The sequence below is a fragment of the Passer domesticus genome, chromosome 1 (genome assembly GCF_036417665.1).
Source record: "Passer domesticus isolate bPasDom1 chromosome 1, bPasDom1.hap1, whole genome shotgun sequence".
In the NCBI taxonomy this organism is placed as follows: Eukaryota; Metazoa; Chordata; class Aves; order Passeriformes; family Passeridae; genus Passer; species Passer domesticus.
The window spans coordinates 137666077-137802950 of record NC_087474.1 but is presented as its reverse complement, the minus strand read 5'-3'; the positions used below and the strand labels follow the sequence as shown (position 1 = coordinate 137802950).

At 42.1% G+C, this 136874-nt stretch overlaps 2 protein-coding genes and 2 long non-coding RNA genes across 4 annotated transcripts; all 4 read left to right on the top strand.

Annotated features, from left to right (window-relative positions):
• The first annotated feature begins 21993 nt into the window (after positions 1-21993).
• On the top strand, positions 21994-30878 carry GEM (GTP binding protein overexpressed in skeletal muscle). Its single transcript, XM_064391720.1, has 5 exons — positions 21994-22148; positions 23849-24191; positions 27248-27324; positions 27807-28011; positions 29635-30878. The coding sequence occupies exons 2-5, from the start codon at positions 23858-23860 to the stop codon at positions 29910-29912; spliced, it is 894 nt and encodes a 297-aa protein (XP_064247790.1). The 5' UTR covers positions 21994-22148; positions 23849-23857; the 3' UTR covers positions 29913-30878.
• Positions 30879-47756: 16878 nt separating this feature from the next.
• Positions 47757-73424, top strand: CDH17 (cadherin 17). Its single transcript, XM_064391707.1, has 18 exons — positions 47757-47910; positions 50534-50597; positions 53381-53479; positions 54167-54304; positions 55739-55877; positions 57086-57244; positions 57906-58105; positions 60446-60577; positions 61198-61348; positions 62007-62222; positions 63463-63539; positions 64807-64998; positions 66219-66463; positions 68180-68310; positions 69227-69463; positions 71369-71485; positions 71592-71708; positions 72579-73424. The coding sequence occupies exons 2-18, from the start codon at positions 50559-50561 to the stop codon at positions 72683-72685; spliced, it is 2496 nt and encodes an 831-aa protein (XP_064247777.1). The 5' UTR covers positions 47757-47910; positions 50534-50558; the 3' UTR covers positions 72686-73424.
• A 16028-nt stretch (positions 73425-89452) lies between these two features.
• On the top strand, positions 89453-98238 carry LOC135282155 (uncharacterized). The gene is made up of 4 exons (XR_010348465.1): positions 89453-90179; positions 91424-91477; positions 92047-94276; positions 97183-98238. It is a non-coding gene; the product is annotated as an uncharacterized LOC135282155 (long non-coding RNA).
• Positions 98239-99398: 1160 nt separating this feature from the next.
• LOC135282151 (uncharacterized) lies at positions 99399-130769 on the top strand. The gene is made up of 4 exons (XR_010348459.1): positions 99399-99522; positions 119431-119539; positions 125948-125990; positions 129388-130769. It is a non-coding gene; the product is annotated as an uncharacterized LOC135282151 (long non-coding RNA).
• The last annotated feature ends 6105 nt before the right edge of the window (positions 130770-136874 follow it).

The following is a 136874-nucleotide window of genomic DNA, read 5'->3' as shown; positions in this document are numbered from 1 at the left end:
ACAGCTTTTAGACAGTCTCTGCCAACGGGGCTGATGTACAGACTAGTTTAATGAAAAGTTAAAAATTAATTACCCAATGTCCAGCCCCTGGCTGCTACCAGCAGCTGTCAACAGCAGGTCCTGTTTTGGTGTGGCTGGGGGTGCTTGTGCTGCCAGAGAGGCAGGAGCTGTGTCTGGACCCACTTCAGGCTTCTGCTGAGCCCTGCAGAACATCTGCAACAGGAACCCTTTCTTTCTCCTTTGTCCTTTCTTACAAGGAAATAGGTCAGGAAGAAAAAATCAGGAGCTGGGAAGGAGGATGAGAAGTTTCAGTGAGAAAGTGTTCCTCTTAGGCTGGAAATTATGCACTCTCAGTGCCGAGCTCCTTTGAACTCCCCAGTTCCCTGTCTGGCCGTGGGAACACCCTTCCTGCTTGTGGCCATGGCCAGCAAGGAGCTGCACCAGGTCAGGGTATGGAGACATGGCAGAGTAAGGCAGGGTAGGAAGGGTAATGGCTTCCTTTCAGGCAGACAATATTCAGAGTAATTTCTCCCCCCTCCTCCAGCTTCCCACATGATTTGTCAGGCCAGGAGATATATGGACCTTAGGGAGTCTGATGGAAGGAATTCAGAATGTGATTTGCAATGAACTACAGTCATTCTGGTGAGTTGTGCTGGTAAGGAGCTCTGATCTTGCACTGCCTTGGAGCAAGGGCAGCAGTCCCTTGTCCCCCAGCCCAGCTCCTGAGGATGTCCCAGTGTACCTGTGGCTGTGGCAGTGTAGGGATGCTGCTGGTGCAACCCCAGGTGCAGTGGCTGCTGCTTTCTGACACCCCACTGTGAAAACCCACCCCAGGATCTTCCCACTCCCACCTTGAATTTTTCCACCTAATGCTGCTGTGAGTGGTTGGACTTGGGAAAGAACAACTGTCCTCAGTCTTTTGGCTGGCTATCCTCAATAAAGGGCCTCTCTGGCTTTTTTAGGAGGGGAGACACACATTTGTGGCGCTGGAGACACACGTTTGGTGTGAGAGGAGACCGCAGAGAAGATGACATTAGAGCCACTGACATGATGCGCTGCTCAGAGAAGACAAATCTGATGAGGAACCATGCGAATCTCCTAAGTGGGTAGGGCAGTGCAGCCTGGAGGGAGGAGTGCCAGCACTTCCCAGATCACTTTGACATGCCTCTCATTACCAGAGAAGAGCTCAGTGACAATAAAATGCATTTTATTATGTTTAAATGGAAAACTTAAAAAAACAGATTTCTAGAATTCAAAAATTATTTGCAAGTGTTAAAACAGGAACATCAATTTAAAACCAGTGGTTTCATGGGTGAGGACTCCTGATACACCCTTTTGTGCACTCTGTGCTCACAGAACTAATCTGCAGCTGTTAAAGTTGTCCCAGTCTACCAGGTGCAATTTCATGCTCCAGTATGTGATGCCAGGCAGGAGCCCTAATCTTGAATATTCTCTTTGTATATTCTCATTTCCTGCAGATCCATTGGTTATAAACATTCATTGGGCTTGCTGGCAATGTAACATATTGAAGTTTAACTAATTACTATTTCAATTTCTGCTCCTCATGTTGATTAATTTCAGCAGAGAAGATGTACACTGACCCCCTGAGCTGGGGCAGCACTGCAGGTGGATGTGCACGCCAACGTAAACTGGAGGTAAATCACAGCATTGGTGGCAGAGTCTCCTCGTTTGTCTCAAGCATAAATGCTGGAGACAGATACTTTTCTCCTCAGACTTCAGGATGGCTGAGATGCCTCTCTCTGCTAACTTTGCTTAACTAGTATTTTCTAGTAAAAGTTATATTTAAAAGCACAAGGTTACAGACATTCTGAAGTAGCACCTTGAAAACCTGTCGATGCCAAGTCAGGCAGAGGGATGTTGTGTAATACTGCAGGAAGTGGTGGGATGTGACATTGCCCTCACTAGTGCATCTGAGAGGATTCAGTGGTGGAAGCTTCAGTGGTGTTGGAATATGGAGCTTGAGGACTACTCTCAACAGATACTGTATGTCAGAGTGACAAAAATCCATGGAAGCTGTGAATTGCCCTGCATCCTGGACAAGCATTTTACCAGTTGTTTATCAGCCCTTAACACTATACAAACTCAGTGACACAAGTTCAGTGATTTAGGTGCCTTCCAAAAAGGCCAATCATCTCTGGAATTCCTTGTCATTTGCTGTAGCACACAGAACTAAAGCCTGAGTGTGGGGCTTCATCAGCCTTTTAGGAGAATGGAAGAGTTGCTAATTCACTACATATGTTAGTATCAGACCTTCTCTTCCTGCCTGTCTGTTGGTCATGCTGTGTGCCCAGACACTGATGGCATCTCAGAGAAAGCGTTGAGGTAGGTAAGGTTTCCTTTAAAGCCCTTGAGCTCATGAGAGTGAGATAGTGCATTCCCATGTGGTTAAGTTATACACTTACAAGCTCTGGCTAGAAGTGTTAGCATAACAGCCTTGGGTTGCTAGGAGGTGCTGTGTGGGGATTAATTAATCAGGATGGTTGTGCCTTCTGTTTGCCATCATTGCTGATACAGAAGAGAGGTTTTCAAAGCCAAAGGCTGTGATGGACTCTTGTCAGGCTGACAGATTTGCGTATAGAAACACACATTAAGGCAGTTGTGGCAAAAGTTAGTCATTGCAAAATACTGCACAGGGAAAAAGCTGAACTGTGAGGCCCACAAGAGGCTCTGTCTGCTCCAGGCTGTTCCTCTGCCCACATTGTTACGGGCAGCAGCAACACTGACACAGCTGAGACTGCCCATCCAAAAGACTTTCCTGTTGCACTAAATGGGTTAAAAAAGCTGATATTTAGCTCACAGATTTTTAGTCCAGTTTTGAAGCAACATCCTAAACTTTTTTAGTGTACAAATAAGAGATTTGGCTTGTCCCTTGCAAGAGCAGGGGATGCTACCTCAGGTTGCATCTCCTTTACTGTAGCTGGCTGAGCTGCCCAGATGGTCACTTTCTGATGTAGTTCCACCCATATGGTTTAAGGCAACAGATGGGAAGGAGATGGGATAACAGTAAGTCAGCAGACAAAACAGAAATTCCATGAAAAGAGTGATAAAACACAATGGAGCTTGGAGCAATCTCTTCAACTGGACAGCGATGAGTGCCCAAAGCTCCAAACTGAAGTAGATACGAGACAGTCTTGATCACATGCGCACAGAGGACTGAATCCACACAGCTTTTAAATAATTGTAAGACACTAAATTCATTGGACGAGCTGCTAGTTGTCTCCAAGCATCCATTCCCGGGAAGGTACTAGCCAAACAAAAATATTGAGTTTTCCCTCAGATGAAGCCAGGTGTTTGCTCAGCTCTTTGAGAAAAGTGCAAAAGGAAGGCAGGCACAGATTTTTTCAGATTCCAAAAGCCCTTTGCAGGTGACCCTGCATGAGGAACTTCAAGACAACTGGCCTCAAGGGTCCTGTATTCAATCTGCCCCTAACCAGGGATGAATGCTCTAATTCCCTAATGCTTCTCAGAACTGATGCCTGGTAAATGCTGTGTGAGACTGGGGTTCAGAGTCCCCCACCAGTACTGTCTGGTGACTGAAGAGCTAAGTCAGTGCAATCACAGCAGCAGGTCCAGCACTTGTTGGGGTGTCAGAAAGGGAGAAGTCTGGTTACAAAAATGAACATGAAGTGAACTCTTCTGCTGCCCTGTAGGGGAAGCTCAGGGGCCTAGCCTTAATAGAACAACCCACAAGATCCCACCTAATGCCTGTGTGCACCCTTTTCTGTTATCTTTATTTCTCTCTCAGCCATGAAAAGAGGGACCTGCATGGAAGGTAGGACAACCTTTTGGTTAATAATCAGCTCCTTTCACCATTCTTCCATAGGGGAGCTCCATTCTCTGAAGGTATTCAGCTCTGCAGCTTCCTCTCCTCAGGAGCATGCCTGATCCCCTGGTTCATAGAAGAATTGCAGGTGACTGAGAGCAGCTGCATGCCAAAAGTCACGCACTGGGCTGATAATCTGCATGGAAACAATCTGATAGATAAAAGCAGGAATGTAGCGTAGTGGTCAAAAGATTCGGTTTGGAAGGCAGGACATGAGCTTCCTCTTTGGGGCTGTGTCATTTCCTTGGGGGTACAGTGCAGCAGCCCAGGGTGTACATGGCTCTGAGTCCCTTCCAGGGAAAGAGAGGAATACATACTGCTTTTCCTTTCCTGCATGAGTGCAGTGTCCACAAGACTGCTATGAAAACCCTGTTGGAATTCATTTCAGGACAGAAATGACTACTGTTTGGGGTGGGATTTTTTTTTTTTTCCTAAATAGATATTGCTGAGTACTTTAGAAGTGTGCTAGAAGTCACTAAGGGACCAGGCTGTCAAGACAGTGACCAGTCTGTGATTCTCAGCAGAAGAGTTATGATAATTTTGGCCACAGCAGTGGCACCTGAGGGCACGCATAGTGCAGAATGTTAAACACCTGAGAACATTGTTAAAGCCAAATCCTACATGCCTACAACCCCTCGGGTGTACTGTCATTCTGGTGTGGTTTGGTAGCTAGTTTTGCTCGTGTTGGTCACCCAAATTCCCACTTGTATTGCATTTAAGAAGTCACACACACGTTTTTCTCCCTTGCACCATTGCTAGACATGAGGATGGACAGTCACTGCCTTTTCTGCACTCACAGTCATGTACAGGTTACAACTGCTGGATGTGACCCTAGTAACCTCCCTTCCTGCATGCTGCAGGCTTCCTCAACAGCCTCAGTGCCTAAAGCTGAGAGGGGGAAGGCCGAGCAGGTTTTGTTTTGTTCCCTCCAAGAGGTTTGAGCCCAAGCACGGCAGGATCATGTCCCAGCTGCTGCTGTCACTGCTCCCAGCACTGGAGTAGCAGTGTTGCTGCTGGGATCAGGTGTTTCTCAGCCTGCAGCGACACTTCCTGCTATTTATAATGAATAGTTACTGGAATACCTCGAGACAGTCACAGACCTGCAGAGCAGACACTGGAGCTACGGTAAATTAGGCTGTGGAGTCACGTGGGCACTTCCAGGAAAAAAAAAGTTATGCTGATGCCAGAATAACACATTTCCCCACAGGAGCTGGCACCTCTGTCTGGGCACTGTGGCTTCTAGCAAAAGGTTTGCACAAGAGAGTTGTTACTGTACAAGCTTCTGTTTCACATCTGTGGTTACCTGCACCTACTGAGCTTGTTTCTGTATGCCCATCTGTGTTAACAGACATCAGCTGGCCTGCCAGGGTCACGGCAAAGCTGGGGCTTGTGGGAGTCTGATCAGTGCTGCTGCTGAGGTCTATTAGCCACTGGTCATGGTGGCTTTCAATGTAGATGGTTACAAACTGGTTTTTACTTTGTACCTCTTCAGTGAGTGATGGTAGCCCCAATTCCGCAAGTTATTTAGGTTCCTGCTACTGAAGTCTGTGGGGACATAATGTCTAAATTTAATTTTTCAGAAGGTGGGACTGTTCTGCTTGCTGCAATTCAAATGCATAGAAGGATCTCTATAAATATTTCATGGCCTCAGGGACAAACTGTAATGTGGCTGCAAAACTAGGCAGACATACATCTCCACAAGAAAAATCACATTGCAGCAGCAATGGAGAAACACTCTGCTCCTAGCCTGTCAGTACTTACAGCTGACAGATGCAGAAAGACAAAATATAGTTAATGTTTTAGAAACAGGCTTTGCACCAATATAGGTTTTCAGTTTCCAACATGTTTTTAAATGAAGCAGAAATTACATGCCTATCTGCCCTCAGATTTTCCTCGTTAGCATTAATCAAGTACACTTGACTCACTTACAGATGAATTTGATTAGGATCATGTATACTCTTAGGAACCAAAAATAATGAATCATGACTAGAGTGTACGTGCTGTTACAGCCAACATTGTTGCTTGCTGCCTGCTGCAGCAGTGAACTACTAGAAAGCTCCTAGAACTGGGTTCCAAACCATTGGCAACAGGAGGTGGTTAATGGCACACATGAAATAAAGCAAGACCACAGAAGATGGAAAGCTATGAAGTGCACAGCTATTTAAATGCCTATATAATTGGTTGATATTCTTTATTTTCTGACATAGGAAAAGTTAGAATGGAAACTTCTAACTTTGGAAAACTTGACTGTGTCTACATGAATACACAAATATTTTTTGCATATGTTCCAGCCTCTGGCCCACAGTTGCAGCTTTTAGATCTTTGAGCTCACTTAAATGTTTTGTTTTATAATGCCAACAGATTTTTCTGCTCATCTTTCAGCACTATGGAAAAAAGATGCCTTCCAAAAAAACCCCCAAAACCCCAAAAAACTACGTACAGTAGTATAGCTCTGTGTGTAAATCTCATTTAACACATTCACTGCCGCACGTGTAAATTCATGCAAAGCCCATGTGCTCAAGCACTGGTTCAGAAGCAGCCAGGGGATGCAATATTTCACTGCCTGTAAAATGTTTGTTGATAAAAAGACAAACAGAGAAAAGTGTTTCTGTTGTGACATTTTATTAATATTCCACAAAATTTATTCTGACCTTCTGTCATCCTCCATTTTTTCTTCTTTTACAGTTAGTTTTATTGTGCAGTAATTCTTGTTACACTCATCTCACCAGCAAGGTCCATGAGGACCATCTGTGTGATGAAAGAATATGTAATATCTCTAATCTCTATTATCATGACAACTGCCTGGGCCTTTGACAGTTCTGCAATCTACTTAATCATTTACCTAAGCAACTGAAAATGCCTGTAAGAGGGAAAGTAGACATATGAAAAGGGAATAATACATAAAGAAACATCTGCATTGAGATCATTTGTCATTTTTGGAAAGGCTTTGGAGAATGATGCATACATTTAGTATAGTGTCATGCTCATGACACTATGGATCTTTTATTCTACTTGCAGGCCTTATCTGGCATGTACTGAGCTTTTGTCACGTGTAAAAGATCCCTGCTGTGTGCTCTGGCTGCAGGGCCCTCCCTGAGCCTGCCCAGTTCTTGCACTGGCTGAGGAGGGTCTGCTCTTCATACTATTCCATGCTTAGCAATGGTTAGTTTGGAGCAGGTGCCTTTTCCACCTTTTCCAAAGCTGTTTGCTTTTTTTCTTCTGCCATCTCTGCTGTGCCAAGCAAGCCCCAGGGGCTGCCTATGCTGTCACTGCTTTCCAGTCTCTGTCACACTGCTGCAGACCTGGCTGCAGGGTGACTTCTCCCCAAGTCCCCTCTGTCACAAGGGCATCCTGTGCCTTCAGGTCCTCCAAAGCACGTTTTAAGAACTGGCTTTTCAGAAGCAAGAACTCATATATACACCAATAAATGCCATGACCAGAGCAGGTATCTGTGCTGCTAAGGAGCAGAGGATGCCTGGGAAGCGAGCATCGGCAAAAGAATTCCACATTAATTCAGATGCCTCCCAGGGAGTTGCAGTTACCTTGAATTCTCTTTGTGATAGCAGCAACAGAAAACATTCCTCACTCCCACTGCTTGCTGGTTTATGGAGCACTGGAATGGCCTTGGAGTTAGGTCACTGGCAATTATCAAGATATTAGGAGACTATACAAAGAAAGGAAAGTTTGAAAAGCATAAACATATTTCATGCATGGTTTTTATGGACATTTCCAAGGGTAGATGTGCCAAAATGTTTCCACTGGAAACTTTACATAAAATTATTGATGTGAAGGGGTTCTGCAATCCTGGCGTCTCTCTCCCTTCTCCTGAGAGCTGTTGTAGCTCATGACAACTCTGTTCTGTGTACTGGGAGCATCAGCAGCTGGAATTTATCATCTGTTAGTCTTAGTCTTTATGTAGCTCATTTTAGAGAGCCCACTGGTAATGACAACTCTTGCCCTTTTACCTTCAGGACAGCTTGGAATTCACCTCTTAGTGTCAGAAATCACTCTAGCATCAAGTTTATAACAAGAATAAAAATAACCATTTAGTATAGTATCAGGCCAATTTTTGGCATTCTTTAAATTCCTTCAAGGGACAGTCAGAGGGACAGACATGTCATTGCAGCTCTGGGCTCTCTTTCACCCTGCTGTGTAATTGCATGATGCTCTTCTGAAAACCTTCCCTTTGCTCTTGTCACTCTTCTGTGCCCATCTAAAGATTTTACCCAAGAGTTTTCTGATGCCTCGTGGACCAATAGCTACCTTTTAACCTCAGGGCTCCTAATAAAATCCTGGTGGTTTTTTTGAAGCTGTGAGCTGCTTTGGGAGTGTGACTATTCTCGGCTTCCCACTGCAGTTCCTGAGCTGGTTTCCCGTTTTGTGGCCAAGAAGTGGAAGGTAGCTTTCTCTGAGAGGGGGAGTTTGGGGATCTGTAAATTCAGGAAACACCTCTCCCAGGGCTTCTGATAAGGTGAATTGTGGGACATCTCTTTTGGTTACATCTTTACCATAATGTCAAGCTCTACTGGACGGAAGGTTTTCCTGGTGGCTATTTGCCTTCCCAAGAAGGTGGGAAGAGTATATTTTTTCTTCTTGCTTGGCTCACAAGAACTATTTCCATGAAAAGGGTGACAAAAATTGAATTCATGCACAGTAACCACAGGGACTGCAGTGATGGTGTCAGTCCTAATCTGCCAGCACATGCTGCGTGTCAGAGTTCTTAGAATGAACTGGGTTTATTCAAAAGAGATTAAAGCTGTCAGATACAGCCAGTGACAGCCAACAAAGAGTCCTTTCCTTTCTCACATTCCACTGAGTGTTGTGCTCTCTCTGCCTCCAGGTGGCTCAGTCTGTCCTACTGAGGAGCACAGCATGCTGAGGTCCTCATGCCCCAGGTGTTTTAGACCCAGGAGTATCTCTGAGTGTGGAATCTCCTCACAGATGGGAGGTGATGCACATCCAGGCCTTGTCCTCAGGAAGTTTCCAGCCCATGCTGCCTGTGTGGGAGCAGGGAGGTGGCACTGCCAGCAGGGACCCCACTGCCATGGAGATCCCCCCTTGCCAAGCAGCTCTTTCCAGCCCTTTTTTCTACTGATGCCAAGGATGTCTGTTTTAAGGAGCCAATGACTCTGCCACAGGAATCTCTTGTATTGGGATTACATGTGCTATTAATAAAAATTGCCTTCAACTTCTAAATCGAGGCACTTAAAACCCACAATGAATGCATTCTGCAGTAATGAAAAAAAACCCCAACTTTTTGTTGAAATTTAAATAGATCCATGAACTTTTGTATCATGCATGCTATTTTAAAACTGTAAATCTATTCCATTTTTTCCATTGTGGTTGTTTTTATGTTTCATTGTGCTCTTACATAGGAAAGTCTTTGGTCATTTAATAGAAAAGATTTTATGTTTCCAGGCACAGGTTTTTGTGCCTAGCTCAATAGGCTTGGTAAGAAACTAGATTTTTGAAACTCCTTTTTCTGTGGTACAAGATTTAAGAAAGGAATTAAAGAAAGTATTAAAGTACAATTTTATTAATAAATTATTAAGTTCTGGAAAGTTAGATTAAGGTGTTCTAACCATTTCTTTTAAATGAAAAAAGGACAAAATCTAAATAGTGGCAAGGTGTTCTTTTCTGTGTTTTCTGAGAAATCCAAGCATGACTCAGACTAACAGACTGTCTGAGACCAAATGCTGTGTTATTATAAACATGGCCTGAAACTGGATGATAAATTCTATAGGTAGTGTAAAGGTGTCCTAAAAGCCCTAAAGCTATTTAGAATTCTGCTAGAAAATGTACTCAACTATGCTACCCCACCAAGAAAATCTGTTATCTGTAGCAATGAAGGAGACTTAATCTACAGTTTTCATTCTTCCATATCTTTTTGTCTGCTGTCCTTTGTACCTAAAAGATCCCTACAAGATCACAGAGCTATTTCATTCTCTGTAAGTTTGCATAAAAGTAATTGACTTTTCTGCATATATTTGATGCCTGTTGTGATGTTGATCTGCTCTGGCCATTGCCTTTCCTGTTGACCAGTGCTCTCTCTTTGTTTCCTTCTGTTTCCCATGCCTCTAGTTTAATAATGAGGTTGACAGTTGCCTGGGACAATGGTTATGTTTTTGATATATGTTTGTATAGTGCTTGGCACAATGCAGCTTGGTCTCTGACTGTGTATGACAACCAATAATGATGTTGTTTCCAATTGTTTCAGTCTTCAGCTTTGTAACTATTTCAGAAGTCCTCTTTTAAACAGTTAGAAGCAAATTATTATTTAAACAATATTTTCCACATCAGTTATGATTTCTTTAAATAATTTAAGTGCTTTTTCCAATGCTCCTCACAAGCACTGTGTTAGGCCTGTGTCATTTTACTGATTTAAAGCCAAAGACCTAATGGTACAGAGATCTGCTCCAGATGTCTGAATAAAACTGCACAGTGCAACCACTGAGCACCAAGTGCTGCTGCTCTGAAGGGAGTGCCTTGCTAGTGGGAGACAGCACAAGGAGTACAGCCAGTGCCTTCTAATACCTGGCAGATGCACTCAGTGTCAGCAGTAATTAAACTTCAGCATTATTGCCTTGGAGCATTTACCTGTCTCGTAGTACTTAAGGGATGCCCTTTTTAAGCACAGGAAATGACACAAGCAGCAGAGATGTCAGACCACTGTCACTGGAGAACATCCCTGAGCAGGGAAATCCGCGATGCTCTGGTTCGTCACTGTGTGGGAGCTCTGCTGTTATTGTCAAGTTAATCTCTTTCTATTTCCTAAGAGGAAATCAGGATCTACTTCTGTACTAAGCTGGTCTCTAATCCTTGTTCCCAGCTAAACATAACAACAATCTATTTATACATTGGGCTATCCCCAATCAAACCCAAAAAATAGTATAACCTAGTTCAGCTGTTGGGTAACACCAAGTATTAGCAGTAGTTATTTATATCGTTAAGATGTTTTAGACTTCTGCATTAAATAAAAGCTTATACTGAGCTTTTTTATGTTTGCTGTTGCTTACAGCCACATTGGCTTGAATATGTAACAACGTGATGATGACCCTCCACATTTTCTGGGCTGGCCTGGCTCAGCTGTGACCTCCTGCACGTTCCCAGGCTGGGGTGGCAGCTGAAGTACCTGGCTTGCCTGAGCCCTACAGGACACAGCTCCTGTGGCAGCTGTGAGTGTTTTCATGAAGCTTTGAATTTGGCAGCTCCTTCCCTCCACTGCAGCTGGCGAGGTGACAGCAAGCAGGAGGGTCTGTTCAACCTGCTCAGGAATTTCTCCATGTATGTTGGTGTTTGATAAATCACTTTTCCCTCAAATGCATATAGGAGAGTTTGTGTATTTAAACAGGTGGGTTTTGGGAACTTGCTGCTCCATTTGCAGGAAAGTATACACTCCACAAGTGCATCATGGAAAGACAATAACTAAAGTAGTGACGCAGACTTTAAATAAATAAAAAGGTCACTACCAGGTGACTTGTACAGCTCTAATATAATTAGTAATTCATTTTAGAGACAGTGCATTGCATTTGACTCTGCAAGGCACTATATCTTACTCTCTTGTGTCTGAGGTTGGGTTTATTCTGTCTTTTGCATTGCTACAGAATGCACAGAGCTGGTGTGGCTGTCAGTCTTCCTGCATGACTGTCACTGTCACTGGATTTAATTTTTTTTTTAATTTTATGATTACTACTTCCATTACTTCTAGACCTAGCCAGGATAAGGCAGCTCCCTTAGTATTGGGTGCTGAACTGGAGAAAGTGCAGAGGCACTTTCAGCAGGGACCAGTGATACATGCAGCTGCCACTGAAAAAACAGTGGTATGGTCTGGAGGTGAAATTAGAGTGGTAAAGCCAACAGCAGAGTCTTGCTGAGTGCATTCAAAATATGGAGCAACCTATTAAATAGCTCACTTCTCACACGTTGTCTGTTGACTATCTGACCTTTCACTTCCATTACTTTTTTTACATTTTTCTAAAATTCAGTAACTTTTGTCCTCACTGAGCAAAATGTTTTCCATTGTTCTTCAGACGGGAAAAAAAAAAAATTCAAAAATCAGTGACCTGCAAGCCAGGCACATCCTTCACAGAAAGTTGCACTATGCATTTGATACCTCCAAAACTTGACTGCATCCTGAGTGAGGGAGAAGTAACCTCATCTTCTTTCAGTCCTCATCACTGATAAAATGCTGTTGATGAAGGCTGTCCTCATCTCCACATCCTCATCCCCACTTTATCCCAGTTCCACAGACTTTCAGCCTCAAGTTGGTCGAATGTGAAGGTTCCCTTTTCTGTTGAATTTGAACAAGCCCACACATGACTTTGTACATTTGCTCCTGAGCCCCTGATGTGAGCGGAGCAGCTGATGGTCCCTTCAGGTGGATCTGTAAGGGTTTTGGAGTCAGCCGGTGCAAGGGCACCCAAGGGGAAACTTGTGGTTTATCATGAAGCTGAAGATCTACCTCCCCTGCCTGTGTGCTAGGTGAAAATGGACTGTTCTGTTAGTGATGATTGAGGAACACTTTGGAAAGCTGAAGTGGCAGCACTTAGGTGCCTCCTTGTTCCTTTGGGCTCAGAAGGCTTAGTTCCTCAGTATAGCCACGTGACTGTAGCAATAAGAGACTGAGGCACTGGGAGTCTAAGGGCCTCCAAAGAGAGCACTTTCCTGGGATCCTGGTGATGTAAAAAGTGTGAATTACACTCTGAAAATGATATACTATCTGCAAATTCAACACTTCTTGAACCTACGTGGTCTCAAGAAGTCTATTCTATGAGAAGGACATGTGTTTCTGATGCTCTGTCTCGACCTCTTTCTCTCATCTGTTTTTCCTTTTTTATTCAGATAGAGGGTTAACAAGTGTTGAGGTTTAGGGCAAATTTGGGAGGAAACCTCCTAAGAGGTCCCTCTAAAAAGCAAATTCAAGCAGCTCTTCCCCCTCACCTGTTTGGAAGATAAACCTCCTTTGAGAAAAGTGGAAAAAACTGTTTATTTAATAAGCAAAGTATTCACAAACACGAGAAAATGAATAATATTAAACAATGGAACCCTTCATTGTTCTGAAGGGATGGCAAAACAGAGAGAGTCCTTCTGTAGGTCAGAGTCCTTTTGGTGGGTGTGTCCATGAGTGTGCCCGTGTGTGTGTCCGTGGGTCTGTCTGTGGGTATGTCCATGGGCATGTCTGTGGGGGTGTCCCTGGGTGTGTCCTCTCCGTCTCCACAGCTTGGGGGGCCCCTGGAAGATAGTCCAGGTGTTGCTGGACTGAAAAATGGCTGAACAGTTCCAAAAAAACTTTCTGGCCTCAGCTAGTGAGAGAAGAACCACCAAAAACAAGGTGGGAAGCAAGGGAACAAGCAAGGGAAAACTCCCCATCTCTCTGCAGAGCGGAGAACTCCGAGAGCACTGCTTATCTCTGTGTTTTGAATACAGCTGTGAAAAAATTCCACTGCTTTTCCTTCTCCCCCCCTTTGCTCTCAGGTCTAGTTTTAAAGGCGCAGAACTTATTTCTGGGCTAAACAGATGAACGGGGATACAATTCAGCATCATAAACTCACCCCAGGATAAAAGTTAACAAGCTACATGCAACATATTCAGAAAATAATCTGTGGTGATGTTGAAGGCCTCCAATGAGGCAAGCAAAGACAGCAGAGAGGTCAGGGTAGTGAAGGCAGTAGAAATGTTCTGTTCTCTGTGAGAAGTGTGAACATCCAGCACAGGTGCTGTGCAGTATTGTTGAACCAGAAATGTGCAAGTATATGGGGCACAGAGTCTTCATCCCTTGGAACATGTGGGCTTTTACTGCTGTTTTACTTTTCTATAATTTGGACATGTTTTTAAACTCAGTTATGCTTGACTCTGACTAAATACAAGGGTTGCTTCTGATGTATACCAGTGTGAGAGAAGAAAGAGGTATTTCATAGGAGCAGATATTTGAAGATGTTCAGGTTTTTCAGAGTTTTCCATATGATGGTCTAATTAAAGAATATTTTGTACCCTAAGGGTGCTTCTCATTTCAGCTTCATCTTTTCCTTAAGCTGTGAGTGAGGGAGAGCATGGGAGGCAATCCAGTGCCAAATCCTGCCTTAGCTGCTCTCCTCTCCTTGCTGAAGGAGCCCATTTCCCTCCAGTGACTCACTGAGATGAAGTTGCTCTTCTGCATACCCTGCTAATGGGGCAAAGAGCTACTGGAGGCAGAGTTATACTGGCCAGCAGTGGTGATGTAATTGTTAGCAGCAGAGTCTTGGGTCAGAAGTCAACCAGGAGTGGGCTTGTAACTAGGAGATCAAAATATTTTCTCTGCCTTTTGCAGAGGGACGTGTCTGTATTGTTCCCCCTTGCTTCTCTCTTTGTTCACTCTGATATGTTTTATCATCTCAGTTCATGTTTGTGGGTCTTACTTGACAGAATTGTTTAAAATCTGTCAGAGCAGGGCTGCAGAGAGGGCACAGTGTGGTGGGAGGGACAGTGGGGCTGTGCAGCTGCCTCGCCTGCTCTGCTCCAAGTGGGAGCTCATAGAACTGAGATTTGTGGAGCATCAACAATCAGATCCAGTTTACAAGTCATGCTAAAAATACATTCCTTGAGCTTGTGACTTTGAATTAGCTATTTTGCTTTTAGCTTCTCAAACTGCCCGCCTGACCTTTGATTAAACTTCCAGTAACACAGAGGATTTATGAAAAACAGGGCTACTTCCACAGCCTCAAAAAATCAAAACTTTTCCTACCAGTTCATGGGAACAATACATGTCAGGGACCCAGTTCAGAGCAGCTCACCTGAGAAATGGGCTTGACACACAAGTGATACATTTTCTTTTCTAGTCATATCTTTTAATCCGTAGCACGCTCGGTGAGATGATGAGAAAAAGTCCTCCCTTATTCATAGGAAATGTTAGTGTAGAAAATGCTCAGAAAGTATTAAAAGATGTGTTAATTGCTGTGAAGGAGGGAAAACATGACTGAGACCTTGCAGAGTCCACTGCTGAGAAGGATGGTGTTGTCCCACACATTGTCATAGAGAGCACATTTTGCAGAAACTCGACTTGCACTGGAGCACAATGCAGTGAAATTATTGGAAGTTCTGCTAGTCATCAAGATGGTTGATTGGAGTTATTAATGTTGGCTTCTCTTCTATGCCCAGCTCCTCTGTTTACTGCCTGCTTTCAAAATTGATAAATTTGATTAGAACAATAGAGAGAAAGCAGAAGACAAACTGGCAGTTGTTGTAGGAGGTCACTCTACAAGCTTGAGCATCATCATCATACACGTGTGCATGTGTGTGTCCTAGCTAGAGGGCTCAAGAAAATCCTGCTGCAGCTGTGCCTCCCTTTTCTGGCTCCTACAGAATCCTTCAGTGCCAAGGAACTGGCTTCACAGCATAAGACTGCAGCTGACAGCATTGTAACTGCTGCTGTTTTACTGAGTATGTTCCCTGAAAAACATGCTGGCTGTGATCTCTCTTTTCCAGGAGACCTGCTGGATGGAGCAGGACGTGTCTGTAGTGATGCACTGACAGCAGACACTGGCTTGCAGAGGCAGGGCAGAAAACTCCACTCTCATGTTGCCATATGAGAGGCTGTGAAGAAACAGCAGCTGGTGCTTGGTCACTGGGGATGGCAGCAGAACTAATTCCTCCCCAGAATTGTCTCAGCAGCTACTGGGAAAAGACCCCTGTTGCTATCTGTGGTGAACATGGCACATGTATGGGTTTCTCCTGTTTCACAGCCAAGTTGCTTTGTGTATTTATGTACCTTCTGTATGAGAGGAGGAAAGTTCTATCCATGTGCAATGATTAAATCTTAAACTTTGTCTTACTTATTGCTCACCAGAAAGGGACATCAGTAAAAATCATCATCAAAATTAGCCTTTAGGCCATTAGGGATTTCTTAATTTCACTTGACTGCCAGTACAGCTTTCAGACAGTGCTGTTTAAAATCAGCATTAGTGCAGAGAGACTCATCTCCCCAGCCCTCTGTTGTCAGTGGGGAGAGAGGCATCTCCATGATTCATGCAACCTGTGTTAGATGAATCACCCTGGAGCTACTTGGTTAACCCTGTCTGCTTCGCTCTGGAAACAAGGCAAGCAGTTTAAATGAGGTGAAATTAATCCTACCTGCAGGGGCCAGTGATCAGTTGACCTGCCATGAACACAGTACATGCGGTGAAGAACACAACAGAGGTGAAGAATTAGATCTTCAGAAAGAAAATAAACATATCTTCAGTTATATGTTCGTTATCACATCTTACATTTTGGAAAGTGGAAAGTACTTGATGAATGACATAAGGGCAAAGCCATGTAAATAAAAAAGATGCTGTTGTTCAATTAAGTAGACATTATTTATTCCTAACTGTGTAGAGCATCTTGCTCAAAGGCATTTTGTATGGCTCCAATCCGCTTAAAGCCTGACACTGGAGAGTGTGTGTTTTGCTGATAAACATGAGTCCAGGAGCCAGAAAATCCAAACAAGACAGTGAATCACTGAGCAATCACATGAAGCATCACTTTACTAGGTGCTAGTGTGGCAAGCAGGCAGCCGAACGCTGAACCAGGGACACTGGGTGGACGATTCTGTAAATGGAGAGAGATCAGAGCTCCCTCCAAGAAGACCATATTTAGCTGTGGTTTTGTTACTGCTGGTTGACTGCACAAAAAAGAGAGCTGGGGAAGGATATGACACCCAGACCCCACACCCCAGTGTTTTGGAGGAAGAGCTGGTTTAGCCACTGCCATGTGTTTTGTGTGACATGTGTTTTGGCATGACACTTTTCTCCTGGTGCAAATGGGAGTAAAAGACCTGGTGTGACCTGGACTGAACCAGCCCAAACAAACTCAGCCCTGCTTCAACCACATGCCACCACCTTTCCTCAACCACGTGGGGGTTGGGGTCCTGCAGACACCCACAGCCCTGCCCACCCTCCCAGGGCCTCTCCACCCTGCCCATGTCAGCCTTGACCCAGAAGTGGGATTCCTCCACTCAGACAATGAGTCCAAAACATTTTTTGATTACGCAAAACAGAAGGTGTTTTGCAAGCCAAGGTGGGTCAGAGAGCTCAGTGGTGCTGTCTTGCAATCCCAGCCTGGCTTGTTGTGTAGATAAATGCAATCAGAACCTGGAAGTCAAGATCTGGCCACCACATGGAATATTTTTAAAGTAGATTTGCTTCTATTGGCATGGCTTCTTTTATATTTCTGTGTGAATATGCGTGAGTATTGATAATTATTGCTGGCTGCACTCAGTGTAAGAGTCTTGGAAAGCACAGTGAAGAAGAAATTGCATTTGGAGAAAAAGACCTTTTTCTGGATCTCCCTTCAGCAGGTGTGAAGATTAGAATAAGATCATTGTTCTGCTGAAGTTTCTAACCTATGGTTTGCTGATGAAGCAGTTGCCTATGGTTAAATTACTATCTTCACTTAGTGGTATGAAGCAAGGTATAAAATTCTGTGAATCCTGTAGCTGCAAAGGACACAGTGGCTCCTGAACCTGATTGCTCTGAGGACTGTGGCATACTACCAGGATCACAGCTGCAAAAAAATCTTCTGTGCTGGTGCCATTCATCTAAAGGTTTTTTTAGCTCAGTATTTGAAGAACACTTATGGCTAGCTCACATCCTACTATTATTAGTATATTAAGATTTTTTTTTAATTTGCATTGAAAAGCACATTTATTTATGTCATATATGACTTAATCCCATTCCCTGGACAATTATCGGCAGAATTCATTAACGTCATTGAGTGCAAGAGTGGGAAATAGGCAGTCCTTTTGCTAAGTAACTCTTACTGAAATAATCCAGTTTGCCATTTACTCTTTATCATTGCTCTTTTTTTTCCTCCCCTCAAAGCTGACAGTTGTTTTAATTTATTTTCAGTTAACTAGACTAAAAAGTGACTTTTATTTTATTGTGAACTGAGCTGCATTGCTTCCCCTGGCTGCTCATTTCTCATTTTCTGCTGAGTCTTCCACTGTGCTGGCTTAATGTATTAATGGGGAAACCTTTGGACACTGGTTATAGTCAATGGAGCTCTGCAGTGCACAGATATAGAACACTCACTCCTTTTGGTACATCAGAATCCAGATTATCTTCAAGTAATAGACTAATAAGAGGTTCTCAATGAGTCAGCTGATTAAAGGCAATCTTATTCCCTGAGAACTCTAATGCTGGCTTTACAGCTAACTTGTGCAGATCAGTGCTTCTTCCCTATCCTTGTGCTCATCACCAAAGGGTCACGTTCTACTTTTGGTGCTCAGTTAAAGAATTGTAAAAATGCTGCTGTGATGTGGAAGGAAAGGAGCTGGTGGAACAAATCCAGTACTCCCAGCAAGCAACTCTAAACAGGGCCTACCAAATCTACTGCACTGAAAAGAGCAATGGCTATTTTTTAGTTTGGGTGGTGGCACTTTCAGGTGCTTCTGATTGCGTCCCTTAAAATGAATCAATGTTTTATTATTCCTTAATTTCTCAGTGTCTTTCTCTGCCCTGTCCCTCTTTTAAGAACCTCAGTAATTTACTTCAGGCATATAATCCTTCATTTCCCTACCTCATACATCCCAGTCTCAGAGTGCTTGATCCCTTGTCCCTTTTCAGTCAGTATGAAACTTCACACTGAGTCATCGGATGTGAATTGGGATTGGCAAAGGCAAAGCTGTGGACATAAGTTGGTGTAAGTAATCCAATGGTGCCATTGCTGTGGCCCAGTGCTGCTTCATCCCACATCTATTTTTGCCTTTTGTTCTACATTTGGTCTCCAAGCTGCCTGTGGCTGCCTGTGCAGTAGGAATGAATGGTGACAATGGAGCAGCTTCCCTAGGGAGGGCATGCAGTGACTGTGGGCACCCCCAGCGTGTCCAGCACTATCCAGCCCAGCACCCAAATCAATTTCTCTCCATATCTTATGTTGTTGGTAGGGCTGAGAATAGCCAGGGGCCTGCCAGCACTGCCAGATGTGAGAAGCAGGGCAGAATGTGAAATGCCACAATGGTCTGGAGGAGAGGCAGACCTCACTCACTGCCTATGCTGGCAACTCGCTATTGGGAAAGTCTGCTATGCCAGGCCTTCTGAGGGGAAAGATGGAGGTGAACTTCTCTGATGGATGTATAGGGAGAAAGTGTACTTTCAAAGATGCTGCATTCAGTTTTCATTGAAAGAAATCTGAATTTTGTTTTTCCTGCTTTTTAATTTTTTTTTCCTCCCTTGAATTTCCCTCCGACTCTGAGATAATTTATGTCCTCTCTGTGGACCACCCTTATACCAGAAGATTTGAGGAACCACTTTTACCATCATATACATAAATTCAAACTAGCTAGTTAAGTGTTAGCTAAAAAGCAGTGCTTTTACAGTCAATGGAAAATTTCTGCCTAATTGCTCTGGGCATCACCTGCTCTAATTGTAATTGGCTGGGGAAGGGTTGCAGAACTGCTACTCTGCAGTGTTTACTTCATCCTGGCTGCAGGGAGAATTCCTTTAAGATGTGATTAATGAAACAGAGAGTGGATAAGGTGGGAGAAAAACAATGCCTCTGACTTTTCATGCTGCACCAGGCAGTTACGTTCAAGCGCTCGTGTGCTTTGCGACAGCACTGGCCTTATGGTTTGTCTCTTCTCGTGCCTGTGTCGTGGGCAGGCACGAGACTTGCACAAATGTTGGCCAGCAAAGAGTGCAAAAGGGCTGAACAGACCAGGACTGCAGCAGTCTCCATCAATCTGTGGGATTGTTTTTGTCCCTGAGAAGGTCCCAGGTCATGTATTTCAGTAATCAACCTGCTGTTGTCCCTTGTAAGTACCCAGAGGCTAAAAAGGCTGCATCTCTCCCCAGCTTAAAAAATGGTTAAGAAAGTGTTTCCCCCACAGAGAGAGTGAGTGAACTTCGTGAGTGCTGATGGCATTCCCCGAGGAGCAACAATGCCACATCCTGTGGATGTGTAGTGCAGAATGGGACCTGGAGAGTTAATTGTCCAGTTGGAAAACCAGAGTAGGCTCAGAAGAGACAGTACAAAGGAAAACACACATGCAAGTTCCCCAAGTACAAGCACTTCATGCCACGGTGGGAGAACTCTTCTGGATGGCTTTAGGGAAGAGATATATTGTGTGGTTCTGGAGAGACATGTTTTCTTTGTCTGTCTTGAATTTTATGAAGAGGATATGAAAGATGACGTCTAGCAATTCCTAATCTAACAGTAACTACAACTAAACACAAAGGCTTTTCTGATTTTGGTTTATTTCTTCTGTCTGCACTTTCTGCTGTGATATATGTTAAACATTTGGGTAAGACATTAGAGCCTGCAGTTCTGCTGCAATCACTCTGGCCATAAATCTCTCCAGTCCTGCAGTGGACAGGTTTTGCTTTTTTACTCAGCAGTGACAAATTACAGACAGCTTACAGAGAGCTGTGCAAACCTGAGGTCCATGGTACTCTAACCACCCACTCACCTTCAGGGTTTCCAGCATGTTTCAAAAAATGAGCAACTTCAGTTGAGTATGCCAACAGGAAAGGTATTTTTGCAAAGTGCTGTCCATGCCACAAACCTTCCTGGATAGAGATGTGGTTACATTTTGTGCAGTAAGTATTACAAGCCCCTCTGTACAACTTACACAGAGGATGTGGCACTTTCTGCTCCTTGGGCTTATCACTGAGCAGCAGAGGCCCAGAGCCTGATGAGTAAGAGAGAGGTGAGGTGAAGATGCAGGACCTGGGGCCAGTTTAGCTGCTGCCAAGCACTGAAATACACAAGAAGGAAAATCAGGGCATATTTTTGCTCAATTCTATCCTTGGTAGATCTGCATAATTTTCATGTACATTGATGAGTACCTATTACTTTGTGAAAAGCTCTTGGCTTTTAAAACTTGAGAATGGCTCAGGAGGTCCTTGAAAACCCTCATGAAAGACACAGGAATGCAATAAAGCCAAAGGGGAAACCAAGCAAGGAGATTTCAATTCCAGTGTTAACAAGAGATGTTTTCTGCACATCAGTGTTCCCTTCAATAAAGGTACATTGCCAGTTACAGATTTGCCTGTAGCATGGAAAAAAAATAAAATTACTCCCCCTGTTTAAAACTAAAGTTGTTCAGACTTTCTAGGATAAGAACTTGTCCTATTAGATTACAACCAGGAGATTGTAAATATAAATTTAAATATAAAATGTAAATATGTAAATATAAAAGAAAGCAGTAGGACTTCATTATATTTAATCCAGAGTCTGGATAAATATACAGGGTTTGTGTATACTTATATAAAAGTTGTGGTAGCCCTAGCAAGTAGTTCTGTCACAGTTCCTTACTCTTCCTTTGCTAATGAAGAAGCATGTTGTTACAAGTTTCAGCAGTTTTGGATTTCTTGCCTCATGGCAAAATTTCTTCCGCCAATCAGCTGTAAGGCTATAAAAATAAATATAAAAATTTAAGGACCAGACCCTGGGTTTGTGGCATGTACACTATATAGTGATTGTTCCTGTACACAGTGTCAACATTGTGTGACTTTGTGCAGACTTTGTTGGTTCTGGTGCATCTTTGCCAACATGCAGCTGCAGTAACACTGAATTCATAGTTGGATGGCTTTTCAAGCCCTTGGTAGGAAAATATTGAAGCAGAAGTGAGAGAGAGATGGTTATGCAGTTCAGGAGACTGGGTACGGTCACTTGGAGGCTGAGAGAAAATAAGAGGTTTGTTAATATTGGAGCTTTAAAAACAAAGAAACAAACAAAACCCCTGCAAAGCCCCTAGAATAATATTCCTACTTCTAAAAAATTTCAAAATAACATTCAGATATTTTATTCCAGAGAAATGTTTTGTCCAGCAGGGGGTTAAGTGTGTTTTGCAGACAGATAACAGATACATAGTCCATTTACAGAATCTTATGCATGAAATAAACTTAGGTAAATTTTAAATCATCATTAATTTTGAAAACATTTGAATTAAAAGCTCTCTGAGGCCAAATGACATGTATTATTTATTTTTGTTCCACTTTCCTGTTTTCATCATGCAAGAACCAAAAGTGTTTATTTTACTGGCAATATTAAAACAATCACATGATTTTGAGTAAGTCTTTCGAGATTGTTTGCAAGTTTTTCTCTTCTGCATGTCTGCTTTCCCCCAGCTGGGGGCTGGCTGTTGTATGGAAAGGCCAGCCACGTCACGGAAAAGCCCTGTCTCTGATCAGATGGGCTTAATATAAACCAGGTTTGCTGAGAAGGAATTAAAGAGGCAGTCCCAGAGCAGGAGAGGATTTACTCCGGCAGAGCTGCTCAGTGTGGCACAGCCCAGCGAGGCAGAAGGGCAGGGGGAACAAAGGACTGCACTGGCTGCGGGAGCCTGGCACAAGTAAGAGTGGATTTGGACCCAGTCTTTCCCTGGAGGTGCTGGAGACCCAGGCAGCTAAATGCTGTATGGGGTAGCAAAACCAGTTTGAGCTTGGAGCACAGTGTGTGACAGGGACTCGTTTGGCTGTTTTTAATGAGGGATGGCAATTTGTTAGAGGCAACATTTTAAAATGCTTGTGTTTGTGATGGTTTTGTGAGTGACTGCTTGTTGCAGGTTGTGAGTTACTCTCTGTTGTTTGACTGAATCAGATCTGGCTTTTTCATCTGGTCTTTTCAATGGGGATACTGCAAGGAAAAAGTGCGTTTTAGAATTCAACCACAGTAAATATTTAATTTTGTTTGTGAAGAAGCCTTTGCTTAGTGTGTGATTTCTTCCTTAGATGTATTTCTTGCTGACAAAGTTCTGTGACTTGTATCATTTTGCCCCAAAGTACTGCACATCACAGAGAAAATATTGTGTATTCTGTAGTAAATGCAGACAGTGCTTTTTCTATATATTTGTCCTAGGTCCTGCTGGGAATTTATTCACAGAAGTTTTCAGACAGTTTTGTATGAAGAAGAATAGCAATTTGTACATGTTGCTTTACTGTTCTTTTTATTGTTCATCACCTATTATTGAGGTTTGAAAGTGGCTGGGTGAATTTTATGGACAATTATCCAATTTACTGATATGGAGGAGAGAGCCGAGAAACATCAGATATAGGGAAAAAAGGAAAAATGTCTAAATAATGGTCACTTTGGGAGCTGGAATGCATCAAAGTAACTTTCCTAAAAATGGTAGATATTGGCCTGTGGGACTGACATCACTCTTCTCTGCCTCCAAGCAAGGCAAAATAGAGTTTGCTGAGTAAAATATAATTAAGAGCTATGCTTATGTAAGAAGAGTGAACCTATCTAATTAATTGTGTGGTAATGAAGTTATTGATTTAATATCTATAAATTAATGAGGCTTTTCTCCCAGCTGTATCTCCTGTAGAAGCTATGATTTGTACCTCCTCAGAAAAGCTGTTGGATTTCACTACATTCTCCCTCTTACCAGCCAAAGAGTCACTGTCTGAGGCAGAATCATTCTTTGTTTACCTGGCCACAGACAAGACCCAAATCCACCCCATCACAGCAAGACTTGCTTGCATGACTTTTTGTACCAGGGTTGTCTCAAGAGTGCAGTGAATTATGACTTATTGCCTTCCCAAAAGTTTCAGCTCTTAACTGAGTCAATGAGAAAGATGCTGCACACCAGCTGCACCAGCAGTTGGAGGCAACTGAGTCCAGTGTCTCTGTCCCCAGTGATGCCAAAAGGAGGTGAACATTGCCTGCACCACAGGCAGGCTCTTGGCAGGGCTGCAGCTGCTGTGCAGGACTGGTGTGTGAGCACTGTCCCCTCCTTCTCCTCCTGGGACACAGCAATGCCTCCCTCTTTCCAGGACTGGGCTGCACCAGCACAGCTGTGGGCTGGTAAAGGGTATACAAGATAGGATTTACCATGTGAGGGTGGTATTATCCCTGGGAAACAGGCTCTGTTTCACTAGCTAATAACTAAAATATTTCTTTGTGCACCACCAAGTACACTAGAGTGCAGAAAGGCTAATTTTTCTTTTCTCACATATTAGGTCCCTACAGAGGAGTATGATGTGGCCCCTTGAAGAGAGCATTTCTAAATATTTTGTGGGTAACATTTGTGATTTCCCTATCTTTCTCTAGGGCTTAAAAATGACTCTCAACAATGTCACCATGCGTCGCACCCACAACAGCAGTGTGCACCAGCAGCAGCAGCGATGGAGCATCCCTGCTGATGGAAAGAACCTGCTGGTCCAGAAAGACTCCAACGAGTACAACCCACAGAAACGGTACACCATCAGTCCTGATGAATATTACAGAAGGAGCTGGTCCTCGGAGTCATCCGACTCCGTCATCTCCTCCGAGTCTGGCAGCAGCTGCTACCGCGTGGTGCTGATCGGGGAGCACGGCGTGGGGAAGTCCTCGCTCGCCAACATCTTTGCAGGGGTGCACGACAGCATTGACAGTGACTGTGAGGTGCTGGGAGGTAGGTGGTTATGTCCTGGGGTGTTGGTGTTCGCTTGCAGTCAGCTGTGCCTGTAGTAATTGGCACAGAATAAAAGAGAGAGGCCGTTTAATGTAAACCAGAAGTAACAAGTGTTTGGGTGTGATTATCAAAACTGATTGAGCTCAAGCAGCTCTTTTTAAAGAAAACAAGAGAGCAAAATATGATGAGTAAGATACTCTCCAACAATGAGTGAAAGCCACTGAAAGAAAGCAATTCAGAATCCTATGCTATTTAATTCCAAAATACCTGTTGGAAAATGCCTCATTCCTACGTGTGATGATGCTACACAAGAGTCTGCTTCAGCTTTCATGCTGGTCCAACATTTGTGTCACCACTGGCATCAAAGGGCTGACTCCAGCTTTCCTTGTGGGAGGGGAAATAACTGAAGGTCCTCATGATTTACAAGAATTAAATATTTTAAAATCACATATAAAGAAAAAGTCACTTCCAAAATATTTGCCATTAGAAGTCATCTCAGCCTTTCTGTATAAACAGGCTGAGATGGACTTGCAGTAAAATATGTAAAATTTTGAGTAAAAACCTTGTTTCATGTTATTTGTACAGTATGCGTTCCTCCAGGAGGAGCAAAGATAAAGGTCCTTCAAGAGAGAAGGAAAATTCCTATTGCCCACTGGGGGAAAGGCACAAACTGTAGGATTCTCTTTGATACTTCCCCCTTGCTTTGTTTAGGATTGCAAAGTGCTCTTTAATCCCAAAGATCAGACCATGCAGAAGGTGAAGCTGTAGCACCAAGTCCTGAGCTATACTGCGTGAAAGATGTTGATGTGGAAGGGTCGTGCTGCCACAGAAGTTGCTGTATCTCCAAGGACATAGTCATTGCTGCTTTCAGGGGACATGCAGTTTGCTGCTGGGTTTTGTTTGTCACTGTGCAGGGCTTTCTTTGTCTCTCCCTTCTGTCTCCTGCCTGTATTCCCTTGGTGTGATGGCGGCAGCACTACCACAGAGATTTTCTGGGCTTCTCTTCCAGCCTTCAGTGGGGCATAGGCAGGACAGCTTCTTTTTTGTGTGTTTAACTCTCCAGTTAGTGGAAGTTTTGCCCAGGATTTAAAAAAAAAACAGTATCAGGAAGGTTGCACTCATATTTTCCTTACTTTACTTGCTGTCTCAGACTGGGGACACAGAAAGTTTGTGCCCTTGGGGGATTTGAAATTCACTGATTTAGGGGTGCTCTGCCTTCAGCTTCTGCTATCTAACTTTTTCCTTAGTTCTACCAGCTCCTCAGCCTGGAGCATCTCTGGTAAAAGTTTCCATAGTGCTAAACAACTGAAGTAGAGTAGGATCCTTGGACAAGCCATCAGGAAATGGAGCTGATTTTCTTTGCACACCCCTGTCAGGCAGTTTTCTTTTCCCTGAGGTGAAGCCGTGTGGTTTCCTCTTTCCATCACACTCCCAGCAGCATTGCTTGGAGTATAGCAGTGAAAGATTTTCAAGGCCAACTCAGAAGAGATAATTGGAAGTCTTGCTGTTGTTATCTCTCTCCTTTTTTATTTTCAGCTTTGAAAAGAGCATGAAATGAACCAAGTGCTCACTTTCAGTGTGTTTTATATTCTATGGAAATTCCCTAGGACTGACCAAGGTGCAAATCAGTGCTGAATATGATTATTTAGGCATAGTATTTTCAAGGAGTGTGATTATGCATTTGTAGCTTCTCTGTATGTAATGCAGTGCAGAAGGAGTCTTCTGGATTTTGTCCTCTGGTGTGCATGGAGCTTGTTCTCACACAGATGCTCAGTCACTTGAAGGAACTATTTACTTTAGCTTTACAAACTGGAACTTTAGCTTACACACTGGAAATTTAATTGCATGGAAGGCTAGTTTCAGGGTAGCCAGCTTACAGAGGAGTACAGCTGCTTTTATGGAGAGGCTTTGCTACTGATTGTAAGATGAAGCTAACTCATGAATACAAGCCTCATACACTTGGGACCTCAAGGGAAATCACTCCTAGTGATTAGCGCTGTCTTTTTAGTCTTGACATTTTAAGCATGGGCTCCATTTGGCTTTATTTTAAATGTGTAATCGTTTTGGCTTATTCTTTTACTGGGATGTAGATCCCTACCTCTGAGGAAAGGCTCTGAGGGGAATTTAGGGGAAAGTTCACTTCATCAGTACACAGCAGAAGTCTTATGAGACATAGGTTAGACACAACTTTATCTACAAGTATGGATGGGACAGATCCTTCAAATGCTGCAGTACCTTAAGACTGGCTTTTCCACTGACTACTAATGTGAGATTAGAAATGGGTCCAAACCTCTCATTGATCATCCTAATGTCCTCAGCTTTGGAGAAAAGAAGAAAGATTGATATTTGAAGCAGATTTCACAGCAAGGGTTGATCAAAATTCAGAGTGGCGACAGCCCCTCAGATCTAGGCAGAATTTTGCCACATGGCATTTATAATCTAGGTATGAATTTTTATGGCTGCAGTACAAAATAACTGACTTGTAGTTTTTTAATTTTTCTGTGATTTGACATCAAAGGTGATGTGGGAAACTGTGTAATGGGAGAGAACGTGCAACTGAAGTCTGTCTGTCTCAAACTCAACAGCTGTTGTCTCACAACACCCTGTCCTCCTCACTTGGTTGGCTGTTTGCTGTATTGCTCTCAGCAGCAGTGACTGTTCACCCGTAAATTGTCCATGCTAAAGCGAAAGCAAATATTTTCCATTACTCAGCCTTGCTGGACTCTGCTGCTCCCATGGGGCAAATGTTCAGCTTTTGGTTATTTCTTCCACTGGTTCTATTTTCTCTCTCCCACATAAGATAAAGAGACTATCAGCCAAAATAATGAACATTTTGTTTCCTGATCTTTCATCTATCATGGAAAGTAAGGCAACCAATTATGAACAGAGTGCAGATTCAGTGCAGATGGAAATGAGGAAAGAACTGGATGTGAGCCAGCCTAAAATTTGGCTCAATAACTCTGTGAATAAATCCCCCACATTCAGCAACCTGAATTTTTTAATGTATATGATGACACAAAATAATGTATCACCAACATTTCTGCTTTTCTTTCCAGAAGACACGTATGAAAGAACTCTGATGGTGGATGGAGAAAGTGCAACTGTTGTACTGCTCGACATGTGGGACAATAAGGTACTCTAATTTGTTCTAGTCAAATGCTGACAGGAAAGTGTATGTGCATAACTGCTAATATAAAAAGCAAGTTTCCTTTGTGAAAGAAAATAGGTGTTTCCATACAGCAGAATCAGGGAAGATATAGCATTAACCCTACCCCACATCAAGGCAAGCATGCCTAACGGTTCTGCACTGTGAGCCTGAGAAGTGCAAGTCTTCATTTTTTTTAAACGATAAAACAAAACATTCAAGCTTTCTTTCCAGACCATTTTCATTCCAGCCTAAAGCCAGCACAATAAATTATCTGGGGCAATTTTTTGCCCTCCTTTGTGGTGAAGTATTCATACCATCACCACATTGGAATTACTTGTAGTATAACTGTGATTCAAACCATACCCATTACAGTTTACAGCAGGAATGCATTTGGATTCTCTAATGTTTTACTTTCTAAGTAAAATCTGCTCAGGGCATAACGATGTCTGACCATTTAATTTGGACAGCGGGAGGGAGAATGGATTCGAGACCACTGCATGCAAGTGGGAGACGCCTACTTGATCGTCTACTCCATCACAGACCGAGCGAGCTTTGAGAAGGCCTCTGAGCTCCGAATACAGCTCCGCAGGGCGCGCCAGAAAGAAGATATCCCCATTATTTTGGTTGGCAACAAAAGTGACCTTGTCAGGTGCCGTGAAGTTTCAGTGGCAGGTAAGGAAATTATGAGCATAAACCCGAGATAAACATTAAAAGTCATCTAGTAGCTTTTGGACAAACTGAGTGCTCTGGCTGAGGGAGTACATTGTGATCAGGACTAGGCAATAAAAGAGTAATAAAATAAAAGAGGACTGGAACAGAGGGCAGAGGACTGGGAAGGGTCTGCCAGGTCCTTAAGCTTTCCTTGATTATACTGTTATATGTCAGACAATCCCTTTTGTATATTTATTAAGTACCATCATAAATGGGATTTCTTCCCTTCCAGCTCCTAGTGTAAGACCACTGCAATATGTGATTTCTCTGGTAGCTGGAAACCTTTTGTATTCCCAATGCATGTTTATGCATAACAAGTTTAGCCCCCTTTATTCTGCTGCCAAAAATTCTCTTCTTTATAACCAGTTCTCTGTCCTCCCTGACGAATTAAAATTCCCTCTCAATCTTTGTTTTGCTGGTCTGGGCAGGAACTGTGCAGCCTTTCAGAAGAGGTCTCCTTACTGCCTTGCTTTGGGATGCTAAATCAGCCTTCCCTTGGCTGCACACAAATGAATAACCACTAAGCCCATAAATAGGAATGGAGAGACTGTTGGGAACACTGCTGCTGGCTCTCAGCATCTGCAGCTAGTAAAATATCTTCTTGGAGAATCTTCCCTGAGGCTGAGGTGACACACTGTAATACACAGCCATGCATTAGAGGTTCTCGTCTTGGCCCATCAGAAACATGGGTTCTTCTGCTCAGCATTTTCTTCTCTCTGCAGCTGTTCTGCTCTTCTGTTTCCCAGCTGAGCTAGACGTTTTTCCTTGCTCTGTGGATGTGCACAGTTCCTCTGCCTCCTGTAACAGCTGCCCCAAGTGAAGAGCTTGAACTGAGGGGTTCATAGGGAACCCAGGGCTGCCTTCTCATTCCTCTTTGCCCAGCTTTAGAGTTCTTTAGAAAGATGACAGGTGAATCCATGTCACTTTAATGGCCCTCACAATGAATTCACAGCAAGCCAGAAATTTGCTTGTGTGGAAGACACCTGTCAGGTTTAGCTTAGGCTCGTGGAATTGAGAATAAGAACTATGATTTCAGATGTACCCCAAAAGCCATAGACACCCTTTATTAAGGGTTTTGTACATGTGTCTGTTCTCACTGAAATTGCCACAGTTCCAGGGCTGTGGTTTCCACCCATGGCCCATGAAGGAGGAAAGTGCTCTGCCTCCAATGCTGTGCTGTGTGCCTGAAGAGTGCCATCATCACCTTTCAGTGCAGCTTAGGGGAGTTTGCACTGCAGATGGCCAGGTGGTGTTGAGGCATTGCTGGCCTCCCAGCCTTCAGTGTCTCAGCTCAAGCCCATCATTCTGCGCTACCTTCACAGCCAGCAGCACGGGCTGGGCTTTGCTGGGAGGGGATTTACTCCCCAGTACACCCCCCACTTCCTCTGGGAAGCAGCTGTGACACAGGGCAGATGGATCCTGGGCTAGCAGGCAGCATCAGGTGATTAAAGACTTATCTGTGCCTATATCAGGCTTGAGGAATTCCCTGCTGGCTCTGACTCCCCCGCACATGGCAGCTGGTCCTGGCTCCCCTGCCCTGGGCCTGGTGACCCCATGTAACGTGTCCACCTTGGCATTTTGCAGAGGGGCGAGCCTGCGCCGTCGTGTTTGACTGCAAGTTCATCGAGACCTCAGCAGCTGTGCAGCACAACGTGAAGGAGCTCTTCGAGGGCATCGTGCGGCAAGTGCGGCTCCGCAGGGACAGCAAGGAAAAGAACGAGAAGCGACTGGCGCTACAGAAACGGAGAGAGAGCATCCCCAAGAAAGCCAGGCGGTTTTGGGGCAAAATCGTTGCAAAGAACAACAAGAACATGGCCTTCAAACTCAAGTCCAAGTCTTGCCATGACCTATCAGTACTTTAAGAACACTGGACTCTGCCAGAGCTTGTGGCATTTTGCGGACATTATCTAACTTTGTCATAGGACAATCAATCAATCTATATTAGATTGGGCTATCAGTGACTTAGGTTCACAGTTGTGATTGTGATGATATGTGCTGGCATAAGAACAGCACAGTGCATGGAAATAGCTCTTCCTTTTTTTTTTTTTTTTTTCTTTTTTTGTCAGTAGTTTTAAAAGAAAAGTATAGACCAGAATGACCCAAAATTATGCTGGGAACTGTTCTGGAATACACCTGTTCTTTCTCCTCTCACCTTTGGATAATAGTGTAAGAACCTCAAATGCCATAACTTGGGAAGTGAATACTACTGTCTTTACTCTTTCTCCTTATTATTAATATTTCTTTTTTAAAACTGTGTAAAGAATTGAAGAACTGACTGGAGATTGGTCCCTTGTCAGTTGACTGGTCGGGCTTGAGCACCCACAGCTGAGAAAAAAAGCATTTTTGTAGAATAACCACAAAGACACCTGTTTGGTATTTTTTCTTTATTTCAAGGATTAGTTTCAGTGAGTTTACACATCTCTGAAAATATTTAAAGGAAAAATTCTACAGTCGAACAAATTTTCCTCTCTTGTTTTCATATTATGGGACTGTTTAAAAATGATAGTAAAATTAAAATTAAAGTGCAAGTTGTATCAAAGTGCATCAAGTGCAGGATGCCAAACCTTTAAAAATCACCTGAGCTTTTTTATGCCACCACATGGACTTCTTGTATCCATCCTTGGCCTTTCTCTATGCCAGAGCTATGCTGTATTTATTGTTGTGCAAAATAACAAGCATTTTAATGTTGAGGGGAAATGTATTTATTACCAATTTTCTTATTATAATAATGTTAATTTTATTACTGTTTTCTATCTAATATCTTTTTTCAGATATGCAAGTTTTTACTTACATGCCTTGTAATAAAATAAATAAAATATATGACTGCCTTTGAGCCTCAGTAGAAAATCCCTAAGAATAATTTCAAGTAGAGAAAAGATTGTGCATGCTGAGCAAGTTTGCTGCTTGAGAAGTGCAATGAGGATTCCTTACATCACTGAACACTGCTGCATAGCAACCTAGGATCTCAAGGCAGGAAGCAACAGGAGCCTCAAAGATGAGTGCACAATATCCCTCACATGAAAATGGGATTGCGGTGACACAGTTAAAAATAAATCACTTCTAGCAAAGGTGTTTGGCCTTTAGGCTGGGAACACTTTAGAAATGTAGATGAGTACTGTTGCCCCACTTTTGGAGATGAAGTGAAATGCTACATTCAAGGACAGAAAGCAGGTACCACGCATGGTGTGCCCTAATCCTCACTTGCTGTTGGGCATCTTTGTGCTATTTTCCTCTTGGCTATGCTAGTCAGAGGTACAGTCATTACATTTTTGGCCATGTGGCTCAGAAAAGCCAAATCTCCAGCCTGCCAGCTCATCTTCCCAGATGATGAAGGCAAAAACGTGCAGCACTAACAAGGTGAGACTTGGATTCCCCATTTTGGGCTGCGCAGTTTTCATGTACCAAATGCTCTGGGCAGCAATGAGCATGCTGAGTGTTTGCCCACAATTTCCTCTGCTGAAGAGATGACTTCTAGCAGTTCTCTAGGGGTAAAACATCCCATTACAGAATGACTCAATGCTTGTGTGGCATTAAGATCTCCCTGGAAGGAAATTTCTGATTTAGAATAAAGTGTTGACAAGAACAGAAAAAAACCCTTCTGAAACGAACACAGACAAGATCCAAGTTGCTGGATTTTGGATGAACGCTTTTGAGCTGTCAGCATGCAACCTAAGGTCAACCCAGAGCAGTCTAGAGAATTTAGTTTTTCAGAACTTTTAAACTCAGAACCTTTCCCCCATTCTAAGAATGAAAACAATATTGCACAAATTAATTTTTAAGATTATATTTATGAACAGATAGTATAGCTGTATGCAAGCAGCACATTTCCTTAGTCTATTCTATACCTGTCAAGGTAAAAATCTAAACCAGGCAGGTTTAGAAGAAATGCAAAATGTTCCTGTTGATCATACATACAGGCCTTAGGGACAAAAGCCCTCCATGTTCATAGCATCATTATGATATCAGGATACATTGATGGCATTATAAAAATTTGGAATTACCCAGTAAGTTTTCATATCCTTGCTCATCTCCTTCTACTCCTTCCAAGATAACAAAATTTCTTTCTAAAACATACGATTTTTCAAAGAAAAAAAACCAGTGAGGCAGGCCCATTCCCCCGAGATGTCACAAGAACTGCCACAAAGAGCTGTGCAGTGGGCATGGCATGTCACTGACTTTTCCTGTTCACAGCAAGCAGACACCACTGCAATTCTATCTTCTGGGGCTGCTGGCCTCTGAACAGCACAGTACTGCCCTTGGACCAAAACAATTCAAACACATGCCTCCACCTTTCCTGTCCCAGTCACCCTCTCAGCAGCCCTTTGGCTCACCCTGCAGCTCCACGCCTGCCGTGGGTGTCCAGGCAGAGCAGGGTGAAAGTCCACAGGCAGCAGCCTCTCCTCCATGGAGCTGTAGCTCAGACAGCACCAGGGTGTGTTATTTCTGACCTGTGGATGTGGAGTGAGAGAGCTGGTGCTGAGCATCTACGCTTTGCATATTTCAAGGTTTTTCTTGTTTTGAACCTGGTCTGGTCCTGTGAATCGAACCTGGGACTGCAGTGCCTGAGATGCACTCCTGAAGGGCACTGTGAGCTCCACCTGAAGGAACACAAATCATATGCTCTGATCTTAATGGCTACTGCAAGCTGGGCATGGAGGAAGGGCTGGGGCTTTCCCTCGCAGCTCATGAGATTAATCTGAGTCGTGGTTTTAGCTGATCATCACCAGATTACCAAATACAGCAACTCTTACTATATATAAAAGCTAGTGTACCTGGAATGACTGATTAATACTAATTTACTCTGGAATGCTGATATTTCAAGTCTTTATATATCTTTAACTGTATGTATCTTTATATATCTTTAATATCTTTAACAGTCCCTCTGTTCATCTCAGATGTGTGTGTCCAAAACTGTGGAATGGATCAATCAGCAATTCTAATCACTGTTCTGCTATTTATTAAGTCAGGCCTACAATGACAGATCCTAATGTGATAATTACAATGCTGGACCCAGAGATTTGGCAGTGGCTGTGGAATACGTGAGTCACAGCACTGAGAGCACCAAGGCCAAAATGGCAAAACTCACAGAGTCCAAATAAAATAAAAGAAAATAAGTACAGAAAAAAAGAAGTCTAAGAACACACAAAATGCCAATTATAGTGAAATAGCTGTTATAAAAAGCTCTCTTCAAGAAGATAGATCAGATTTGTAAGAGGAATTACAGAGCATGTCCAGCTCTGTAATCTTTAATTGTGACAAATGAACTGCACGAAGAAAAGTTTACTTATGCTTTGTGAGAAAACATACTTATTATTATGATACTATGTGGATTTGCATGGTGCTGCAGGATTTTGGATTTGGGAGAATTATTGATAAAATTTAGTTAAGTAAAAGATATATATTTTCAATAAAATCAATGAATGTACTGTGCATTTGACCCTCTCATATCAAGCCTTTCAACAGCAACCTCATGGAAAGCTATAAAGACCTGAGTTCTCTCTCTTGGGCTTTTTGGGGTTCAGATACAAATGGGAGACAGGGCTCCTTACAGGAGCAGTGTTGGTGAAGGTAACACAGAGGGATCTGCAGAGGGCTGCTGCAGAGGAAGGAAGCAGTTGAGTTCCGTGTCTTTACAATCTGCTACAGCTCTTCTTTCTCCCTGGGAAGGCTTTTTAGAGAAAGCTGTGGCACACAGAGAGGAGACAATGTACTGATGAGATCCCTGGACTAATAAACTATTGACTCTCCAAAAGTGAACCCTGCAACTCATTTCTTGCAACACCTCTGCAGCATGTAGAGCTGAATGCATCACGTAGATCATTCCTGTGTCTGACTCACAAGCACAGGAAAAAAGCACCGGTGTGAGCTCTGGGGCTGCTTCTCCTCTGGCTCTCTTTCCTGGACTAACTCATTGCTCAGTTAGGAGGGCAAATGCTGTGGGCTGAGGTGCTGCTCAGCACACTGTAGGTTTTGTCAGATGTGGCTTCCAAGTGCATTAAATAATATTTAATGAGACCTGTCTGCCTTGTCTGCAGTCCCCATCAGTTCTGGTTCATTGGGGTAGCACAGGACAGAGAGGGCAGGACAAAACAATTTATTTTGTGTTTTCTCCCTTGTAGGACCCATGCAACAGCAGGTTTGCAGTAGCACTCAAGGCACAGGTGGCATCTTGTGTTAAATTCTTACTAAAATGTCACATTGCTGGTCGTACACTGCCAGCAATTTTAAACATGGCAGACTCTGTGGGAGGTATACAGAGTGACTTCTAATTCTCTAAATGTAACCCCCTGCAGTTAAAAAAAGGGAACAGCACATTACTCTCTTCAGAAAGCTGTGAAGAACCCTTGTTTCTGCCATTGCTTCCAGAAGGGACCAAGGACCAGATATAGGGATGCAGTGCAGGGATGGCTGTAGGAAAAAGGGTGAATCCTTGTACATGGAATGACCAGAGACCCCATGGTGTTATTGTGCAACCTGACAGCTTCCCCACCTGCCCCTCCTGGTACTGGCACTCCAGAAATCTCCCACAGATGTTGCAGCAAGTCCCACTCCTCCCTCAGTGGCCACCTCACATAGGGGCCTGCAATACTTCTGCATTTATCCTCTGTAATCACAAATGTGAGATCATCAAGGTAATGGGGATTATTTTGCCTAGAGCCACTGAAATTCACTGTGCAAATTACTTGTGATTTTAGCAGTTTTGCTGGAACAGGTTCCCTGCAGTCAGACAGTGGGGACAACACACCCATGACAGAGCACACAGGTCCTGTGTGCCTCATTTGACTACCTGGAACATGGTTAATAATTTGCTGAGAAAATTATTAGTGTAATACACTTCCTCCAAGTCTTGAAATTTATGCATGAGTCATTTTAAAATGAAATTACTTTCTAAATAGGAGTTGTTTCTGATACTCTGCTTGTGTGCACTCGAAAGCCTCCTGTTAGGGTGCCCAGAGCAGACCTTTGGCTGCTCTTTGGGCCAACAGGAGAAAAGCAGGTGGGAACTTTCAATGAGAAAATTCAGACTGTCACATGGATACCCTGAAGGATGCCTGACCTCAGCCCCTGCACCTGTACTAAGCGCATGCAGGCAGCAGCCTTCCTTCCCCACTTGGTGTGGCAAGCCTGGCACACCGTGTCCCCACCAGACCTGGCACTGCCCACCTGAGGTGTGGGGAGCAGTGGGGAGCAGGGGGAGCAATGGGGAGGCACTGGGCTGGTGTCCTGCTGTGCAGGGGTGAGGAGGAGCTTGGTGGCTGCTCCTCTGGAGGAAGGCCCTCCAGTTCTGCCGAGCTTTGCACCTTTCTCTGGTGCTGTGAGTGTTTCACTGAATTGCTCATTGTCTAACTTTTAATGAGCTCAGAATGGATAATTTTGGCATGGCCAGGCCACTATTTTTGTGTCTACCTGTGGCTTTCAGTAACATGTGTGTATTTCTACAATCCACAGCTTTGCTCTCACATTGCTCAGGATGTATTCCCTCTCTGTGCACTTTGAATCCCTGAGCAGTGTCCCGTGGAATGCTCTCAAGCTTTGCTGCCACAATGCCATTTCAGTTGCTTTCAAATTTTATTCTCAGTCTTCTGTGCTTTAAGGTTTTCCTCCTCCTTTTGGTGCAATCTAGTGTCATGAATGGCTGCATTTGCTCCTCCTTGCCTTGCTCCATTCCAAAGTAAGCCACTGGAGCTGGAATGCTCCCTTAGCACTCACAGCAGGATTTTTGCTAGCAGTAGTATTTAGAAGTTGCCCAGCCCCACCAGGGCCACAGGGATTGTGCAGAACCTCTGCATCCCTGGTGGATGGCACCTGCTGCAATGCTGAAGTACAAGCTATCAGTGACAACTCTGGTTTCTGGAGGGAAAATCCTTGTTCCCGGTCCACCTGTGAGTGGTTACACACTACATGGTAGAGGAAACCCTTCTGAAGAACTGTATCCTCAGTCAATGTGCAGGTTCTGCCATTGTGCAATTGCAGCAGTGATTCTGTCTATCCTTGGCAAAATCTTTGCCAACATTTACTGCAATACAAGTAAATCAACAAACTCTTCCCTCTCTAATTAAAAAACTAATTTAGCATGATGGCAAGTGAATGCATGTAAGACAGAGTTATATATTGTTGAGATTTTGACCTTGAAACATGAGATTAAAAATTACACTTGTCTTCAGAAGTCACATTGTTGCCTGCATGTAGTATATATTTGAAGCAGTTTCAGAAGTATTAACCACATTTCCAGAAATAAAATACCATATGAAACATGTATTTAAAGCAGTTTCAGAAATATTAACCACATTTACAGAAATAAAATAACCTTGGTCAAATGTTTACACATTCACCAAAATCTATGGTGAATACCAGCTTAGCTAAAGAAAATTAAACTACTTTAAATGAGAAAATTCTGCAGTGTTTTTACTGTGCAGATTCCCAGACCTGCATGGATTTTGGTGGAGCAGAAGCCTCCCAGCACAGCACTTCTGAACATCCCTGGGAAGACCACGTAGCACTGTGGCCGTGCTCTGCCTGCCGAGGTCCTGCCCTCCCGGGCTGTGGCAGTAGCTCCAATGCAGCAGGATTGCTCTCCATCACAATCTTTGCTATTTTGCAACAGCCCTTTGCACCAAAAGTTATCAGCAAACCCACGAAGGCAGTGGTGGTGCCCAGCTGCCATCAGCTGGTCTGACAGCAGCCCCTGGCTCCAGCAGCCGGTCGGGAATCTCTCCTGCCAGACCACTGGGTGCCCCTCTGGCTTTCAGTGACCCCACGGGTGCCCCTCTGACCCCCTGCACATCCCACTCTCCTGCAGCCAGATTTCCTTAGCAGCTTTATTCCAGATCTCCCATAGCAGCATCTCAGAGCTCTGATTCCTTTAAGTGCTTTAATCGTGGTACAACAACAGAATAACAGAGCTGTCCAGGCTCAGGGGGACCCTGAACAAAGGAAACCCTGGCTTTTCATGCCTCTCAGTCTATGTGGGTGTTACTCTGGGTTCTTCCTTGCTCAGCCCCCAACTGCTGCTGTCTCTGAGCCTCTCTGAGTGCCTGATCACTTGGCTGGTGCCACAGTAGCTGGTCCCCTGGCCTGAGCTACTTGCATTGAATGTATTCCTCCACAGGCTCAGCTAGAGTCTGACCCCTGAAGCAAAAGCCGCCTACAGAGATCCCCAATGGCATGAAATATATTTCTGGAAGGTCTCTGATAAAATATAAGATTTTTTTTCAGATTGGTTAAAAATTAGTAACAAAACTTTAGAACAGTGCTACAGGTACTGTTATACAGGTATAATGAAATTGTGCTAAAGAGATGAAGTGTTTATATTACACATATGAGATAAAGAGCAAATACGTAAAAATTAATTAAGGACATATGAATTTAAAAAAATTAATAAAATATTTATTATTTATAATAGACAATTAAGATATGTTGTTTAAACAGGATTTATTTAACATTTATATAACATTCCCTTATACTTGTGGTTACTCAACAAATTGCTTTTCTTTCTGTAGGCAACCTAGAACATGTCTATGTAAAAATATGGACATAATTTCCATAGCAGCAAAAAGCAAAGAAAGACAAATCTTAATCCATTAAAACTGACATTGACTATTAAAGAGTAGCAGAAAATCTGCAAATGTGGCATATTTACAACAGGACTCCACAAACAGCAAAAAGTAAAGAAAATAAATTTCTTTCTGTCATTCTTACCAAACTGAATTCAGCAAAAGCCTGCAGAGACATGAAGTGACCAATTCTAAGAGTAATTAGCACTTTGTAGAAATTAACTGTAAAAATCCCCTTGTAGTAGAACCATACATACACAATTTCAGCTTTTATTTTTCCCTGAAATGCTATACCATTGTGAAAACCTGCTACTTCTCTCAAGGCTGTTTTTAAAAACAACCAGAATATCAAATGCATTATTAGGCTTGTGCATCTCTCTTTATTTCTGAGTTAAAACAATTTGCATTTATGTAAAGAAAATTCAATTCTTAGTAAAAAAGATACTTTAAAAACAAAACTTCAGTTAAAGAGAGAATGAATGAGAGTCAATGTCTGGCCAAGGTTGTCTTGCTGCTAGTTGATGCCATTGCAGCTGAGTCTTAATGAGAACACCTCTCTCCAGCAAAGCTGGCTGGGGTGAGCAGGGTGCACATCAGCATCCACCTGGGAGTGCTTGTGCAGTGGACCAGGCTGGGGAATGCCTGTCCCCCTACACCACCACCCCAGGGGCAAAAGTGATGGATACCCCTTAAATACAGGATATAATTTTTAAAAATTAGACACTTTTTTATAAGTAGTGAAGCACCATAACCAAAAGATGCAAATAGGTTAAGATTCCAGGTCCATCTGAGGGCTGCAAAGATGATTAAGGGACTGGAGCATCTCTCTTAAAACTCTTAACAGAGTTGGGCCTGTTCAGCCTTGAGAAGAGACAACTGAGAGGAAACCTCATCAAAGTCTATCAGTCTCTGAAGGGAGGGTGACAAGAGGATGGACCAGGTCTTCATGGTGGTGCCAAGCACGAGGACAAGAGGCAGTGGGCAAAAACTGATGCACAGGAAGTTCTACCTGAATATAAGAAAGAACTTTATTGAGTGAGTGACTGTGCACTGGAACAGATTGCCCAGAGACTTTGTGGAGTCTCCCTCACTGTAGGTTGGAGCAGATAACCCACTGTGGTCCTGTCCTTTCCAGCCTTACCAATTCTGTGATTCTGTGATTCTAAGAGCAAATCAGCAAAGAACTATACAACACAGAAATCTCAGGACTGAAGTAAAAGTAAAACATTTAAAAAATATATAGGAATGTAGCTGAACATATTTTGGGCAACAAAGGGCAAAAACCTCTCCTGTTTTATTAAAGGAATGTGGACAGGTACCACAAAGAGCAATATCCTGTCCTCATCCCACCTCTCCTCTCTGTGATCTAGTTACACTAGATTGCATGAATACCAAAGACATTGGAAATGTATTGCTCCTCTCTATGATCTAGTTACACTAGGTTGCATGAATACCAAAGACATTGGAAATGTATTGCTCCTCTTTCTGCATTAGCTGCTCATTGTCTTGTTTAACTTACCAGCAAGTCATAAAAACTTGCTATCAGAACTACTGTTTCATGGACAGTAACTCAGCTCAAAAGTTGATAAGTTTTTTATGCTTTAGATTAGTTAGATATAGGAGATAAGATCTCTGAAGTTCCAAATAGCTGAGTAATTAATTTGAAAAGTGCATAGGAAGTTGAGACAAAGTTATACTTTTATTTTCTAATCACATTGTGTTGAAACAGGCTTATTTTTGTTTGATAGATTCTATGAATTTATGAGTATGTGAGAAGGTTTCTGTTGCTCAAAAAACTCCCTCTAATCTCCATAATTGCAATGAAACATTGAGGGTCACAGAGCCAAAGGTGAATAAAAATATATTAATTAATTAATTAATTCATTCATTCATTCATTCACATTGTTGTTCTTATTGAGACCTTTTTAAGACCACCATGGTATTTTGGGGCCTGAATTACTGTTTTTGAATTCCTGAAATTGATGGCAGTACCATTTTTTGTAGAGAGAAGGTGGTTTTTCTTATAGATCTTGGAGAATTTGATTAATCCAAGTGTACAAAATACTTGGAACTCCTATAATGCATTATATAAATTATTTGTTAAACAGTAATTTATGCAACTTAGTCAATATCCCAATAACTGTTGTGTTCACTCAGCACTTAGACAAGATACATTAAGACCAAGAAGTTCAGTGAAAGTACTCTTCATCAGGCTGGTTTTGGTTTAATAGATGTGCTCCAAAGTGTGCTGGTCTCCCTTTGGACTGGGAGGAGAATCCGATCCACGGCACAGAGGCTGCTGGGAGCCAGGACTCTTGTTTGCTCAGCCCTGCCCTGCTGTACCTGTGCTGGTGATACAGCCTGGGCTGCACCTACAGGAAGGAAATGCAAGCCAGAGAGCAGACATGAGGTGCTGCCCTGACCCGAGCCCAGCCAATCACTTCCCCTTGCGTGGAGTCGAGGGGAAAAGGAAATGGCTTTGTGCTTCTAAGCGAAACCTTTGATCTGGTGTTTGGGCTCCTCAAGAGGAAGTCTGTCCTGCTGTCTTCGAGCATGAAACTAACCCCTGAATGCACAGCATTTAGTTTCAGCTTTGCTGGGCTTAGATCATTGAGGTCTAGGATGGATATTGGTGCCAGCAGCCAAGGTCAGCACCACAGCACCTCTTTTCACGGGCGCTGTTAAAGGCACTGGTTCATTCTCTGGCTGCGCTGACCTTGAGATGCAAAAAGGCAAAGATATTTCTGAACTGATGAATTTACCCTGCTGGCTGTCCTTATAACTTGAAAAGTAATGAGACAGATGCACACTCGAGGCTTTAAGATGGGAGATGATGGAGGGCATTAAGTCCTGGAGCTTCCATAAATGTCAAGCAGAGGTGTATGCCCAGGGAGCCATTTCCATATAAGTCACAAGGGAGACAGAAAAAGAGCTAAAATTGTGCACTGTAATCTTTGGAAGTACAGAAGTGAACACAAAGTACATACACTGATAGCCCAATACCACAGTTATTTAGTCACAGAAATGAAAGTCCCACAGAAAATCCCTTGAGGTCCTAGTTTGTGTATGGTGTGCCAACAAAAGCTGGTCATCCATAGCTGGCAGAAGTTAAAATTATGTGGTATTTTTGACATTTACTATTCTGAGCACACAGGAATTAGTCCTTTAAGTAGTGTTCATTGTAGGTGGTGGCAACACAAATTGTGCACCCTCCTCTCTTGCAGACCATAGGCCTTATCCTCTAATGGCTCGCCCATATGACTAGGTCTTCATTACCAAAGTAGGTAATTGAAATAAGCGTGATTATTTATGCTGGGCTTGGCCTCTAATGAATGTAGAATTCCTTCCAATAGCTAAAGGTCAGTCTCAGCATCAATTCAGGTTCATCAGGTCAGCTGTGTAATTTGACTCTGAAGTGAAATTGCCGAAACCCTAGAGGGTTTGACTCCCATTTTGTCACTTCTTTGGAAGTTTGTAATATTTCTAGTGGAGGGCACAGATGCAATCAGACCTCATGGTCCTGCTGAGATGATTGGTAACACAACTGATTTGTGGTAATTTTTCCAGCAGGAATCACATTTAAGGCCACCTGGAAGCTCCTCTGAAAAAGAATATGTGCTAAAATGAACCCCAAGTTTGATATTTGGACATAAAGCACTTTCATTGCATGTTCAAATCAATGTGAATATTCAGTCCCTTTCTCTCTATTCCTACCCTTGTCAAAGGCTTCAAGGAAGCTAATTCAGTGTTAGAAATGCAGATATCATTTAGGGAAACATACTCTGGGAACTCAATTACCTGAAAGACTTCCTGATGAGCTGAAGTTTGCTGCTCTTCTTGCTATTACAGTTGCTGGTACAAGTATTGATAAGAAGTCCTGTGCTCAAGGAAACTCTTGGTATCTTATCAGCTTTGAAAGTTCCACCCTCTGATGTAAAGCAGTGTCAGTATGAATATTGTCTGCACGGGGAAGAGAAGAGCTAAAACTAAGAGGAAAATGAGACACGTCTGACCTGTGCTCTTACCTGTGCTCAGGCTAAGAGTGTCTTTTTTTAACCTATCCCAGGACAACAAGCTGGTTGGTTATAAACAATAAAGCTTGACCAGTTTTTCTTCACTGGTCAAGCTCTGCATTTTTCAGGCTTCTACTAGTATGGCAACAATAAATCCCTTTAGAGGAGTCATCAGAATTGGGATGAGGGTGTTGCAGTGATATTCCTTCATGTTGTTGGTTTTACACAGTCATGGCAAAGGGAGAGTCAGGTAAGCCTGAGCAGCAGAAACTCATTCTGTATTCACAGCAGGGAGGCTGGGAGGGAGGGACACAAAGAGCACCAGTTTCCAGTCATTTGTACTTAGTTTTGAAACATTTTTTCATTCACAGGCCAGTTTTCCAGGTTCTGAGCTGAGGGACATGGACTGCTCAGGCATTGCAGATTTGTCTATGTGGTCCACTGAAGTTCAGTTTACTTTGTAAGTCAGTCACCATAAACATATTTCATATATCATATGCACAATATGGGTGTTATAATACTATTTTTTAATTAAGAAATTAAGAACAAGATATAATAAAAAGTTGAAATGCTGCTGGGCTTTTTTCCCTCAAGCACAGAGCAAAATTCATTCCTAAAGCTCTAAGCCTTTATTCCTGACTCAGCTAACAGGGGCAGCAAAAAACCTCAGGGGGCAAACCCAGAGGGTGAGGAGGTGAAGCAGGGAGCTGCAGTGGTGGGGACGTCCCTTCAAGGCAGGGCTAAGCACAGGGCTGACTGTGAGCACCCGCCCCAGCTCTGGGGCTTGGATGTCTGCAGGAAAAGGATTTGTCCCTACACCTGGGAGCCAGAACTGCAGATCCTGCCCCAGATCTGAGGGGATTGCCTGGCTGTGATTTCTGATAAGAGAAAGAGCATGAAGAGCACCTAAATCCTGCTTCAGTTTGAAGGAGGAATCTTAGTATCTGGGCTCTGCTCCTGAGCTTATTTCTGATTTTCATGCAGTGATTGCCATATGTAATAGTTCAGACAGCAGAATCTGTGATGACAGTGATAAACAAAGCCCTAGAGACTACTTTGTTTTATCATCCCTATTTCAGCATCCTACAGGTGGGCACGTACACCCAGACAACAGACTCCTCTAAAGACCATTTACATATGTGTGTGAATAAAAAAAGAAGCATCAGTCTGCCAGTTTGATGGTTATTTCATGTCATAATACTATCAAGCCTTGTAAAAAGACTATAGATGAGGAAAGATTTGTATTTTCTTTTTAGATTTTACACAATGTTATATATTTTGAGCTGTGCAAATGTGGACATGTCTATATAGGTATTGAGTTATGGATGCAAGAGGTAAAAAACCTGTTTCTTCCGCATTTATGAGGAAAAAAAGTAATTTTGAAATATGCAGTTTATAAGTCTTAATGCATATGCCACCTTAAGACATCATGTTACAGGACACCAGCATCCTGAAAGAAAGGGAATATCTCCATGCTACAGTATGCAGCTCAAGTTTTAATCTTCTTTGGAGGTCTTGCATGTAGAGTAAACACAAGTAATCTCTAGAATATGCATTGTTTATTCCAGAAGAGCCACTTGGTTCCATTATGTCATTGCTTGCAAGAAGAAAAAAGAAAACTAAAATCTATCATCTTGACCTGTGCATGTTTAATAGCTGAGGAGCTCAACAGCATTAGCTCAGCAGCTACCAGGGGGCCAGGGCCTGGCAGCAGCAAATTGGGGAACCTCTCAGCAGGCCTCCTGTGCCAGTGGTGCAGAAGGCAGGACAGTGAGGTCTGCCTGTGTGCAGCAGGAGAGGTGACACTGCCACGCCTGGGGACAGAGCCTGGGAGTGCCACATGTGTGGGGCACCTTCTGCAGGGCTGGGGCTGACCAAGCCCTTCAGGGAGATCCTCTGACAGTGAAGGTGGGCAGGTCCTGTTCGTTAGTCAGATGTGCTGCTGATTCAGCTTCCTGCTGCTTCGAGAGCAGCCACACCTACCAACAAATGAAACCAGCTTGGGAGACATCTGTCAAGCTGAGAGCGGGTGTCACTGTCACTGCAAGCCAAGAATGAGGTACCACGTGCTAAAAGGGCTGCTGGGGGTGCTGGCTAGGCTGAGACACAGCAGGGGCTAGGAGAATACATCAGCAGAATGGAGATGGAGTACTCTGAGGACAGCCAAACATAGAAGCTGGAGATTCACGGCAGCACCAACAGGGAAGGACTGTGCCCCTCAGTGGGATTAAAATTGTATGTGAACATCCCTGAGAAGGAGCAGAGCCCATGTCTTCCAGCAGATGGGCAATCCATAATGACTGCTGTGAAGGAAGCAAGCAGGAAGTGCCTCTGCTTCTAAGACAGTGGGGGGGAACATTGTCAGGTACCTCTCCTGAGCTCCTGGTCATCTGTTTTCTGCTACCTCAGGCAGGGGGAATGATTCAAGTGAGAATTAAGATTAGCAGGTCACAACTGAAGAGCATATTCTGGGGACAGGGATGATGCAGGCAAGGTTGTCATCATCCAAGGCACAGCACACATAGACCAGTCAAGGAGCCATATCTCCTGGCCAGCAGAACAGGGCCACACAAATGGTGTAGCTTCACTCACTCTGGCCATCAGGCATTAGTACTGTGAACTACTCCTTCCCTCTTTTGTGCAGAGCTTGCTAAACAGTCAGTGCCATGCTTTGGTCCTATCCCAACACATGCCTGCACGGTTTACCTCTCCCCCTTATACCCTTTATCATGATGTCTCTTGTTTTGGATGATTGCTTACAAGAACATGTTCATCTGCTTTTCTTCGTTCATGCTTTTTTGTCTAGGTACCCTCTCCTCAGCACAATTCTCACACCATTGTATAAAGACAAATTATCTCAATGTGAACTGGGGTATGAACAATAGAAAGGGCAAAGCTACCAAAAGAGGGTGAGAGATGTCGAAGGAAGGTTTGAAGAATAGTTTAAATGGAACAAATATGTGGTCCTTTAACACTTGAATATATTCTCAAGATTATGAGAACTACAGAGATTTGGCTGAATAATTTAAGACTGAATTGCTTGTATAGAAGGAAAAAGTGTTTCAGAAAAAAATTGTCAGGAAAATAGAACTGTCAGGAAAAAAGTGAAATGTTGTTGGGGATGCATGTACTTATTTTGAAGTGCAGGGTACAAGAGATAGCAATGATATCAGTGTTGGAAATTATACCACAATGAGAATCCACAGTCCTCACAAGGGAAAAGAGGGAAAAGTAGACAAATTACAGTGAACTTGGAAAAAGCAGACTTCTATAAAATAAGCTTAGTGATAAGAAGAATTTCATAAGAAATAAACCAAAGAAAAGCATTAGCAGGAATGACCAGGTCTCTCTATAAATGGAGTGAATGACATATGCCCCAAAACAAAAGTAGTATTCAGAAGGTTGGTAAAAATAAACTAAATCAGAGCTCATCAGTGTTCTCAGTCTCACAAGGAAGCTCAGACAGTTATGAGTAGGTTACACCACTAAACTGAGTATTTAGAGTAGGCAAATACAGACAAAACCATAATTATGTCAGTGCAACCATCAGAGCAATGAAGATAACATGAAAATACATTATAAGTGTATTGGTAAGAGGTACATTGTTTGGGAGATACTTTCTGTAGGAGCCTTTCCTCAGCAGGGTTGTGAAGTCTTGTCTGGGAGCATATGGGGGCACAGGTCATCAGCAAGGGTGGAGTGACTGAGCAATGTACCGAGGGCATCCATGTGAATGAGCAGATGCTGAAAGTCCCACAGTGCATTAGCTATGGAAACTAAGACTGGTAATTATTTCCATTTTTTACAGTCAGGGTTGTTGCAGGTATAGGTGATTCTACCACATGAGAAGTGAAGGAACTAGGTCAATAGAAACTTAAATTTTTTTCAGCATTATTTTCTTTGCTTCTTTTTCCTCCAGTGGTACTATCTCATGTTGACACACATTAATTATATTGTGAAATGATCATGCCCCAATAGATCCATAAAAAAATATTTTCTAAACAAACAAAAAGGGAAAGAAACTGAGGTCAGCCAGGTCCAGCTAGTTTGAGAAGTGGAAGAGGTACATGGAGAGATATCAGCTGAGTTAAAACCAGGAGTAAAAGTAAAAAGACAAAAAGAGAAAATGAAAAAGGAGCAAGGGAGAAATGACAAAGTTGATAAATGGAAAGGGTGAAAAGGATGTGACTAATGATATGAGAAGAGTTGTTTCTGGAAAAACTGACTCGTTGAACAATGATTCACACAATAAACACCTGGACGTTTGCCTTTTTTTCGTTGGATTTACTCAGAGAAACAGCTGGCTCAAGGACCCAGTCTCACTGCTGAGTTTCTTCTTGTGATTTTATCTGTGGCACCATGTTATGACTGTTGTAAAGCCTTAAGTGCTTCTGGACTTTGTAATGCATTTGACATGGGAGATTTTTTTTTCCTCCTGTGCAGTTGCAACCTGTAAGCAGTTGCTCTGTGCCTGGGAAACTTTTTCAACCAGAGGAAAATACTGGGCATGACAGGCTCACCTCTGACTTTAAATAATGGGGACATTCAATTGGGCATACTGGGTACCTTCCATCTGTGTATTTGTGCTCCAGGTAATACACTGCACTTCCTAGTAAATGAGCTTCCAAGCAGAGACACTAGCACTTGAAAGACAAATGCTTGACTTGTTTATAGGGATTGCACTTCTGACATCATGACTTGAGTTATTCTGCACTTGTCATGTGAAAGAGAACAAAAAATGTGATTAGGAATTTGTGGATGTGAATTTGGTTCTGCCATGTGAAATCTTGCTGTTTTAAAATTAGTACTTGTTGAAAGTACTGCTCATTTATATCCAACTAGTACACAGTTAATCTGCATGTAGGTCACTTAAAATCAACATATTTCTGAGAAAGTTAATTTCCCTCTCCTTATTATATTTATTTAGAAATCAACAGCAATGAGTTTTAATGCCTTATTCAAAACTTGTTTTGAGCTGTGCTCTAAAGATAACTCACTGCTAGCAGACAGCTTTGAGAAAGTCTGAATCATTCTGAGTGTATGAATGAATGAAGAACACTTGTGTTTTAAAGCATGCTGAAAGCATAGCCTAGAGGTTTTTTTTCCTGGAGAAACAAACACTGATTTCGAGGGAAAAGACCTGAAACACAAATAGAAGGCCTAACTTTTCCCAGAACTGTACACCTTAGAGCTGCAATCAATTCTCAACAATTCTTTCTTTAGACACATAATTCAGAAAATAATGTACTGCACAAATAATTTAACAGTGTTCAAGAGCAATCTGACAGACTGGGGAAATTGAAAGCAGAAGTTAGAACCTGGATGAAAAGTAACATTTCTCAAGACAATAAAATAAGCCTGTCCAAAACTTCTGAAATAAGCACTATATTAAAAAGTGATATACAAAAAGCATAACATTTTAAGAACTGCATTTAAAAAAAAAAAACAAACAAACTAATTTTTTAAAAAAATATTTTTAATTTATTATTTATTTTAACATTGTCCTTTACAGCCCAACTGATTTCAGTTCCCTTTACTGCAGGTGTTGTAGTGCAGAGACTAGTGGGGACTAGTTCCCTCAAAAGGCTGCAAACATAAAACAGATGTGAAAGATGGCACAAAAGGGAAAGGAATGATTGCATCCACCATGAGACAAGTATCTGGAAAAGGGCAGACAGACTGATTTGCCTAAAATTACTTAAAGTAAATTTTTAGCAGAGCTCAGACAGAATTTAAACTTTCCAACATGAGGACTGATGAATTATTTTCTTAACTTGGCTGGGTCCTTCCCATGAAAGGATCTGCTGTGAAAACAAGCCACCTTTATGTCCAAATTCTTGTCTTCTGAATGTGAATTATTCCTGTGACTTAGCAGGTAGCAGACATGCTCTCCACCCAAGGCCCATGCCCCCTCCTCTCCACCTGCTCTCCTACAGAAAGGCTGTCTCTCCTCTGTGCCTCCAGCCCATGCCCTGCATGTTCTTTTCTCACAGCTCGACTGAAAAAAAAAAGAAATCAGAAAGAAAATCACAAAGGATGTAAAAATATTGAAGACTGTGAATTACCTTTGAGCCACCTTGCTTCCTTACAGGCTGCTGTTTCATACCACACCTAGTCATTAGAATCAATAATTGTCCTGCAGTTAATGTTTGAGCTGCTGAATCTCTGAGGGCAAGTCTGAGGAACTATAAACTGGATAAGCACAGACAGACATCACCAACCTGTGCAAAGGTGATTCCCACAGCTGAAAGAAAGAAGAATTTTTAGAGCAAAATAAGCTTTTCATGTTACAGGTAAGGGATGATCTAACTGACATTTCACAGAAAGATTTTAAAAGCTGAAGTGGGGGTTTTGCTAAAGGATTTTCAGGCAGTGTTAGGAAATCAGCTGTCCCTGTAAAATGGATGACTGCTGTGCTAAGGCTTAGTCTGGTTTATATTTGATTTGGATCAATTTCCTCTGTTTTCTCTTTGCTGAATTTGAACATCTGAAATCAATCAACTAAAGAAAATAATATTTTTTTCCATGGAACCAAATACTTGTGATTGTTACTGATCTTTAATCTCTGGGAATATTCTTTGTTCTCTGAATGTTTATTATTGAAAGTCACTGGAATATTTGTATGATGGTTATCCTAGAGATTTCTCTTCAGTCATGGGAAGCGTGAGGGATTATTAGGGATATAGCACTGAGATGAAGTTAAGAAATGAAGGAGAAAATATGGCTCCAGTCCTCAACCCAGATCTCAAGCTGCTTTTAGTTAAGCTGATGCTATTCTCATCCTGAAACTGCCTGTTACTGAAAATTTTATATGAATCTATATATACTGGAACTCTGTTCTGAGTAACAGAGGAGTATGGATTTTGGGGTTTCAGTCCTTGGCAGTGAGATGGTTCATGAGACTTGGTAACAGTTTCCACCCAAAAATAAATGTTCAAGAACTGATCAAAACTTGCAATAGGCACCATAAATTACATGACATAAGGAAATGATATCTATGTTCAAAGAGAAGGGAACATCAAAGGCACATGGAAACTGTGAAATGGCTGAATTTCCACTGCAGCATTTGGTAGTCGGATCTGGACAGGAGAGCCTGGCCATGACACAGCCACATTTAGCAATTAATTTAACAGCATTTTCTGTCCCCAAAAGTAAGGTGGGATGTTTCCCCTGAAACTTTCTCCTCCCCTGGTAGATCTTGCTCCTTCTTTTTTCCCTGAATCCAGACCATGGTACCCCAGACACCCCATGTGGTTTTTCCTCCCATTTGATGGCCTCCCCCAGCACTTTTAGCTCCCTGGTCTTCCTCCATCGCTGGCTGGCAAAGGGGCACCTCCAGCCATGCCTTCTCCAGAGCGGCATAAAAGCCCTGCAGGGAGCCCCCGGGCACAGACTGCAGCCTTACAGGATGGAGGGGGAACACCTTGGGCACTCTGTCCCACCTTCTGCCACAATTTAATAAGGAATTCGTTTTTTGGAGTTCCCACATGGCTACTAAGTGCAGCAGGAACAGCCAATATATTCAGAAGAGCATGGCAGGAGGGGAGGGGAGGGGAGAGGTTGTATAGACAGAGGAACTGAAAGAATTTTCATTGACTGTGTAACCGGAATATCAGCAACAGGTTTGGTTTGAAGTGTCCTTCCAAGAGGTTCAAAGTGTCTTCTCCTTTTCTCTGCCCTGCCTGTGCCACCTCCTCTGGCTCCAGGAGGTCTGTGAAGGACCCACTGAGGAGGCATCACAGCCAAGCATTTACAGGGGGCTCACTTTCAGCCCTTGTCTCCTGACAAATTTAATGATTTTTCTGATCACTTCTGGTTTCAAAAGGATGTCATATTATTTTCTTGCAGTACCCACACAGTTATCCCCAGCCCAAGGAAAGAGCCCAGTGCTTCAAAGGGTGTAATTGCACACACAGTATAACTCAGCTCAGAATGGGATTGGGAAGATAAACTCCTGTGGCATGTCCTAGAAGGAGTGCTCAAGAGAGCAGCAGTGTGGGTAGCAGTTTCTATATTTACAGGTCCCCTTTTTGTTCAGCCATTCAGGAAAGAAAAGAAGGGGTGGTTGGGGTGGAGATGGTGTGATGAGAAGCACAAGCAGGAAGGCACCTGGAGGGAGCTGTGCCTCCACACTGTGCTCTCCCCATTGGGGGCCTCCTTGGGACAGATCTGTGGAAGGATTCCTGCAGGTGGGAGCCATATAACATGAAGCACCACTGAAAATGGCAGCACAATATGCCAGCTTCACCTCCTTCCAGAACTGGCCCCGTCCTCTTTGTAAACATCTGGAGGCAGTGAGGAAGTAGGATAGCATTTTGCATCCTTTTTAGGAGGATGTAACATAAACTGTGGAAGTGTGTGCTCAACATTTCTTTGAAATTTGAGGCAGAGAGTGCTCCTTGGACTTGGAAATTTTGTTTCCAGTAGCCATGTTGTTTTAGGGCGTGCGACGCCTTAGGCTTCCTTTGTCTCTGCACTCTGCAGGAAACAGTTGAACTTTTGGAACCAAACACCTCAGGATAGTCTCTGCAAGACTTTTGTCCTGTGGTTATAGCATTTCCTGTGAACGGTTCATTGCTTTCAGTAAAGCAGAAATGAAAATGGCTTTGCAGTACAGAATTATTGTAAATGCAGTTGCATGGCTTTTTTTGTGCCGGGTTCAATCTTTGAGAGCTCTTTGGCCATCTCACATGTTGCATCTCTTGCACCATTAGGCAAAACCTGATGGGCACAGCCTTCCTTGGCAGCCCAGGGGTATCAGTGGTCTCGTCTCTCTTGAGCAGATCTGCAGCTGCTCCTTCGGGACCGACTCCTCAGCTCTCTCCCTGCAGCTTCAGGAAAACTCAGCTCTTGCCTTTGTGTGCAAATAGACTGGGCCAGATCTATGGGGCTAAATTGACTGTCATCTCTTTGCAGGAGCTGAAGCAAAGCATATTCCAGTATGCTTAAGCTGTGTGGACTTCTGCTTCTCATTCACTCGGTGAGTTCCAGGTTTTCCTTTGTTTATCTGTGAGCAAACAGCAAAGGTTGCCTGAGAGCCTCTGAGCTCTAATCCATGGGGCGTGCCAGCCCGCAGGTCAGGCGGGCCCTGCTGCCAGCACAGGGGCTGTAACTCTGGGTGTGTCCCCAGCACATGTGTGTGACCCCCACTGCAAGTTCAGAAGACATCTCAGTCATTAGGAAAAAAAAACTTTTAAAAGCCTAGAAGGCACCAATTTACTTCTTTTTCCTCTTCTACTTCCTCTTTAGATATCACTGTTTCTAATACATGAATTAAATGCTAGAAAAGATTTAAACATACTACAACAAATCACCAATGAGTGAAAACATAAGTATAATGAGTTCTGCATTACAATCCATACATGTGCTGACATATTAAATGTACTCTAAGACATATAATGGCTCATAGCTTAAACTGTGCATATTAATTATGTATCCTCATTATTTGATTTCTGTGAATCCTTTTTCAGAGGATTTTCTGGAACTGAAACGTATTAATTATGCTTTTATGGACCTTATATGTTAAATGCAATATTTACTGATGTTTGTAAAGGCTACAGCAGTGGTGACTTCTACTTCAAATTAACAGAAAAGATTGAAAAAATGCATGAAATTCAAGTTCAGTAAAAAAAACCCCTCATAATATGGAGACCTTGAGGGGTGCCACAGTGAGCACCTCCTTTTCCCTTCCCATTTCACAAGCTGCTGCTTGTGGCAGTGCTGGCACCCCCATGAAGCCACTCTGCAAGCATTATAGCCACCTTCATAAGATATACCAATGGATATGGACCAAGAGGTAAAGCCTCTTTCCCTTTCAAGCTCCTGAACAGTGATTCATGTGGTAGAAATATGTTTGGAAACATTTATGGTCCACATAAAGTAATTTTAATCGACAGAAGTGATTACTTGTTTCACAGTCTTATCGCTTACTTGTTTCACGGGCTGCACTTTGAACTTGCTGGTTTTTATAGCATCAGCCTTTGTTCCTCCATGGCAGGCAACATGATAAAGCAAAATCTGTCCATAAAATGGCCCCGGGAAAAGCCTCCAGGAGCCAGGCTGTGCCAACCTGTGTGACATGGGAGTAGCTGTAGCAGGTCAGGTTCAGGGTTCTGATATCTGGTCCCTGGTGAGGCCAGGAGTCAGCATTTAGCAAAAATATTGAAAGGTAGCCGCAAAGTGCATTTTCCTGGATGCATAACTATCAGATTGCATTTGTTGATATTCTTCTGCTGACACTAGTGTCCACTAGCATCCCTCCCTCTCTTTTCCCAGATTTTCCTGTTTTCAAAAGGAGTCACAAAGCCTCTCAGGCGAGCGGGACAGCATCTCTGGCTATTATTAAGAACAATATGGAATAACTAAAACACTACTTGTGACACACACACAGAGCAGTGCTTTAGGGAGAATTGTGCTTGAACTTAGCTACGTTTTTGTCATAGGCAGAATTAAGCTTTCCCTTGGTAATATGCAGACTGTGCTTTTCTGTGAGAAATTGAATATCTGTCCCAGCAGCAATAGGACCAAATCCAGAGGAAAAGTCATGCAGCAGAGAACACACACTCAGCTCTGTGGTGTGATAGGGTGGCAATGGTACTCTAAATCTGTAAAGCATAATAAATTAATTTTTACTACGGAAGAAAAGAAACTTTACCTGTGCAGCCAAATAATGGAGCCCTTATTCTGACAGGCAGATCCTCAGTATTGTCAAGATAGTGGTGGTGGTGGTGGTGGTGGTGGTGGTGGTGGTGGTGGTGGTGGTGGTGGTGGTGGTGGTGAAGACAGAGAATTTGGGGAATCTTGGTCTTGCCATTGAAGAAACAGGTTGATTATCTGAACCACAGTGTGAATTGTCTTGTGTGCAAGGCCTGCCCTGAGAGGCTCTTTTTTTTGTTTTGTTTTGGGTTTTTTTTGTTGGGAAGCAAGAACAGCCCTGAAATGTTAGGGCAGGAGTGTGGAGGTCTTTGGGAACTGGGGAGTGTGTGGTTATAAAACTCATAAAAATTTGGCAGGAAAAACCATGATGTTAAGACATTGCTGGTCTTTAGGAAGAAAACAGAGGCTGAGAGTGATTTGTATTACATTTTTTGACATCAGGTAAAAGCCAAAAATTAGAAGGACACATTTGTTCTCTCTGTGGTTTGCATTCACATACAATTGATGTGAAATCACAGGGCTCAAGTGGCTTGCCTAGCTGGCTGTGGCACTGAGTGGGAGGGGGTGTAGGAACCCAGGGAGGGCTCATTTCTATACAAAAAAGATTTGATTTACTGGGGAAATTACAAAGGGTGCAGCCACAGCTCCTCCTCATCCCCAGGTGTGATGTTTGATTTCCAGACACACTTGTTTTCAAGGGGCTTTGTGGCTCTTGGATGGGTCATAGATGGTCCTGCTGGGGACACAGAGGAGATCCAGCAATGATTTCATTAATTCCCTTTTGCTCTTAGTCTACATTCATCTATTTTATTCTTCTGTTTGCTCTTGAAGGTAGATCCAATCTCATTTAATTATGTAGTGGTCAGAAAAGGGCAGGGCACAAGCCTTTGTTCTCTAATTAATTAATAAATCACACTGCTTTTAAAAATTATGTACACTGAAGAACCTGAAGATGTTCATTGCAAACCTGGAAGAGTCTCTGCCATTATACCACAGCAAAACAGCTCAAGGAGGCTCAGGGGTGGGGAGATGCTGTTTGTGTGTGGTGGCAGCAGACATCCCTCAGCTGCTTTCCTCCATCCCTCTCTCTCCCTCTCTGTCTCACAGGCTATGTGGCTTAGTCTGGAGGGCCTGAGTGTGACTGGGCCTCTGAAGGACATGGACTTCTCTGTTCAAGAAGGAGGGGGTCCACGCATCCTTCACCAGGTAATCAAGTGTCTCGTGTTATCCACCCTGCTCAGGAACCCCATAGCCTGCACACAGAGACCACATATGAAGTGTTGTCTCTGTGCTGGTGGGAAGAACAGTCCCCCAAGAGGATGCAAAATTCATTTTTAATTCCTGTCTCTGGGAATTCAAGAGTCTACATGCAAAGAGCAGGAGACAACCCCCTCTCAAACACATTTTTAAGAGGATATCCTAAGACAGGGATTAATAAAATCAACATTCCTGGAGAATTTCTTTCCATGTAACTTGTGTCATCATTTTCCTTTGACTCTGAGGTTTTCCTCCCAAAGCCATAACCACAGAAGGACAGATCCAGCTCCCAGGCAAATGGAGGATGTGTGTCATTTTTTTCCATTCCCATGCTCAGACAAAGCCTGTCCTAAGCAGACGTTTGCTTTGGAAACAAACTGCAGTCGGGATTTCTTGCAGCATTCAGGAAATAATGTGAAAACTCCTCTGCTGAGGATCAGAAAAGAGCAGACTTGTTTGAGCAGACTCTTGGAATATCATTCTCCCAGCCAAACACACTGTTGGCAATAGATTTTAAAAAGTCACAAAAGCATGAAATTATTTTTATTATGGTGAAAATGCTGAAAAAATGATTATTTTCCCCTCTGTTTTTGTTTTGTTTGTGTGTTTGTTTGTTTGGTTTTTTTCCCATTGTAGTTCAAACTTGAGCCACCTGCTGTGAGTTTCAGAGCATCTGGTGAAAAAGGCGGAATTATTGACGTTGAGCCGAGGACAGGCATTCTGTATATCAATGGGTCTCTGGACTGGGAGACCAAGCAAGTGTACAAACTGCAGGTAAAAACTCAATGAAAAATAGGAAGGGAGAAGTATTCACATTCATCTTCTTTGGGTATACCTGATACTAAGAGAAATATGTTGAAATTTTGAATCCTTTATTTTGCCTATGTTTACAGGCAGGTTTTTAATTTTTAATATCAGGATTTTCTGGAAGACATATGGTTTTGTAGCTTCTCTTGTTATCCCTGAAGGCTGATAGGGTGAATTCTATTTCTGGAGTGGAAAAATGAACTATTGTAATAACTTAGAAAGCTTATAATATACATGGTGACAAACTGAGATTAGCTCAGTTGGTTAGAGCATGGTGCTAATGATGCCAAGGTTTGATCCTTGTATGGGCCATTCACTTCAGGGTTGGACTTGAAGATCCTTGTGGGTCACTTCCAACTCGGAATATTCTGTGACTCTGAAAAAGTGCGAGTGAAAGACATTTAGGCAGAAAGGCACAGATCTAACCTCTGCCAGATAACAGCAGGAGGCTGTTTGGCAGATGTTTGACTCTAAGAAAAGAAAAGCTTTTTGTGCTTGTTCTGCTGTTATACCCTTTTCATGAGGATCTCACTAGTGCAAACACTGCTGAGAATGGAGCAGTGGATGGGCAGTGTTTGGGTCTCAGTATAGCCTTGTCCTCTTAAACCATGTCAAAAATGGTGCTGTCTTTTTCTGAGGCACTAGCAGGAGATGATCATGAGAGGTTCACTATCTGAACAGACAAAGTACATGATGATTTTTTAGCCAGCCTTAGCAGTCTTTCTAAAGTCTAGCACTTCAGGTTTTCATGGTTTCACATTCGCAGCTCTAAAGGACCCTTGGATTGGAATTAGAGAGGACAATTTCCTAGCCCCAGCAGTTAATAACCTTAAGCATGTGAATCATTTATAGACAAGAAGTGATGACAGAATGAAAAAGTCATGCTTGGTTAGGCATAAATAATCATGATTTTATCTATTATGTGCAAACAAAATGAAGTGTGACAGATATATACTTGGTGATTTAAAGTTAAAGAAGGCTGGAAAACAAGTCAAATTTTGTGAAAAAAAAAGTCATTAGAATTAAGAATGAATTTTTCTTTACTAATCCTTATATCAGATTATTTTTCTGATTTATATTTATAATAGCAATTAGTTATAAATGCTGTATCATGTTGGATTTTCTGCAGAAACTGGAAGTGGGAAATTGTTCTCTGAAAGGTGTCATCAGAAGCAGAAGTGGGTTATTTTGTTTTGTTGGCATTATATACTGTGATAAATACTTGTCAGGGAGCTACAGTGGCAAATTTGACCTTGTATGTGGAGCTACCCATTGGTGGCTCTCACCAGATTTGCATGACAGTAAGAGTGACCTGGCATCTGACACCCTGATATTAATTTATGCCTTTTAACCTATCTGCATGAAAATATTTACTTGCTGTTCCTTCTTTTTTCAAATCAGGTGGAAAGTCTGGATGAGAGTGGAAAGACAGTTAAAGGTCCATATACTGTTACAATACATGTGGAGGATATCAATGACAACCCACCAGAATTTAACCAGACAAAATACTATGGAGTAGTGAGGCAGAACTCTCGTCCAGGTAATTGCCACCATAATTAAGTATTATCATTAATAGGAAGGTAGGTAAATTAGGCAGGAAGGTAAAGTGGTTGCCATACAAGCTGGAAAAATATTTTTCTTCCTACAAGACTGTACAAAATAAGGATGAAAGCCTCTCTAATATTACAAAAGGGCAAAGAGGTGACCACTATGTGGTGTAAAGGGATGAGTGCAATCAGAAATACTTTTTATTGTTTATTCTTTGCAAATGTCACTTGACAGACAAATATTGCTGCTCTCTCCATTGCTCTGGAAAAAAAAAAAAACCAACAACGAAACCTTATGCTAGAAGAGGTTTAAAATTTAAAGGCTATGAAAGACTGTACAGAAAGAGAATGCTAAGACTATCTGAGTCTTTACAAACAGTAAAAGAAAGTACCCCATACATATGGGATATGTGCTTGCCATGAATGTTGCTTCTCAGAACATGGGCTAAACCTTAACATTTAGAAGAGAGTCTTAGATTATGAATTTCAGTGATCCAGTCCAAAAGTCATGCCAGTATCAAAGACCAGTAAGTTGAGATTTACACCTTGGAAATAAAACAAAGGACTCCTATAGCTGTCATTGCTGTGCTATGGACTCAAGAAGAAACTTTTGCTAAAAAATATGCATATAAACCTCCATGGGGTTAGAAAATTTTTCTGAAACACATTACTGTATTCTTTAGTGCATCCAAGTCAAAAAGATTTTGAATGCTGCACTGGTGCGCAAAAGGTAGAAGTTGACTTACATTACTGGGTATTTCCATATTTTTTTTCACTGTATGATTGTGTTTTTATTGTATCTGTGTTACAAGTCATGCACCACTTTTATCAAGGTGCTTTGGGTTTAACGGATTTGTGTAAGAACTGCAGAGTGGCCTTAAGGAGAGATCCCAGTGAGCTGAATTCTGGGTGCAGGCACTCTTGTGTGATAGGTAGCTCTCTGTTGATTTCACTCTGTCACCTTCTTCATCAACTGGTCACCACACCTCTTGTGATCCTACTAAGCAGAGCTGGTGGAGGGTTGACCTGTGGGATGGCATACAGCAGTGTAACCTCTGCACATGGCTTCCCATGAGAGATGCATTTTGGAACAATGGTAGCTCCCCATAAGTTGCTTTCCTGGTTTGCGAGCTCTGCTCGAATGGATTAGGTGTTAAGGTTCAGTCTCTTCTCTTACCACTTTCTTCTCCAATCCCAACAGGCAAGCCCTTCATGTATGTCCATGCCACTGACCGTGATGATCCTACAACTCTCCATGCACAGCTGTCTTACAGCATTCTCCATCATTTTCCCAACCCTTATTCAGAAATGCTTTTCCAGATTAATAATGCAACTGGAGCAATCTCACCAAGCAGGAAAGGTATGTCAAAAGATTCTTGATTGCAGAGAGCAAGCATGACTTCTGGGATATGCACAGGGGCAAAACAACATGGGTCTGATGCTACATTGTGAATAAACATAGTCAGTGGACATACTCCACTAAAGCCCTAGTTTTGGGGAACTTGTGTTTTGTCCCATCAAATTCAAGGGAAGCTAGCAGAAAGGGAGATTGAGCTCTTCACTGAGAAGAGAGATAGATCCTCTGGCCTTCAGGACTACACTGTGTCATATCTTGTAATTAATTCTCTGCCACGAAATCTAGAAACCCAAAGCAGTAACATGAAAAATGCAGAGAAAACTCAGCTGGACAAGTGATCCAACTAAATTGTAATGATTTAGAAATACCGATCTATTCTGCTGGGCTGAACAAGTGCCTAACTGGGGTGAGGGCTGTTCAGTGATGCCTCTGCACAAAATAAGACCACAGTACAGAGGCCTCGTATGATTCCATGCACATGATGCTATGCTGCATAGTTCAGAGAACCCAGAGGAAGTGGCTTGCTGAGGTTTGTCCCAAAGGACCATCTAAGGAGTAAGCCTGAAGCAGTTAAAGAACCATAGTATATCTAAGAGGCAACAGGGAGATGAACAGACCCCACAGCCTCTGTGTCATTTTTCTTTACTCTTTGCTCTGTCTCTAGGCTCTTATTACTTGGATCCTCAAAAGCAGGACACCTTCATACTTGTTGTCTCCGTGAAGGACATGGCAGGGACGACACCGAATGCTTTCACCAGCAGTGTTGATGTGATCATCACGGTGAAGGAGAGCCTGTGGAAAGCTCCGCCCATCATCCACATCAAAGAAAACTCAACCGAGGTCCACCCTGTCAACATCAGCAAGGTAGGGTCCTTGACCACACTCCTTGAACTTGTACCACAGAATTGTTTCCTCGCAACTAACTGTGAAGGTGTCCCCACTGCATCCAACACCAGGTTCTTCTTTGACACCTCCCAGTCATTTTTTTAATACGGCATCCTTTGGAAATGATTGTTTGTGGAGGTCTCATTGATTTTTTGTTAACACAAAAGTTAATAGTTTGGAGGTGACTGAGATACAGTCAATACAAACACTAGAGGGACTGAACTTTGCCTTTCAGTTTGGGACCAAAATCCAGTCATGGGTCCTCCAGGCTTTGAGCAAACCAAGAGTTTTTTGGAGTTTATTTTGTGGTTAGCTTCTTCCACCTGCAGAAGAGCAGGGCAGGGTACCAGCTCCACAACAGCCCTGTTGTGGGCAGTGCCTCACACTCAGGGACACCTGCTGTGACCAGTTTTGTATCATGCAGCACAACTGCTACATCAAAAGTGCCTTGAAAGGACTGAAACACCCTCCTTCACATGCTGCATTCCCAATATTCCTCTTTTAACAGTTGAAGTGCAAAATATTTTGCTGATAACTGCAGACCAATAGCAGTGTATACATCAGTACATATTAACTAACAGGTCAACAGCCTTTCAGAAATATTTGACTTTGAAAAATGCCTTGGCAATGACACCCCAATGCTGTCATTCTTGAACATGGCAGGATTCCATGGATCCTGTTCACAACAGTAACTGGCTTGGTGCTATTCTCACTGGCCTCAGTGACAGCCCAAGAGAATCCAGAATGAAAACAGGTAGAATGAAGAATAACATGTAAGGGTGCACCTATTTTGGGGTCACCACATTTCATATGGTAGCCAATGTCATGTTGATTATGCCTAGGGAAAAATGAAATGTAGTTGCTTTATGTAGAACATAAATGTTAATACCGACTCTATTAACTTACCAGTCTGTGTATTTAATTTAATTTTAAATGTGCAGCACCCCAGAAAAGAGCCTTCCTCATAGGCTTTGATGAATGTAAAGAGTGTGCATACACCTATTTACAGATAGGTACCAGGTATTTGTTTTCACAGAATCATAGAATCATAGAATATGCTGTATTGGAAGAGACCCATCAGGATCATAAAGTCCAGCTCCTGGCCCTGCACAGGACACCCCAAGAGTCACACCATGTGCCTGAGAGCATTGTCCAAATGCTTCTTGAACTAATGAAAGCTTGGTGCTGTGACCACTTCCTTGGGGATCCTGTTCCAGTGCCTAGAAACCCTCTGGGTGAAAAACCTTTTCTTGATATCTAACACAGACCTCCCCCAACTGAACTTCCTCAAGTCCTGCCCCTGGTCAAGGAAGTGAAGAGATCAGTCCCACCGCTCTGCCTCTCCTCATGAGGATGTTGGGGTCTCCCCTCAGTCTCCTCCAGGCTGAACAAATCAAGTGACATCAGCTGCTCCTACTAAGGCTTCCCCTGCAAACCCTTCACCATACTCATGGCCCTCCTTTGGACACTCTCTAATAGTTTAATGTCTTTTTTATAATGTTGTACCCAAAACTGCCCCCAGCACTCGAGGTGAGGCTGCCCAGTGCAGAGCAGAGCAGGACAATCCCCTCCCTTGCCCTGCTGGCCATGCTGTCCCTGATGCCCCCAGGACAGGGTGGGCCCTCCTGGCTGCCAGGTCACTGCTGGCTCACATTCAACTTTCCACTGACCAGGACCCCCAGGTCCTTTCTGTGGAGCTGCTCTCCAGCCTCTCGTTCCCCAGCCTACACATACAGCCAGGGTTGCTCCATCCCAGGTGCAGAATCTGTCACTTTGTTAAACTTCATACAGTTGGTGATTGCCCATCTCTATAATTCATTAAGGTCTTTCTGCAGGGCCTCTCTGTCCTGGAGGGATTGGGCAGCTCCTTCTAATTTAGTGTTGTTACGTTGTTCTACTTCTCTGGATTAAACAAAATAAAACAAGGCAGGAATAGAGAGTGTTAGGAGAGGAAATCATTAGTATCAAGATATTCAAAGGAAAATAATTATTTTTTCCCATAATTACTATTTATCTCCATATCACCAAATCCTTTTATGAAAAGGTATGTGTTGTATCCCATCTGGACAGATGGAGAAACTGTGGTAAAGTGACTTCAGCACACAATTCAGAGAGCCGAGGTGGATTATCAGTCTGATTTTCTGCAGTTCATCCCAAGAGCCTGCCAAACTGTTAATTTTCTGGTTTATGAAGCTAACAGGAATGCAATTGTTTCTGTTTGTGGTCCAGAAATAATCCCTGTTAAATCTCACTCTACACTTCTGACTTCCTATCCTGATTTATTTTTTGGTGGTTTTTTTTTTTTTTTTTTTTTTTTAGGTGCAGTCAAATGAACCAGGTGTAATTTATGGCATTTTTGAAAAAGAAAAGCTGCCAAGGCTCCCATTTTCCATCAGTGAGAATGGGGATATTTATGTGACCCAACCACTGGACAGGGAAGAAAAGGATACTGTAAGTAAACACATAAAACTTCACTGATGGCAGAGAGCACAGCAGGAAGCTGATTATTGGTGTGGGAGTAAATATGACAAAGCTCAACAGAAAGGAAGGGGGACAGGAAAGAGGAGAATAGATAAAAGCTTTGTTTCTTGTCACTTCAGTTTGGAAATTATGTAATATATATGGAAGTTCATCCACCTATTATACTGTAAACAGCTTCAGGTTCTTACATGTGGAAGTTCATCCACCTATTATACTGTAAACAGCTTCAGGTTCTTACTCTAGAGTGGGACAGGCAGCAGCAATCACTGCCCACAGCATATGTACCATGTACAGCATGGACCAGCTATGGCAGGGCTGTAGGTGCATGAGTAAGAGGTAGGCGGTGGGACGTGTGGAGTGAAGGAGATCTGGAGGTTTCAGATCTATTTCAGATCTTGGGGACCACAGATTTTAAAATCCTTTGAGAACTCAGGCCTCAGAAACTAAGGGGTGATGGAAGAGTTCTTATTTAAACAGAGGGAAAACACTGAGCAAACTCATGAGAAGATATTTCATATTCCAATAGTTACATACTAAAATGCAAAATATTGTTACATTCAAGCCATCTAATTGTTATATTCTTGTTGCAGTATACATTCTTTGTGGTGTCAAAAGATAGCACGGGAGAACTGGTGGACAAGCCTTTGCAAATTCACATTGTTGTGGAAGATATCAATGACAATCCCCCTGTGTGCCAGCAGTTCCTCACCATTATTGAAGTTCAAGAAAATGAAGAGGGAGGTAAGAAAAGAACTTCTGTTAATTTATGCACCTCATTGTATTCCTGTTGTTTCCAGCTGTGTGTGAATGAAGCTAAAATTCTGATCCCAAAGATTAAAACATGGCTGTCCCAGGGAAATATTTTCCTGTGCAAATAGCTCTCCTGTTTTCTCTTAAATAATTCCTGTGGAAAGGATTTCAAGAACTTGAGAAAGACAGACCCAAAACACCTACTTTTAAAATGCTTTTTTATTTAAAATATAAAACTGCCATAACCCAGATTTGGATAACTGCTTAGACTGTGTAAAGAAAAACACCTCTTTTATTACCAATACAAGAAATACTCTTCTTAAAGTGGTACGAGCCCATTTTCCCTCATCCAGCTGCAACTCCAGCATGACTTCAATGGACCATTACCAAAATCTTCCAATGTCTTGACATCAGCTATTTGGTTTCAGGACTGAAGAGTCTGCTGTCTTTTGGACTGCCCAAACCAGTACATTGGGATGCTAAAGCAAAAACTCCCAGAAGTGAAAAGATTGCATGTCCATTGAAGTGTTTTCCATAGAGCTTTATTTTTAATGACCCTTTGCACTGGTATTGCTGTTGTCACTGTGTACTTCTGTGGAGAAACGGGACCACTGCACTCTGTCTGACTCCCATCTCTGCTCTGCCACAGGGAGTAATATTGGCACCGTGTTTGCTACGGACATGGATGAGAAGGACAGCCTTAACTCTCGTCTGCATTTCCAAATCCAAAGCCAGGAACCTGAATTTCCCTCAAATAATCTCTTCTATATTCAGCAAGACACCGGGACTTTGCAATTAGCTGGCCGTTCCTTAAGCAAGCGTGATTCACCCAAGTATTTCTTGAAGGTCCTGGTGACAGATTCAAGTAAGTAATGCCTGCTGTTACACATTGGAATAACTCTGTCCACACTGGCATGACTTGTGTTCAGTGTCTAAGGGATGTGGGGAGACAAGGAGGATTTGCTGAATAGGCAGCAGCACTGAGAGCTGTCTTGCTCTGGCATGGTACTTGTCCTGTTCTTGAGATGCAGGGAGATTAATCATGATTCATAATGCAAGCATGGAAGGGAACCAGCTCTAGGACAGAGTGTGGCTAAATTGGGAAGCTTATTAACAAGTACTTCAGAAAGAAATTTCCTTCCGCAGGGGTAAAAAATGAAGAGATCATGAATGTGGTTTTCCCCCAGGTCTTTCAAAGAGACTTAACTAAAAAAAAAAATCTAGAAATTAAACACAGCTGCTCAGACAGTCCAGATAATATTTTAAAACATTGAGAGAATATTAAGCTGAAATTAAACTTCAAAAATTATCTTGTCTCTTATATAAATTGTCATGAGTCCTTTGTGATTCACTGAATGGAAAGGAAATCAAACTTGATACCAAAGCTTAAAGCTTTGTGCTGGAATCCCTACAGTGAGGCAAAACTTGTGCATGTAGGAACTGGCATGGAAAGATGTCTGTAAATAAAATTGCATCATTTTGGCAGATGATGGAAAACCTTCCAGAGGGAGGAAGCTGGTGATTTGTCTTGGATGCTTATTTGAATTCCATCCAAATGATGTTGTTTAGAATTTTCCTTAACTTTCAGCTCATGAGGCATGTTTGTAAAACACTAAGAACATTTATATATGGATATATTATGATTCTAATGTCACAACCTGCCATTGTTATGGGTGCCACTGCTCAGGTAGTGATTAGATTTACAAGAATTGAAGTCTGCCTGTAACAAAACTGGGGGTGCTGCCTGATGACCAAGAGGACAAGGGAGCAACAACCCAGGACTTAACTTTTTGACATGGAAAAGTGATACTGAGACAGCTAACACAATTCATAGCTATCATCATCCTGGTAAACAGATGTGGTTTTAAAAAGTGAGGGAAATTAAACAGGATGGGACAGTGCTGGAGAAATTGGGAAGATCAATGGTAAGCCAGAGAGTGAGGTTGTCATTGACTAAGAGATATGCGAGATAAATGCTTCTCTCAACTTAGTGCTTAGATTGGGCAATCTGGCAATGCTCACTTTTGCTCACAGTGAACCCTTCTGGAGGAGAGTTATTTTTGGCAAAAAGACTGGTGTGACATTGTTTGTCTGTTTCCATGCAGAATTTGAAACAATCTGTAATGTGGAAGTACATGTCATCGACATCAATGATCAAATTCCCATCTTTAAAAAATCAGATGTGAGTATTTTTAACACCATTTTGAATGCTCCAATAACTTTTGACAAGTGTTTGAGTGCACCTTCTTTAGGATGTCTTTAGGATGTCAGCAGGAAAGTAGCCATTTACAGAACAAGTAACAGAGTAACTACTAGTAAAAAAAAAAAGTAAAATATTGCTGCAAGTCTCCATATAAGCTCTATCTATACAGTGAACAATGGGACAGACTAACAGCTAATTATGAAATTTAAGGTAATTTGCTCAGTGGAAAACTGTGTACAGAAAGAAATTTTTCCATTCAAGCAGTTTATTCCAGAAATGAAAGTTCTGAAGGGAAAGGGAGAAGAAAAGGCTCTAAAATGAATCAGACAGCTAAATGGAAAAAAAGCTGGCATCTCCCAAGTACCTTTCCAAACACAGCCTAGTGTACCCAAAACAGCCAGAAGGTGAATGGGAATCAAAAGCCCTATGTGGTTTGGTCAGAAACAGTGGTCCAGTGATCCATGCCCAAACCTGATTCCAGGATGGTGTCAGGTTCTTGCCTTTCCTCTGGTGGAGGTGCTGGCATCTGGCAGAGACCTGCAGACATTTCATGACTTCTGCCTCACGAGCCTCCTGGCAGACACTAGAGTGGCTGGAGTACTTACACAGAGGTGTCCCAGCTCCTTCCACTCCTGCAGGCCGTGTAGGTGGTGGGTTCAGGAGAGCTGTGTGGCCTGGCAGGCATAGTTGTGCTTTCAGGGAAGCTGTGCTGGTTCTTGGGCCTTGCAGACTGCATTGCCCAGCTCTCTGTTGACGGCAATGGCAGCACAGTCTCATGCAGACAAGGTGCCTGCAGAGCAGGTTTTACACCATCTCACCTCAAGGTCTCGGTCCAAGACCTGGTCTCAAGGTGAGGCTTCTGGGCAAGAGCACGCATTAAAGAGTCAGAAGAGCTGAGAGTCAGAGATGCCAACGTGGCAACAACCTATGGTGCATGAAGCAATCAAATATTTAACAATAAGTGGCCAGGGCGCTCACAGGGTACAGAGAAGCTCTGCTATCCCTTCTGCATGATCGTGGGCTGGTTTTCACAGAGGTGCTGAAGATTTGGGACTGATGCTGTACAAGTGGCACTGACATAGATCCCATCACCTCCCATAAATGTGTGGCTAAAAAGCTTTGCTCATTTGTGTGGCTGCTGTGGGTTAAAATATATCCATGCATGTGGGTCACAAGCTTGTGGTTGTGCTGAAGTTCTTATCCACAAATGATATGTCATGTTTCAATGAGACCTCTCTCTCTTCAGTATGGCAGTGTGACTGTGGCAGAAGATACCCCAATAGGAAGTCTGATATTAGAAATTGAAGCAACTGATGGAGATGAGCCTGCCACAGGGAGCTCCATCATCATTTACCAAGTGCAGGAAGGTGATCCAAACAACACGCTAATCATAGAAACAAACTATACAAGAAATCAAGGGCTCATCAGGATTAACAAGGTGAATAGATGGATTTTATTCTTCTTCTTTAGTGTTACTTATTTGTCATACACAGTTACTGCCCTGGTAAAGATTTATGGGGAGGGTGTTGACTGGTAGTGGGGTGGGGACACCCTAAGCATGGCACAGACTGCAGGAGGCTCCACTTTTGGACTCGGGATCTGTGCCTGTGCAGTGCTCACGCACACCTATCCTCCTGCCTTTGCTGTGCCCTCACCACCACCAGCAGCTCCCTCCACTGGCTCTGCTGCTGGCTGCTCCTCCAGAAGAGCAGGTTCTGGCCAATGAAATAGGTCTTTATGCACCATAATGACAAAAAAATGACACTGTTTGAGTGATTTTGCGGCAGCATTTCTGGACAAGAGAAAGCCAGCTAATGCTTCCATGTGCTGTGGTGGTAGTGGTGGGCTGCGACGGGGCAGATTCTCCTCCCTGCAGTTGCTCTGGCCATTAGTGGCCTTTGCAAATCAAGGTGCAAGCGTAGCCAGCATGTCCCAGCGTCAGCATGGAGTCGCAGTTTGTTCCTGATGAGGGGAACATTAACTGTGACCAAGAACAATGTGTGCTGCAGTAGGTGATACAGCCCACATGCTGAATGCTGGAGACAGGAATATAAAGAACACTTTTTGCTGCATCCATGAATTTCAACAGCAAAATTGCTCTCCCTTTGAAATTAGCCTTCTCAAAGGTCTTTGGACTATGGGTCCAGAAAACTATCACTCATTTTCCAAGGGGTGCCCTATTGTGTGCCTCCAGCTCGTGTGCTGCCACCAGGCCAAGTGCAGGCAGAGGCAGTGTTTGGTGACCTGTCTTCAGCACCAGCCTCAGCCTAATTTTTTCCCAAGGAGGCAGTTGTGAGAAACTCGGTAGTGTAACAACCCTTGTATGACTTTTGGCACCCTGGGGTCTTTTGAGGCCTTCTCATACAGAGCTATAAATACTATTTCTGTAAACAGGATATTGTCATTAAACTTAGTCGGGCAGGTGGCAACATTATTAGAAAATGCAGTTGCTGAGGAGGCCTCTAAACAAGCATATGGTTTCATTTAAATGGAACATTCCCAGTGTAATTTTCTCCTGACAGCTCTTTTATTTTTCCTCTATTTGGGATGCAATCTCCTCCTTGAGAAGAGAGGGACTCTTTAGTTTCTCACTGGAGCTCCCCACAGCAGCAGAGCCATTGCTTCAAGAACCTTTTTTTTTTTTTCTAATTCATCCAGCCTCTTGATTTTGAAACAATGCCTGTGTACAACCTGGTGATCAACGCCACAAACCCCGAACCGCTGGTGGAAGGTGTGCAGTACAACTCAAGCTCTCTTACCAAGTTAAAAATTTTGGTGACAAATGTGGATGAGCCACCTGTTTTCCGGAAGCCAGTTTACAAAACAGAAGTGTCTGAAGACATTCCTGTCAATACCTTGGTGATGACTGTGGAGGCCTATGATCCTGAAGGGGATTCTGTACGGTAAAAAAGAGCGACTGAGATTAATTAATTGAATTTAGGGTATCAAATGTTGTTCTAAAGGACATGCAAGGAAAATATGCCCAATACTTGGCATATGGAAAAATACTGTTTTTACAGAAGTCTTATCTCCCAGTAGAAGGTGGGCGTGTGGTGGGGTCCAGTGACCTACCTGCAGCAGACTGCTGGGTAGTACTTTTTTCACCAGATTTCTCTCTGTGCTGTGACAAACATCAGCCTTGAAACAGGAAACCACAAGGGAAGCAGGCTAATTTATATCTCCAGGAAAAAGGTAGAGCTGGACTGAGAATAACAAGGTTCCATGTCTATAATGCCTTTATCAAAAAAATTAAGCATATACTGTGTACCCCTGAACCAGCAGGAGATCAGCTGCTTTTCATGTCACACAGGAAACAACCAAAATTCACAACCTCAAGTTTTTCTCCACCAAAACACACATCCTCAAGTCTACCACTGAAAAATAAATAATTTTCTTTCCTAGCTGTCAGAGATGACACATCTCTTTCTATTGTGGATGCAAAGCTCTGTTCAAGACAACTCCTGTGCTGTGTTGCATGGTGTAAATGTACCTTACACAGTAGAGTCAGATAGAGGAGTTATTTGTGACTTTTGCCTTACAATTCCCAGCTGGAATGCTGAACAGATCAACTCAAAATAAACAGTTCTTGAAATTTAACTAAAATTCAGCAAAACACCAACTGGTTAATGGAGTTGCACAATGTGACTCTTGGGCCTCCTGTGGGTTCTTATTCCCAGAGATTTCTCATCTGGCTTTCTACTTGTCCCTAACTTTTGGGAACTTATCATGTTTGGCCTTCTGTCAAGCTAGTTTGAAAGTGAGCCACATGGTCCAGAAGCTCTGGGGGATGATGACAGAGACATATGACAGGAATTTAGTTATACATAAACCACATTTCTGCTAAAAATAGGTTAAAGGGAATAAAATAAAAGTATAAAAAGTAAAAGATGTACAAGCATGCTGTTTCTAGTGTAAAGGGTACTAAAAGAACAAAAACATTGAATGAGAAGGTCTGGTCACTTCTACTTAAACAAGTGCCTGTGCTTTAACTGGGTCATATGTTCATAGTTAAATTTGTATAAGTAAATACCCAGGGACCTTGATTTTTTTAAACAATGATATAAACACAATTATGTGGTGATGCTTAAAGCACACTCTGTTCCAAGGCTGCCCCAATGGTAGTTACAGGCTGCTCCCGACTGGCAGAAGATAATCACCATAGTTCACCTTGGGGTCCTGGTCCCTTCTCGATCCACAGTAGGGCTCCTGCACCGTCCCCTCTGTCCCCCAGCCCTTGGCTTGTGCCCCCATCAAAACCAAGATGTGGGAGATGTGATGGGGTGAGATGGACATGGGGTTTGGACAAATCACACTTCAGAACTAAAAGTTCCCAGGTTCCCCATTAAGAAGGAAAGTGGAATTGCAAGCACACAGGCTATAGCAGAGATGGCATTTCTGTAGTTCTGCTCTCACTCTTATTCTGAATGATTTTGGCCTCTCCTCCTCTGTCTGTGTCTCCTGGTTGGCTGTAGTATTGTGGTACTGCAACTCTTCCAAAAACCCTCTGTAATCAAGCTTCTTATGTAAAGTCAACAAAGAAGTATTTGCTTTGTTGGATTTTTTTTCCCAATTTGGAACTGTATAAATGATTTTTTTTCCCTTCGTATTTCTTTCCAAAGATACTCCTTGGAAGGTGACGTGAGACAATGGCTGAGAATTGATTCAGCCACTGGGCAGGTATACACTGCTTCCCCTTTGGATCGAGAAACAGAAGAAATATACTCAATAGAGGTTGTTGTATCAGAGCTAAGTAAGTGATGAAACTACTAAATATACACACAGAGGAATCCCCTGTCCTTACTCATTTATGAGGAATTATCATACTAAATAAACCCTGACTAAACCCATGAAAAGTACTGGAACATGTAATCTTGGATATATATCCTGTGCTGTATCCTTAGAAGTATATATTTCTTAAGAATTTAAATTTCTTGAAGAAATCTTGATGCTGTTGATAACAAGGATTAAAATAGCTTTTGTGAAGTTGGGTTATGGCCTTATATTTTCTTGAACTGCATGACATATAGAGAAGATTCAAATTTTTTCACTGTTTTCAGTATCAATATTTTCTGTCACTTTTTTCTCTACAGCTATGAAGATTTTAGTCTTTGTCCTAAGTATGGTTAGGCTTTCTGAAAATATACTCAGAGAGTAGTTTGAAACCTTCTACAGAATTTCATTTTATTATAATTAAAACTAATACTCTGTGAGGTATGAAATATATTAGGACTTCTAGTTAGGACTTCTAGCCATTAAAATCTTTCCATTTTGGCTTGCATTTCCTGTATATAGAAGAGGGATGGCATTTGAATGAAGGCATTTCATGCTTAAGAGAGCTCCTAAGAGCACTGGTCACTTTGGATGTGACTGCTTGCCAGACATGATGGATATGACAGATTACTAGATATGATCTGCCTCCTTTCCCTTGCTAGTGTTCTGTAGCTAGCAAGAGCTGGTGGTAAATAAACAATGCTCGTGAAAAAGTAGTGGCAGCCCTCAGAAATCCCCCAAATGATCTCCTGAGACCTTGTTTCTGCCACCTTTAGACAGATCAGCACCTTTCACTGCCTATGTGATGGTGTAACTCTGTGACAGCTGCTAATGCAACAGCCCAGAGTGTAAATCCAAGATGTTCATGTAACTTTGCATTCTGTTAAACTCAACAGATAATGCAGCTCACAAATCCAAAGCGTTCTTGGTTCTGCACTTACGTGATGCGAATGACAACTACCCACAAATAGCTACGGATTATCCTACTTTCTTCTGCTACCCAGTCAGTGGAGGAGAGAGAGCTCTCATTCAAGCTACTGATGCTGATGAACAGTTGTTTTATTCAAAATTTACTTTTTCTCTTGCGGATGAGCTGAATGCAAGAAATAATTGGGAAATCTCAAAATTCAATGGTAAGCTAATTCAGCCATTCTTACAATGATATGGGACTCACTTGGTACTCTGGTGAATATGAAGAATTGTAGAATTCCTTTTCACTCTCATTATTGCATAACCAGTGTTCTGTGCAGAAAAAAAATTGGGTTGTTGAGAACACCAAAGTCATTAATTATTTTTTGCAAGAGGTAAAACCCAGTATGTTGCAAGCTGTAATTTCATGACTATTTTTGAGAGAAGAAGCATGTAAATATGAAATATATGTGTGTTTAATGAGACAAATCACTGCTGAAAAAGAAATAGAGCAGTTTGCAAACTGCACATTTTTGACATTTCATGTACAAAAGGAAGTCCTGCCTCACAAAGTGAATGGAGCTTTTTGAAGGGGACAGTAAGGACATGAATAAGTGCTTGGCTGATAGAGCCTGTCTGAATTAATAAAACATATTTGATGAATTGTCCCACTAGAGAAAGCTGGGTTGCCACAAATTTAAAGTTATGAAAGAATAAATGATAATTTTAAGTTCAGGACTTGGAGTAAACAGTCAGCTCTTGCAGTGAAGGGAGCTCATGTGTGGTTTTCCAAAGGTTTTTTGCTGGGATCTGCATAACTCAATACATATGGATGTGCAATGAGGAGGCAAAACTTATTATACAAAGTTATTTGAGTAGGAACTGAGCATGAAGTATTTCAGAACATACTCCCAAGACTGAGTTGGTTGAACAATTAAATTCACAGGTGCTAGTGAACCCTGGACTCCCAAATTCACTTTTGAAATCATGGATGCTGAGCTGGCTGTTATGAATCAGGAAGGAGAACTGTAAGCAGTTCCCTGGAAATGTGAGATCAGCAGTATCCAGAAAAACAGGTCAAATATTGAGGATTACCAGGAAACAGCCAGAAAAGAAACCTGAGGACATTATTATGCACCTTTATAACGCCATAATTCTTCAAGCTTTGAACTCCAGTCTCTCTATCTGTGTCATAAAAATGCAGTATAACAGGAAACAGGTTTAGATAGGGTGACAAAGATAATCAGAGTTATAGAATGGCCTGATATAAGGAAGTGTATTGGAGCAGCAAAGTAAGCTAGTACTTTTAATCTTGGAAGACAGCAGGAAAATAATTCAATAGAGAGATAAAAAACTATGAATGCTATGGTCAGGGTGGCCAAGGGTTCATCCTTTGCTCTCTCTTCCAGTGCACAAACTTGGGACCCTCAAGTGAAGTTTGTGGAGTTATTTACAGGGCAGATAGAATGAGGAGGTGGCTGACTTGGGAACTTGCTGTCTCAGGGTGTTGTCTATGCAGAACTTTTCTACAAGTTCAAAGCAAGAAATTACACCTTGCTCAAGGCGTCCCTGAGCTGCAAATGTTTAAAGGGTGAGAGGGAGGAGGAAATGAAATACCTGCTTGTTTTTTCATCATAATCTCCATTTATTCTGGAGACAAGATACTTACATCAACAGACTTTGATCTCATCCCAATGGCTGTTATTACCTTTTCCAGTTTTCAGAGTCCTAGATGTGATGGTGTAAGTTCACTAGAAGGATGGCCTGTCCTACATTTCCTTGGGAACAATTTAAGCTGGTTGTGGTCTGTGTGAGTTTTGGGGACTATTGCTGGTCTAGATGGGATGCTATCAGTGTAGCACTACCAAGGTCAGATTTGGCCTGGTACAAAAATTAGGAAGAAAATTTTGTAGTCATATTACGCTGAAGGCCAGACTAGGCTTCTAGATATTCCCTTTTTACTTAATGTCTGCAAACCAATGAGATCCTGGAAGACATTGAGGAAAACAGGAATTAATGTCATGCACAAAGCAGTCTTAAAAAAAAACCAAACCCAAACACTTGCAGCTGGTATGAATGTTGAACTGTCTTTCTTGTGCTGACATGAATGTCCCATTTCCTACTTACAGCTACTCATGCTTACCTGTCCCTGAAACATGCTAACTTTGAAGAGAAGGTGTATGATGTTCCAATAATACTTAATGACAATGGAAAACCGCCTTTGGAAAACAAAGTGAATCTTAAAGGTATTCTATGCACAGAACTATTACCTTCAAGACAGCGGTTACATTTATAAATAACCAAATGTGACTACTAAACTTCTTATTAACCTCATGGCATTTCCTTTTGCAGTAAGCATCTGCAAGTGTTCCAGTGAAAATTCATGTTTTATCGAAATAGACCGTCAGCACTCCTGGCCAACCGTTGGGCAGGCAATTGGGATTCTACTTGCGGTGCTGATCATCATCGGTAAGTCACTTCTTCCTGGCTGATTTGAAGCCAGATCTCTGAGATGTGATGGTGCTGCTGCATTTCTGACACAAATTCACTTGTTGGGTGAAGATTTGTCAAGCATGTTGCATAATGAGTGCAAGAGGAAAGATCCCATCATTGTGTATCATGATGGCTGCAAACTTCTAGGATTTTGGTTGTAAGAAAAACATCCAATGGCACAACAACCAGCTAGGACAGAAGAAACTGCTGAACTTGTAGCATAGTGTCATTTCATTGCTACTTACTGCCCTTTGCCTGTCAGGGAGGGGATTTAAGTTTTGTCTTGGGCATCCAGATTGTAGTGAAAATAGTGAAGCTTTCTACTTATGGTACCTGTACCTGTAGTTTATAGTAATAATTTTATTCTCCTATTTCAGCTTTGCAGGTTTACATCTTTCATATTAATTCTAACACTGATAAAGAGGAAATAAATTTATATACAGTATAACAAGATCATAATAATTTTAAAAGATCAAATGATTATATATATATATATATATATAAAAATAAATAAATAAGGGACTACATTTCAATACAAACATGATAATGACAAATCTCTGCTCAGTGGGAGGGGGCACTAAAATAGACACTTTGCTATCTGGTCAGACCCTAGAGGAAAAATTTTCCTTTGGGAAAAGGCCTCTGAGCCCCAAGGCATCTGATCCTACCCAGCACTGCCTTGGGTTGATGCTCTTGGTCCCACGCTGCACAGTCCTTCCTCAAAGCTGCTTCTGTTCAAGAGGTAAAGTACTGTGGATATTACAGGGCAGTGTCGTGGCCCTTGCTGGAACATCTTTTCAGAAAGTTTCCTCTTCCCTTTACATACAAACACTCTCTGTTTTTCAGGTGCCATTTTAGCGGGTGTATTTTTCCACATGAGATACAAAGAGAAAAATGAAAAGAGCCATCCCAAAGATGCAAAAGATAATGCTGAACTCAGCAGACTGACTTAATGACTGTTTCATCAAGAGACAAAACCACCCTTTGGGTGGTGAATGAGTGAACTGTGAAGCTTCCAAAGCCCAGAGATGTACTATCACAAACATGATAAAAACATGCAAAAGTAGACTCCCAGAGGTTTGGCCTCACTTTTGTACATAATACTATTTAGTCACAAAACATAAAAGGTATGTAACCTTCACCAGCAGCCGTTTATAAGCTTATCAGCTTTGACTAAAGTGTTAACTCATGACAACACCAAATGCTGAGCTCCTTCAGGGATCTACACATGGGACCAGTCTCCTTCATCTGACAACTGAAATAAATATGGATTTTACAGAGGACTACGTTTTGTTGACCTGCACATATTTGTCTGTTTTCAATTCAGTGGGTCACTGAAGAGTAGACTGGGGAATAGTCCTGTGCTACATTTGAAGATACCCCACGAAGTTGTAGGAATCTCTCTGACTCTCAGCAAAGGAGATCCCAAACTTATTGCAATCTGTAATCTGCCCTGCTTACATGATACTCAATTTGTACTATCAATGTGTTCTTCTATCAATTACAGTTTTTCTTTTTTGATATCCCATAGAGTAAAACCAGTTTGTGAAGCACCATGGCCTTTCATTGCAGTTTCCAAGTTAAAAAAACCCTATGCCAAGTCATGTAGGTAATATGCTGTTTCATCATACTGCCACAAATACTCCTCTTGCCCCCTACACATAAGATAAGAATAAAAATGTTCTTATAAGATTTTAGTCCCTGCTTATTTTATTAAATAAATAAAAAATGAGACAGTGCATGACAGCAAACTATTGCTGCTTGGTTCTCTATTGTATTTAACCCTTACTTTCAAAAATGGTTCTTAGCCAGACTGATGTGTCCAGCTGCTTCCAGATGCAATGATTACTGGAGCCATGTCTATCCTAGTTACAGTAAAATGTATTTGAACCCAGGGTTACACTCAGAGAAAAAAAGCCTTTCTCCTGACAGCATGCCTATAGAAGGGCATTTTTGGTGACAGTTTGAGGAAGGCTTTTCTTTTAAGCTATAAATAAAAGCTGACAAATACTGTGTTAAACCAAAAAGACAATATACTTTTAAAAACATTCAAGAAAAGGTCGTATGGAAAAGAGCATATTTGTTTACCCAGGTTTATTTTATTTTTTTTTTAATGGCTTATGCATGCAGCACAGAACTAGAAAGAAAAGAGCACTTTTTTGGTAGTGTTGCATTTATAATAGGTTTTCCTAGAATGCTGCCAGCAAAAACTTTGCTTTTGGGCTTCAGCAACACACCCCAATTGTTGTACCTCTTGCCCCAGCTTCCCCAGCTGTTGGAGCTCTGTTATTTGCTAGGGGGCTCACTGCTGGAATGTATTTATTTTATGATGGGAATGTAATCCATTATATTTGGAAAGTATGACATTCAGTTACGTCAGTGTGTCCAGGGATTAAGATTAGTATATTGTTTTATAAATAAAGGAGCCAAAGATCAGCAGTCGTTGTACTTGTGTATACCAACACAGCTTTATCTGAAGATGGGGAAAATGTGCAGAAGTTCCCCTTTGCTCTGTCTCCCTGACCTCTCTTTGTGTTTGCTAAGTTTACTCAAATTCATCTCCTATTTTGAACAATTATTTTTCTGGAGAGGGGTCAAAAAATTTACCTACATTCAGGACCTGCTGCTTTGACAGCAGGACCTTGTCCCTGTCCCCAGCCTAACATTTCCTCTGTTTCTTGTGTTTAATGGGATAATTCACCGCACCCTCTCCCACCTGCCTGCAGACTGGTGGAAAGCAGAGCTCCTCAGACCAGCAAAAAAGTTCCCCCTCCTCAGGGTCTTAAACACATTTTCAGTCTTGAAGACTTCCAGTCTCTGTGCATTGGGAATCAGCCTTCCTGCAGTTGTTTACTAAATGTTGTTCACATGTGGTAGGAGCGTCTGAAGGAAAGCCCCTTGGGGTGTTCCTTCTCTGGCATCTGCCCTGGGTGTGGGGCTGAGCACACTTGCTGCTGCAATGGCCCCTTGACAGCACAAACCTCTGCCTGCAGCAGGGCACAGGCAGCTCCTGCAGCACCCCGACTGCCTCAGCCCACCTCTGCCCCTTCCCCAGCCCACCTGCCAAAAGCCTCTGTGCTCAAGGATTTGGGATGTTCATGCTTGCAGGGGGATACCCAAGCAGTTCAGCTGCTGGCTGACCTGTGCCTGGGCAACCTCTGCTTCTTAGTGCTGCTCGTACTGTTCAAACTTAAATGAAATTAAAAAAAACCAAAACAAAACACCAAACAAAAATCCCTGTCATTTCCAACCCTGACACAAATATTCTCATTTTTTTCACCCTCCTTCTGCCTGCCTGCCAGAACTTCTCCTCCAACCCTCCAGGGTTTATTTAACCCAGTCCTGCTCTGGCTCCTTCATTGGTTCAGTCTTTTTTGGGAGCCAGACAAAAGTTCTCACCCAGCCTTAACTCTCCCCCTGCGGCAGACTGCTGGCCCCGGCCTCCTTTCCAGAGGACAAATTCAGTTTTCTTTGGGTCTCTGGAGAGGAAGAGAAGCAATACTTTTTATTATTCCTTCCCACCATGTTTCCCAGCAGCTCCAGCTGGTTCCCAGGTCCCTGCAGGAGTGGCAGACATTAGGACATTTTGCCCTTGTACGCTACACTTTTGTTCCAAGTTCAAGGATGAGCACTTCTTTTTGAGCTCCTCAAAATCTGGACAATGTCTGTTAGTCACTGCATCCTCCAAAGTTGTTTCATTGACGCTTGTAATAACTGACAACATCAACTGCACTTTACATATAAAAGTGAAAAGCTATGGACAGCATTGAAACAAGACTTTTCTACAGATTTAAAAAAAAATTGTTCTCTGAAGTTGGCTACATTATTACTTTTTAAACACCTTGAAATATTGCCTTCTATTATTTCTATTTTTTTTTGCCTGCTTGAATAATAGATATTGTGTACTGGCATGACTTTAACACCTGCAGGAATAACTAGGAAGTAATTAGTAAAAGCTGAAGCAGTGCTTTAAATATATGATACTTACAAGAAAAGGATAGACATGCGAAAGCTCTCCTGATTTATATCCACAAATTCTTAGAATAGCTTTATACATTGATAGGAGGACAAATTTTAAAAACAACATTGATGACTTTGGACTCCAGTTTTGCCAAGAATAATATCACACAAGAAGTCCAGTGATGAAATCTGCTGAGAATATGTCCTCTGGCACTGCTCCTTTCCATGGCTCCTCCTCCAAGCATGCAGCATCTCATTAAAAGGTTTACAGATGGCAAAAGATGTTTCAGTGCTTTCTAATTCTTTTTTACAAGATTAGAGACTTATCAGGCTTTTGATTATCTCCAGGATTAATGGCATACATTAATTAAACTGTCATTATGCCTCTTTTTCCACCCTTTGTAAATATAAACTTGAAAAGTAAGAACAAGATTTTTATCTGTGTTTGTAGAACAAATGCCACAGAACAGCAGCTTTGGGGGGTGGGGAATGTGTCCTGATCCCACATTTTGAAGGAAAGTTCATCAGCCCTTACACGATCAAACCTACGAGGCTGTACCACCACATGCAGCTGCTGCTGTGCCTGTCAGTGGGGATGAAGGTGAGGCAGCTGCTGGTGGCGTGGCCATGGGTGGGCAGGGCTGTGTGCCAGCAGCACGGCTGGAGAGGCTGTGCCATGCAGCTGGCTGGAGCCACTGGCATGTCCCCCCATGTCTGGGGGACAGAGTCCCCCCCCCGATCTGGGGAATGCAGAGAGGAATGTGTTTTCACCCAAAAAATGGCTCTGCAGTAAGCTGTGCTGTTGGGGGAGGCAAGCATCCTGTGGAGGAGCAGAGAGGGAATTGAGGTGGGATTAGGAAACTGGCTGATGAAGAGCAACTGGTTTTGGCTGAAAGCAGATGGGTCCTCTCCCAGTCCCTCTGTGTAGCAGCTAATCCTAAATGCACCTCTCTAGGAGTTTGAGAAGACTTTCTTTTAAAATAAATAAACACATTTATTTGTAGTGTTATTTTCCACAGATTTGCCAGAACTGGGAGCTGAAATCAGCTAACTGCTTACACAAACTAGGGCAAGGAGCAGATGTAATCTGCAGAGTTACCACTGCTTCTAGACACCAGAGATCTTGCACTCAGTCTTTAAATGGGATTCCAATGCCATTCACCCACTCAGAGAAGATCTTCTTCCCTCTTGATTGACTTTAGATCTTGAACAGAGGACTCAGAAATCTGCCATGTCAATTGCCAAAGTCCCAGAGCCACAAGTCTGTGCCACAGCAAGGGACCGTCCTTTCAGTTTAAAATACTCTGTGATTCTGTGATCCTCTGTGGACAGAGCTCAGAAAAATGAAGCACCACATGCTGTGACCAAAGGGTTATAATGATGTACATGAACACCCGTTAGTGCAGTAAAATACCACAGAAACATTCAGCAAGATGGACAGCATGATCATGTTAAAGACCCTAAGCCAGAAAAAATGCTTCCAGTTTTCTTGATTGCATATTCCAAAAGAAAAACAGAAGATTAGAGGCAAACCAGCAGCAGCTCTTTGAACTCATTGCTGGACAGCATGTTCCTCCACTGATAGTGAAATACTGTACAGCACAGGGAGAAAAACTGCTTGAGCCTGTTCTGTTTACAGCTTTGGGGCCAGAGATGGGTGATGGGTACAGCTGCAAAAAGATATTCTGCCACAGATGAGCTCAAGGGGAAGAAGTGTCTTGTGTTTGCAGCTAAGAATATGACAACTTTTATTGCCCACTTACGTCTGGTTATGACATCAGTTTCAAAAGTGGGGGTTAGGCAAGCACCATCTCACCATTCCTGAATCATTCCATAATGCTGAATATGGTCAAGAAATGTGTTTCTACAGCCTCCTTTTCCAGTTCACTATTCCTCAGGACTAACATTAACATGAAAATCCTCTAAGGGAGGTGTAGATCTAGCACATGATTCCTGGCTCTCAGAACTGACCAGAAAGAAGGTGGAATATGCAGACCAGGGGAGATCCCTCTGGTGCATTAATCCCATCACCAAGTGAAAAGATCTGCAGTCCAGTGCTGGCAGCCAGCACAGGAACACACCTCCTGTTGTTTCTCCACCTGCCAGAAACAGCCTCTTTGAAGATTTCACACCCTGAGGCTGTCATTGCAGAACTACATGCCTACATTTGAATTATTTCCATAGTTTGGCAAAGCTGAAGTGATGCAACAGCTGAATCCACAAGACATTTCCTCATGTGAGGTTCCCATTCCTGTGTGCAGTGCAGTGAGCTCACCTGTGCTGCTTGTCCCTTCCCAGCAAAGTGACATGTCTGTGCTCACTCAGCACAGAAAGGTCATTGTGGAAAAGCAGTGCAGGACTGGGAGTACCAGAGTGATGCCAGTAATGATTTTCTGACTTGATTTACCTTAGTTATAACTCAAGAAGACTTTTGAAATAACTTGTCCCAGCCAGCTGAGCAGACTAACAAGAGCTGGGGACTGGCATTGCTGCCGCTGTGCTGCATTCACACATTCAGCCTGGACAGTGAAGGGCTGCCAGTAGAGGTAATGGTGGGAGCATCTGCAGGCAGAAGGAACAGGAAGGCAGCACCAAGCAAGACACACCAAAAAGTGAGAGCAGAAGAGTATAAAAGAGCCTCACTTGAAGACCTGAATGAGTGGGCAGGCCTGAAGGCTGAGCAGCCCCTCAGAACTATCCTGTCTTTCCTGCCTGGAAGGATGTGAGTGAACTTCAGGCTGCACATGCATCCTTCTGGATCCAGTGGCCACAGAAGGGTTAGAGGCAGCAAGGTGCCAGGGACTTCAGGAGCTGAGTGATTTCCAGCTGCCACCCCTCTTAAGCTCCTTTTGCTGGTGGCTGCTGCTGCCAGACCTGACTGAGAAGGCGCCTGTTTTTCTTTCATTTTTGGCCAACATCTGAAAGGCTACAGATTTTTTTCTTGCCCTTTGGATAACTCTGTTGATGTTAAGATCTACTCTTATGAAACTTTTTCCATTTCCCCAGGAAATATTTTGTGTTAATATATTCTTATCCTTTCCTTATTGATTTTATCTGCATTAGACTTTTGCCAAGTCTAATTTTTAGAGCCTTACGTTTATTGTCTTAGGTCCCAGTCGTTAAGTGTTTTGCTGGGCTCCATTTTTTTATTTTCCATGATGCACAGTGTACTTCTTTTAAGTGAGGCACAGCTAAGAGGGGTTTGTTATTTCTGTGTAAGTCAGACTGTCAGTGTGGGCTAGCAGACTGCATGAATGTGTAAGACACAGGGCATATTCCTATGTGCTTACATCAGGGGCCTGAGGCCAAAAGAAAGCTAAATTAATTATTTTAACTAATTAGTTAAAATAAGAAGGAAAAGAGAAGGGAACACATGTGAAGCCTTAGGCAGTGCCTGTTTTTACTCATTCTTCTGGCTATGTGGGTTTGAGCATCAATAAACCATTTTGTACCAAGTAATTTAGTCACAAACACCTTGTATTTTAGGAACAGCCTGGATGCTGGGCTTGTAGGTTTGTCACTTGCTAATGCCTCTTGCCTTTCCAGCCTCTGTGATGGTGCAGGAGAGGATGGCCCCAGTGACATCAGCTGAATACCCCAAGCTAGGCCATACTATTATGTCCCCTCCTTGTATTTCTTTTGTGTCATTTCTTTGCTTTGCAGTCATCATCCCATGTGTGAGTGCCATTTCTTAAGGCCTAGCTCCTGGAAGCAGGTGCCTTCTCTGCCAGGTGCACACCTCATCTGCAAAAGCCAAACCTGATAAGAAATGCCTTTCAAGTCAGCTCATGGAATTCCATCACGTGCGTGGGGCTGTGGACATGCCCTGGAGAGCTCTCACTGGGCTCTTGGCTGAGGCAGAGCCTGCCAGCAGCTCATCCACCACCCAGCTTCTTCCAGGCTGTTTGTGTGGATGATGTCCCCAGCTCTGATGACAAAGACAGCTCTGTACAGACTGAGCAGATGCCTGGCATTAGCAGCCATGAGCAGCAGTGGCAGTGCAGTGGTGGCCCAAGGTGCCCCAGCAGAGCACCCTGGAGTGACAAAAGCCCTGCCTGGGAAAGCATTAATGCCAGGGAGTGAGGGAGGGAGAGACTGAGCCTGGCCAGAGACACTGAAATGCCAAGTGACTCAGTGGGTGCCACGCAAAGGATATTCAGATTCAGGGAAGAGGAAAGAGCTGCTTTCCCAGAAGCTCAGGGAGGCGTTATCACAGCAGAGCTGTGATGATAGCCATTTTCCCAGAATATTAGGAGTGAAGGATACCCTGGATATTAAGTATTATTGATACTAGCAATCTCCAGAGCCTGTTTGATTTGCAAGGGCCTATCACCCAGCCTTGGTCTGCCTTTGATGTGCATTCCTGCACACGCACAAAGCACATTCATTTCCTTTTCCAGTGTTTCATTTGCTGGTAGGAGATCTCTCAGCCCCTCAGACAGGCCTGTGGCTATTAAACCAGTGTTTTAAACCAGTTTTCATGTTACCGAGAGCCATAAACAAACTCTGCTAGCTTTCTGCTGCACTGCATACTGATGTTTTACCATGGTGCAGAGAGTTAAAAATTCCCACAGTAAGACCTATGGCTTATTTTCAGAAATTAGCCACCATCATCACTGCAACTACACAAAATATTCATCTGAAAATTGACTTCTTGCCAACACCCACTTTGAAGCCCCATTTTCTAACATTGCTGTATTAAACAGGGCTTCCCTCTCCCTCAGAGATGTCAGAGGGTGCCACCAAAGCACACAACAGGAGGAATAGAAAGAGGTACAACTCAAATATAATCTGAAGGTGCTCTTAAAATGTGCAGATTTGCATGTGGAAATGTTAGCTGGAGGTAGTCTTGACAAAAAAAATGTTTCCATAAAACACTTCCACAAGAAACATCCCTGTAAAAACTAACATTTAAGGGGGACAAAGCAGCTCTCTGTCATCATGCTGTTTCCCATGCCACTTCTTGTGCCATTTTTGTTATCACACAATGCTTACAGCAGAAGGACTGTAGCCAGCCTGCCAAGGGCATGGCTGTTTCTCAGGGTGCACCACTATGCCTTCAGAGGTTGGTGGCATGAAAAGACAGGCAAACAGTTGTAATTTATGTCTGCTACCAAGAATGTACAGTGGACCAGATGAAACCAGAGGAAAGCAGAAGTAGTGGAAGTAGACAGGGCTTGTAACAGAACAAGCTGTGATCAAAGCCAGGGTGGACAAAGCAGGTTTGAGGGTCAGGCCATGATTCAGAACTTCAGGGCCTTGAGCATGGTACATCCAATGAGAAAACAGGAGCGCAGTCTGGAGTAAAAAAAAGGTCAGGAAACCTTAAAAGCAGGAGGGAAGAGAGCATTTGGAGCAGGGTAAACAGGCTGGTCAGGCAGTCCTGATGGCTGTGAGCCCGAGGCCCCGTGCCGAGCCTGCCCTGAGGAGCTCTCGGGTGTCCTGCTGGCCCCAGCGCTGGGCTGCGGCAGGGCAGGGCTCCGGCAGCTCCCGGCCAGGCCTGCAAAGCCTGGGCAGACCTTCCCAGCCTGCGGATGTGGGGCTGGTGGCACAACCCTCGGGGCTTCGAGATGTGCACATCTATAAAGCCATCATGACCATGGGAGGTGTCATATAAAGAGAGTCATGACCATGAGTAGTGGGAGAGGAAAACAAGGAGATGAGATCAAGCAGAAAAGGGTTCAGCAGTGTAATGGCACAGCCTCTCCTGGAGCCTTGTACTGCCAAGCAAGACAACACAGCATGCATCAGTGCTTTAGCTGAAAACACGTTCAGATAACAGTGACAAGTTGTTCTGTGTTTTGAGGACTTCCAACACTCAGATGTCAGTGAAAAATTAAGAGCTTTAAAAGAGAAACAATGCAAATATTCTTGACAAACTTTCTTGGCAAGGTGGTGGATCAGCTGTGCTTTGCTGGGGATTCAGATGCAGCCAGTAAGTTCAGAGTGGAGGAAGGGAAAATCCCAAGATGCCAAAGAAGCACCTTGGAAAATGAAGACATGGAAGTATTGTCCTGAGCAAGCCTGGCCAAGGGTTAGGTACAGCACATCACGCTGATGAAGTTTCACAAGACGGTGGTGTCACCTAATGTAGCCATGATATTTTATGAAAAAATCCTCTACTAGGATTTTTCCTGTCCTGAGGAGCTGAGAGCCTCAGGAAAGAAATAACTATCTGCTGCTGTGGAATGCAACAGGTGCATCTTCCATTGGTCCATGTGGATTGTTTTCAATTAATGACCAATCACAGCCACCTGTGCCAAGGCTGTGACCAGTCACAGGATTTTTGTTATTTTTTTCCTATTGTAGTCTTGTCTTGGTAGCCTTCTGATCTTCTTCTCTCTCTGTTCTTTTAGTATAGTTTTAATGTAGTATTTTAATATAATATATAACACAATAAATCAGCCTTCTGATGAAAATGGAGTCAAGCCTCGTGTCCTCACACAAGGGGTTGTCGAGACAAGAACCTAACACTGATTTCCAACACAGGGACTAGCTGACAAAACAATGTAGAGAGATTTGCAGATGACATTTAGAAGAATAAGGATTTATGACCAGCTAGAAGAAATCAGTCTGAAAATTATTCTGACCAACACTACAGGGAACCAGATACCCTAAAGGGCAGTGGGGAATCCTTGCATGCAGCCATCCATTTCCAAGGATGGTGTCATCAGGTACGGTCTTGTGAGGAACACAGATCAAAAATGATTTCTGAAAACAGGGAGACTGATGTCTGGATGGAATGGAGTGCTGCAGGACTTTGTGGATTGGTCTGATCTCAGGTATTACATGAGTCAATAGATATTCAGATCTCTGGTTTGTATGTCTGGCTACCAGAAATTGTTCATGTTCCAGGATTTCTGATACAATTTCTACATCCAGGATTACAGCTCACCTTATTGTAACAGAACAGCCTTCAAGTCTTAATTTAAATCCCAGGTAGCTGTTTTAGTCTGCCAAGATGAGGCAGATCTCTACTAGGAGTTTTACTGGAGCTCTCTTACTAGGATAATTCCAGCAGAATGACCTCTGTAAATTGCACATTTTTTCACTGTTGGAACTGGGAGGTCTCAGAATAGTGTAACTTGCATTTTCCCTTTACTCAGCATCTGTCTTGATGTTTTGATTACTTGCCTGATAAGTTAAAGAAATCTAAACACTGAGGAGAGCAAGGACCATCCTGCCTGTTGCTTTGATATCCCAGATTTAACTGCAGGGTTAGATGAGTCTGTTCCCACAAGAAGAGTTCTGTTGCGTTTCAATGTGTACATGTAGGGGTGATCATCTGCTTTGGCTGCTCCATGGCAAAATGGACTTCCCGAAACATTAAATCTCCATTTGGGAGACTACAACTAGAGAGGATACTCACTTAAGAAGACTTTGATGAACTGGTAGCACACATCAAAGACGCAGACTGTATTTTTTTGTTGATTAGATGAGCATCCAAGCTCCCAGTATCAAAACAATGATCCAGAAGAAGAATATCTATTGTCACTTGGAAGGCACCATGCAGAAATACCACTTATACCACTATTCTGCCACTTATTTTGGATGAGATAGACAGATTACATTGAAAAAGATGTCCCAGGACAAAGGGAATACAAAGTTTACTCTAGTTTTTCAAGAAAATAGGTGATTATTTTATTATGCCACTATACAGCAATCTAATGCTAAAACACTATGGAAAATATTTGAAACATTACTGAAGCATTCCAAGACACTTGGGTATTTAAAGATACCAAAATTTGTGTATGAGGTGTAGAATATGGTCTTCCATTCATTGCTCTGACAAATGCAGGCGTGTTCCCTGAAAGCCAACTTAAATTGTACTACTTCCTGCTATCTTTGAAATACTTAATTTCTGAGGACTGCAGAATCTCATTGTCTACATAAATGACAGAAGCCTGAACTTGCCCTTAGTATGAACTTCACCTTTCATTAGCAAACTCCAGAACATCCCTGGGTGCACCAGAAAGGAATGGTATTTTCTTGTTCATAGAGTAGGAAAAATATACCTTTAATGTTGTTAACTCAATTGAATCACATGATATTATGTATGGTAATGCATCAGCTGCTCCAAGACTTGGCAGAGTAACTGCAGTGTCTCCCAATCCCCCAAAATAATGTTTTGATTAGTGTTTCTAGCTTTCTAGACCCAGGCCCAGGAGCATTCTAGCCTGGGCATGGTGTCAAGTGTCTCGGCTGTGGTAATGTGCTATGGCATTAAACAACAACAGCTGCATTGGAGTCAGGAGAAGCTGCAAGGAGGAAACTTCCCACATGTCAGGATCTGTCACTACCTGTGGGACATGTGAGGGCACTGAGAGGAGCTCTAAGATCATGCCACTTAGCTGCAGTAGACAGGGAGTGGAAAGGATTTTCTTTGGCTGACTAGACTGGGCCAAACAAAAGGAAAACAATGAATAAAGGCTACAAAATGGGTATTTACCGTTCCCTGCAACAACTGTGAAAAAAAATGTAAGGGATGAAGAAATTCAATGATGGCAATTTAAATTAATTTTTTTAGGGCGGGAGTAGAGATATTGCCAGGAATAGACCTGACAGCAACTATTTATGCATGAAGCCCCACCTGATGTGGCTGATGGAACAGAGCACCTAAGACAAGTAGTAGCACTGAATATGGACAGGACACATGTTGTCGTGTGAGAAAGGGAACAGGAGAAGTGCGTTTTCTTCAAGAGAAGAAAACAAACAGTGAGGAAGGAAAAGTAAAAGGAAACGTTTATACAGGAGTACAAAGCAGAAATAAAGCAATGAAGAGGATATGGTTACACTGAAAAACAGAAGAGCAATTACATTGACCAAAAATAGAGTAAGACAGAAAAGATACAATCACCAGAAACTGAGCTGAGAGCAGCTAGCAGACCATCAGTGTCCATCTTAGTCATCAAACTGAACCAGAGTTTAGGATGTAGTGACTCAAAGTGGTGTAATCATGAACTGCCCAAGTTCAGCTTGAAGAATTGGATCTTAGCTGCTCCTATATATACTAGCCAGGAGATACTTTCAAAAAGCTGCTGAACAAAAAAAGCAATATACAAAAGCAATACTATTTTAGACTTGACTTCAGTAAGTAGGCAGAAATTATAAAAGGCCTGATTATAAAATATAACTTTAGCTATAATATTAAACATTCATATTTTCTGGAAAGATTGCCAAATATAGGTCAATAAACAAAAATTACAAGCCCTAAATAATGAGGAGCTTTGGTTAAAATAAATAAATAATGAGCTTTGGTTAAAAAAGGAAAAATGGTGAAGCTGACTGAACTAAAAACTCAGAGACCTGAATGAGGATTAAACTTGGTACTTCTTTAAGTCAAAAACTACTTGTAGGGAGAGACAAACTTAGAGATACAGAGAAGCACTCCAGACTCAATTGACTGAATATCCTCTCAAACAAGGCAGTAGGAATAGTCCTTTGAGAATACAAACAAATACTTATGAGCATATAAAGCTGTGGTCCTTAAAGAGCACAAACAAATTCTCAGGAGCAAATAAAACCAAGCTTTTTACATCAGGATGTGGATATGTAAAGTAAGAATAAGCCAAAAACCATAATAGCTTTAGATGTTGCAGTGAAAATGAAAAATAAAACATTTTTTTCAGTAGTATAATAAATAAAAATAACAAGGAAAGATGAAGTGGAGCCAAGAAAGAGCAAGGACTAAATAGCTTAAAAATTCAATTCATACACTGACTTAGTTTGCAATCAGAAAAATGAAATAAAGTATGGAAACAAGCAAGGAAACTAAAGAAAATTATAGCCTTTGAAGTGTAAACAAAACTTCAGGTATGCTAATTATGGACTTCTGTCTCCTAAATTCTAGGAGAATTGGTTACAGCGAATCACAGTTTGGTAGCCACAGTTTTGGTATCAAGTTTAAAATGTTGCAATTATGAGTAGAGAATAGCAAATATGATTTTTCAGGAAGGAAAAGTAGTGTGCTGGGGCAAAAAACCAGAACCCAGCTGATCTAATTCCACTGAGTGTCAGCTGGTATTTTGATACACTGTCAAATGGGAAATATAACTCAGCTTAATATAACTCAGGAAGGTAGAGGATAAAAATGGGATAAAAAATTATAGCAGGCTTTCACAGTGAGAAGGTAAAGCAGATCATATTGAAAAGGAAAGTACTGGGCTGAAGTACCTTTTTAGGGTTTATAAAGAAATCAGACTTGGTTTCATCTAATTAAATATTTTCCTCTGAGACTTCAGCAAATATTGTATTTTTCCAATGGCCTTTTCTAGAGACACAAATAGTCTGTGATTGTCAGCACAATGCAGAACTAGAGTATCACCAAGGAATAAAAGGTGACCTTGAGAAATAGGTAGTAAAAATATGTTGAACATTAATACTGTGAAGGGCACTATCACTTGGGGATCAGAAATTATTTTTTCTGATTCTAAAACAACAGAAGGAAATGGCTGAAGGGGAAGCCTACTATAGTGGCATGATGTTAGATGAGTGTGAACCACTGCTGCCACACAGCCATGAGAAAAGCAAATATGTGGACCCAGCAAATTATGAATACTGGTGTCTCACACTGTGAGGTCCAATCTGAAACACTGTGGACATTCCTGGGCATCCCTGTCAAGAAAGATTAATTGAAACAGGAGCAAATGAGACAATGGTGAGACTAATGGGGACTATCCTACAGGAGGGACCGGCGCCTGCTTAGCAGGGAAGAGAAAAGGAATACAAAAGGTTTCTAAAAATACATCAAGAAAGAGTAAACACCAGGGGAAGAAAATATCTATATAAGGGAAAGGGGCATAAGATGGAAATCTAAGCTAGTTACAAACAACATTAATGTAGATGATAGAATTTGTCTTTTATGACTCAGAAGATCAAGACTGGCACGTCATGCCAGCAGCAGCACTGGGACAAGAAATTTGCCTGGTGTACATGCAGCAGGATCCCTGCAAAGAAGGGATCCCTGCAGCCAGCAGGGTTGCCTGAGAAGGAGGAGGCTGTGCTTCATGGTCCTGTGTGCGCCCAGAGGAGCTGGTGGCACAAACACAAGAATCCCTACATGTGAGCAGTCAGCCTGGTTTATCCAGAGCCCTGCCACTCTCCCTAGACCTTGAATTAAATGATGTATGCTTGGAAATCCAAAAGTGCTCACCTTCTGCAGCCAGCAGTGTTCTTCCTTCCTGCTCTGCTTTAGCAGTACAATTCATTCCTCCCATTTCACTGAGAAGATCTCCATGTCAACCTGGCTGTTAAGCTTTGTGCATTGTTATTTTATGTTTTGTGCGATTATATCACTGCGGGACATGCACAACGGACACCATTCCACAGTGAGGGAATACACACTGTGCTCCCTTTTTTGGGCTGCCAGGTCTCTTGACTGCCAGAAACATGTATTTCCTTAAAGATTACACAGTACCACCTTCTTGCAGTGGAAGGTTATCTGTTACAGAAAAAGTTACAGAAAAATCATAGTTGCCCAGGCCATGCATTATATAATAAAACTATAAGCTGTGCATAATTTTACAACGTATTTTCCTTGTAACAGTAAATGTCTTCAGTAGCACAGTATGTGAATTATACCAAAACCAGTCTATAGTTAGCGCCTACAGTGGATTAGGTGCTACCATCATTTTATCATAGACATGTGATTAGGAGAACTGCTTTGTTTAAAAGTTACAAAATCTTTTTGAAGTCTAAGCTTGGATGAAGCTAATCTGCACAGGAAGCAAATATTTTTCTTTCTTTATATGTCACTGCTGTTCTTCCATTTCAGCTCCCTAAGAGTTTGTGCCTTTTAAAGCAAATAAATATACTTCAGGGCTGATGGGAACCAGGCAGCTGTGTATCCCTCACCTTGCACAGCCCCTCAATGTCCTTTCTGAATTGAGAGAGCCAGAAACTGGCACAGGACTCAAGGAATGGCCTCACCAGTCCTGAGTCCTGGGGGATATCCCTGCCCTGCTCCTGCTGGCCGCACTATTGCTGACACAGGCCAGGATGTCATTGGCCTTCTTGAGCACCTGGACACAGTGCTGGAACACAGGTTAAAATTAAACACAAATCAAATTTCTTTTTTTGATCCCATCCTGAAGCAGGAGTCAGATTAAGAACATATTCAGAATATTTGTTTTGGGGCATTTCTTTAACTAATTGAAAGAGAGCACCATGAAATTTTCAAAAAGTGAATTAAAATGCTGAAAACCCACCATTTTCTGTCCATAAGAATATTTCACATTGACTTTTTCATTTTCATTATGAAAAATCTCAAATATTTTGAAAAATATTATCCTGATGTAACAGAAAAACACTGCATTTTTAAAATTGACTGTTGAAATTTAAAAAACCCAAACAAACAAATCAAACAACAAACAAACAAAAAACCCCAACAACAACAAAAAAACACAACCAAAAAAACCCCAAACAAAAACATACCCAACAAACAAACAAACAAAAAAAAAAAAAACCCAATTGAAATATTTCATCTTCCTGAGAGGCTTCTGGAGGTTTTCCTTTTCCAAAATAAAATGCTTCCAACATACTCATGTTTCCAAGGAAACTTTCAGTTTTATCACGAATGGCATTGTTTAACTGAAAAAACCTTCCACTGGCAAAAAAAATGCTAGTTCTTATGTGGCCTTCACACCCTTTTCTTTATTCCCAATGTCTTTTTCCAGTCTGGATCAGTTACCCCCTGCCAAAAACGCTCTGTCCACCAGAAAAAGGAGCAGCAATAACATTCCTTCTGCTGCTCTGTGCATTGCTGTGCATTGCTGTGGGCACCCTGTGCTTTTTCACATTAACCCTTTCTCCACCAAGGCCTGCAGCATGCAGGTTTTCAGGGCAGCTGCCGCCTCCCTCTCTGCAGGATTAGTGCACTGGGGCAGGACCAAAGCAGAGACCCCATCCTCACACCCTCGCTGTGGCCAGTGGGAGCAGCCCAGCTGGAGCAGGCAGGCTCTGCTCCTCAACAAACACAGCAAGTTTTGTTGTGCTGCATCTTGACTGTCCTGTTCCCTCCCTTAGCGGCCTCAGAGTTGGGTAAGTGCTGGTTTCTGACAAAGAAATACTGTGTACAAACAACACTAGCAGTGCAGGCCTGAAGTGGGTTGAGCAATTTTTTTAATTGCTTCTGGACTGATGAGGATTTCTGAGGAAGAACTGCCAAGGTGGTTAGTTGTAAGCTGTGTACACCCGTAGGTCAGGAAAAGAGGTATTGCACATAGTAAGTCTAAGTTTCTAGTGCTCTAAGTGAATCATTAATTTCACATCATCCCAAGACAAGTTCTTCAGAAGAAGGCAGTTCTTCCCAAGACAGAGCTTCACAACTCTGGCAGCACTGGTGCTCTAGAAAGATTTATTAACAGCATGCTTGGGCAGTGGTGGAGGACAGGGTCATTCCAGTAAGTGCAGTGGAAAAATCATCCATAGTGCAGAACTGTGTTCAGCCCAAGGAGCTGAGGGGCTGGGGGAAGGGACTATGCCCACTGAGTGTCCCCATGTGACTCTTGAATGATCTTTAATGCTGCATTGAAAGCAGAAGCTTGTTTTAAAATGTCTATTATGGAAAAGTTAAACACAGCTAAACACCACTTGGAGCTCAGCTACTATTTGTCTTCAGATTATTATGGCATTAAGAGTGGGGTCGGGGCTGGGGTGGGATGTCTCACCAGCTCAGACCCAGCTCAGCACAGTGAGCCATCCCATGAGCTGCCCCAGCTCCAGCACGGGATGGGTGGTGGGTGACTGCCCTGACAATACAGCCGCTCTGCAGTGGTTACTCTGCAAATCTCACTGAGTGGAAAGAACAATGCTGTGTGCAGCTCCTCGCCTGAGCTTGGCTGGACAGCACAAACACTGCCCTTGCAAACCTTTGTGGAACTGCTGCTGGTATGGTTGGACAGCAGTGGGAACTGCTGTGGAGATGACAAGCCTTGGCAGAAATATTTATGGGTCTGTAGCAGCTTAAAACAAAAAGAGATGTTCAGTAATCAACTCGTGGTTGTATTTAACAAGTGAGTAAAAGGGTCTCTTGTCCCTCTAACAGTTTAAAATTAGCAGGTGCTTTCTCTGCCAAAATAAATCTTTAAAGCTTTTCAATATTTATCCTTTATAATTGGCATGTTTATTGTAGCATTTGTCCTTGAGTCCACATTTTCAAGAGAATCCCAAGAAACACATCTAAAGAAAGCAAAGCTTCATAAAAAACCATTTCATGACAAGCAGTGTCACCACTCAAGGATCAGTGTCACACCACAGGCACTCCTTTGTGACAGTACAGTCTCTTCTCTAAGCACCAGAGATTCCATTCCTACCAGAGCTTTTGATTTTGTCAGAGCTCCCAGGGTCACATACCCTAGAAGTGTCCCTGGTCTGTGCCTTGGTGATGCTCAAACCCAATTAGAACAAGTGATGTTTTGTCATCATCATCTTTTTTTGTCACTGATGGCCACCTCCAAGAACAGCTGGGCACCTGCACAATGAGAAGGGGTCAGTAGTTTTCTTTAACCATCCCCAAACAGGGAAGGTGGAGAAGTTGTTAGGACTTAGAGGGGGCTGTTTCAGAGGTGGCATTCCTCTATCTCTAGGACATAAACATCACCCATGCAAGGAACAACATCAACACCAGGGAGGCAGAGGAGGCAGAGCCTGAGGTTTTACAGACTGACAGGGAGACCTCAGCAGACAAAACCAGGCTCCAGGCTTTAGCATCTGCACCTGATTTCAAGTCTGAACCGTGTGTGGGTTGCCATCTCTTGCAATGACACAGCAGCAGTACAGCACAGAGTAAAGCCCATAGGGGAGTTTTGCACCCAGAATTGCTGGCAGGAGTACTCAGTAGAGGAAGGCAGAGAGCGTGTTCTGCAAATCCTTCTCTTTACGTGTTTCTTTTCTTTGTGTCAATGGACATGCTCATCAGTTTATCCTAGCACTGGCCAGCAACAGCAGCAAAGCCAAAGGTCTCTTTTGTTTGTAATTTCTGCTGAACAGATGAATCATTGCTGAGCACCATCAGATCATTTCTGGTTTATAACATCCTAACATCCTGCTCATGTCATTACAAAAATCCAGCCTTGAGTGGAGTAAATGAATTTGTATTTTGTTTTGTCCTCATGTTTCTTTCCATATTTAGAATGTGATTCCCACAGAAAAGCAGTAATACTGATCTGTGCTTGGGGACAGCATCAGGTGTCCAGCATGGCTGTGTCCAGCATAGCACTTTCTGGACACCAGCCATAATTTCATGTATGAGCTCCACTGAAACAGGCCTTTTCAGTTGTCCAGTTCACATCCTGTCATCACTGACTTGCTTTTCACGCTTCTGAAATAGTAAGATAGTTCTGAAAATTTATCATGCCCATTTCTTTTTGTCTAATGTCAAGTTTAAAGTTTCCTGGCCTTTGTTTTGGTTGATTTCTCCCGAGTGCTCTGTACCCAAGCTGCACTGGAATGTGCATCAGCTCAGCAACTGCCCTCAAATCAGGAGATCACTGTCTCCCAGTGGCACTGTGATTTAAGCATTCACCACAAAAAAATCTCCAGGGGACACGCTAAAATGAAAAGCACGTGCAGGTATCCCTGCATTTTCCAACCATACCAATCCCAAAAGGAGCAAGGAACCTGAGGATCATCAAGATAATCAAGGACCTTGAAGTCCCAGAAGTTGCAATGAGGCTGAAACGGTATCTGTCCACCATGTGTGCAGTGTGTACAGTGGAAAATGCTCTCCACAGGAGCTCCAAAGGGAAATTGCTGCTGGGATTAACCCAACAAACTCATTCCCTGGTGTGAGTCTTTTATGGTACCACATTACAATTTCTACTGTCTTTCTAGTTTGCTTTTTTATTCATGGAACTTCTTGTATTAGCTGTGAATTTCTTTGGCTCAGTGTAAGTAGTAGGGAGTAATTTTCAACATGCAGCTGGTGGAAAAATAACAGTGGGAACAATGGCTTGCCCAGAGCTGTTGTGTTGTAAAGCTAAATAGAAAATAGCCAGTGGCACAGCAAACTTCACTGATGCCCAAATACAGACACTGATATTGGCACTAGGGGTATCTTGTGACAATGCTCTGAGCTCCCAGGGACTAACACAGATAGCTGCATGTGTTGGTGCAGTACATCTCCCTCCCATCTGTGCCTCCCTCTGGTCCATGGGGTCTCTCAGAAGAATTAAAGGGCAGCAAGGCCCCTTGGGAGCTGTGCTGCACCAGCTGTCCTAAGTTACCCCAACCATCAGGGATATACATTGAAGCTGCACATGTTGAGTACTGGTTTCTGTGAGTGCGACATACATGTGGAAAAATGTATTTCCCAGTTCCTTCTCCACTGACTGCAACATCCTATGCCATCTCCCAGGTCTGGGCTTCTTGGGACTGATGCAGAGACATTTCTTCTTGCAAAATCTTCTGCATAGCAGTTCAACCTTCTGGCCAGCACCATGGACTCTGTTCACAGGGCATGGCAGCTTAGAGAGATTTGCTTGCTGATCTGCACTCAGGGTTTGACTTTACAATTTTCCATTAAAGAGAAAATAAATATTTTGAGTGTGACTGATTTTTAACTGAAAAACCAAAACCTTAAAAAAATAGATATGTAAAGACTCTCATAAACAAAATGTATTTTTGGAATTTAATTGAGACTTTGCATGCACGTACTAGTGTCAAGCTTAATTTGTTGTGATTTGTTGCTTGAAAAAACATGTGAGAAGCATCTTCCTGCATGTTAGTCATTATTTAAAAGAGGGCACTCTGTTAGTAGAGCACTGAAACTTAGATCTCTACAGGCCAGGGAAAATAAATCCCTTCCTCTGCGTCCCTCTGCTTTTCTTCCTGCCTCTTCAGGTCTGCTTAAAATAGGAGCTTGTGTGTCAAGCAATGTCTAAGTTCATGTTTGTACAGAGCCTGTTGCAATGCTGTCTGAGATGTGCCTGGGAATGCTGCTGTACCTAAGTGTTTTATCATAACATGATTAATAATTCTATATATTTCAGAAGGAGCAATCAAGGTTGTTGAGATAAATTTTGTGGTTCAGCCACTGCTTTACCAATTATTGATAAAGCAATTATTGGTGAAAGTCATGCCTTTCCCTGCCCCAGACTGTGGTGGAATAGGAACAAGGGAGTTTGCTCCCCTGGTACCATGATAGGGCTGTAGAAAAAAGCAGAGAGCTCCTCCTTTCCTGTGTCTCAGACAGCAGAAGATTTTGGGAATAGGTGTATCCTTCTGAATCCCATAACCAGATACCAGACCTTCATTCTGTTTGAGTTGAAGTCCTGAGCAATCTCAAGGCAAGCTAGAAAATTCAAAGAGTACAATGACCTTTTTCACTCTTTAGGACTTTGTACCCCTGTGTGCCTCCAAGGAAAGACCAGTAGGGTAGTCAGCTTAGTGAAGGACTTTGTCTTCCATCTCAGAATCAAATACCATGGCTCTGAAATATGAACTAATTTATGGAGTCATGTAAAGCCCAAAACTACAGGAAAGAAATCTCTAAATACATTCAGCCCTGTGGCCAGTTTGCTGCCGTAGGATTCTTTCTTGGGGTTGCTCCATTCCCATGTGTCACTGGGCTCTCTTGACACAATTCATGCTTCATCCCACTGCAAATCATACCCAACTCCCTTGTGCCTTGTGTATGGGACTTCTCCTACCACTCCCCTTTACTCTGCCCAGCTCAGCTCATGCTGAGCTCCCATCCTGGAGAGGAGTCAATGGAAAGGACTTAAAATTCTGCTTGTGGCAAAAACACTCTTGCAATGACTCTTTGCTTGCTTCTCCCCATTGTAGTGTCTTCATTTACCAACTCCTTTCTCAGGGTCTGGTAGGGGATCCCAGGCCAGCACCCTTCTCTGAGCAGCTGCCCTCCCACGTGCTCTCAGTGCCTCCTCCCCAGAGCCTCTGGCACACGGCCATGCTCCCTTCATCCTGGGAACGTGCTGTGGCCGAGGTGAAAAGTGGCTGAGGTGAAAAGTGCAAGCAAAATCCTTGTTAACATTTTGGGAATACATTACTGTAAGTGTTTGTACATAAACTCCTGGAGCTTCACCAAGTTAACTCTGTGTCATGATGCAACCACGTGTGGGACTGCTGCTTCATTTCATAGATAAGATTGCTCTTTGCTCAGGAACCTTCTTCTGATTTGGTGGGGTTTTCTGCTACATGTACTTATCCTGGATCTGTTTGTAAGGTTGCTTTATTTTTCCTTGTGAAGAAGTAAACACAGCTACAGACTCCAGATCTGGGTTTCCTCGCCTACAGCTCAGGGACACTGCTGTAATTGACCCTGCACAGCTGAGCCAGGTCAGAATCCAAAGCTCTGGATTTTGACATTACTCAGCCATGCAGATTTGGCCATGTGTTTAGCAAAGAGACCCTTTCTCTTAAGTCACTAAAGACCATCAAACACATGTTGAGCTGTTGCATTGAAAAAAACCCCACAAAACCTGTGCCTGTGACTTTGGTGAACAGCAGCAATATAAATCACTACTTCCCATGAAAAGACCCTCACTGGAAGAGAAGTCATCTCCATATTACCTAATGTGTGGAAAAAAACAACAGCCAGAAGTTTATTGAAAAAGAAGGCACAGGTAAGTACATTCCATCTGATTTTGTGCTTTTGCCAATCAAACTAGTGTGTTCTTCTCATCTTTTCACAAAGGACAAGAAGGAGACAATGGCTTCTTCAAAGGAGAAATTTTTTGTCATTCAGATCTTGGTCATAAAGGAAACATTTACCAACATGTAATGGAATACTGGTTGAGTGTTATTAACTAGCTTTTGTCGTGTCCAACATAAATCCATAGTGCCTCACTTTATCAATCAGGCAATCTCATTTAAAAAGTTTGGTCACAGTAGAGAGATATGACGAGCAGGAGCAGGTATATCTTTGTAATCATCATGCTTCCAGGCTGTAAGAGCTAAGGAGTCTGGAGGGCTGTGGGGAGGAGGTAGGAGCAGCCATGGGATGATGAGCTCTCCCTACTATATTAGGCAACAAGGAAGTGGAGAAAGCTGTGGAGAAAGCAGGATTAAGAGTAGGATGAAGAATGGTATGTTTCTCTCTCACCCTCTTCACTATATTTCTCTGTTGTACATATCCAAGCAATTTATGGCTAAGTTTCAAATTCTTTTTGGAAAGTGATGCTTAGCTGAATATTGGTGACAATAATAGCACATCTGCCATAGCATTGCTTCTCCTACAGCTGAGACTGGTGTTGAACAGAAGGTGTTGACCTCTGATCACTGTGCAGAAGAATTAGTGAACTCAGCTGTGGCATCTTGAATCTACATTTTCACAATACAGATGTCTACAGCTGAAAATCACTGCCCCCATCAAAACCAGCATACCTGTTGGAAGACACCCCAAAGAATAAATAAGGATAGAAAATCAGTTATTCTCTAACCCTTAGAAATTAATCTTGTTTAAATAATTTACAGTATAGTCAAAGTTGGAGGTACAACAGTACCCAGATGGGCCAAAAAAGAATGATTACTGGATCTTGTTGCCATCAACCTCATCCTTGTATTTGCAATCTTCCTAAAATCAGCATCTCATCAACACCACACCAGTTATAAGAAGAAGGTTAGTGATCATAATTTTTATTATTTTTATCATTAAAATATTATTTAAACAATGGTGATTGAGCATCTGGTATGGAGAGGAACACAGCATGTGATGGCACATTACCTGCTCACTGTTAACACCAGGAAACATTACTCAAACAGGGAATACTCATGTCTCTAGACAATGGCAATGTTACCATAGAAACATAGGTGGGAAACATAGATCTCTATCTTCTACTTCTCCCTTTTCAAATGGGTGATATTTTTCTGAGGTTTCTATATTTAGAACAGTAATTATTTTTGCCTACATGCAACATTAAAATGAGTGGTAATGTTCTTGAGTCATCAGATGCATCAAAGCTTGCAATTTGCAATTTTGGAATTAGCATTTATCTTACTCATCCCATTAATCTTATTTTGGAGCTCTCTAGCAAGACTTAACTCCTAAACTTGTTCCTACATTAGGTATTAAAATTAATGTATTATAAGCTGTGATGTAGTTGTTTAATGACATAATCTGTTGTTTCAATAGCAAATTTACAAGATAACTATTAAAAGTATACACAGAATCCTCATTGCAAAACATTAGAACTAACAACAAATACCTCAGCAGCTGGATGCAGAAAATATTGTGAAAGGGCAGGGAAATCCAAAATAGCTTTTTTCTAAACAAAAGTGTCATGTCAAATCTGAGAAGATCATTAAGTCTAGTCTTGTTCAGTGTTTTTCTGTATTAATGAACTTTCTTAACGTGTTAAACAAAACTGTAAATTCTTTGAAGATATTCAGTTTTAATTGTCATGGGCTGTTGTGCACGACAGATTCAGAGCTGGACTCAATATCTGGTTACAGTGGCAACTTTCATAAAGGTCTTTTAGATCAATACCAATAACTTTCCAAAACACATAATGCAAACAAAACAGGCAAGCACTACAGAGGTGGCTTGGCTTTTACATAGTCCTAGTAGGCAGAATTCCCTCTAGTTCCATGAAATTTCTACTGCAGAACTGAAGACAATGAGAATTTTCAGTGAAAGGAGACTATGGGATGTGGACCATGGTAGTTAGAAGAATATTGCTTGGCCTTTTGATCCTGTCTTTCACCTGTCTGAATTTTTCTTAAATAATGAAAAACACTAAGCAGTATGCAACCTCACATAGCCAGGATGTCTGAAATGTAAATACTTCTTCCAGGTAATCAGGATAAATTTTTAAATTCTACCTTCTTAGTTATAATTTGATCTGCAAAGTACATAAAAATAATCAAAGATTAAAGATGCAACATTGAATTCAGTCAATATATTTCAATGATGTCTTTGCAAATTTTTCTTACATTTGTTACTGACATTTTGCTAATTGAAATGGTGCCTGCAAGGATAATGTCATAAATATCAACAAATGGATATTTGCATATGTACACTTGGACATATTGTCACCAAAGTTACTGAAGTAGATGTCTTTGGCATCCTCTTCAGTTTTGGTACCTTTGAGTTTTTCAGCATGAGATATTACATTTGAAATCTTTCCCAGATGTGCCTGAAGTGTTTTTTGAGATTTACAGGTGCTATGATCTGATATAAAGGAGTTTAGATTACCTTGCAAAAATAGAGTGATCTAAAAAACAGAAATAATTGCAAAATACTAAATTTTGTGAGAGAAAGATCATGGATGGATATCACCCTTTTACAAGTTATTTTTAGTACAAGCATTTTGTAACTGCTAGGCTTTATAGGAAATTTCTACTAAAAAAAAATTTCAAGAGCAGACATTTGATCCATCCTTGTGTTTGTAAATACAGAGATTACCATAAAATGTTCTTGTTTATCAAACAATCACATCTTGCTGAGAGCTGTTTGACTTTCTTTTAATTCTGCAATGGCTCAGTGTTCACTAGCTGGGAAGAGTTTACCTCCATCTCTTCTGTTTTACAGAACTCAAGGAGCCAAGCCATGGCAGGTGCTGACAGGAATCTTCTCCAGACCTCCTCAAGTAAAAGACATCCCTCCTGCTCCCTCACTTCCTACTTTTGATTTTCCATGTGTATAGCTGTTACAGGGAATGTGAAAATGAGAGAACAACACAAAATCCCCAACCCAAGCTTTTCCTGTGAAGAGGAATTTTTCCAACCTTCCAGCCACATCTAGTGCAGATCTGCCTGGCCCTGCTGCATCTGCACCCCAGTATCATCCAGCACCAGCCAGTCAATTTTTGTAAATGCCTTAATCCATTATGGTGTCCCTGACCTGTGCTCCTATAAGATGCACACTATAGCTGTGACCCACATGGAGCTCCCCAGTGCCTTTGGAAAAGCCACCCCACCCTCCTTCCATCACACTGTGTTCAAGTGAATCCCACTGTATAAAACCTACATCTTCTTCTTTCCTATTTCTGTACATCTGGAGGACAGAATGTGCTGTCTATATTTAGTGAAAAAATAAAACTGTCCACATTGTGCTCCATTTAAATCCATGGAGAGCTTTGTTCCTGATTTTAGCATGGAGAGGATAGTGTCACTTTTTTCTTCCTGGGCTGGAGCTGCAATTGCTGAGCTGCTGCCCTTGAAGCCCCAGTACCAAGTCAAAGCCTATAAATCAGAGAGCTTTGTGCACTGGCAAACACATGCCAATGGGCACTATAGGAAATGCTTCTGAGAAGTCACAAGTAAAATAAAGATAATATAAATTATTGCCAATTGTATCAAATCATTATCAAGAAATAAAAGGGAGTGCATTGTTATGCTGCTGGGCTGTTTTTTGGTGTTGGTTTATATTTAACCTACTTAAATAAACTGCAATGGCTGTTCTGTGAACACAAAAATGGATTGAAAGTTTCCATTTGATTAAATAAGGAGAAGAAATTACCCTGTGGCTAGTCTGTACATTCACTGATCAACAATGAAATCTCAATGGAAACTAGTGACCTGCCACTGTCAACACACAACCAGTTTGAACGGAGCTTGAAGGGGGCAGTCATGTAAGCACCACTTTGGACATTTATTTAACACCACTTTAAAGCACAGCTCTCTGTCCAGCTCATGCTATTTTCTGTGTATTGTTGGCTGAGATGTGGGCTCTGGCCAGACATGTAGATTGGTCAGGACCAGGTTTGCTGAGCTGTTGTACATCTGGGTGGATGCCCTGCACCCTGGAATTCCCACCAGGGACACCAGGCACACTGGGAGATGGTGTGCTTAGGGTCTGCTCCTAGGGTCAGGCAAAGTGGGAGAGAAAAGGAATTGGTAGCACAGAGGGAAAACTGTGGGTGAGTACAGGAAAGCAGTCTGAGAATGCGTCCTTTGCGTTTTCCTACTTGGTATTTTTCTTTTGCAACAGTGCTTGCAATTGCAATGACTAAAACAGCATCCTTAGCTTGTTGATGTACAATAAGAAGTGCTAATTTCTTCTGATTTTCATCCAGCATTAAAAGCAGCTCCAAAGAAATGTGACACACGGCAATATTCCTGGAGATGATGTACCCAATACCTGCAGCCACTCGGCAAGGCAGGGCCCAGCTCCCCAGAGCCCTTCAGCCCCAGCTCTTTACCAGCCATGCCAGAACAGCATCAGCTCCTCCCAGAGCCACCCCTGTCTCTGAGCTCTCCCCCCTCAAAACTGATCACCTCTTTTTTTTTTTTCTCCAAGCACCCTAGGAAATGTAAATTTAATTGCACTTCACACACCTTGGGAAGACCCAGGGGACTTCCATGCTTACCAGTGAGACTCTCTCAGCCTAAAATTATAAGATTCAGCCTAAGCTTGAAATTCTTCTTTCAAGCTAGAAGAGTTCCTGATGTGTTGTCTTGCATGTTGGGATAAAAAGACTGCTAAAAAATTATGTAACCACTGATTTAACATATTGCTAAATTTTGCCCCCCTTTTGCAATTTCTTCCCTTAAAGAGCTAATGCTGAAAATACAGTTCCAGAAGAATTTGCAATAGAATATTCTGCTTTCAGCTTCCCTCCAGGCAGAAACTGAGAAAGATATATGTAACCCATACAAAGAATTTTAAAATAAACAACCAACCATCCTCCCACTGGTTTCTCAGAAAAGTAGTCTGTGAATTATCCTTTATTCCAAGATTCATTATCTAACACGTGAAAAACACTCAACACTGCTTGCTTAGTTTAGGAAAAAAGTTGCTGTGGTGTTCTTGTTAATTCCATGTTTTCTGGAAATGTAAGAGCACTTGCTTTGACCTTCAAATATTTATTGGCTTCTGGAATTCCATTACTAAGTTTGAAGGAAGACATGAAAGCAAGGCTGCTCCAAGGTAACTTTCCTTGCCTTTTTGCAGGACCTGCATATTTTCCATGCTCTTAAATCCATGCTGATTTGTCCCATAGAAAGAGAAAATCTTTCTCTTTTGGGGGAGATAAATCATCTCCGAGTCTCTCTCAGGCAGTCTTCTGCCTAATTAGGGACCTCTTTGATTTCAGATTTCCCCACAGATCCTACTTTTTAATTTTCAATAATTTGGTCACCTGTATTGGCCATCGTTTTTATAATTTTTGTAAAGTTTTTGGTTGCTGTGCAGCTGCCTTTCCCTAGTAGCAGAGAAAGGAATGGTGATGACCAGTGAGGAAGATTTCTTTTCCCTTCTTCATTAAATAATTTCTGATTATTCAGTTCACAATCACAATTTGAGGGGAAAGCAGGTTGGGGAGCCCCAGATGTGTCTGTCTTTGTGACTAATACTAACAATGGCATTTGAGGTACATCATCTCCTGGAATATTACTGTGCGTCACATTTCTCTGGAACTGCTTTTAAAGATGGATGAAAATCAGAAGAAATTAGCACTTTTTATTGTACATCAACAAGCTAAGAATGATGTTTTAGTCATTGCAATTGCAAGTACTGCAAAAGCAAAACATCAAACAAGGAAATGCATTTACAGACCCTGGTTATCAGCAGGGCTCCTCCTTAGCTGATCTGGGGCTTTATTTACCTTTCAGAGACAAGGATCAAATATCTCCTATCTCCTAAGATTTCCAGGGCCATTTAGAGCCCACAGCTTTTTTTATGCCTGTTAAATGTGGAACTCTTCTGCCTATTTATTTTTTTCAGCCTTCAAATTCTCGCTTTTAGTTTCTTCCCATCACTGACAGCTAGGAAGAGGAAGATTGCCCCCCTCACCTTGGGGGCTTCTCTGATTCTGCAATTCCTTTGGATTTCTTAATTAGTATGTTTCTGACAGCTTGAAAAAGTCCCAAAACCTTCAAAATCATCCTGATATTTTAGAACTCGTTAGACACTGACAATACTGACATATTTTAAACTCATGCCTCCTAGTTTGCTGTTAGCTTTACAGTGCCCACATATGACAAGCCAGTAATAAGGACTGTAGATAATAACTCAGTTGCAACCAAGCTGGCTTTAAGAACATTTTTTCTAAATTACCTTCTTCACCGTGGGAAAGACATTAAGCTACTTTGGGGGACTGGGTAATAACTCACAAATTGGCCTGAACATTGTCAGGAGAAACTTTCAAGACAAAGTCAAGGCATACAAGATAGGAACAGTCTGTCTACTTCAAAAAAAGCCAGGGCTGTGTTTGCTAGCAGGTGAAGTGGGAACAGTTTCATGCCATGGAAAATGAGGCCCTGACGCTGCTGTGTTACTGGAGTAAACTGTGCTGATATACTAATGAAAAAAGGGAACGTTGGCTGTGAGTACAAGGAGTGTGCTGACCTCATGAAGTGCAACTCAGCTTGGCTGGGAGAGCTTGAAGGAATGATTAACTACAACAGGAATGTTTTATTGGACCTTTTCTAACATCATCTGAAAAGACTGGGTGGGGAGGCATGGGGATTTATATTTCTGAGAGGCACTCGTCCTCAGCAAGCATGGGCTCAGTCTCAGTGCTTGGTAGGTTTTGTGCTTTTTTCTCTCATGCCCCACGTTTTCTATGAAGATTTGGTTACTGGCATAATTTATTGTGCTTAGCACAACACTTTTTTTTCTAACAAAAGGACAAAAATGATGAGTTATTAATTGTCTCAGTGCTCAGAGCTATAGACCATGTATATCTGATTATTGGTATTCAAAACATGGGGCAAAACTAAAGAGGCACTAAAAGTTCAGGATAATAAGAATGACACTGGCACTAATGAAAAAGTAGTAACTAATGGATTAAAGATACTTTCCTGACTTGTTTTCATGGGGTTCAGCTCCCAAAATGTCACCATTCTATTTGGAACTATAGAATCATTTGTAAAATGGTCTCAGGGCATTTGCACTGTGGAAAAAAAAATCATTGCCAGTGGACTGGGGTTTTGGGAAGAGCTGGACACAGAGACCCTTCCAGACACAGGGGTTTGAATTGCCCCATCGTTCCCTTATTGGTTTTTAGTCACCAGCATGTGGTAATGCAATTATCATATTACAGACAGCCTCAGGCAGCTAAACTTTGCTTTCTGGTGGCTGAGCTGCAATCCCTGTCCCATTGGCAATGTCAGGCTGTCAGGCTGGTTTGTGTCATGCCAATTACAGATAAACCAAGTTACAATAAAGCTACAGCCCTGAAAGTAATAACCAAGATCACCAAAGCAAATGTCTTACAAGACTGACATGCAGAAAGATCACTTGAGGCTGATTATCAAAGCTTCAATTTTAAAAGCAAGGGCTGAGGGTTGCAAGCATTAGCATTTCTCTGGAGCATTAGCATTTCCCATATGTCTCACTTCAGGCCTGCATAGGATGGGGGCTGACAAGGCTCACGCCTCACACTCAAAATCCTGAAAAGAATACAGAAGAGCAGATGTAAATATGGTACTAATTTATGTTAAAATTAGGATTTCTAAATCAGCCCAAACATTTTTTTGAGGACATGTTATTTCCCATGAATAGGAGACTGGAATATAAGAGATGCAAAATCAGTGCCAACTGCTCAGAAGTATCCACTGTAAAGGACTCCCACTGAAAATTGTTTAAACTCAGAGGAGGAGAAAGAATGAAGTCAAAACTGTAACAAGTGGGAGTACAACAACTTTTAAGAATACTGTGTAAAACCCAGCTTGGTATCTGTCTTTTCTTTCATATATCTTCAGTTACAACAAGTAGGGGAGGGTTTTGTAGTGAACCTCTGCCTGTGTGCCATGTCCCCATCTACTTCACTTTTCCACTTTACTCATATCTCCTGCAAGAAAATAGCTAGACAAAGAAGTAAAAGGAAATGGAAATTAAGAGTGAGACATGTATCTCAACAACACAGCTCTATAAAAGGGAATTACTCAGCAGCATTGGAAATAAATCAGAAAAAAAAAATCCAGGATTTACTGCCCTTGTCAGCTATTTTGGATGAATCAGATCCAAAACCAAATCCGATCTCTTATGTCTGGAAGAAAAAGTGGTAGTTAGTCACGTAGTTAGGCACAGTAATGCTTCAGACTAGGGTGGTAGTGTGCCTCAACTACCTCCTCTTTTCGTGATCAGCCCCCATGCTGGGTCTGCATGTACTGGAGAAGCACATTATCCTCAACTATTTGTTTTTCAGGGACAGTTCTGCAGGATGGTTGACCCTGCAATGGAGAGGCAGCCACGTGGCTCTGCAGGCACTGCTCTCCCTGAACACGAGGCCCTTATGAATCCCTTATAGTTCAGGGACCATTTTCTGTGACCCTGATAGGCATGAGTGAACCACATCTTCGGGAATTACTGCTGGGGGTGTCTGCATTTTGATGCTCACTGACATATCATCCAGGTGAGTCACCTGGACTGAGCAGGCACATGGCTGTGTTCAGCCTTTGTGCCATGCTGCAGGATAGTGATATTTCCATTTAAATGCCAGTCAGGAGAGCAATGTACTGAGCAGACTACAGGACACAAGTCAGTCTAGTTCAGTTCAATATTCTTATTTGAGAGTTATTGTGGGCTAGGCAGAGAGCAAAATAGCCTGCAGCTTTCAGTGCTGTTCTCTTCCTAAATGATCCTGAATGATTTTATTGATGTAAGCCAATCCCTCCATTTAGTGTGAGGTCTGGATTGCTTATGAACCCAGATGAGGTGTCATGGTATGCATTCAACAATATCATGACATTTTGCAACTGTGTATGACTTGTGAAGGCAAACTACTTGAACTAACCAATGTGAGCCCCTGCAGCTGCAAGCTGAGGACTCGCTGGTGTTTCTTCTGCCCTTACCCGCACATCAAAGCCCCATTTCTAATTTAATGTATTGTACATTAAATTATACAATACATCCATGAATCCATTTTAGGGAGCAAGAAGGCTTTCAAGACGAGTCAGCAAGGTAAGTCCATGAGCAAGAGCCTGCCAGGTAAAGGCAGGTAAAAAAAAAAAACTTGCAACCTCAGGAAACCCAAGTGACTGACAGGGATGTTGCACACTGGGTTTCCCACACAGGAAATATGTACAGAGATGGTCACCTGCCCTTGGCATCCCACATTACTCTCTGCAAATTTCATCTTTATCTTTTGACTGATCATCAAGGACTTTTGTTCCTTCTTAAGACAGCTCTACTCTTCAGACTCTTAGTTGGAGACTGAAACACAGGCAATTTGATTACCCCTGAAAAGAACAGCTGGATCAACAGAACAGCAGAAACATCCATTAATGTGCTGTGCCTGCTGCCAGGTCAACAGGGTAAAAGGGGACTTTTCAAGGTCAGAGACAGTTCATAGGTGTTTTCTGGTTCTTCTGGTTCAACTGAAGGGAAAACAGGATCAGGAAAGGTTCCAGGCAAAAGGGCAAAGGAATTGTGTGTGGGTGGAAAAACTTGCTTCTGTTTTATAGCTTCTGATCCTGGATTCAGTGGCTTGTCGTATGTGAAAGCACCATTTTCCAAATGTGCTTTGTCATGAAAAGGCTGCTACAGAAAGCTGGGAGAAAAAAGCCTTGCAGTGAGCAGGATGCTGACTCCAGCCCAAAGATGGTCATGCAGTCCCTCAGGTGCACGTGTACGAACGACCTTGCTCTGAACAGGGAGAGGCAGTGGATGTGCAGCTGCCTGCTGCCTGCCTCCAGCTCTGCACATCCCAGCCTCCTGTTAACCACTGTTTTGGAACAGTTGCTTAGATACCACAAGAGCCTGGCTTCAACTTCAGGCAAGTTAATTTGACATTAAAACTTGACAATACCAAACGTATTCCAGGGTTGGGACACACTTACAGACGGAAACCACAACACTGGTAGACATCAGTACTAAATCTAACTGGAATGAACAAACCTCCTGTCAGAGGTCTGGTTGAGTCACCCCCTTTCTTCTCCTCAGGCTCTCAAGGATCATAGCAGTTAAGACCCACCTGTGACATTTCATGTGCCCTTGGCTTGCTGGAGCTGAGTGTCAGCTCAGTCCATCCCAATTCCTTGAAGGGGCCCATAGCCAACTTTACATTTTCCTTGTAGTGATGAGGCCCTACAATTTAAAGGTCGTGGCTGCAGACCTAATGCCACCCCTGGAGCTTGCATATTCTTTCAGGAGCCACCTGATGTGAAAACTTTCTGGCTCATCATTTGTTTCTGCCAGGAGTTATGTTAATGAAGACACCACTTTAGACAAACACCACTTTAAGATGTTATGAATTAATTAGCTACAGGAAAAAAATCCCAACACACAAAAATACAATTGTATGAGTAACTCTCCCTACCACACTCTCTTCCATCCCATTCGGAGAATGCTTCTTTCCAAGCTGTCAAGGTCCCTTGAATCTGCAGGTAGTAACTCTCTCGGCCTCAAGCAGTAAAAATGGCTGAAAGACCAAGAGTTAAACATTTCTTATACTTTTGTAGCTTTTAAGGTTTGGTTGATTGGGATTTTTTTTTTTTTTTGGTAGGTTGTTTGCTTTTGTTTGGTTTCTTTTGCTGAGAAATTACAGCAATAACACAGGAAATTACAGACCCCAATTATCCTGGATGAAAGGTCATTTATTTCCATACTTCTTTCTCTTGCATCCAGAAACACATATTCTTGTTTAGGAACTAATGGGACCTGGTTACTGCACTGTTACGAAGTGCTTTTGTGACTGATATCGCAAAAATTCTTCTGTAATTTTTCCCTCATTACTAATATCTTGATGGTTGTGTGTGACTTGCTGCAGCAGCATTTCCTGTTGTACCTGGTGACTTAGTGACTGTCTGGGGCAAACACATCTGAGCTTTGTAGATTCCTCTCAGAGCAGCCACATAGTACTGGGCTATTCCTGCCATTAACTGGTTCCATCCATGATTTGGTACAGTCAGAAACACAGATTTGAGAAGATTTCACCTTCTGCTAGAACATTCATTAAATAGAAGTTCACTGGATCAAGTCTTTCAGTCTTTAATCAAATATTATTCCCAAGAACAACAGAAAGGAGCCTTAGATTAGTGAGAATCAGAGCACTCTTCCACTGTTTTCTTGTTAATATATCTCCCTTCATTTGGAATGTCTCTTAACTCATTGCAACAGCTGAATAACGTGGCCCTTATTTCCCTTAGGAATAATTTTAAATGCTGCAACATGCCACTCAGAACAAATAACCTAAGAAAAGTGATGTAGATAAACATTTTAATAAGCTTTATCAGATGATGAAAAACATAATGTTTTCCTCTGCAGCCATGGGAAAAAACATGAATCTTGATCCTGACAGTCGTTCTTCAAGAGAACGAAGCAAAAACTGAGAAAGGATAAGGGCTTTCAGTGTCAGTTTTCACCTTCAAAAACCAGAACTGCCATCCCATTTGGTCTGTGCAAAAATTTTTTATCGACAGATATCTCTCACACTCTTCCTTGTAATATCTAATTCCATGAGAAATTGTTTTGAGCCATACTGACAGATTGAAACAACAACTGCATACAACAAGGGTATTTATTTTTGCTACCATAAGCTCCAGAAGAGAATCACTTTTAATGAAATCTTGGCCAAAAAGATCTCCTAAAATAATTGCAAAGACAAAAAAAAAATATCCCTTAGCTATTTAAACAGAGATGGACTTTCTCAGGCATACTCAGTTTTCTTAATCAAAGGTATAAAGGATTGAAATGGAGATCTTAAAATGTAATTGAGAGTATTTATCACTTTTCATATCTAGGCAAAAGGAAGATCATTAAATAAGCTGGAATAAGGGTGGGTTGGATCTCAGGAGGCTGTCTTATGGTTCTTTGCAATTTTGGAGTTTCAGTGGATCCAAGGAGGTGTTTTGTCCTTGTTGCACATTCTTTCTCTTTGTGTTTATATTTGCCCAGTTTTACTGCCAACTAATTTTTCAAGCTACCTCCTGTGCCATTGTGAAGTATTGCAGTTTATGAATTCTGGAAAAACCTTTACAAGAGAAATTAGGTAAAGCAAATTCATAGTTGTTATGGTTAAATAACATTACATAAAGCAAAATAAGCAAATGTCCTTTGAGACGAAAACCATATGGAAATGAAAATGAGATTTAGTGCTATTTTATCATAAAATGTCTTTGGTTGGAAGGGACCTTAAAGATCATCCAATTCCAACTTCCCTGCCCCTTCCATTAGACCAAGTTGCTCAGAATCCCATCTCTGGTCTTGAAAACTTCCAGGGATGGGACATCCACAAATGCTCTGGCCAACCCATTCCAATGTGTGACTGCCCACTGAGTTAAGAATTCCTTCCTCACATCTGACCTAAACCTGCACTCATTCAGTTTAAAACCATCAGCCCTTGTCCTGCCACTATTGGTGCATATAAAAAGTGCATCTTCCTCCCCCTTTAGGTACTGGAAGGTGCTGGAAGCTCTCCCTCCCCTTCTCTAGACTGAACAACTCCAACTCTCTCAGGTGTGAGATGTCCACCTCACACAAGATGTGTCTCTTTACCTGTTTTCATAAGAAAAAGCACAAAGTAGTCACTGTAAAAAGAATATAAATCACTTCAAATGGACAGTAGATTTCTCTGCTGCTAATTTCCAAGTGGAATAAAGCCAGGCAATGTTGACAGTCCTGTGGTGTTGGAAGGGAAGGGAAGGGAAGGGAAGGGAAGGGAAGGGAAGGGAAGGGAAGGGAAGGGAAGGGAAGGGAAGGGAAGGGAAGGGAAGGGAAGGGAAGGGAAGGGAAGGGAAGGGAAGGGAAGGGAAGGGAAGGGAAGGGAAGGGAAGGGAAGGGAAGGGAAGGGAAGGGAAGGGAAGGGAAGGGAAGGGAAGGGAAGGGAAGGGAAGGGAAGGGAAGGGAAGGGAAGGGAAGGGAAGGGAAGGGAATGTGTACTGATTCAACCAAATTTTTTCTGTAGGTGAATGTTAGGTGCCCTTAGTGAGATATTAAAAATCGATATGCTACAAGGGAAAATAAAGAGAAGTTTTAATTTCTTATCTAACAACAGAACAATGAACCTCAGAAATGAAATAAACAGGCCATTTAATAGTTACTCTAAGAATTAGAAAGACAAACTAATTTTCTATTAACTAGTAACAGTAAAGTCTGCATCTATCAGGACACCTGCTGACAGATTTATGTTTGAATTTAACTGTAGAATATATTTTTAGAAAAGGGCAATATATTTTTCTTGTAATTTGAAAGTTCAGCAGGAAGAAATAACTCAGTCTTGCAAAAAATTCCTACTGCAGTGCTTAGTTTTATGAGCACAAGATTTTACCAAGATTAGTGCTCAGCAAATGTTAAAAGAGAGAGGTTTGCTTTTTAAAGAAAGGAATTGCTTAATAAAATTGTGATTCTATTAAAGTCCCTGCAATCAGACTAGCAAAACAAAAGGTCCAGAGGCATAATGGGAAAGGGGGTTCCAAAAATGGAAAAGTTTTTTAGTATCATTCAGACATTTACATTCTTCTGTGATGTTAAGATCACTTGTGAAAAACATGCTTCAGTTTTATGTGATGCTTAGAAACTACAGAAGAGTCCAGACTCAAACTTTTAATCTAAAATGCTTTTATATAGTGAGGAAATAATAATTTGGCTCATGAGTGCACACAGGGGCTGATTGGCTGATATCTCCACAGAAAAGGCTGACTGTCTTAGCAGCAGCCCATGGTCTACTCCATCACAGTATTTGTGCTGAGGGGATGTGGCTGGAAAAACCTGGTGGAAATATGACAGCCTTCAGTCAAGCAGGGAATTAAATTCAAAATTTGAAGGCCAAATATCTTATACTTATCTCAAAGACTTTTATTCTTAAATTTAACAAAGAGGACTAATGCAATCCATAGTAAAGAAATACAATGGTTTGCCATTAGTCTCTCATTTAAAAAAAAATACTGAGAAACTTAGGGTTTTGAGTAAACAAATTTCATCACAAAGAAATAGGTGGCCACCATGGAAAATGTTCATGCCATTGGACAAGGAACAAAAACACATTTTGACCATAAATATCTTCTATTTTGAAATATCGTTACAATATTCCATTAGTTGCAGAAGCTGAAATTCAGCTGTTTTCCATCCAAGCTCCTCTGTGGTCTGGACTTCATCAGAGAACATCACATTAAATGCACTGTGGAGCTCAGTAAGGACAGAGGTACCACATCATGCAAGACGGGATGTGGTGAGAGACTGCCCAGAGGAGTGGGATGGGGATGCAAGGATCCTGCTCTGCCACTGGGCTATAAGTAGAGGCAATCAATAATTTATGATCTGGCTGAAGAGATTATGATTGACAAGTTTTTGATACACTCCCAAGATCTCTTTAACAGAGTTGTCAGATGCAGCCTCAAGACAGAACAGCTTTGCTGGCCTAGGAGGCGGCTGAGGCTGCACATCCTTTGGGACTTTGGGACAGGATAGGACAGTGGATCTGGAAAAGCACCATGAATGACCTTCACCTCCACCTTCTCCAGTGATCTGTGTCTTGAAACAGAGCCGAGAGTGAGGTCCAGCAGACAGGAAAGCTGGGACAGCTGTGATATCAGGGCCTTGTACTGCTGCTCTCAACAAGGGTTACGTGTGCTGTAAGATGCATTGAAAGCTAGAAAGGATCAGGCAAAAGTGCTATTTCCTTACATTGTGGGATTCTTATTTTGTATTTCAGGCAGAGAACAGATGGAGGCAGCTGGAATTAGGAGTGGCATTACAATATTCTTTGTGTTTATGTTATGATTCAATTTTTCAGCTACAATGAGAGGAATCATGCTTTAATCCCAAAAGCAAAGAACAAAATGTTTGTTGTGAATGTTTTTATATTTTCACATACAGTAATAAACTTCTTTTTTTTTAATTAAGACATTAAACTGTGTGGAACAACAGGCCTAAGTTTAGATCTAGATATAGCTAAGTATTGCATAATCTTTCTCCACTTAGGCACTGTAATGCATCTCTTACCTATCTGGAACACAAACCCTATGAACTTAAAATTATCCTGAAATAAGATTTACTTCTCAGGATAATTTCAGGTATATTTCTTTTATATATATACACATGTTTACTGGTTTTAATCACAGAGGAAAATTCTACATTAGGAAGAAGTTCTTCATTGGATGTTGGATATTGGAATGAGCTGCCCAGGGAGGTGGTGGAGTCACTGTCTCTGGAGGTGTTTATGAAAAGACTGGACATGGCTCTCAGTGCCAGGTCTAGTTGACATGGTGGTGTCAGGCCATCGATTGCACTTGATGACCTCAAAGACTTTTCTAACCTAACTGATTCTGTGGTTCAGTGTAAAATAACACCTTTATCTTTAAAAAAACTGCACTCACTCTCTAGTAAAAAACCTCAATGTACCTGGGATGTGGTACATGTGACATGGGACATCCAGCTTCACAAAGGTGACTGATGTTGCAGAGAAGCTTACTTGTTCCTGCTCTTTCTCTCCATCTCCTCATTACTGATCTTCTCCTATGTCAGATTTTGATCTTCAAGCAATGAAGGAGGTGTTCAAGGCCAGACTGGATGGAGCTCTGAGCAACCTGTTCTTGTGAAAGGTGTCCCTGCCCACAGCAGGGGGATTGGAATGAGATGATCTTTAAGGTCCTTTCCAACCCAAACTGTTCTATGATTCTTTAAATCTGTATTTCAGTTCTTTGAGAGCAAATTTCCTCTTGTGCAGAGCCCATAGGTACCCAAGATTTCTGCTCTGATTTCTGAAGTTCAAAAGCCATATGTGCTTGAGAAAGGCCATTTCAAACATAATATTTGGTTCCATTTGATTCAGGAGCTGCAAATTTACTACAAATTATTGCTCTTCCTAAATCTATTTTTTGTTTCTTTCTTTGGAAACATACTCACTAAATGCCCTACTTTATACTGGCTGTCTGTGTGTTCAATGTGCTTACACCATACTTGTCCTGATTATGCAAATGCTCATGTTTATCACAACCAAGCTATCTCTGTCACCTTCAAACAGAACTGGAAGGAAAAGAGAGGGCTGTTTGCTGAAGGTACTGCTGGTTGTATTTAGTCCTTTGAAAGACAGAAAAATAAAAGGAGAGAGTGGAGCTGAAGCAGAATAAAATGAAGGAAAATAAATAAAGAGAAGAAAAAATCCCCAGTGCAGCAGCTCTATAATCTGGCCTAAGTGTCAGCCTTTGGAGCAGTATTTGAGGATTATTCGTCCCTACTGAGAGCAGGGAGGATGATAAAACAATAGGAAAATAACAAGCAGACACTCACCAGAGAAATGTTTTCCATTTGTAGTGAGGTTAGAAACAAATAATCAAAACAAGATCCAGTGCAACTTTTGCTTTTTCCACAAAGTTTTCCCTGCCAAAAGACGTAATGTCACATGGATCTGGTAACTCTGCCAGCCTGGAGCCTCCACCAGACTGCCATGGTGCCTCCCACCAGAGACCTGTGCTGTGAGCACACAGGGGCTGCAGCATGAGGTCCTGTCCTTGGCTTTCTGCTGTTCCCCACATCTGCTGCAAAGCCACTTTCCCTGTTTATTGTGAGACCATGCTGTCACCACCTGCCACTGCTGTCATTGTCCCCAGACCTTGGACCTGGGCTGTATTCATTCCTGCAGGGACCCATTCAGAGTCAGCCCACGCACAGCAATTCCCTAACACCTTCTTTAAGGGACTTTACAAGCCCTTGGGCTAGCACAAGGCAAGAACAGATCTAGAGCCCCCCTGGAGCACAGCAGATGCCTCATCTACCTGCCACAATCTCCACGTCCTCCTGAACAGAGAAGGGCCTCCTCCAAACAGATAAGAGTTATCCCCAGAACTTTGGTGTAACTACCAGATTAAAAAACAAATATAAAAAGTAACCTTTAAAACCACAGTATTTATATTGTAAAATCACTTATTTATGTCACGAGACAAACATCTGAGAGCAAAGGCATGATCCTGATTGCAGAGCAAAACTAAACAGAGCACAGCTCAGCTCTGGGCATCTCACAGGCTGCAGACTCCACTGTGCTTCATTGCAGAGGCAGCAAAATTTTGCAGAAGGCACAGTCTGTGACAGTCTGAATGTGGAGGTGATCATACAGTGGATCAGGGTGTACAACCACCAGCAGGGCTTAAATTGTGCAGGGCAACTGCTCCAGGACAGCAGTGCTTAGAGAGCACAGTATGCAAAACTGCAGCCCTGATCCTACAATGCATTAAGTGCAAATCCAGGTGTTCTTGAGTTTTGGGTTTCCACAACGCAATTGCACTCTCAGAGATAAGGAGAGAGAGAGAGGGAGAAAGCGAGACACAGAGACATACAGAAAGAGACAGAGACAGAGACAGAGACAGAGAGAGAGAGAGAGAGAGAGAGAGAGAGAGAGGGAAGCACAGGCTGCAATGACAGGGTCTCTGTTGGAGACTGGAGACAACTTCATCAGAAACATCATGGTGAAAAAATAATTAAAATAACAAGTTGGATTTTTGGGGGTTTTTTTTTTGGTTGTTGTTTTGTTTTTTGTGGGTGTTTTTTTTGTGTGGGTTTTTGGTTTTTTTTGGTTTTGGTTTTTGGTTTTTTTAATCAAATGAAGTCTTGACACTTCCTGGGTATTTAGGTAAGCTCAGATGCTCAAAAGCTATGGTAAATGAAATTAAACCGTTGCAAATGTGGTTCAGTCCTATTTCAAATCAGATTAACATACTTGCAGTGTTCTCTTTCTCAATTGCTATTATAAAAAAAAAAAAAACAGAGATAAGCCTTCAAGAAGTGTGTGTGTATAATGCATTTATCTTTATAAAGTTCCCTACAAAACCCTCTGCAATGTGAAATTATTATGAATAGTCTTCATACTGGCAGTTTTTTTAGCCTTATTAATGCCTGTACTGAACACAAATAAAACAACTAGTTTTCAGAAGACTTTCCCACCAGGGAATATGAAAAAACATAGGTTGATTTGACTGATTTTCTTGTCATCACTCTTAAACATGTGGAACTGAGCTTGTGTATCAAATTTGATATGCAAGGTTTAACACAGAAAGTTTTTCTCCTTAACTGCTATGAACTCAGAGAGACAACAAAGATATTAATAAAAATATGCAACATACTCCACACAACATTCTTTTTTGGGCTCCTGCAGGAGAGCATGGTGTGTCTCCAGTCTAGAGGTTTCTCTAAATCAAAGAATCCTTCTGACTCTGAGCAATCCTTTTGCTTAAATTGTTGTCAATGTGATCTGCAAGGTGTAGGATAGAAAGCAGAAATGTGCTGTATTTGCATTGCCCTCCAAACTGAGAGAGAATGGAAAAATTAAGAGCAGACTGGAAAAATAAAATCCCTGTTTCTAAACAATAAGAGCTGTAAGATATCCACTGTTTTGGTTAATATTTTTCCATGTTAAAAAAAAAAAAAGCCTCTTTGTTTTAAGGTGTATTTATAGAAGGAATTCTCCTATTTTGCATTTTACCATGCCTCTAAAATGAATAAATGCACTCTTGTGGCTGCAGGCAGGGAGAAGCAGCAGTTCAGAGAAGAATTTTTGGGTGAAGGGCTTTGGGTAGGTGACCAGCTGACTTCCCACACAGACCTCCAAGCCATGGCAAGGCTGGAGACTCTGCCTGGTGTCTCCAGCTGTTCTGTCCTGGCACCACAGACCACTTTTCTCCCAGAAATCTGTACATTAAAGGCTGAGCTTTCATTGAGCAGGAATAGCCCCCAGCTATAGATTGAGAGAGTCTCTTGACTTTGTGAAATGTCACATATTCATTGCCTCAAAAATTTGCACCAACAGATGGAAAATGTGGGAAATCTTCCTAACCTAATGAGGCTTGTCTTACTTCTTGTCCAGGAAAACTGTCTACTTCCTTGCAGGGAGGACTGAGGGTATAACACTCCAGTTAGGAAAGATCATCTTTTTCCATCTTCAGAATGATTGAAGTCCCATGAGACCTCAGGATGTTTTCATAATTATTTCCAGTTTCTAAAACTTCTTGTAAATACAACGTTCTCAGTCCCACCGATGTGAATAGACTAAACAGGGCTAGCACACTGCCAGGACACTGCCAGGACACTGCCAGCAGGCTGTGAAAGTGGAGGCAATCAAATTCATCCTCCAGGAGGGTCTCAGGAGGGAGGAGAGACCTCCAGAACCACATGCACACTGTGTTTCACAGGGAACCAGTTCAACCAAAAGAGGGGCTAGGGGCAAACTGGTGCCATGTGGGCAGCCAGGAAGCAGGGAGATAGATAAGAACTGCAGAGCTGAGCTCTTTGAAGTGCAGATGCCATCCTAAAGTGCAAAAGGCCATACTGCTGACTGGTATTAGGAATGTTATTTCATCCACTGAATAAAATATTCAATAAAAATGCCAAATTCATACTGATTAATTGAACACCCTCTATAAAACTGCCTACTTACACAGCCTCCCACAACCTCTCCTCCATACCTTCATTTAAAGAGAAGAAAAGTTTCAATATTGCTGTGTGGTAGAGAATGAGTGTGATAAAAATACACATGTGAGAAAAATATCTTCTGATTACACTACAAAAATTAGGAAAAAAGATCCAGGGAGAGCTAGATGATTGGGTAAAGAGGTTTTGAATAAAGGGGAAGCAATTTGGAGGGGGGAAAAAAAAAACAAACCAAAACAAAAAAAAAACCCTAGGAAAAACCTGGGAAGCTGAGGCAAATCCGTTCTGCACAAAGCTGACCATCTGGAACGCGTTACTGAAGAAGAGATGTGGGATCACATAGATTGTTTCTGGAAAGGGAGGGGCTTGAGGGGCATGGAAAAAAACCCAACATGGTTGAATTAAGAGCCAGCCACAAACACTGAGCCAGATGGCTTTTTCTTTTCTTAAAATGATGTATGTTCCCATCATTCTATATCTCTGCTAATCGCTTTAACATAGGAGAACTGCATAGAGCAAGATGTTAAGGAGGAAGCAGAGGCACCTGGGTAAGATGAAAAAAACTTTACTTCTCTTGTATGCCTCTCTGTCCTATAAACCGAAATTCAAAACAGGGAGTCTCTCTTATGCAATAGTACATCTGTTGCTGTTCTAAACTCTTTGGGCACAGAAACTCTTTCCAGACAATGCAGAGCAATCATTTGGAAGTTTTGACAGGTTTCCAGCTGTAAGCCATATATTTGTTTTATAGCAAATTTTAGGTTAGTTCCTAGAATTTAAAACATATTCAATCTGCTTTTGTTTTATAATCTGTAAACACTTTGAGAGCTCTATTCTTTATTTAATGATAGATAGGCACAACACAGCTGTTCTCCAGTGGCCTGTATTTTCAGCATAACCTTATTTTTTCCTACACCATTCAGAGTTTCAAATATGTTAGAAGAATATGGGACAAAATATCAGGAGACCAAATGTGTCTGAAATAGAGAAGATGAATGATTTTTCATTTATATCTGCAAGACTCTATACTGACTGTCCTTCACAAAACCCAGGGCCATAGAGGATGGCTTGGCTAAAGCTAGCACATGAATTTGTTTCTATGGCTCAGCAGCAGATATTCATTGTAGTGCCAGGGTATAAACAAAACAGGCATGTCAACATAGAGCATCTTGAACAACTGCATGTGGTTTCTCAGAAAGGTCAAGTGTTGCATCAGCACGATATAAATGCTCCTGGTAGACAAGACAAGGCAGCTCATTCAGGGCTGGTGTCTCTGCATGGCACAGCCCCGTGCCACACAGTCCCTCTGTGAGAAGGGACGAGGGCAGCAGGAGCACAGTGATTGCATGGAAAGCATTGGAGCAATTGCCCAGCTGAAGTTCAATGCTGCTGCCTGCACAGCTCTGCCAGAGGGCTGGACTGGTACCTCTGTTGAAGGATGCCCTCTGCTGTGTCCCAGCACTCTTTCAGCAGGGTACATTATGACCTTCCCAACAGCAATAAAAAAGCTGTTTTTTACTCTGACTTCAGTTTATATTTCAAATGCTGTGATAAAATGATCTCCCGGCAGCAAGGAATGCAATGTGCCATTATAATGAACACAGCAGCCCCCAGAATGGGCTTGGCACCCAAGCTACATCACAAATGCTTGTATATAATCTTCCTTTTAGAGAAACTGCTCTGACAAACTGTAACTCTCTGGATGTGCCCGGCTCACGTTCCCCTCTGCAAACACTGCACATTCACAAATCAATCCCATGCTAAAGCAGGATAAGCAACAGCTATGTGTCCAAATTGGGTGGAAACACAGTGAATTTTTTCCTTTATACCAACTGATTCTTCCAGGAACAGAATTTATTTCCAGAAAATCTTTCCCCCTCACTTACAAAGCTTTAAGATAGGAAATCCTATCAGCAGGAGGCTTGACAAGCTATTTGTTTTCATATATTCACATTAATAACTCAGTCTTTCTCAGACACCACTCATCTGTTGAAAAGAAGCTGCCCACATGCACAGGGAACCCTCTGCAGATATTGGCTGTAGCCTTTTTCTCTGGCCTCTTGGGAATTCTGAATTTCTGTCCCCAGACCTAAATCATGTGACTCAGCCTTTTGTGAGTCTCAGTTGGGAAAGAAATGGCCATATAACACTATTTGAAGTTATTCCCTTTCTGTTGTCCGCTTTCCTTATCCCTTCAGCACCTCCTTTGGGACATATAGGGCTGGAAACAGCCATCCTATAAGCTCTTTTGCAGCTGGAAATTTACCTCAGACAGGATTACCAGAGCAATACTGGGTGGAGGGAGTGCTGGGCAGAGCAGTAAGAAACTGAGAACACCATGTTGTCATTTTTATTATTATTGTTGTTATCCTCAAGGTGGACCAAGAGACCAATGATGCATAAACATAGAGCAAAAAATGGTCACTACCCCAAGAAGCTTGCACTGTAAATATAAATGTATAAAATATGAAATCTATAAAAACATAAATATACAGCATAAATGGGGTCCAAACAGGAATAAGTAGGGAAATACTCTCTCATAGGAGGAACAGTGAGTGAGGATCCAATTTATAATGGAAAAAAAAAGCAAGCAGACTGCACAAGAAAGTGCTGCATGGTCATACAATAACTTCATTGTGGACAGGCCTGAGAGTGCATTTGTTGAAAGATGGAGAGATGACTTTGCAAGAAGGTTTTAGTGCTACAAGCAAGAGAGTTGTAACCTTCATGATCCCAGCTGTGCTCTTGGGTAAAAAAGGAGCTATTTACATTCTTCACAAATAAACAGAACTGCATCAAAGAAAACACTGGCCCTACCACCACTTTTTTTTGTCCTCACCTCCAAGACCCCAGATTTTAGCTCAAGAGAGTGACTTAATTGCTCCAAGCAATCCTAGAAGAAATGAAGTAAAGAATGGCTTTGTATCAAAACACGTCCTAGTAAATTAAAAGGACTGAAGACTGCTCAAGGCAAGCTGGGATTTATAAAATAGCTTCCCAAAGGCACTGATCCAAGGCCTGTTAGAGTTAACAGGAGCCCTTCCTCTGACTTCAGTGGGATTAAGAGGAGGACTCCCACCCATCCCACCAAGGCTCTTACACAACTGACAACAAGTTTAAAGGATCCACCCTGCACAGATGATCAGCTCGCACCACAGAGCAGGTGCACTCATCACAAACTCCCTTCCAAGGCCTGGAGATAAGGGCTGATGTATTGGGTGTGTGGCATATTATATGTATGTAACACAGGGGGTCACCTATTGAAATATCAAGCTTCAGAAGAGTAAGCTTTTGGTGCATCTAACAGAATATTCCTAGCACTCTAAGAGTTAAGCATTTGCATGAAACTCCCTTTGACTCTTTGACAAAGGGCTCATCCTTGCAGAAAACCCAGAAATTATAGAAGCTGCCACTTACTGCACTTTTTTTCTGTATGTTGCACTCAAGATATTCACACTAATGAAAGGTGACTTCTCTCACAGGTCCTCCTCCTCCCTGCAGATATCCCTCAGCCACACAGAAATTTTTGCAGACTTTGGCACTGTCTGCACTCTGGCAAGTCATGCTGGCAAAAAAAAAAAAATCCCCGAACAAAACCCAGGCAGTATTAATGACAAGAGTTAGTTTACAAAACAGTACAGTGTGTCAGCAGCAACCAAGGAAGGAGAGACACCCAGACAGTCCTTCACACAAGATTAATTGAGAAAAATAAAACTGATGTGCTGGTGAAGCAGTTTACAATGAAGAGTTTAACTTTTACTATAGTAATAGCCCAATTTTTAAATGGACTGGGAAAAGATACAACAATCAGGGTAGCAAGGAATTATTCTGGAGACTCTTGCACTGATCAGTAAAGATCAAGAGCTCAAGGTAGAAGGACGCACGACTGTGCTTTGTCTGGAGCATCTTCTGATACACGCTTAGGAAAAAGGTGTCAATTCTCTTAAAGAAGATCAAGAAGAGCCATACGTTAATGCTTTAGGCTGGCAATAAAACATTCACATAAGGATTGAAGTAAAGATAATCTGGCAGTTCACTTCACTGCACAGGTCAACAACAGTACCAGAGAACATGGGGAAGGCAGTCCCTTCTAAAGCGTTTCAGCTCACACTGACATGGACTCTTTGTTTTGTCCGCACAGCACCAGTGTGTATTTTGTGTGTGACTACTTTAGGAACTTGGGTAGACCTTGCTGGGCAATGACTGATGACATTTCTCTGGGCAGACAGGCAAGGGACAGCAATGGAGCAATGGAGATACCCCCAGAGCAAACTTGGGCTCATTACTTCTATTTTAGCAACTTCAGGTGGCCCTCCATGTCTTTTTTTGTCCAAACCCCCATGTCACATCTGAGTAAAAACTTGTAAAGAGAGAGATATCAAACATTTGACTTCAGTTGCTCACTTTCTTACCTATTAGCTGGAAAATTGTCATGCCTGAATATCAGCCAAGTGTTTATTTGTTTGTTTTAATAAGATGCAAATACAAGTTTTATTTCTGAGGACTATATTTGTATATTGTTAATTATCTTTCCCATGAGCATGCCAGCTAAAGTTTGCATGAAAAAAAAAAAAAAAACAGACGGAAGGATGTCATTAAAATTGGTCCCAAGAACCTTTCAAATGATTCACAGTGGTCTTGTCCTAATTAAAATTGAATGTGAAAACAAACATGCTTGAAGTTTTCTAGGATGATTCTGTGTATTTATGAATTTTGTCAGTCTGGCCCATATGTTGAAAAAATGAAGCACATGCAGTTGACGTTTAAGATCCCAATCATTAAAAGTAAGCTGCTTGAATTGAATTAACTTTGTAGAGAATGATACAAGTATTTGATTTCACAAATCCTTACAGCACTTGTAAGTACTGTAGCTTGTTAACTCATTGGAAAGAAATTCAATCTAAGTTTCAATATATGTCCATTACTGGAATAGAAAAGCATCTAAAGTGCAAAAACTTCAGCCCTGAGTAAGTCATAGCAATACTTAGGGCCCCACTCCACCTGCTCTCAGAGCTAGCATGCATATTTCCAAATTTATGCAAGGAAAAGAACTGAAAGATAAATCTCTTTTTAATGCAATGCATTTTTCTGTCTATTTGAACACAAGGATGGACTAACTGGAGGGCACTAAAAAGCTGGACATAGGTGATGGGTTGGCTAGAGACAGTGAGTCATTGCCTTCCTGGTACAAACCCTTTGGCTTCACTTGGCTTAACACCGTAAGATGTTCAGAACAGCTGCAGACTGGATCTAAAACCAACAAACAGTTTAAAACAGACAACCTGTGGAAAAAAATTGAATACAAACACTCATACCCCTGGGAAACTAGTAAGGCATTAAGGCAACACTGAACTTGTTGAGTAGAGCACAGCATTCCCTGTTACAAAATGGATGGATGTCTGTACACCCCATGGGATGGGGTCAGGCATCTCTGAGTGGGGGGCTTCTGACTATTTCTGACTATTTCTTTCAACATATATGATACCATCCCATGAAGTGTATAGACATCTAACTTTTTTTAAAATAAAAAACTAGGTGGAGGAAGGAAGCTGGAACTCTGAAGATCTGAGGGGATTAATTCAGGACTGCCGATGGGTGCTTGCACTCCTGCAGGAACCAAAGCCAGGAATCCTTCAGACTAAAGGTACCTACCTCACTTCTTTCAAGGAATGGAGCAAGATTAACTGTTTTCTTACAAGTGGCACCAACTTTTTGCCTCTTTGACTGGAGATGAGTACTCCTTAGGAAAGCAAGAGATCAGAGCTCAAAAGACCTGCAATAACTGCTAAAGCAGGGGAGGGAAGAAGAGACAGGAACACAAGCCCTTCTGTAAAAACTGCATGCCATTTCAGGGTCTTATGGGAGAGATCTGGGACGGCAGAGAAAAAGGGACTGAGAAGATTTAGAGAAAGTGCACTGGTTTTGGATAAGGACATTTGACGAAGACAAGGGAACACTGTGGCTCCCTCTTGTGAGATTAAGACTGTAGCTTATATTAATAAGTCACAGATATGAGGCAGAAACAGTTCTGCAACAGTGAGAAGGTGATAGCCCTGACAGCAGTTTTTGCTGTCATCTACTTTGCCAAAAAGATGTATCCTCTGTGTCATCTCAGGGAACTGTGCACCCCTCTGGCTAATCTGACCTGACTGTGAGGGAAGCCCTGTACCTGCTGACCTGGACTGAGAATATCTCAGCAGGCAGCATAAGAGCTCAAGGGAAACACCTAGGAAAAGTAAAATTGCTTCTGGACTAGAACCATCCAGTCTGTCTGAACTAATATCTGAATAGAGCCCTCAAGGACAAATCCTGTTCCAATTCTAGGAATGACAAACCTCCCCTGCACTCCAGTGGGCTGTGGGAGGGATGGTATCTGCTGTACAACCCTGGCTGAGGAATCAGCTGGGCAGTAATTGTATGCTGCATCATGAATCTCAGTGTGCTCACACAGGGAGGACTAGTGGGCACAAGGCCATCATCTTAACAAGCTGCCAGGGGCACCAGCCCTGTCTTGCTGCAAGTCATCAACACCAGCCTAACAGCCTAGCCCGGCTTCCTGGGAATCCCCCGTACCTCCTTCTGAAAGCCTCCATGGTGCAATGCAGACCCACACCACACAAAGAAGGAGACTGCAGCTGACCCCTATTTGTTTTGGCACAGTGCAGACCATTCAGTAGGAGGCAATTGCTTTAATGCTGCAGGCAGCAATCTGTGAAGTTTCTTGATGTCTGGCACCCAGATGATAAAGATGCATCCAAAGTCCCAGGGGCTGGTGAGGGATGGTGGAGAACTCACCTGGCTGGGTTCAAGATTGGGTTCAACCAGTGTTGGATGTGCCATGTTCTCCCTGCCAGTAAGATGCATGTATCTTCACTTTTGCAGAGCTAGTGTTTAACTTCACCCGGGTAAAAAGGCTGCAGAACACATATCCAGCACCTGTAACTCTCCAGTAAAGACAGCTGGGGCTTTAGAGCTGAACCTGCCCAGTGACAGAGAGTGCCATGTCTGGAGAATGGAGGCAATCAAAGCCTGACATCCTCAAGGACCAAATATCTCACAAACATTTCACTGCTCACACAGTCTTCATAGAAATAAGATGAAAGAAAGAACAAACTACATATGACAGGCATTAATTGGTTTGCACAGGCTTAACTCCACAAAGGCTCCTAGGACTGGTGACACTATCTGTTAGATGCTCATTTTTACATACTCATAGTCTAAAAAGGAACTGTCACTGTTCCCTTTTGTATTGTATCCTCTATAAGAGACTCAGGAACTGATTCTATTAATTTTGCAATTCATACCCTAATCTGTGGCTTCCAGTGTTATCTGTGGAAGAAAATAACTGCGATTCAAATTGCCACCACAACGTGCAGCTTTTTGTGTCTCTACATAAACAAACCTACCACCAAGAAAAAAAGGGCCTATATGATACTACAGAAATCCACAGTCAGATGTCCCCTTTACTGTCCCCACTACTTTTCTTGGCACCCAGTTCTCTAGCCATGAATGCTACACCAATGATGTGGCAGTAGGTTTCCTGCCGCAGAACACTTTGATATCCGTATAAACAACTTCACCAGCGAGGCTGCCGCTACTTTGATCCACCGCTATCACAGAATCTGCAGCAACACATCAAAGAGATTCAGAACTTCTTTCTTTGCCTGTTCTGGCCGAGCCTGCCGAGCGCCTGCAGCCCCTGGGTGAGCGGATGCTGCCCCCTGCCTGGCTTCTCCCTTCCCGGTGCTTGGCTTCCCACTTCCCAGGGCCTGGCTTCTCCCTTCCCGGTGCCTGGCTTCTCCCTTCCCGGTGCCTGGCTTCTCACTTCCCGGTGCCTGGCTTCTCACTTCCCGGTGCCTGGCTTCTCCCTTCCCGGTGCTTGGCTTCCCACTTCCCAGGGCCTGGCTTCTCCCTTCCCAGGGCCTGGCTTCTCCCTTCCCAGGGCCTGGCTTCTCCCTTCCCGGTGCCTGGCTTCTCACTTCCCGGTGCCTGGCTTCTCCCTTCCCGGTGCCTGGCTTCTCCCTTCCCGGTGCCTGGCTTCTCCCTACCCAGGGCCTGGCTTCTCCCTTCCCGGTGCTTGGCTTCTCCCTTCCCAGTGCCTGGCTTCTCCCTTCCCGGTGCCTGGCTTCTCCCTTCCCGGTGCCTGGCTTCCCACTTCCCGGTGCCTGGCTTCTCCCTTCCCGGTGCCTGGCTTCTTCCTTCCCGGTGCCTGGCTTCTCCCTTCCCGGTGCCTGGCCTCCTGCTTCCCCCTGCCTGGCTTCCCACTTCCCGGCCCCACTCAGCTCTCCTCGAGCCCAAGGACCCGGCTCGCAGCTTTTCCACGCTCTCCTGGCATGGAATTATAGAACCACAGAAGGGCTAAGGTTGGAAAAGACGTGTAAGAACATCAAGTCCAACCGTGAACTGCCCGGTCCACCACCACATCATTTCTCTAAGCACCATGTCTACATATGTTTTTGAATCCTTGCAGGGGTGGTGATCCCATCACTTCCCCAAAGCAGCCTCTTCCAATGCCTAACTACCCTTTCAGTGAATAATTTTTTCCTAATATCTAATCTAAACCTCCCCAGGTACAACTTGAGGCTGTTTGCCACTTGTTATCTGGGAGAAGAGACCAGCCTCATCTGTCTACAATCTCCCTTCAGGTTTCTCCAGACTAAATAACCCCAGTTCCCTTGGCCACTCCATGATCACAACTCCACTCCAAATTAGCAGGTATGCTACAGGAGGAAGTCCAAAAACAAGTTAGTGGTGAAAGACAGGAAAAAAAAATAGTTATTTCCCTGGGAAAATAATTTTTGTAGGCTCCAGAAGGTCACTTTGACTGAACAGTTGCTCAAATTGCTGAGCATCATTTAAAAGGGGAAGGGCTTAAATCCAGGTCATAAGACAGTGGTAGATTATCTCAGATCTTTTTGGCCTACACTACAGTCACTTTACCATACTCTATTAGTTTTTGGGTTTTTTTCCATTTTCTGTTTTGAATGACAACCAAGTCTGTAGCATCCTGTTATAACTGGAATCTGCAGCTTGTTGGAGAAATTGTACCTAAGCAGATAAGCTGCAATAACGTTCCTTCACTATTTTGCTCCTTCCAGCTGTAAAAATCAACACTGCAAATCCCACCAGTTTCCTTCCAGGGTCTGCTAAAATTCCAAAAGGAATGCAGCTTCTTCTTCCAAAAAACCCAGTCAAAATGAACCTTAAATGCTGTAGACAGACCTTGGACAGTGTAGCAGCACATTCCCCCACCCCTCTCTGCACCCAAGCTTAAGCCATAACCACCAGTGGGAGTTGTGATGGCTGCATCCAGCTTGTTCTGGACTTGGAGGGACAGATGCCAACACGGGAGCCAAGAACTATCCAGAAAGGTGTCCTAGAAGCCTTGCTGCTCTGCAAATGTACGTGAATCATTGTACCTCATAAATAGTGGGCAGCCCTCTAATCATGTGTGTGACACTCCAACACCTCCACATCATCCTTGTGGTGGACCCCAGAGCTGGATGCAGCACTCCAGCTGGGATCTCACCAGCACAGAGTAGAGGGGCAGAATCCCTCCCTCACCCTGCTGCACACACCTCTCTGGACGCAGCCCAGGACACAGCTGGCTTTCTGAGCCACAAGCACACATTGCCAGGTCATGTCCAGTTTTTCATTCACCAGCACCCTCAAGTCCTTCTTGGCAGGGCTGCTTGCAATCTCCTCCTCTCCAGAATGTTGGTACTGAGGGTTGCTCCAACTCAGGTGCAGTACCTTGCAATTGGGCTTGTTGATCATTGTGAGATTTTCATGGGCCTACTTTTTGAGCTTCTCCAGATCCCTCTGGATGGTATCCCATCCTTCATGTGCCAGTTACACCACTCAGCTTGGTGTCAGTGGCAAACTTGCTGAGGGTGCACTGATCCCACTGTCTTTATCACTGATGAGGACATAAAATACACTGTTTCCAATGTGGACTCTTGAAGGACACCACTTGTCACTGATCTCTATTGGAACACTGAGCCATTGACCACCACCCTGGGGATGTGACCATACAATTAATCCCCCATCCACCTAACAGTCCACCCATCAAATCAGCTCTCCCCAGTTTAGAGAGAAGGATATTGTAGGGGATCATGTCAAAGATCTTACACAAATCCAGACAGATGACATCCATAGCCATTGCCTTATCCACTGATGTAGTCAACCCATCATAGAAGGCCACTATTCTGGTCAAGCATGACTTAAACATGGAGAAGTTGTGCTGGTTGTCCCAAATCACCTCCCTGTCCTCCATGTGCCTTAGCACAGCCTCTGGAAGGATCTGTTTCATGATATTTCCAGGCACAGAGGTGACAGGTCCATAGTCCCCAGAGCCCTCCTTTCTCCCCTCTTTAAAAACGGGTGCAATGTTTCACTTTTTTCTGTCATGAAGGAATTCACCTGCCTGCCATGACTTTTCAATGTCACTTATTGCCAAATAAGCATGGAGTACAATTGATCTGCTATCTGCAATGAACAGGAGGAAGCCAACAAGCAGCTCGACATTGTTGGTACTTGAACCCACAGTGCTGCCAGCTTTGGTCATCCTTACATGCAGATTTGCATACCTGGGTATCTCTGCCAAAATGCAATTTCAGGTTCTGTGTGGACAAAAGCCGAGGATTGGAGAAGGGAAATGGAGAGAAACATGAGTTGTTCTAAGGACTGGGGAGATTTGCCATCCATTTCTAGACCAGAGGAGGGTAACTGAGAGTTTAATAATGGGAGAGAAAATGAGGAACATCTAACCATGCAGTCAAAAAGTTAAAAATGTAAAAGTACCAACACAGACCCTGATTCCTGAGCAAATAGCTGCACCAAAGCATCACATTGTGGCTCAGAAGAGCTGTTGTCATCTTGCCATGGCAGGGCAAGAATTGTCTCAAACTTATTTTTCCCGTTGCACTGACACAACTAGAAACATCTCAGAGGAACTCAGAGAACATGACTTCTCTGTATAATTATATAGACATATAAAGACATCTGAATGGTTTAAAAGCTATAGAAAAACATTTTATTTAGAGACAGGGTAAAATTATGACACCATCAAAATGCCAGGCATTATGGGTCACTGACTTCACCCATGAGTCAAGATCTTATCAGCTCTCTTCAGTTGAAAATATATAATTATCTCAACTATGCTTAACCACTGAAAGCCTACAAAAGAGTAACTTCAGATTGGACCTATAATTTTTCCTTTCAATGATCAAAATACTTGTTTCAAATTGGCTTTAATTTTACTGAAAATTTAAATTTTAAAATGAGTTTAAAAAAAAAAATCTAACTGAAAAGTTGAAATAGGATGTTTGAACAACTTCTAGGCATTTAAAAGAGGTTTTAAATTTATTGAAATTGTCATTTTTCAATACAGAGTTTGAAAAATTAGCACTTTCTAGTGAAAAATCATTATGCTAGTCAACTTCTGAGCAACTTTACCACTGTCACATTGTGCCTCTCACTATAGATGTTGCCAGTAGGACTTGAGGGTAATGGTCCTGCTGATGATTTTAGCCTGTTTAGATAATGAACCCAGGTAAAATCTCTGCCAAAATGACTGGGCAGGCAGCTTTTTCCAAGATGTATTGGCGACTGGGCAGGACTCCTACCCTACTGTGGCTGACAGGACAGGTGAGTCACCCGCTGCACCTCACTGCTCATGCACTGCTGACCCAGGCAGGCACCAGGACTGCCACGTGCACACCTGGATGTGCCCATTAGGTTCCATCTGAAGATAAAGATTTTTTTTCCAGTGAGAATAATCATTCACTGAACTATGTTCCTGGGGTTGTGGTAGAGTCCCTGTAACTGGAGGTTTTGAAGGGTGATTGAACAGGGTGGTTGCTAATCTCACCTACACTCCCTTTCCCATAAAAGGTTGGACTAGGTGATCTTCTGAGGTCCCTTCCATCCTGGACTGTTCTATGATTCTATGATTTATATGCCCACACGCCCATTAGGATATGAATAATAAGTACAACTTATTCCAGTAAATGTTGGGTCCCTAATTTTTTGTCACTTTTCTATGAAATAGCTCTTCACACAGGAATGAAGAACACTGCTCTCCAAGACTCGAGGTGAGTCCCAGGAGAAATCTGGAAGTGAGAGTTTTACTGAGTTTGGCAGATGAGGGCTGTTCCTCTTGTCCTACCCAGCACAGCTTTCAGATGCTGTCAGGGGATGTGACAAGAGCACTGTGAGAATGATCTAAAGCCCAGAGTGCTCCCAGGGTCACGGAGAGTCTGCTCAGTACTCCTGTGTGGCTGACAGCCTGTGGGGCAGCAACTCTGTGAGAAAGGAGATGTGAGAGATGTGAGAAAGGATTCATTCTGACTCTGTAAAATAAGCCATTACAGATTCTGTTGGAAGGATGGGCCACATTCACTAAAATGTGAATGATTGTAAATTAATGAAATTCAGTACAATACAAGGCTTCAGAAAATACCAACAAAACACAGTGTCAACACACTGGAATAGGCCAATCCTGGAACAGGCCTTTTAACATTTTAATACTATTATCCTTAAACTTCTGGAAACAAATGATGATTGAAACAATAGGAAAATATTCCTGGTTATTAAATAATGAGGGAATCCTCACTAACAGCATCTGCAGACATCCACTTCAGTAACAATTAATAATGTTTAAGTTTCAAAATAATACCCAGGCTACACTGGTGAACTGACTTCTCTTACTCAGGGTTTGAGCCAAGTCACACCAAAGAAGGCTAACAGTAGCTTCAGCAGACAGGTGTGATTCCAGTATAACATCCATTCCAAATGTATAGTTAAAAACAGAAGAAAAGAATTCTTGAGAGGACTCTTGCCTGTATGAGTGATAATTTAAAATTATTAAGGCTATATTGGTGCCACACCAAAGGACTCTCAGGCATATTAGTGTACCAAGCAAATGGGTTTTTTTGAGGTATAAAAATGGCCTGTTTGAAACAAATTTTCTACTTCAAAACTTGCAATTTTCATTTCGGCATATCTTGCATCCTTCTTCTGCTTTTAATTTTTCTCATTGATTATGTTATTCTTTTATTCTTTATTTTGTTTCACTACATTTTTTTTGTCCCTTGGAACTGCTTTAACTACAGAGAAAGAAAACATCCTAGCTGCTATATTTATTAGGGTCTCCCCACTATAAATGAAAAATTAATTTAGAATTTGTTTTGAACTTGTAATGTGGCAAGAAGGATGGAAGAACTAATCAGAACTATCAGACCTGCCAGCCCCTTGTGAAATCTGCTGCATGTCTAAGCTGCTAGGAGGTAGAAAATGAAAATAAAATTAAGAGCCCAGCCATTAGAGGCACAAGCCTTGGTTCCTGTGTCTTTGCAAAATGGCCATATTTATATTCAATACTGAGTAATAAGATTTCCGATAATTCCCTGTAAAAAGATGCTTTTAAACATAACAAAGAGTTCATCTTTTAAAGATCATCCATTTAAGCAATGAGACCACAGGCCAAATAATGGAAGGAGGGACTTGAGAAGACATGGCTGCTGTGCCCTGTGAGGAAAATCTCCGGGCACAAAGTACTCTATTTGCTGCTCTGTGAAATGGAAATATTTGAGAATTCCAGTTGAAACCAAGGAAAATGCCTGGAGACAAAACCCCAACTATTTTTGCACTCTTTGATGTCAGCTGAAAAGCAAAGGCCAAGCAGACTCAATCTGCAAAGCTGAGCTGAATCTGGAGAGAGGCATTCCTGACTCATGAGTCACTTGGCTATGCCAGCCAGGGCACATCCACACTCAGGCTTGCAACAAGCATTGTGGCAGATGTAGGAAATAACAAGCACAATGCTCTTCAGATGGTGATTTCCGGCATGGAGTCATAGGGAGTAAATTCAAACATTGCAAACATTTTTCCAAAATTCAAAGCAGAATGTGAGTGCTCCAACTCCCCCCTGACTTCAGCAGCTCAGCCCTTCCTTCCAGGAGCCAAGGACCTGGAGGGCATGCACACATCATGCAGCTTTTGTTTCAGCAAATGATGGGGGTGTTTTGTTGCCATTGAGAGGCCAAGTTTAGGAGCAGAAGGTTTACAGATACAACACCAAAACAAAGTGCTTCTTACACTGTTGTACCTCTCTGGCCTTACATTTCGTCCCTATCAGTATAGTAAACAAATTATCTGGTTTTCTTACAGGTGAACCTGATTCCCATAGGGTTCCAAGAGGAGGACTGAGTTTTGCTAACCATATGTAGCAACACAATAATTTCTAGATAGCTCAGTCTAGAAGTCCATTTAGTGCAAAACACTAGGATAATGTGATTTACCAGAGGATCTACCCAGTTATAATCATCTCAATAAATACCCTTTCCAAAGTCAGCTTCTATCACAGGGGAGTAGTATTTCTTTCTAGGCTAAGATCTGGGTTACAGAAGCTCTGACAAATTCTAGCACTAACAGTTCTGTTATGTATAGGACAATGACAGAAATAGTATATCATAAATGTCAGGATCAAGTTCTCATAAAATATAGGACTAATCATAGGGACACAATTAAAGAAAAAAAACCCACCTTGCCATGAAGTTGCTGTTCATCTTCTACATGGTGAGATGGGCAGGCAGGTCATAATTTCCTGCTTAGCCACTCAAATACCAATTTCTCTCCTAAATCAGTCCTGTCAGTTCAAGCATTTTTCAATTCTTTATCTTAGTTCTTCTGAAACTGTTCAAGCTAATTTATTCTTCCTTTGAGAAGAATGCATACTGAATTTTAAAAGGTGTCTTTCTTCCAGTCTTTCGAGAAGATAAATTTGCATTAATTACAATACAGTGACATTAGAGTCTTCAGGAAAGGGTTGTTTGTATTATTGACTGGACCAGGAATACAACTGCCAATATATTCACACATCATATTTATATATTTGCTAAATCATTCTTCTCACATTCCATTATCCTCTATCTTCTACACCATCTCCAAAGCCAACATAATAGTTTTTTGAGAAAGTTACAGGAAATCTAAAGTTTGCAGTCAAAAATAACTTGTCACTAAAACAATGTACTTCCTAGGGTGCTTAAAATAGCTTTCACTTTTAAAGGTATGGAAGTCATTCTAATTTCCAAATGCATTTATAAAATCCTTCAAGTACTTCAGCTGTTTATGATATCATTATCTCTGTGACAATGACACAGACACAAAGATAATGGATTCATTTATTCTCAACAAGACTGTTGACAGGTTGATGGTAAGAAACCCTTTCTTTTATAGTTCCTACTTTTATTTCCTTTCATGACTGTTCAATGTATGCTTTCCGTATTACAAAAAGCAAACAAATTGGCTTATTTTCTTAAATACCTGTACGGAAAAAGCTTCACCTACCTGTATAGGATTTTATGTCTTCACACAGTAGCATTCATCATAGATAATGATTCAGTCAGATCACTTAGGTTTTTTAATTATTACTTTCATAGTGTATTTCTATTGTTATAACTCTAATCAAAATAACTTTAATCACAACAGCACTGTGTTTATCTTCATGTCCCAAAGACCTACACAGTTACATCCCATGAGAAATTCAAATTTCTGGTTTGTAATTTGGTGTAACTGGTGACTCACCTGGTTGCTCTGGTGGCACTTCAGGACTCAGCAGGGTGAAGCTACAGCATGAGGAAAGGGACATGATGTGTCCCTGGACTGTGTTCCTGCTGCCAAGGAAGCTCACAGTGGCTGGCAAATGTACAGACAAAGCTGCAGTGCATGGAGCTGCAGAGCCAGCGCTTGTGACTGCTCACACTTCCAGGCACAGATGCACATCTGCTCACAGCTGTACTTTGAAAGACACAGAAATGCCATTGCTTGTGTCTTGTCTAAAGTGAAAATCTGACCAAAAGCCAAGCAAAGGAGGACTGTGGAAGCTATTCCCTGTATTGGATCTTGTCTGATCACCTGCATATCGCTTTTATAGAAGTTCTGTAACCAATGCCTAATGAACATGTTTGCTAGAGAATAAAAACAATGCACAGACATACAATTTTGCTTCCTCTTCTTCTTCTAGCTTCAAAGTTAAAAGAAAACAGTATTAAAGTGAAGCAAAGTTGAATGACTGCTTTTTCCTCCCCTCTTTTCCAAGTGAGTGTGGATGTTGCACTTGCCATTTGCCAAAGCTGAGAGCTACACAAACACCCCACCAGGACCAGAATCATCCTTCACTGCTTTTCCTGCCCAGGCAATCTCAATGCTAAGTACAAAGAGAAGTAGTGCTTCCTAAAGACACCATTAAAAAAGCAGTTAGTATAAAAGAAAGGGAGACTTTCCCCCTAATTTCTGTAAAGAATGTCAGTTTCCTTTTAAGAGTTTGCCTTTCACAAATAACCAATTTTAAATTACTGAAAATTCAAAAGGATTATATTGAGAAAATCTCAGTTTTTACTTCAGGTGGACCTAATTTTATTTTGACTCTTCATAACTAGATGGGGAACATATTTTGTGATTGAAAATAGAGATAACATAGAACATCAAAGAAAAATTGCATATAAGAGCTATCTATAAATTCTATTATGGTAAAATATTAAATTTTCAAACTTGAATGGACAGTTCAACTTCAACAGGATCCTTCATTTCCACATAATCTTAGGATATGATATTTAAAGGCTGACAATACAGCACATTATTCCAGTTTTACTAAGACAATATTTGACTGAAAAATCACCACTAAATAAAACTGCAGGCAGATGAGGTCAGGACCATTTTGCATTAATTCAGGACAAAGGGAAGTGTTTCCTCCCAGGGTCCTTGCCCTTGCCAAGCCTGATGGTGTTGGCAGCAGAAGCTCCAGTTAAAGTAAAATTAATTTTACATTAGTTGAAGAGTGGTGGTATTTGCTGGTATCACCTTGCAGCTCATAAGCTGCTGCTGTGAATAAAAGACTGGCTGGGCTCCTCCGGAGAGCATCTTCCTCCACACCGCCTTGGCCTGGCTCTGCAGAAACACCTCCAGAGCTGGTAACCATCTGCCAGCCCTCGGGCTGGCACCCGAACCCCGGTGTGAAGGGCTGGCACACGACTGAAAGGCTTTTTGTGTATTAAACTCAATGATTTGCTGTGCCTAAACCCAGGCAGCTGCAGGACCGGCCGGCCTCTGCCCAGCCCTGTGCTACGAACATCACCCACAAGGAGGAGCCCCACTTACAAATAATTCATTTGAGAAAATACCAGAGTTCTGCCTTGCCGTACCCAGGCTAACGAGATTAGCGAAGAACCACTCACTGATACAAGAAACAGTGGCGTTCTTTTCAACTAAACTCCCATCAGAAGGAAGATTCGCCAGATAGGGGATGTTTGCCTAATTACATTATCCCAGCTTTTCCCAATTACAAGGAGAGCAGATGTTTTGTGACTGGAAATGAACCCAAAGAGAAGGAACATCAAAGACCAGCTGCCTACAACAAGAGCCTACAAAATATTTTTTTTCCCCTCACACTCGATTAGTTATGATGCCAAGCACGTTTTGCCCAGGCAGGAAAGTGTGATTAAGTGAAACTGCTTCCCTGGGAACTACAGCATGATGGAGAAAGACACAGTAAAAGTTAGTAGAAAGAGTTACACTATAAAGTTACTGCATGAATGTGCAACAGCAGTTTTCATTTTGAATTTACTGTGCTTATTTCAGAATAACCCACAAAGCTTACTTTAACTGAGCATTGTCTTTGTCAATAGCCCAATTACTCTCTTACAGCTACATCAATCTGGAGACAAGTAAAAAGAGCAAATGTGCAGAGTGGTGCAGTTGTGACTTTCCTTGCTCGATTTTCAGGTGTCCTGAGCCTTCTGAAAGCAGTTTGAAGCCAAAAGGGTGCATGTGCACTCTGAGCCTGCATGGACATGGACTTTTGAAACTGTAATTCAGAGCCTGAGGTTTGCAAATTAAGTGACTGTGTTTCAAAACTTCATCTTAAGCAACTTGCCTACAGTTACCCAGTCGTGCCTGGTAGAATATGGAACAAAATCCATACCGGTCAAAGACCAATAAAATGCTGCCAGATACCTCAAAAGCACAAGCAATGGTTTATCTTGATTTCACTTGAAGAAGAATTTAATTCAAGATTTCTTTCATGTAGGTGGGTTTTAGCTCAGTTTTCAGCTCACTCATTTTAAAAGCAGTGTGGTTCTTCCTTCCTGTTTGTACATTTATTTTACATACTCAGAAGTCACAGTAAGGTAAGCAGTTTCTCTCTTTTTTTATCTGTCTGCTGCTATCTTGATTACTTTTCAGTTTAAGTTGTTGCCTACTTTGCAAAATAAAATCACCTGAGCTGTTAAGATTTCAGAAAAAAAAATCTCATTAATATTTTTTTCCTGCATGATTCAGAAACAAGTACCTTCAACAGATTATTTTAGAATGCTGTACCTATGCATTCTAACAAAACTCTGTCCTGCTACGATACTGGCTGGAAGGTCAGTCCAGAAGGACCCAAGCAATCTGGGGGTTACTGGAGTGAGCAGTTGCTAACAAATATGATCACAGAGCTAATGGGGGCAAAACATTCTGCTGGACTCCACACTTAAAACCAAGGAATACAACCAAGGAAGAACTCATCAGGGATGTGAAGGTCGCAGGCAGCTTTTGCTGCAGTGGCCATGAAATGGTGGTGGCTCCCACAAAAAGGAAACAAGGAAAATAGCAGGATCGACCCTGGAGTTCAGGAGAGCAGGTTGTGGCCTCTTCAGGTGTCTACTTGGAGAAATCCTGTGCAGTGCACCCATAGAGAGAAGAGGGGACCAGAAGAGTCAGCTGAGTTTCAAGTATCACCTCCTCCAGCTTCAGAATGATCCATCTCAATTTTCAGGAAATCAGTCAAAGGCAGGAGGCAGCTACAAATATGAGCAAGGAGACTGACAAGGCTCAAATAGAAAAAGGAAGTGTTCTACAAGAGGTAGAAGCAAGGATGGGTAAACTACCAGGAATACAGAGATGCTGTCCAAGCACACAGGGACAGGGTTAGAAAAGGCAAAACCCATCTGGAGCTGAGCCTGGTACAGAATTGTGGACAGCAGCAAAGACATCTACAAGTATACCACCTGCAAAAGCAAGACAAGGGAAAATGCAGGCCTGCTGCTGAATGGGGTAGGGGACCTGGTACCAAGAAAGCTGAGGTACCTGTGTTTACTGGTAAGGCCAGCCTTCAGGAGCCTCATGCTCTCAATCCTGAAAGTCTGGAGCAAGAGGAAGATGATCAAGTTAAGAAACATTTAATTAAACACAAAATGTCTATGGGGACTTATGGGGTGTATCCACGCCTCCTGATAGTGCTAACTGATGGTGTTGAGGCTATTCTCAATTATCTGTGAAAGATTATGGTGATCAGGAAAAGTTCCTCAATTGCAGAAAAAAGTGAATGTCACTCCTGTCTTGAAGTAGGACGCACGGAACTACAGGCTCGTCCCCCTTATCTCTGTCCTCTGGAGAGTGATGGGGTGAGCATTCCTGCAGAGCACCTCCAAATAATTGAAGGACAGGGTTACTGGGAGCAGCCAGTGTGGACTTCATAACCACAGAGCCCTGTAATACAGGGCTAGCAATGGGCCATAAGCTTTGCACTGAATTCGCAAGGCCTCAGGATAGAGTCTTCCAATTTGCTTTATCCAAATTTCTCTTGACCTGCCTGAAGCCTTACTTAAATTGGTTAGCCGTGACAGCAATTTTGCTAACTGACCAGGAAGTTAAACAGGAGACTTGAGCTAGATGATGCCCAGAGGTTTCTGGCAACCCCATTTATTCTGTGAAAATAGTCTAATGAAATTAACCTAGAATTTACCTCCCGTTTAAGAAATGTACAGAGCATTTTTAAAATTCTTTGACTTAAGACAATTTCAAACCACAATTTCTCCTTATTCTGACCCTCTCTTTTTTGACTCGAGTGAAGGAATGATAAGTAGAGTTGGTGCAACGTGATTGGGAGGAGCTTAGAGATACAGAATGTCTTATTCAAGTTCTTAATTTAAAAAAAAAAAAAAAAGTTTAGTTTAACCGAAATGTTAAGAAAAAAGGTAACTAGCAAATAACGGATATTTCGTATTGCTCTTCACTGCTTCTTTGACAAGTAATTCAGCAAATTCATTGGTTTAAATCCTTGGTATTTAAGCATATGAAAATACACATTTTGACTCCAAGATGTCTTTTGCAGCCATTGTAACTTATGCTGCTTCGTAGTTTTTTCTTACATCTGCAAAGACCTGTTTCTTGAGTAGGTCTATTGATTTTTTAAAATCAAGAGTAGATCACAACTGGCATCAATTTGCTCAAACATTATCTCTGTCCTTATAATTAACCACCAGCTTTTCATATCTTTACCTTTCTTTTACAAGAAAACCTGGAACTTACAATGGAAATTGTTTGTTCTAGGTGTGTTAGGCTTTTTGTTGGTTTTGTTTTTTTCAGCTGGAACAGGATATTTTACTTTATATTTTACAAACTTTCATCCAGACCAATAATGCTTTTATTGTCATGGTATATATAGGATTGCACATTAAATTATTAAGCTTAAGATCTGAGTAAAGTTTTCTTTTTACTTTGGCTTTTGTTTTCCTGTTATGTTTTGCTGTCAGGTGTGGATGTATTACGATCCCTGATAGTCAAATGCTCTAGAATGCAATTTTTGCTTAGTTCAGTCAATGATTGATCAATTTGCTATTGCAAAGTCAAAATGTATGTTGCAGTTATGTTCCTGGCAGGTCCTGCCCAACAGACATTATTCACCGTTCTACTAAATTCTCACCAGTGGAATGTTCTGGCTACTGATTTTTTTCAGAGGAAGTTTCTGGAAATGAAACACCCCCAAAAGTCCGATTTTTATCCGATAATAAAAATTTTAGTTCTCTGCCTATGAAGCTGCCAGGCATCATGTGATGCTCCCAGTTTTGCAAACAATTCAGTCATCTGATTATTTACTCTCCTGCTGGTAGGAGTTGACCCAGTTGTCTCTGATGGACTGGCAGGATCTCCAAATGCCTTGAGGAAATGCGTTCCATTTGAGGAATGCACATGGACACCATTTGCATACTTGCAGCACTGTCCTTGGGGGAGGGTGATTTAAGATAGACAAAATGAACTCTCTGTCTTCAGGATAGCAGCATTCGCTTGAGGTATGAAGAACAAGAAAAACCTGTTGAACAAGGGAATGCCACAATCATTAGCATTCATTTGGGCAGAAACTGGTGGAATGCAGGAGAGCAAAACTTTTGGTTTGGCATTTTAACAACTGTGAACTGTGTATGTAGTTGCTTTTCACTACATTCTAAGCCAAACTTAACTTTTCATGGTCTACAAAGACAGCCCCAGGGCTCAAAAACCTCTGAAAAAAACCACACAGGCATCATTCAAATTAGAATGACTGAAAAAGAGTGACAGAAAAAAAAATGAAGTGACAAGATCTCCTCAGATTCGATTTTTTTTCCCTGTACTTAGTTTTTTTCTGACCTTTTCTTTCATCCTCACTCATACCATTCTTTCTGTCTCCTGTACTGAGGTGCCATTGCAATGTAAAAATCAGGAAAGCACTATTTTGTAATGTGCACTGCCCTTGGATTTTAAAATTCCCTGCACCCATACATTTGACTGGGTCTCTGTTTTCATATTTGCACAGAAGCAGTAAACATTTAAACATTAAAACAACAGCAGCTGTTCTTTGTTCAGCTTTTGTTGGTTTTTGTTTGTTTTATTTTGTTTTTTGGCCTTTTTTGTTTGTTTTTTGGGGTATTTTTTTGTTTTGATCTTCAGCTTAGACATCCAGTCATTTCTGATCTCTTGATCTGCTGTTTGTTTTCCTGAGCAGGACCATTTCATCAAGCATAACTGATGCAAGACCTTTCTCTTCATAGCCATCTCTGACATTATTGTGGTTTACTTTTGCAATTATTTTATGACACACACCTACCTTTTCTTTCAGGTGTACAATTGCACCTTTAAAGACACATTATATAACAGGTTTTTTCTCCCTCGCATTTTCCTACTTTATCCTGAATATTTTTTTAGGCTTCACACTCTTGTATTTGTGTACTTTTGAAACACTCCACATTTTGTTGCTTATCTGAATCTGTCTCCTAAATTCCTATTCCCAGTTTGGTCACTGCTTCACAGCTTTTTATGTCTCTTCATTAGCTAGACAGACCTTGTGTCACCTTTTTTTTTTTTTTTGAGTTAGCTGCTGCAGCGAGTTTCCAAGCACTCTTCCTGCAGGTACCCTGGGAACACTTGATCTCATATCAAAGGGACTTTTATGATTCTCTGACTTCAGAACTGAGCTTTTAATATCACTGCTGTGATATGCTTCAAATGCTCCTGTAAGCTGCAGCACTGAGAAATAAGACCCATAACACTCCAATATTTCTATTTTAATACAGGTTAGCAAATACAGCAAACATCAGAGTTGTCTTTTACCAATTTAGTCATGATATGACTGAATATCACTGTCTGGACCCTTGCCATAGCTCAGGCAATTTTAATTCCCAAAATTTTGTATAATACAGTGGCTTTAAAATGCAGTACACCAGCTTAAATGCTTGCCATCTACCAACCTGGAGAGCCTATGTTATTTTTGGCCCCTAATCTTGTATGACCTTCTCATTGCCTTTTGCTGTCAGTTGGGATTTTCACAACAGCTCCTCCCATATTCTTCACTAAGTAGTAGGAGTAGAGAGGAGCCTTAGCTGTAAGAAGTGTCTCATACACATTGATTCCATAGAATATAGATTGTTTTCAACTGTTTGAACGTGATTTGGCATGAAGTTATAAAAACATGGCCCAAATGTAAAAAATCCCCAAATACTAAAAATACAAAGTGCCTGTCAAAAATCTACATGAATTTTATGCTTATCTGTCTTTCTGACATTAAGCTAGACAGCTTGTCAGACTCTTTAGTGTCAGTGTCTGCTAAGCAGTGAATGGTACTTTAGTGCTCACTTCCAGATCAGCCTCAGAAGACAGACACAGGACTGCCTTGCATTGCCACA

Coding starts and splice junctions, on each gene's coding strand:
- GEM (XM_064391720.1), top strand. CDS start 23,858: ATGACTCTCAACAATGTCACCATGCGTCGCACCCACAACAGCAGTGTG. Junction 24,192..27,247: donor TGACTGTGAGGTGCTGGGAG/GTAGGTGGTTAT, acceptor TTTTCTTTCCAG/AAGACACGTATGAAAGAACT. Junction 28,012..29,634: donor CCGTGAAGTTTCAGTGGCAG/GTAAGGAAATTA, acceptor GGCATTTTGCAG/AGGGGCGAGCCTGCGCCGTC.
- CDH17 (XM_064391707.1), top strand. CDS start 50,559: ATGCTTAAGCTGTGTGGACTTCTGCTTCTCATTCACTCG. Junction 66,464..68,179: donor CCTGAAGGGGATTCTGTACG/GTAAAAAAGAGC, acceptor TTCTTTCCAAAG/ATACTCCTTGGAAGGTGACG. Junction 71,709..72,578: donor TGCGGTGCTGATCATCATCG/GTAAGTCACTTC, acceptor TCTGTTTTTCAG/GTGCCATTTTAGCGGGTGTA.